Source organism: Emys orbicularis, chromosome 3, assembly GCF_028017835.1.
Source record: "Emys orbicularis isolate rEmyOrb1 chromosome 3, rEmyOrb1.hap1, whole genome shotgun sequence".
Classification (NCBI taxonomy): Eukaryota; Metazoa; Chordata; order Testudines; family Emydidae; genus Emys; species Emys orbicularis.
In genome coordinates this window covers 182,324,901-182,469,079 of record NC_088685.1, presented here as the reverse complement: position 1 = coordinate 182,469,079, position 144,179 = coordinate 182,324,901, and the positions used below count along the sequence as shown (strand labels likewise).

Sequence of the window (144,179 nt, the reverse complement as noted above, 5' to 3'; positions counted from 1 at the left end):
CCTCAGGTAGTTGAAAGCAGCTATCAAATCCCCCCTCATTCTTCTCTTCTGGAGACTAAACAATCCCAGTTCCCTCAGCCTCTCCTCATAAGTCATGTGCTCCAGACCCCTAATCATTTTTGTTGCCCTCCGCTGGACTCTTTCCAATTTTTCCACATCCTTCTTGTAGTGTGGGGCCCAAAACTGGACACAGTACTCCAGATGAGGCCTCACCAATGTCGAATAAAGGGGAACGATCACGTTCCTCGATCTGCTGGCAATGCCCCTACTTATACAGCCCAAAATGCCGTTAGCCTTCTTGGCAACAAGAGCACACTGTTGACTCATATCCAGCTTCTCGTCCACTGTGACCCCTAGGTCCTTTTCTGCAGAACTGCTACCTAGCCATTCGGTCCCTAGTCTGTAGCAGTGCAGAGGATTCTTCCGTCCTAAGTGCAGGACTCTGCACTTGTCCTTGTTGAACCTCATCAGGTGTTTTTTTGGCCCAATCCTCTAATTTGTCTAGGTCCCTCTGTATCCGATCCCTACCCTCTAGTGTATCTACCACGCCTCCCAGTTTAGTGTCATCTGCAAACTTGTTGAGAGTGCAGTCCACACCATCCTCCAGATCATTAATAAAGATATTAAACAAAACCGGCCCCAGGACCGACCCTTGGGGCACTCCGCTTGAAACCGGCTGCCAACTAGACATGGAGCCATTGATCACTACCTGTTGAGCCCGATGATCTAGCCAGCTTTCTATCCACCTTACAGTCCATTCATCCAGCCCATACTTCTTTAACTTGGCAGCAAGAATACTGTGGGAGACCGTATCAAAAGCTTTGCTAAAGTCAAGGAATAACACATCCACTGCTTTCCCCTCATCCACAGAGCCAGTTATCTCATCATAGAAGGCAATTAGGTTAGTCAGGCACGACTTCCCCTTGGTGAATCCATGCTGACTGTTCCTGATCACTTTCCTCTCCTCTAAGTGTTTCATAATTGATTCCTTGAGGACCTGCTCCATGATTTTTCCAGGGACTGAGGTGAGGCTGACTGGCCTGTAGTTCCCCGGATCCTCCTTCTTCCCTTTTTTAAAGATGGGCACTACATTAGCCTTTTTCCAGTCATCCGGGACCTCCCCCGATCGCCATGAGTTTTAAAAAATAATTGCCAATGGCTCTGCAATCTCATCCTCCAACTCCTTTAGCACCCTCGGATGCAGCTCATCCGGCCCCATGGACTTGTGCACGTCCAGTTTTTCTAAATAGTCCCAAACCACTTCTTTCTCCACAGAGGGCTGGTCACCTTCTCCCCATACTGTGCTGCCCAGTGCAGCAGTCTGGGAGCTGACCTTGTTCGTGAAGACAGAGGCAAAAAAATCATTGAGTACATTCGCTTTTTCCACATCCTCGGTCACTAGGTTGCCTCCCTCATTCAGTAAGGGGCCCACACTTTCCTTGACTTTCTTCTTGTTGCTAACATACCTGAAGAAACCCTTCTTGTTACTCTTAACATCTCTTGCTAGCTGCAACTCCAAGTGTGATTTGGCCTTCCTGATTTCACTCCTGCATGCCTGAGCAATATTTTTATACTCCTCCCTGGTCATTTGTCCAATCTTCCACTTCTTGTAAGCTTCTTTTTTGCGTTTAAGATCAGCAAGGATTTCACTGTTTAGCCAAGCTGGTTGCCTGCCATATTTACTATTCTTTCTACACATCGGGATGGTTTGTTCCTGCAACCGCAATAAGGATTCTTTAAAATACAGCCGGCTCTCCTGGACCCCTTTGCCCTTCATGTTATTCTCCCAGGGGATCCTGCCCATCAGTTCCCTGAGGGAGTCAAAGTCTGCTTTTCTGAAGTCCAGGGTCCGTATTCTGCTGCTCTCCTTTCTTCCTTGTGTCAGGATCCTGAACTCGACCATCTCATGGTCACTGCCTCCCAGGTTCCCATCCACTTTTGCTTCCCCTACTAATTCTTCCCTGATTGTGAGCAGTAGGTCAAGAAAAGCTCTGCCCCTAGTTGGTTCCTCCAGCACTTGCACCAGGAAATTGTCCCCTACACTTTCCAAAAACTTCCTGGATTGTCTGTGCACCGCTGTATTGCTCTCCCAGCAGATATCAGGGTGATTAAAGTCTCCCATGAGAACCAGGGCCTGCGATCTAGCAACTTCTGCTAGTTGCCGGAAGAAAGCCTCGTCCACCTCATCCCCCTGGTCTGGTGGTCTATAGCAGACTCCGACCATGACATCACCCTTGTTGCTCACACTTCTCAACTTTATCCAGAGACTCTCAGGTTTTTCTGCAGTTTCATACCGGAGCTCTGAGCAGTCATACTCCTCTCTCACATACAACGCAACTCCCCCACCTTTTCTGCCCTGCCTGTCCTTCCTGAACAGTTTATAGTCCTTCTGGATAGTATCATTCCGCTGCTTTGCATTCCCTTCCTTCCCATTCCAATCTGGTAGCACATGCACGTACTTTTGACACTGTGTCCTCCTTCCAAGTCACTGAAGCACAAACAAAAGTGGCCTTAATTCTAATCCTTTGAGACAGCTCAGTGATTCTCTCTCTCTACCTGCAATCTGTATAGATAAGTGATGGAATAGGTGGATACATTATTGAATAAGGGTTTATATTTAAGTGACTAGGAGAGAATAGATAATTGATTAGACTTTGTTCAGTATAACTTAGTCTTTAATGATTAATTTTCCTTTTAAATGTCCCTGTAACCAGATTGTACCTCACTGCATAAAACTTGCTGTTCTCATTTCCTTTATCTGTGCTTCCCTTTCCTCCTCCTATTCCACGCTGAATATTTTATCACATTTCCTCTCCTCCCCCTTGGAAATTGCATATTCCTCTTGGAAACGGCGTATTCTTTTTGGAAAGTGCATTCTCACATGGATTCCCAAATTTACTCTCTTCTTACCATACACCAGCTTGTTAATTGCAAGTATCCTTCACCAATAGAGATAGATAACTAATTGGTATATTACATGAAGAGGTAAATCCTATTTTATTGATATAGACAGTTCCATTTCTGTCTGAATGGTAAGTCAAGAATGATTTGGCCTGTAATGTACTTCAAATGTGCAATATAAGTCATTAATCACTCAGAATGCTTTGTGCTTCTTTCCTTGCTGTTTCATTGATCATTTAAGGCATTTATTCTATCTAGATCCATTTTTACTACCTAAGCTTCCAGTTTCCTTCTACTGCTCCAGCCCAATAAACTGGCTCTTAAAATTGTATACAATCCTAGCCCCACTGAAGGCAATGACAAACTCCCATTGATTTTAGCAGGCCCCGATTTCACCCACTGACCTCTGTGTCATGCTAACTCAGAAAATAAACAATGCCTCAAATATTTTTCAGTAAGCCACCATGTTTCAAAGTCTTTTTTTCCTGGTATTTCCTTCAAAGCATTAGACAATATAAAAATAAAATAAAATAAAATAAAAAGGAGTCATATAAAAAATGGAAACTAGGACAGATTACAAAGGATGAATATAGGCAAACAACACAGGAATGCAGGGGCAAGATTAGAAAGGCAAAGGCACAAAATGAGCTCAAACTAGCTACAGGAATAAAGGGAATCAAGAAGACTTTTTATCAATACATTAGAAGCAAGAGGAAGACCAAAGACAGGGTAGGCCCACTGCTTAGTGAAGAGGGAGAAACAGTAACAGGAAACTTGGAAATGGCAGAGATGCTTAATGACTTCTTTGTTTCGGTCTTCACCGAGAAGTCTGAAGGAATGCCTAACATAGTGAATGCTAATGGGAAGGGGGTAGGTTTAGCAGATTAAAGGTCTTGAGAACATGACCTATGAAGGAAGGCTGAAAGAATTGGGTTTGTTTAGTTTGGAAAAGAGAAGACTGAGAGGGGACATGATAGCAGTTTTCAGGTATTTAAAAGGGTGTCATAAGGAGGAGGGAGAAAACTTGTTCACCTTAGCCTCTAAGGATAGAACAAGAAGCAATGGGTTTAAACTGCAGCAAGGGAGGTCTAGGTTGGACATTAGGAAAAAGTTCCTAACTGTCAAGGTGGTTAAACACTGGAATAGATTGCCTAGGGAGGTTGTGGAATCTCCATCTCTGGAGATATTTAAGAGTAGGTTAGATAAATGTCTATCAGGGATGGTCTAGACAGTATTTGGTCCTGCCATGCGCGCAGGGGACTGGACTCGATGACCTCTCGAGGCTCCCTTCCAGTCCTAGAATCTATGAATCTATGAATATTGCTGAACTGAAAGCAAATGAAAAGTGAGGGTTGCAAATGGGATTAAGGTAACAGATATTTTCATCTTCACATACCCTCTTGAGTACTTGGCAACTTCATAGTATATGTAAAAATCTAGTGAAAAAGCTTTAGTATTCACCGAAGAACCTTGTTTCTCAAACATCACAAGCAACAGAACAGGAAAAAATCAGTAGTTTGTATTAAACTCCTGCTGAAGCAGCGTTTCAAACGGTTGCATCTGGCACTAAGGCAGTAAGAGTGGAATTGGACTCTCAGAATTTCTGAGGCAATGCTTTTCAAGAGCAAGTAGTTCTCAGAAATCCATTGCCCTTTGCTCTTACCATCAGCTCCCCTTTTTGAGCTCTTATTGTAGTTTATCTTTAAAAGGTCTGTGCCATCTATAAATGGTGTTTCCATTTTCAAAGCTTCTGGTTTATTACTGTATCAGATTTGAAGGACATTACTGGATTCCCAGTTTATTGGTTTCCTTGCAGGTGCTTGGAGGCCTACAGTTATTACAGCTGTTGTAAGAGGTTTGGGGTACAGCTTAGGAAATTACATTCTGCCTGCCTAAAATTCCTAAAATTGGAAATAAGACGACTTTCTTTTTCACTTCCCACCTCAAACTGTTTGGCAGTATGCCCAGGTGCTGTTCAATAATTAATTTCTCCCTCTACAAAGGTCTATGTTTCAATGTTGAGTAAAGTTATTCCTGTCTATAATACTAAAAACAAATTACATTCATATAATGCAAAAATTACAAATTCTTTCTCCCTACGACAGCCCTGATCCTGCAAGAAGCTCCATGTAAGCAGACCCATGCAAAGCCCTTTGTAGTCATGTATGCACATAATGAAGTCAGGGAACTCCACGAGGACACGGGATTTGCCTGAGCAAAGCTCCTTGCAAGCTCTGGGCCTTGGATTACAATAGGACTGCACAGAGCATAGGGACACAGTGTTAAATTCTTCATTCCTCCTTCATCCATTCTGAATTAGTACTAGATAAACTTCTCCTTCCTGAGGATGTCTGATTGGAACGAGGAACTGAGAGCTCCCATAGTAAAGCACTTTAGTTAGGGCACAGCCAACAATTTGACAGACACTTTTGGGGTGAGGGACTTCAGCCAGCTCATGACAGAACCATAGAAAAGAAGGGCTGTAAGGGACCTTGAAACGTCATCTAGTCCATCTCCTTTCCCCCCACCTACCCCACCCGAGGTAGTACCAAGTATGTCTAGACCAGCCCTGGCTGGTGTTTATCTAATATGTTCTTAAAAAGCTCCAGCAATGGGGATTCCAAAGCTTCCCTTAGAGTTCTCAAAAGTACTGACAGGCTGCTGTGGAAACAGCATGCTCAGAGCCTAGTGGGGAAGGGTCCAGACTTCAGAAGTAGCACTTTCTATCACCCAGAGTTGACCACTGACTGGTATTGACAACCTTCAGAGCAATTTCTAAACTACTGGGAAAAAAATAGCCATAAGGATGGAGGCTGCAATGGTGGACCTTGAGGGTAGAAGAGGTGTAAGTTGGAGAAAGAATAAGGGATTCAGATATGGACACAAAGGGCAACAGAAGAGGACAGACAACACTGGTGACTATAAAAATTGTGTTCCCTTGATAAATCAGGTCCAGCGACACACACAAGAGAGTCTAAAGAGTAAGTTAGTTCAGGGACCATAAACTCAAAGTCATGCCCCCTTATAATGTGCATTGAGATGCCCAAGAACAAGTTCTCAAGGGAAAAGGAATTAGCACAGGCCAAATAACCTTTATTGACCAACTCAGCTTCAGTGAGATCAACTATGGCAGCGTCAGTAACTGAAGACAACTCCTGAGCTTCTCATCTTTGATACACTTGCAATGGAGAACATTCAGGATCAGAACTTGGTTCTGTTGAAATCCTTAGCAACAACTGCCATTGACTTTAAACAGAAACTTCAGTAGGCCCTGAGTGCAAAACGTGAGACTTTTTGCCAATTTGAAGAACATAATAAAAAAACATATACCCCGTTGTGAAGAAGCAATTCTACTCTAGGTCAACTTTTCTTTATTGCTTTGGTTTGTATCGCCCACCATCCCCCCACGGGCACTCACCCTTGTACAGAAAACAGGATGCTTGCTATGCAGGGCACCCGAACATGTAGAAGGGGAAGATGACCAGCACTAGGACCCAGGACGTGGTGTCCAGCTGCAGAGGCACAGTAGGCAGGAGAAGCAGCTCCATACTCCCTCCATTCCGGCCCAGGCCTCTGTTTGTGGGGCAGTGCCCTCCCCGCGCCCCAAACTATGCCCATGGACTCCAGCCAACGCTGCTAGGCCCAACCCTGGGAGGGTGGCTGATGCCGCTGGGCCCGATCTTGCACTGCCCCATTTCTGTGCCCCTGCCAGTTCTGCACCCTGGGCAGCTGCCCCTCTTGTCCCACCCTAGTTACAGCTCTGTTCAATGTGGCCAAGGCTAGACCCATCTGCAGTGAGTTGAGCTCGAGAAGGAATTTCTTGACTGCCTTTTGAGTCCCCCCAAAGTTTTGTTTTTTAAAAGAAACTGCCTGTCCCTGACAAAGAACATGTAAGGATGGATCATTGCCAGAATATTGACATTAAGCATAAAGTTACTAAATACAAATTAGCAACTGTAGTATCACAGCAGCAGGATAATTTTCATTATGCTTCTAACTCCATGTTCCGTTTTCCCAAGTGTGGGACTCTTTGCCTGTATATGAGTACATTTACCTCTTTTGGTTACAAAGAAAGGCATGCAGCTGAGCTGGATGGAGGACAAGGTTGACTTTGCTGGGAAGGCTGGAGGACACAGACCAATCTGACATGGAGGGAGCCTGAGAGGACAGAGTATCAGTTTGTTGGAGGGTGAAGGGCTGATTGTGAGTATGCTTGGGGGAAAGGGAAGGGGAAAATCTGGGATCAATTTGATTCATGTGGAGGAAGGCTAGTTATGAATTTGCTGGTGGGAGACAGGATCATGGGGATGTGGAGGAAAGAGAGATGTAGAGATGTGGTGTGCAAAGTATGAACTGATTTATACCAGTGCAAGTCTACAGAGAATCAGGCCAATAAACTTCAATTTGTTTAACTGTTAATGGAAACTTGATGGGTAAAAATATTACATAAAATCAAACACTTGTGTTTATAGTACATTTATTCAGGGCTAGAGGGGGACTGGGAGAACTGGCTGCAGTTGGTAGGTGGGCAAAGAATGCTAGTTTTGTTGAGGGTAAATGGACAAGAGGATAGTTATTTAAATAAAGCAGGTTACGTGGTGCCAAAAAGCAAACCTATTGAAAAAAAATCACTATTGACACTTATAAATGTGAACTACACGAGAGCTTTGGAGCCCAGGATTTGGATGCACATTTTCTGGTGCATGAATAGAATTTCATTTGCCCCTGGCAAGTTATTGTAGCATTCTAAACAGCTAGAAGAAGGCTTGCCTTTTATGTTTCAATTTTGTCTGTCATTTTTGCCTATAATCTCCCAAAATGCAGAAACTTGCACCTAGTGTTAAAAACTGTGACTGGAATACCCAGAGCCAATTGTTATGGTTTCTCCCCAGCATCTCCACTTTTGTTTGCCAGGCTCTGAGCCTGAATTCAGGAGTCCAGCTCCACATCCTGGGTTCTAGCCACTAGAGCATGTTACCTTCTGAACAATTTCCCTCCTGACTGTGCATTAGTAAGAAGCAATGCTGGCTTTTTGATGCAGATAAAGTTTGTTGTGGATACAATTTAAAATGATTGTAAAACAAATGGCAAGCATTCAAAGAGAATCACAACACGTGTGTGTGTGTGCTTTTCAAATGGTGCAGTATTTAATTTAGACTATCAAATCTTTCTCTACTGCAGCATTGTATGAAAAGCTGTCTTACGCTCTCGCAGGGACAATCAGGTGATGAGTCCCAGTGTGGATTTTCTCCCTCTGCTGTTCAATGAATTCAATCATTCAAATCATAATACATTACTGATGGGTACCTGAATATGGAGAGTGGATAGAGCTGTAGGCTAGTAAAAATACAGATTAAAATAGCTAGTGCTCTTAAAGAGAAGAATTGATTCGAGGGCACTGCTGTGGAAACTAAATGGTTTTATTTAAGGAAAATTTTTTAAAAAGTGTCAAGTGTTCCCACCTCCATTTCTCCCTGGATGATTTTCCAACTGGGGACAGAATAGAGGTGGCACACAGTGCACTGCAATGCATGCCAGTAATACTGCGCAGCCTAGAGCCCTTTTCACCCAAACATCTCTCAGTGCTTTAGGGACACATGAAGCCTCACAATAGCTCTGCAGAGTATGCTGTATGGTCCCTGTGACAGGTTGTCACCCCCCCCCCAGGGTGCAGTCTGGGAGCCATGGGAACCACTGTGCCCCACTAACCACGCAGCTGGGCTGGCCCTGCTCACACTGCGTTGTTGGAGATTTACAGCTATCCTCACCAGGCCCTGTTATTACCCAACACGACAGCAAGTGGTGCCACATACCCAAACTGAGCTACCTGAGTGCTGTACTTAAGTACTCAAAGACAAGCAGGAGACACCAGCCAATTTCCCAGCTCCCCAGGATCACACCCCCCACTGGAGTTTAAACCCAATATACCGTCTTGCACTGCACAGGGATCTGTATAATGTAAGCTCATAAATAGTTCACTCTCCCCTCAATGTGGGAAAAACCATGCAACAAGCCTGTGTTAACCAAGCTGAGCTTTTTCCCCAGACACTTCACTCAAAGGCACAGTGGTTTAGATAAAGCAAAAACAAGTTTATTAATTACAGGAAGATTTTAAGTGATTATAAGTGACAGCAAACAGATCAAAGCAGATTACCTAGTAAATAAACAAAACTGCAAACTAAGCCTAAAATACTAGAAAGATTGGATATGAATTAGCAGTTTTTCACCTGGCTGATGATACAAGCAGTCCACCAGGTTTCCATACACAGGCTAGAAATCCTTTTCGCCTGGGACCAGCACATCCCCCAGTTCAGTCTTTGTTTCTCAGATGTTTCCAGGAGCGTCCTTGTGTGGGGAGTGAGGCCACTAGATGATGTCACACCCCACCTTATATAGCTTTAACATATGGCGGGAACCCTTTGTTCCAAAAACAGTTCCCAGCCCAGTTTGTGGAAAAATACAGGTACACAAAATGGAGTTCAGTATCATGAAATCTGGTCCCATGCCCTTGCTGAGTCCTAGCAGTCATTACTTACAGGTTGCCTGAAACGTTTACAGGAAGGCTAAACTCTTCCATAGCCCATTCTCTTTGCTTATGAGCCATTAGCACTCTCTAGCTTCATCATTGTTTTACCTGAAAGGCTAGCTGTGCGTGTTTTCCAGAGTAAGCACTATGAAATACAGATCCATAGTCAATATGCATAACTTCAGATACAAAAATGATACTTGCATACAAATGGGATAATTATATTCAGCAAATCATAACTTTTCCAATGACATCTCACATGACTCATCTTGTACAAATTGCATCATATCATAATCATACAACTATGAAAAATATGGGGTGCAGTGTCACAGTCCCCATTTTCAAGGTGATGAAACTGAGGTGCAGAGATATCGAGGTTTGAATTGGGCCTTGTAGGCAGAGCCCTCCTTGGATGAAGCTGCACCAGGGGAGCCCTGAAGGTATCCTCGGGAGCGCTGTGGGGGAGCTTGCAAGCTTCAATTCCCTTTAACGCATGTATCCATGATCAGAAAGGTTGAGAGAAACATCCATGACTTCTCCTACTCTCCACCCCTCCTCTTCCTCCTCCACCCCCTTGCGAGCTCAGGGGCTGCCATTCTGCTCCACATTGACTTTAGCTGTGCAGGGGAGGAAAGGAGGATCTTTGCACAGCATGCACCCACATAAGGGCTAGATTCTGCCTGACACTAAGCCATTTGCCCAAGGTCACACAAAATTCAAAGCAGAAACAAAACCCAGGTCTCTTGATTTTCACTATTCTGCCTTAACCACAAGACAACCTTTACTTGCAGTTCCAATGCACAGGCCATTTACAGAGAATGCAGACATGGCCACACAATGTAGGATGGGAATATTTTTATAAAATTTGAGTGAAATCAGTGCTTAAGAGTACTGGGGCCTGAAAGGTACAGCCCTGCTGCCTGAAATGCAATGTCTGTCCAAGGAACAGGTTCCATATTAGCACAGCCAACAACAATACAAGCCGAGCTGGCACATGAAAGGAAAAGGAGTAGCCAGGTCTCCTTTCAGAAGGAATCCTCTACATAGCTCTAAAGACAGCAAAGATGCCAATTCTGATGTGGACATATGCCCACTAGGAACTGGATTAAGACCAACAACTCTTATTACATGTGCTATTAAATAACTTTTCAGGAACAATATTCAGCCACTTGTGTCTTTGAACTGGCAACCTGAGCCTAAGGGTAGCGATCGATCTATCGGGGATCGATTTATTGCGTGTAGTGTCTCCCGATCGCTCCCCCATCGACTGCTGAACTCCAGCAGTGCGAGAGGTGGAAGCAAAGTCAACAGGGGAGCGGCGGCCGTCGATCCCGCGCCGCGAGGACGCGAAGTAAGTAATTTTAATTCGATCTAAGATACGTCAACTTCAGCTACCCTATTCTCATAGCTGAAGTTGCGTATCTTGGATCGATCCCCCCCCAGTGTAGACCAGGCCTAAGCCTCCACAGCCCATGCCTTGAGCCATCCAGCCTGAATAGCTTTAAGCCCATTGATCTTTTCACTGTTTTTCACCTTTCAGTGTGAACTGGAATTTTTGCTAAGGTATGCCATTTCAGACTTTTTCCAAATGAAAATGCCTCCTTTTCAAGCAAAGGTAGCACTTGCAGCTGAAACTGAGTTTAGTCAAAACCTTATGTAAAGCTAATTTTGAGGGGTAAGGGGAATTTGTCAATTTCCCATGGCTCTAGTTGGAAACTTTGGTCCTGTCTCTGTCCTCTCTGTTCAGATCCTCAGATCCCACATTGCTGAGCATGGTGAATGGCCCTAAATAAAGCAGAATGAAATTGTGCATTCCTGTTGTTCTGCCTTACTGGCAGCTGCAACAGCCCTGTCAGAAAAACTGATTCATATGTGGAGGGGCCACTGGGAGACTTAAGACATTTTCACTGACATGGCTGCTGCTTGCATTGCTAGCTTAGCTCTCAGAGGAGTGGAGCAGAGCAGCAGGGGATCAAAGCTGGAATATGGTAAAGCAGAAGACTGGCAGAAGGGAGCTAGAAAGAGAAAAGATAACAGGAGAGCTAAAAAGACAGATGTGGGAGGGAGGAAAAAACATGGGGAAGAACTCCACAGGCCCCCCCCCACACACACACACACACAAAGATTCACATTCAGGCACTGTCCACTGTCTTCACCTCCCTGCGTAACTCTCTTTCATTCTTCTTCAGCAGAAACGCAATGTCTCCCCTTGTTCAGCTTCAGTATTTAATTTTCACTTAATCATGGCTTAAAATAGGAAGTGCAGCTTGGAGCTTTTAGGACTCCAAGCTGCACTCTTCAAGTCAATGGGAGTATTGTCACTGACTTCAAGGGGAGCAGAATCCAGCCCAGAGAGAGGATCATCATTTATTTGCATTACAGTAGCACCCAGAGTCCCCTATCAAGAATCAGAGCCCCATTGTGCTAGGCACTGCACAGACAAGAGAGAATAAGATGATTGCTGCCATAAAGAGCTCTCAGTCTAGGTTTATGACAAGGTGTGACAAGCAGATGAAGCAGACACATGGAGGGGTCAGGGAGTGGGAGGTCAAGGTACCAGCTCACTGAACACGTTTTGCAGAATAGACAGGAGTCAACTCCTCACCTGAGTCATTAGCAGCCAGTGGCTTTTTGCAGGAATTACTGCATTGCAAGTCTGTCTGGATTGTGATGTGGAGTTTTCCCACAAGCATAAGGGATTGCATGGAAGAAAACATAGAGGCTCTTGTGAAGATAAGAGAATAGCATTTGAATGGCACAGGTAAACATGGTGATGAGGATGCAGCAAGATGAGCACTGCCAGTGGGATATCTACTGTCTACTTGGGCCACCTAATCCAGTGTTTCCAGTTCCCTAATCCATTTTGCAATGCTGAATTAGGGGAAGAGGTTTTGTTCGTATTACTTAGAGAAAACTCTGCTTGTGTCCATTTTTTATGGTATTCAGTACAATGCAAGGAAATGAAATGCTTTTTGGGACAGTCAATTTTATTTTAGGGGACAAAGTGGGTTCACATTGCCTAATCTCTATTCTTGCAGTTGTACGGGAACATCATGGAGTAGACACTTAGTGTATTCCTAAACTCCCAGAATATACAGCTACCTAAATGTTTGCTGGTGCAGGTTTTGGTAGGGCTATTCACCTATATTTATGTTCCAAACCTCCATAGCTTCCGATTAAGAGCTCTGCCACATACCACTAACCTGTTTGTTAAATCACTCCCTGGAAGTTTATTCTTGACAGTGAATTGTAGGGAATGTGTTGCAGTTTCTTCATCATCTTTTCAGTAAGCACCTGCTGGCTCATGCGTACTTTATCTGAAGCTGTGGTTGTGCCAGGTTAGTACCTGCTTCTGTTCCTACTGAAGTGAATGATAGAAGTGGGGGAAAGCCTGGGCTCCCAGTTTACAGAAGAGGGGCCCAGTTTTGGGAGTTGCTGAGTGCCCTTAGTGACCATTTTGCCATATCGAACACTGTGAGCCTGGTCCAGCTTCCATTGACATCAATAGCAGGCTTTCTGTTGACTTTAATGGGAGCTGGGCCAGACGTATAGAAGTATTTCAGAAAAAGACAAGAGTCTATCACAATATCTTGAGCAAATCAGCTTCCACCAGGACAGGTGGCAGCATGAGGTGTTCACCAGCTGCCTAACTTGGCACTCCCATATCTATTTTCCCTACATAAATAGACCTATCAATGCAGCTAAGGTTTGGGGGACTCTAAGTAGAACTGTGAAAATAACTGATTTTTTTGGTTCAATGGCCAAACCGAAAAGTTATTAAAAAAAAATTGTTTTGGGTCAAGCCAATAAAAAACACAAACAAACATGAAAATCAGTTTGCGGCACTATTTTTTAAAATGGGGAATTGCAGAGGTGAGGACCAGCAACTATAGGAGTTTGCTGAGAAGGTGTTTGAACTTCTCATTGCGACTTACCTACTGCGACTTGTCTAATGTTAAATAACTGGAAAAAACACATTGATTTACGTTTCCCAGGCACATGTTGACTTGATTTGACTAATGAAACCATACAAACTGGGAAAGGATATACTGTAAGCAGGCTTTTACTCTATGTAAAAGGGACAAACTGACAGAGTCAATACTTGTAATATGTATCACTGAACAAGGGCCCAATTTTTCAAAGAGTTTCTAAAATGTCCCAGAAAAAACCTGCATTGGCAGGTTAGAAGGTATATTTAACACACAAATATGGTTATTTACTTGTGCAAGTTCATAAAGTTTGCAGACACAGCTTAGAAGGCTCTTTGGAAATTTAGGACCAGATCCTCAAATGGTATTAACGGATATCTCCATTGACAAAATAAAATCACCTTTTGCATTTCCAGGGCATGCTGCTTACTAGAGAGAGCTGCCTGCTGCTTTAGTAGTGGCATAGCTACCACATTCGGGAGTTGCCAGAGGTGCAGTGAATTCAGCTCTCATTGACTAAACCAGAGTTGTGGGTGGCCCATGCTTCTGAAAATCACATCCTGGCAGGACTGGATTTTGACATTCTGAGGCCCTCAGATATGCCAAGTGTAAGAGGTTAAAAAAATAATTTATTATTTTCATAGAAAGGACATTGAAAAATAAACACAAAAGCTTTATATTTGCATATATACAAAGGCAAAGTTGTAAAAATAGAATAATCTAAGTAAAACAAATGTCTTGTAATATGCCTGTTTGCATTATAAAATAGTTTCAAATTAACATTTTCATCTGATTTCTTAATTAATAGCTATGAAAACTTTATATCTACAGCAACACAAAAGCAGTTACTGTTACACAGACCGGCTTACTTAATGGAAGCAGTACAACCTGCAGTATGTCTGTTTGCACATCACATTAATTTTAACACTGAAATTTAAAATATTTTCTTTCATGATTTTTGGAGAGCAATGTCATTGATCATGTCCTCAAATGATAAACTACGGAGTTTGTCACTTTCAATGCACAGAATGCTTAGGGCAGATAGCTTTTCTTGCAGCATTTTCTAGACAGACATCTCTCTTTGCGTTTGCGTCTCTATCCTCTGTCTCCCCCAGGACCATTAATTAATCTTGAGTAAACACCTTGAACACACAGAGTGACAACAAGCTACATGCACCAAAGAGAAAAATAATTTACCAGAAAAAAGACTGGTAATTTCTAGATGGGCATTAAGAACGTGAGGAAAAACTAGCTATATTCATGCAAATATAATGAATATTATAGGCTTTAAATCATATATGCACATGGTGAGCAAGTTATTTCAAACTAAGTACTCAGAATATTTTGATATATATGTATATGTTCCTTCACTTCTCTCAAAACCCTCTATTTATCCTTTTGTCAGTGCTCTCTGATCTTTACTGTGAAGGTTCCCGAAACTGACAGAGGGAAGCCAACACAAATTTATCCTCCTCAAGATCCACTAGATCCAAGTCCATAAGACGATCACCTGCAAACTCAATCATGTGAAGCATGGATAGCGCATGAAGCACAAAGTGGCATGCGCACTAAAACACACAATTGTACGTACGTATGTACGATTAAAAGAAGAAAGAACATACTAACACTTAAAAAACTTAAGAACTGAGCGTGCTGGACCAGAAACAAAAGATGGTGGCGTTCCAGCTATTACCAGCCAAGGGGGACACTATACATGATGTCACTTCTAGGACAAGTCCCATACGAGTATGAGCTTGGTAGGATTGCTTCATGACACTGCCGTCTCTGACCTCACATTTTTTCCGATTTTATTGGCAGTGAGATTATTTATTTATTTAAATAAGTTATGAAGGCACAGTCAGAATTTTACTAGTAGCGGCTGGCCAACAAAACACGGTTTTAGGAGACTGATGGCAGACTTACTCATAGAAATACTAATTTTACAAGTGCAATTATTGTTTTTTTTCCCCTTAGCTCTGGTCTCCCGCCTGTCAACAATGAATAATTAGTGAAGGGTAAGGGTAGGGTAAGCGTATTTGTGTAGTCAGATGTGTATATTTTTATCATATTTGAACAAAAATGTCTATATTTAGAGAGAATCTTCTTTTTCCCATATCTCCTTTATTTATCAACCAATTTTGGTAAAATTTGAAATGGAGTCAGTTTTTTCTTTTTTAGAGGCCCCTCATATTGCGAGGCCCTAAACTGTAGTTTAGTTATCTTATACCTTAATTTGGCCCTGCAGCCTGTGTATCTTATGTCATGTACCCACAATTATTAGATATACTCAGAAATGTAGGGAAATAGGCTTTCATCTCTGTACCATCTTTACAATGGCAATAACAATATTCCCCAACCTTGCTAAATGGTTGTGTGGGGCTCACAAACTATGGTGACGAGTCCCATAGAAATGTCTCTCAATAGTATATCTATATTTTTAAAATCTGTCTTCTACAAAGGAGACACGGTTCTAGTTCAGTTGTCAGTCTGTCTGATATCATTATATCCACAGCAAACAATTGCCCATAACTATAGGCTGATTTGTATTCTTACACTAAATAATGCACATCAAGAGACATGCAGTAATCCCAGTGTCTAGGACATACATCATAGTATGAACTGGACACGCCACCTAGTGCTACTCACTGAATATATATATATATATATATAAACCTGTGTTGAACCAAGACCACCAATATACTAGAATGCTCAAAGTTGTAAATGGGGATTGCTCTTTCTTTGGGTTAAAGGTTAACATGGGAATTTGGACCTCAATTCTCTCCTACCTTAGCAGAAGGGAGCTAACTGGATTTGGGGTTGGTAAAGGAAGCACAAAGAGGAAGCTGTGGATGTTTACTGAATGTCCTCCTGGGATGGGTTATGTACCTCACCCAGGCAATGAAAGGGTCAGTGTGGGCCTGGCTGTACGTGGAGGATTGGCCTGTCTTAATTATAGCTGGGGAAGAAGCTGGGTGGCTCTTATAAAGAGAGGAAATGCAGAGTAAGAAGCTGCGGGGAGAAACGCTGCAGTCACTCTGGGACTAGAGTGGAGAGACTAGGGAAAGGTCAAGGAGGAAGCCTAGGGGAAGAATTGGTCCTGAGTTCCACACCTGAGGAGAGAAGGCTGGCGGGAGGCCAGGAGGAAGACAGAGCAACCACTGGTGTGAAGCAGGCTCCAGTGGTGAGGAGCCCTGATTAAAATGGCAGGATCTGGATGTCAGGGAGAGAGCCCTGGAAATGCTCAGTTGAGGAACACAGCAAGGGACCCTTAAGAGGCATGAAAGGTCAAGCCTGAGGAAGGCAAAAGTTAGCTTAACTTTATACCCTTGGTTTGGGATTTATTGGAGGATTCCAGGGGAGTCCTGCCCTGAGAGAAGGGTGAATTTACAGAGGCTGTGGGAGAGGCCTGCTGACAGGCATGGTAGGAAGCAATTCAGGGAGGTAGCTGCAAGGAGCCTGCTGGCATGAACCTGGTGAGTGGCTCTCAGAGCCCAGCCTCCAGCCCAAGCAGGAAAGCCTACACTGCTATTTTTAGCCCCATAATAAGCCTGAGGCAGTTGACCTGGGCTCTGAGACTCACTGCCATGGGTTTTTGGTTTTGGATCCCTCCTCCCCACTGTCGATGCACCCTTTGAGACTAGATCTCTGGGATCCCCCCCATCCCAACCATATTAATGATATGTCCAACTCAGTTTTGACACAAGTGTTTCCCTTTGGGTACCTATGATAGCAAATCTTTGCAGTGATATGGAAACAACGTCTTTGAAATAAAGCACATTTTATGCGTTACGCACAGGTACACGGCCTTTAGGAAAATGGGTTACCACAACAAGAGACCTATAGGCAGACTTCCTTACCTGAGTTTAACTTCTCTACCCAGAGTTCTGGGAGGTCCAGCTTATTCCCATCTCGGAGTCGGGAGAGCCTACCTGTCCTGCTTGCAGCATGCTCCCTCTAACAATCAGGGTGTTAGCTTCCATCTGCTGACAACCCACTCCCCCTCCTCTGTTCTGAGGCCAGGACATTGTAGTTTTAGGATTCACTCTGATCCTAGGCTCAAACTTGGGAAGCGTAAACTGTTCTGGCCCTGGTGGAGCCAGGTAGGGGATAGTCCTCAAAACAGCTTTTCCATGGTTTCCTCCAGAACTGTGTCTCGTCTTTTCATTTCCAGTTTATTTCTGCCTTATCACCATCCTTTGATTTGACTCCTGGCAGTCAGGTTGATTAATATGACTCAGGTAATCTGAGGGGCATATCATATTCATAAAACATGGTACTCCTAACCCCCTCATTCGCCACATCCAGACAATTTGTTTGACTTTATAACAATTTTTGCTTTGCTGTTTAATCCCATTATCTCTGCATTGATCCCAGACAGACTAGGGACAAGAGCTTGATCAACAACTAAAACTTTCTTTGCTTTAAAGCAGTGGGACAGATTCTCTTCCCTGATAAGGCAGCCATGTGCCATTCTAGTCTGGGCCGCCCAGAGGATTCAGGGGGCCTGGGAGAAAGCAATTTCGGGGGAGCGGACATAAAAAAAGGTGCCACCCGCTGCGGCGCTTGTACTCACCGGGTGGCGCTCTGAGTCTTCGGCGGCGGGTCCTTCATGCGCTCCGAGTCGGCGGCGGCACTGAAGGACCCGCCGCCGAAGTCCCAGACCGCCGCCAGGTGAGTAAAAATTAAAAAGGTGCCTCTAGCCAGGAAAGGAATTCTCAGCCAGGGCTCGCGGGACCCCCGGGCCTGAGGCAACTTGCCCCACTTGCCCCCCCCTCTGGGCGGTCCTGATTCTAGTAGAGCAATGCAGCCTTTTAGCTGGTCTAAGTGGCCAGCTAGGGATATCCTCAGCACTGGGGAATCTCTGGGTTGAAAATAACTGGCTCTATGGAGTATTCTAGATAGGGAAGAGACATGGCAGGAAAGCACTGTGCTTCAGCAGTGCCTGACCAGAATGACAGCCCCTTCAGAGTCATTGCAGCTAGCTGTCAGTTAGCCCCAACAGAATTTGCCTCCAGCAGCCCTGTGGACCAGGGAACACAAAATTGATTTGGGCACTGAGCACAACTCAGCCAGTGTTTAGTTAAAGTTACACCAGCACTGTAATGTATGTGCAACACATCATTCTTCAGCTTTCTAGGCTCCATGTCTGTTTTGTTTTTAAACACACACATGAAGACGTTCATTTCCATATAACCAGCTGTTTAATTACATGATGATTAGTAACAAATACCATTTCCCGTTGCCTGCTGCATTGCCAAGGAGGAGTTAGTATAGCATACAGCACACCCTTACATTTGATAGATATTCCAACACATTGCACATCTTTGGAATTCAGTAGAATGAATTTCATTGCTTCAATTACATCTGAGAAACAGGGATTAGAGGGCTCAATACATAAAATTTAATTAAATGATGCAGATCAACGTTCTGTCTGTAAGAGGCAAAGCTACATTTAGTCAATCTTAGTTTAAGATTCCGAACCCCATTTCATTTCAATCCAGAAGATAAATATTTAAATAAATAAATTTAGATAAATATTATGAGATCAAACTAGCTAGGGACATTAAATGAAACAAGAAAACATTCTACAAATACATTAGAAGCAAGAGGAAGACCAAGGACAGAGTAGGCCCAGTACTCAATGAGGGGGGAGGGGAAGACAATAACAGAAAATGTGGAAATGGCAGAGATGCTTATTGACTGTTTCGGTTTTCACCAAGAAGGTTGGTGGTGATTGGACGTCTAAATAGTGAATGCTAGTGAAAATGAGGTAGGATCAGAGTCTAAAATAGGGAAAGAACAAGTAAAAAATTACTTAGACAAGTTAGAGGTCTTCAAATCAGATTTTTTTTTTGATAAAATGCTTTTTGAGGAAAAAACCTATCTAAAGATAGTTTTAATTAAGATACGTTATAGTTCAAAGATATCTCATCATGGTGTTCCAGGGGCTTCTGTATAGATTATTTAGGTTAATCTTTCTATTTACCCAATGGGACTCAGTGCTCAGTCTAGAAGATACCATCAGAGATGCTTAGTTTTGCAGTTCTCAAACTGTGGATTTGTGTCTCCAGAGATAACATGCTTGTTAACAGCAAAAATGTTTTACAATAAATAAATAATATATAGGTTTCAGAGTAGCAGCCGTGTTAGTCTGTATCCGCAAAAAGAACAGGAGTACTTGTGGCACCTTAGAGACTAACAAATTTATTAGAACATAAACTTTCGTGGGCTACAGCTTATGCTCTAATAAATTTGTTAGTCTCTAAGGTGCCACAAGTACTGCTGTTCTTTTTGCAAATAATATATAGAGGAGAGAAATAACAGACATCAACCCTATTGTCCCTCTGCAAATTTGTGTACACAGAGTCAATCCCTTACCTCTCTCTAAAAGTGCTAAGTTTAAAAAGTTAAATGAATAGAAGATTGTTGGGGGTGAAATAGATCTGGACAAGGAGAAGTCTGGAGATAAATGTGAGAAGGGAGGGACAGGCAGTAGAAACAAAAGTGAAATTGTTTGAGCAGCATATTCCAGAAGTCTTGATGTCTTTCTGAGTGTAACCTTCATTTATTTGAGATCTACCATATTCTCTCACTAGAAGGGAAAACCTATAATGGCAGCAGGCCACAAAAGAGACCCAGTTTGGGAATATTTTAATGAAGTTCCTCTATCTGTGGGTAAGACAGGCATGTGTGCAAAATGCAAACAGTGCAACAAAGAAATGCAAGGCCTGGTTGCCAGAATGAAACATCATCATGAGAAGGTTTCCTTCTCAGGAGGAAGCTGCGTTGAAGATGAGGAAAGGAACGTGTCTGAACATGCAGGATCTTCAGGTTGGTAAACGTTTTTATTTTGTACTTCTTTCTTGAGGATGGCCTCTCTTCCTTCTGGACTATTCTTGAATTCTCATGTTTGAGCAAAAAATATAGTTGCTACTCTATGGTACTGTCATTTTAGATGCAATTGTGATAAAAAATAAATAGTTGAAATAGGCAGATCTTCCTTTTACAATTTCACCTTTAAAGTAGTACTGAGTGTCAGTGAATGCAATGAGTAATACTAAATGAGCAGTATGGTAATAATAATTAAATAACTACATTGACTTATTTTGTTTAGGAGAATCCATCCTCAACATACAGGATTCTGAAGACTATCCACCTTCAAGATCACCATCATTTTCCATAGTTTCAGAGTTATGTGCCAATGATAGTGTTTCAGTCACATCATTTATATCACATAGCCACAGTAGATCACCTGTAGCAAAAAGAAAAAAAAAATCTCCATCATTCAGAAACAACCATAGATAAGTTTGTGATAAGAACCAGCAGATTACAAAAAAAGGTAATTGATGAAAAAATTTCCTAGTTTGTTTATGCAACAAACTCTCCTTTCTGTATGATTGAGAACCCACACTTCATTAACATGGTTCAGTCATTAAGACCAGGAAACAGTCCACCCAACAGAGCAGATGTTGCAGGCTCATTCTGACTTTGGCTTCCCCCTGGTTCAGGGCAACCTACCTCTGCCTCCAGGCTTCAGTGCCCCAGCCGCCCAGGCTTCTTTCTGGCTCACCAAAGTTTCAGGCCTCCCTAGCTTCTCTCAACCTTTAGCCCAAGAAACGAAACACCCAGTTACTTTTCATCTGCGTCTTCTCCCTGGTCTCTTTTCCCCCTCTGCTCCTATCTTTAGGAGGGCGGGGCTGAGTTTGATCACCAGTTATGCACACACCTCCAGGTGCTACCCCATGGCCTAATTGGACTTAGTCTCCAGTTAAACCCCATACTGGTTAACTAGAGGTTATACACCTGACCCAATCGCATGGCCCATTCCTTTTTATTACAGTGATTTACCAGCACATCAGCTACAAGTTACACAGCCACCCAAAAGCAATTAATTGACTTGTATTACCAATTGCACTGGCAGCTAAAATCCTAATTGTCCAAAAGCAGCTAACTATTAGTGTCTTCACTACCAATGACTGACGACAGCAGTCCTGGCTCTTTGCGGCAGGGACCATCTTTTTGTACAACACTTGGCACCTATGTGCTACTACCCTGCAAATAAATAACTACAGATGTGTATTGTAAATATCACTGAGTTTATCCAAGTACACAGAGCTACAGGATCATCTGGCAGATTATAAAGAAAAAATGAACTAGTTAAGAATCCCTATTTGCTATAAGGATAGATCTGAAAAGTAGCAGTCCAAGGGGATGAGGCTGAAACACAGCCCTCATTCAATCAGAAAGGGAGCCTGGCAGAGGAGGCAGCTGCTGTGCTTCCAAATTTACCTGGAAGCAAATGGTGTTGAAGAGAAATCGGAGAGGGTGAAATCCTCCCCACTGCTACATATAGCAAGCGCGGAGCCTTCGAGAGCTACCATACATGCCAATGGGAACATAAAGATGACTGCAAATTGCTAGACAAATTCATTAAAAAAGTTCTAGAACACTGCGATCCATGAACCAATGGGACAGGCGCATTTTCCTTACAAAATTCAGCTGAGTGAGGTGAGTTGATTGACCGTTATGTTGCAAACCCATACAATCAAGCTAAGTTATGGGAATCTTAACAGTTAGAGTATTATTTATGTGTATTACAGTAGCACGTACAGGCCCAGTCAGTGAGCAAAGCCTCGTTGTGGTAGGCACTGTATATGGATAACAGAAAAGGCTGTCCCTGCCTGAATGAAATTAGATACCTACTTATTGGCAGAATCGGTGATAACCAGGTCAAAGCTGCCCTCCAGCCTGTTTTATTGATTGGCTGTTAATAGAATGTTATTTTGGACTGATTTTTTTTTATTATTAGCTTAGATTTTCAACAAAGCTGAACAAAAGGGAAGGACAAGAGAAAATATAATAATCAACACTAGAGTTTTTAATAACCCTGGTATACATTAGGGGACTATAACTAGGAAATGAAGAGCAGTCTCTTACCAGCCTGCCTGTGTGTCATTCTTTATTACAGACTCATTTAAAATATCTTATTTATTTATTTAAACAAGCAGGAACATTTGTTCATGTAAAAAGTCTTTGTACATCCTGGCATCTCATTTGATTTCTTTTGATAGGGAAAATAGAAAAAGAAAGGGCAAGAGCAGTGCATTTTTCAATGTGTACTGAGGTTGGACCAAAGCCTGGGATAATTCTTTATTTTATTCTTGTTTAAGTGCACACGGTAAACCAGCCTCTATTATTTTTGGATAAATCAACTCTCATTACACTCCTTATTTTGCCTGCTGGAATTCTTTAAGATCATCAAAACAAGCTTTGCATCATTAGTTACAAAGATGCACATTAGCTCCTCAGACTCTGCCATGAGAACATCTCAACTTAATCCACAGACATGTTCTAGTCTCAAGGGAGAAACATTAAAGCATTAAGCACTGGAAAGTATGCAATAGTAATAGCACAGACCCTTGGGTTTAAATTAAGGACCAGATCCTCAGCTGGTGTAAATCAGAAAAATTCCATTGACGCCGTGCAGCTACATTCATTTGTGCCATCTGAGGGTCTATCCCTTATAGTATAGATTAAAGCAAACTAATCCCACCGTTATTCACAGCAGATAGGAGACCAGCACTCCAGTTACTCTGATTAGACATACTGTAACATTCTATTTAAAAATCCAATCTTTGAAACAAGCAATAAACTGAGGCTTCTGAAAGATTTTCCTTCTAGAGATTAATTTTCTCCCTGGAAGACTCAAAGCAGACAAAAGAAATCCAGTCATTAAAATGGTGGTTGTAAATTAAAATATATGGAAATCAGGACCACTTACTATTCAATCTACTTTTTTTTTATTGAATTGAAGAAAAGTCCTTCACTATTACTGTAGAATAAAAAGCCGATTAAAAATAAGAGTCTTAACTTTCCCCTAGACATTGTAACAGCAGAGTTGTCATTATGGGAGCCTGCAGAATCTAACCAGCTGAGTGCCTTCCAGCATCAAAATGGAATTTTTTCCCCACAAGACTTAACCCCTTGACAAAAGGAGCTAACCAGCCACCTAAAGGTTTTCTAATCTTTTTGGTCTCTAGTCCACTTAGTAAATGTTATGTTTTCATGCCAAATGAACACACACACTTATTTTAAATTAAGAGAAAACCACTAGAACAAAACTTATTCTGGTGAGTTGAATGCACGTTTGTGTCCTCCATAAAAGCTGCAGCTGCAAATCTAAAAACAAAATAGCAGCTGTGTGCTGCACACAGGGAGAGTGAGCAGTATACCTGCTGGTAAGTGTGTGTGTGTGTGTGTGTGTGTGTGTGTGCGGGGGGGGTGTCAGGCTCTCGTTCATGACTTTTGTCTGTTAGGGACTATGCATGTTTATAGTACTCAAATACATCACAAGCTTACATAAACAGAAGTGATTACCAAATCCAGTGTCTCAGCATAGAGATATGTAGAAAATACAGGCCAAATTGCTATCCAAGCAATCATTGTGAAAATATCTCACAGCATTTAATCATTTAGTGTCACTCCCTTATGCATTATTTATACTCATCCCATGCAGCGCATCTAGCCTTTGGGGCTTGTTCTGCCTAGGCACTCATAACATCTTCATCCATCAGTATCTGAACAGCTAATGGTAGTGAATTAGTCCCACAGTACCCCTGTGAGGTAGGGAAGTATTATTGTCCCCATTTTACTGATGGATCTTGAGGCATGAGTGATTAAGTAACTTGCTCAAAGTCACACTAGAAGATTGCGGTAAAGCTAGGAATTGAACCTAGCTCTCCCAAGTCCCACACCAATGGTTTTAAACCATAAGCATACCCTGCCTCTCCCTGATCTAGGCATTAAACACCCATTAACATCAAAGGGAGATGTACATACAACATGTATACAGGTTAAGTAAAACCCTTCTGGGTTCTTTCAACTTTAGGTTGTAGGAGGGCTTTAAACATAGACGAATATGCAATTTTAGACTCCACTCCAGAAAGGGATTCCACTCAGGCAGACCTCTGGGTGCATGCAGCTGTGCAGGGTCATGACCTTTGTTTATAAGATGTGCACAGCTCCCAGCTGCTTTGAAAAGCCAAGCTACATTTTATAACGAATCTTCATTATTTAAGTTAGTTAGTTATGCAAGTGCCTTGGATGCTGCCATTATGAGAGCTAAAAAAAATTAAGCAATTGACATAAAATGAGGGGCGAGAGCATGTTTCAGGCAGTGCAATACACACAATAGCAATTCTACAATGGAACATGTTAATTATTGCATAGCTCCTACAATACTGAGTGAGTGTCAAGCAATTGCCTGCTATGCTCATTTGTGAGAACTAAAAGAAATCAGGAAACAGCATGGGAGTGAGAAAACATTGCAAAGATGGCTCCAAAGCATTAATTTTGAAGTTAGAACTATTTAAGCCAGTTTGTTAGAAATGCTCACAGTACTAGCTAGGGTGTGGCTGTGATGGGGGTAGAAGTGGAGAGGTGAGCAAAGGTAGTGGAAGGATCTCAACTGGGAGCAGCAGAGTTAGTGTTACACAGGTCCCCTCGCTGTTCCTTCCCTACCTCTTGCCTTCAGTGCATGGGGGCTTCTCTCCCTTCCTTTGTCGTGCTCCAGAGCATGGGTGGGAGAGGGGTCACCAGCTGCATCTGGGGTCTATCCCATGCATTGATGCTGCCACCACCACCATTGGACAGGGTGGTGTTGCTGTGGCCAGGAGATTGGCTCCCAGTTGGGGGACCTCGAGAGGAGGGGTTGATGGAGTTTGCTACCTGGGTGGGGTAGTCATTGTGGGTTTCATTTCAGTCCCACTTTTCCCACCCTTAATCTAGTAGCTGGCTCTCTGGTGATGCGAGGGTGACTGCCAATTTTGGTGTCCACAAGGCATTTTTCACCTTTGGAAAAACTGGAAAATAGCCATGTGGGTTTTTCACTTTCCACCAGCCATCCAAAAAGTCTAATTTTGGGGGTTTCAGTTACAATTGCTGAAACTTCATCAGGTTACCAGTGGGTTTGGTGGGTTAGTAACGGTCTGACTCCGATTCCTGCAACCCCATGGGTTAATTGAGCATTGGTCACAGGCATAGCCTTGCACAGTGAGAGGGTACACCTCTAAGTCTCATCCTAGGTCATGGTCATGGCTCCCCTCATCAGGCTTCCCTATTCACATGCATGATCATTTTCCCTCTAATACACTTGGCTGTTTAGGAAATAGGGATAAAGCTGAAGTTTTTTTTTTAAAATACCATTTATTTCCATTAGTGTGTGGGTGTCCTGTCAGACTGCACTTTCAATGCATCACATTATCTCCAACAGTGAAGATAAATGCTATCTCATAATGTAGTGGTAGGAAATATATCTACAGAATTAGAGTTGAAAAACTATTGCTATTTAAGTTGAAAAAATGACCAACAGTAGGATACAGAAATGAGCACGCTTTTTATTCTGCATTTCTGGTTGATTTTGATGGGGAAAACCTACTCCAGTCAGAGTACCTAGGTCAATATCACAAACCTTAATGGTATTAGAAGTGGACATTGATAAAATGTCATATATAAAAGCTGGAGGAAGTGAGCTGCCCCAGTGTTTTAATACCCAACTTGTCTTAACGCACAATGGGGAACAGGTAGAGTCCCCTGAGCTATAGGGAGTGGGATAAGCTGCCAACAACAGATGTTTCTTGTGGACTGCATTGAGTTCCCCCAAGATTAGAGCCCAGGAGTTCTTGAGGGAAGAATATTTTCAGAAGTTAACTAACATCTACAAGATTTGCCTTTGGGTAATGAGGCAGAATACTCCCCAGAGTACAAGGGGACATTGTCATGGACTCTAGCACCATATCAGTGTACAAGCCAGAAGACACATGAGGACTGAACTTTGACAATTTAAAATAAATAAAATAAACCACCTCACACTTCAAGGAATAAGTCTACCAGTAATAGAGGGGTTAGAAAGGAACTTTGTCTATGAACAAGTCATCCAGTAATTGTCCACTACAGAATTTTTTGCACCTCCCTCTGAAGCATTGGTATTGGTCACTATAAGAGACAGGAAACTGGACCAGATGGACCATGGGTTGACCTACTATGGCAATTTCTATTCAGGCTGTTTTCCAATTGCTGTGGTACAGTTCTTACTTACATTGTCAAAGGCTAAGTCATGCTTGTGATGGGTTACACACACACTCTGAGGTGCCACCTGGAACTGGGGTACCACTGAGCCCCCAACCCACCAGCCTGGGCTCCCTTTCACACTGTACTGCTGTGACAAGCTACAAAGCCTTCCAGCCTGCACCTTCACCAGCATACATACAGGTAGGGACACATCCAGCTGCAGTTACAAGCAGGCTGTCTGACTAGCCCCTGCCTGGGAAAGCTACTCCCAACTCCTTAGGCACACACCCGCTGTCAAGGCTGAATCCCCACTGTGGCACCTCGAGTGCAGAAGATGGGGGCCCGCAACAATTTTAAAAAATAATACTTGCCACTTCAGGCTTGTATTAAACTCCCAAGGTTACAGCTTCTCTCTGACCTTCGCTTGGTAAACGCTGCCACCACCCAAATGCAAAACCCCCCTTTGAACCCAGGGGAATTCCTCCCTGTGGGGTATGCTCAAGCCCTTTCACCCGCCCCCCCCCCTTTCTGGGGAAGACCTGAGAAAGAAAACAAAGGAAATTAGCTGTGGCTACCAACTAATCAAATAACATAGGCACAAACCTCTTAGGACACCAAAAATCCAATCTTGGTCTTAAAAAAGGTGAATTTTATTAAAAACAAAAAGGAAGAAAATACATCTGGAACTTAGGCTTTTGCTAAATTTTAAAAGAGCAATTCCAAAAATTAAACACCCAAAATAGCTTTCTTGGGGGCTCAGCTTAAAGGTTACAAGCAAACAAAAGCATCTGGGGTTAGCACAGAGGAGATCCACAAGCCAAAATAAAAAAAATAAACCTAATCACATCTATTTAAACATGCCCTGTCCAATAATTTCTTCTAGGTATGGAAGATGAATTTTTATACCTGGTTCAAGCCTTACACAGCATTCCTGCTGCCCTCTGTTCCCCTCTTTCCCAGACAGACACAACACACAAACAAAGGGAAGGTGTTTTCCCCCCTTTTTAAAAAGTTCTAGCCCTCCCATAGGCTCTTTTGGTCAGGTGCCCACTCCTTTTTCTTTTACCTGTGGGCTTGTTAACCATTTACAAGTAAAGCAAGCAGAGAACAGCTACCAAGAGGGATTTTACAGCTAACTGGCTGGCTGGGTGAACATCAAAGGGAGCTACCCCACCAGTTTATTTATCACACCCCCTCTAGAGTGTAAACCCAAAATTATACCATCTTGCACTGTACAGGGAACTGTACAGCATAAGCTCATAAAATTTGCACCCTCCCTCAATGTGGAGAGGAATATGCAACAGCCTTTTGCCCCTGAGTTATGATTACTACACACTGGTTTAGATAAAGGAAAAACAAGTTTATTAACTACAAAAGATAGATTGTAAGTGATTATAAGTGATAGCAAATAGATCAAAAGAGATTACCTAGCAAATAAACAAAAAACATAAACTAAACTTAATATACTAAATAGATAGGGTGAGAAACTGCTATTCATATCCAAAAAATCCTAGAATATTAGGGTTGGAAGAGACCTCAGGAGGACATCTAGTTCAATTCCCTGCTCGAAGCAAGCTGGGCCTTAAAAACCTCTAAGGATGGAGATTCCACCACCTCCCTAGGTAACCCATTCCAGTGCTTCACCACCCTCCTAGTGAAACAGTGTTTCCTAATATCCAACCTAGACCTCCCCCACTGCAACTTGAGACCATAGCTTCTTGTTCTGTCATCTGCCACCACTGAGAACAGTCTAGTTCCATCCTCTTTGGAACCCCACTTCAGGTAGTTGAAGGCTGCTATCAAATCCCCCCCTCACTCTTCTCTTTTGCAGACAAATAACCCCAGTTCCCTTAGCCTCTCCTCGTAAGTCATGTGCCCGAGCCCTCTAATCATTTTTGTTGCCCTCTGCTGGACTCTCTCCAATTTGTACACATCCCTTCTATAGTGGGGGGACAAAAACTGGACACAATACTCCAGGTGTGGCCTCACCAGTGCTGAGTAGAGGGGAATAATCATTTCCCTCGATCTGCTGGCAATGCTCCTACTAATACAGCCCAATATGCTGTTGGCCTTCTTGGCAACAAGGGCACACTACTGACTGATATTCAGTGTCTCGTCCACTGTAATCCCCAGGAGATGATACAAGCAGGCTGCAACTTCTTAAGGGGCAAGCTGCACTTGCTTTATAGCTTGTAACCCCCCAGGTGTTCCATTCACAAGCTAAAAATCCCTTTAGCCTGGGTCCAGCACTTCCCCCAGTTCTGTCTTTGTTCCTCAGGTGTTTCCAGGAGTCTTCTTGTGTGGGGAGTGAAGAACACCAGATGATGTCACTCCTTACCTTATATAGCTTTTGCATATGGTGGGAACTCTTTGTTTCAAAGCTTGGTTCCCAGACCAGTCTGTGGGAAAATGATGACATCCCAAGATGGAGTCTAGAGACATGTGGTCACATCACGTGTCTTTGTAGAGTCATAGCAGCCATTACTCGGAGGCTGTCTGTAGCATTCTCAGAAAGGCTCCCTAGGTGGGAGATAAGCTTCTCTGAAGGCCTACTGTTTTTTCCTAATGGTTCATTGCCCCGAATAGGCCCTTCCCCACCCAGCTATCTAGACAGAAAGCATCTTGTCTAGTGGGCATTACCCAGGTGTAACTACATTTGAAATACAGATATATATAGTCAGATACAAAAATAACACATGCATACAAATAGGATAATCATATTCAGGAAATCATAACCTTTTCAATGACATCTCACTTGACCTGTCTTGCATAAAATGCATTATGGTTATACCATAATCATATCATAATATCACTGTGAAGAATATGGGGTGCAGTGTCACAATGGTGATCTCACTTGTGTGGTCATTCCCTTAATTTAAAAAACAACAACACATATTTGAGTGTACCATCACCACCTGAGGGGACAAGTATGGGTTAGCAACATGCAGTGGAACAAGGTGGATTGGCAGGGAGATGCTTGGGTGAGCACAAACTATTTTTGCAGCTATTCCCTCTGGTCATATCCAATTTAGCACATCTGATTTGTGCTCTTGGAAACCTAAACTACTGTTGTTGAATAAATGTTAGTGAAGGGTTTCATTTTTTTTAAAGTTTCAGTTCCTCATACTCACTACTTTTTAAAAATCATATTACTGTTGGGTAAATCCTCTAGGGTACTACTAGGGTATTGCTGGTGTGCTACATTTTGCTACAGTTTTTCTCACTTTCCATGCATCAAATCAGGAAATAATAATAATAAAAAAAAGAGTAGCAAGGCTATTTGCCCTAAGTGGTACATTAAGGGTTTAATTAGTAGGAACAGACAATCTGCCAAAACAGTGAATTATCAGCCACAATATTTAGCTTTTACAAAGGAGTGTGTTCAAATCACAAGAGAGTAGTTCAGCTAATAATATATTTGTTTTTGGGTGGGAGAAATGGAGACACTGAACTTGGCTCTTTGCGACATGACACAGGGGAGAAGCCTTAGGCCTTGAGCATATGCTTTGCTCGCTGCAGTTTTGGTGCTGCTCTTTGGCAAGAGATAGCTCAGTTTGCATAGCCAGTGGCTGAGTTTCAATGTGATTGTATTTCATTGTAGTTTACAGCTGGCCAGGATTGCTTATGGCAGGACTATAATGACCAACATTCAAAACCATTCTCTTTGTTTCCGCTTGAGTCATGCTTCTGGTCGGTGATTACCCATAAGGTCAGGCTTTGTGTACCAATTCTACTCTGTACACATTCCATCTTCTAGATAATGAAGCTAAGGCTATGTTTACACTGCAGAGTTTTGTCGCCAAAAGTTATGCCATTTTAATTAAAGCGCTTTAATTAAACCACTGTTGTATGTCCACACATACTCCTTGTGTCGACGGAGTGCATCCACACTAGTAGCTCTTGCATCGAAACAGAAAGCTACTGTGGTAGCTATCCCACTGTGCAACTGGCCACAGGGTGCTTTGGGAAGGGTTTGCAATGCCTCGTGGGACAGGCACAGCATCACATGATGCAGGTTTCTCAATCCCATCGTATCATGGGGAACCTACTAGATTGCCAGCTGCTTTTCAACGGAAGTGTGTGTGTTGGGAGGTGGGAAAGTGTGTGACAGGGAGCATGTGTATGTGTGACAGTGCGAGAGAGTGGGGGAGAGTGTGTATGTGAGAGAGAGAGAGTGTGTCGGGGGAGAGCGAGTGTGTCGGCATGCTGTCTCTTAATTTCAGACAGCTCCTGGAAGCAACCAGTCCTGAGGCGGGGGAAAGGGACATCCCCAACATCAGCCCCCACCTCCCTCCCTGGCTCTGCACAGCAGTGTCTCTCACACACATACACAGCCCTGCCTGCCTCCATGTTCCTAGTGCAGGAGAGTGCAGCATTCCACATTAATGATTTGCTCTTTGTTGCCCAGAGCAGAGCGCACGTCCAGCTGTCAGAACTTCCCAGTGCTTTGAAGGGGGGGAGGGTCGCATGCCTGCAGGGCAGCCAAGTTCAAAACAGTGAGCAGAATGGTCACGGCAGGCATTGTGCGATACAGGGGGAGGCCAGTTATGGTGATATAACAAACAGCAGCATCTACACTGACGCTGTGTCACTTCAAGTTTGATGCAAAAGGGTTTATGCCTCTCGTTGAGGTGCATGGGCAGTGGGTGAACCGGCTGTTGGGGGAGGCTAGCTCCTGACCCCTCCCCATCTCCCTCCCTCCCCCCAAGCCCAGAGCACCCTCACTGCAGCTGCCGGCCTCTCAGCCCCAGGCCGTCCCAGTGCCCCCAACCCCAGCCCTGGAGTGCAGGGCAGGCGGCGCTGTCACTGCAGTGTCCCTGACCCTAGCGCTGGGCAGGCACCAGCCCCAGCCTCCCTGAGTCCAGGCAGCAGGCTGTCCGGCCCCAGCCTCAGCCCCAGCCTGGGCCAGGAAAGAGTCAAGGGAACTCAGGCACTCCTGGGGACAGAACATGGGCAGGGCCACACCAGGCTGTTTGGGGAGGCTCAGCCTATGATACCCACTGCCCATGTCGAGGTGATTTTATTTTGTCACTAAAACTAGAGTTTTGTTGCCAAAAGTGGCATTGCAGTGTGTAAACCTCCACCCTTTCATCGCCAAAAACTGCCTTTTGGTGACAAAACCCTGCAGTGTAGACAGGACCTAAGATGCGGGGTTCTCACTGCTACACACCAACTCTTGTGGTTAAAGAATATCAAGCTCCTAGAGAACAATAAATGATTTGCACCTCTGAGGCTCTGAAACAACTTGCAAATTAAAGCTTGAACTGTGCTGCTGGTAGGGTTGCCAACCCTCCTGGTTTCACCAGGAGACTCCCGGAATCAGGCTCTATCTCCCAGAGGCTACTGAATCGAAACGGGGAGATTTTAGGCCACAGAAAGTCCGGCGGTGCAGTGAGGCTAAGGCAGGCTTCCCACCTGCCCTGGCCCCACACCGCTCCCGGAAGCTGCCAGCACGTCCCTGCGGCCTCGGGGGTGGGGTGGGGTGGGGAAGAGAGGCTCTGCATGTTCCCCCTGCCCTGAGTGCCAACTCTGCAGCGCCCATTGGCTGGGAACTGTGGCCAATGGGAGCTGTGGAGTCAGTGCTTGGGGCAGGGGCAGCACACACAGACCCCTGGCTGCCCCCAGGGGTCACAGGGACGTGCTGGCCACTTCCGGGAGCAGCGTGGGGCCAGGGCAAGCAGGGAGCCTGCCTTAGCTCTGCTGCGCTGCTGACTGGGAGATGCCAGAGGTAAGCACTGCCTGACTGCAGCCTGCAGCCCTCACCCCCTCCAGCACCCAAACTCCCTCCCAGAGCTTGCACCCTGAACCCATTCCTGCATCTCAACCCCCTGCCCCAGGCTTAGCCCAGAGCCCCCTCCCATATTCCAAACTGCTTGGCCCCAGCCCAGAGCCCACTCCCCAACCCCCTGCCCAGTGAAAGTGAGTGAGGGTGGGGGACAGCGAGTGACAGAGGGAGGGGCGGAAAGGAGTGAGTGGGGAAGAGCAGGGCCTCGGGAAAGGGGGTGGTAAGGGTGTTTGGGTTTGTGTGATTAGACAGTTGGCAACCCTAGCTGCTGGTTGCCTCATGCCCTTGTCCATTTTTATCCTGTTCTTAATTTTCCCTCTTCTCCCCACCCCAAGATTCAAATACACATGGTTTCCTAAACAAGAGACTCTCCCAATGAAACCAAACTTCAGCCTGTGGTGCCATAGTAAGTTAAATATGATGTATTCTTATTAGGGCTGATGATTCATTGCAGTTAACTCATGTGATTAACTCAAAAAAATTAACTATGATTAATTGCATTGTTAAACAATAGAAATCTAATTTAAATTTATTAAATATTTGTGGATGTTTTCCTACATTTTGAAATATATTGATTTCTATTACAACACAGAATACAAAGTGTACAGTACTCACTTCATATTATTACAAATATTTGCACTGTAAAAATGATAAAAAGAAATACTATTTTTCAATTCACCTCATACAAGTACTGTAGTGCAATTTCTTTATTATGAAAGTATAACTTACAAATGTAGATTTTTTTTGTTACATTGTTTTGTTTTTGAGTGCAGTTATGTAAAACTTTAGCACCTACAAGTCCACTCAGTCCTACTTCTTGTTCAGCCAATTGCTAAGACAAACAAGTTTGTTTAGATTTACAGGAGATACTGCTGACTGCTTCTTATTTACAATGTCACCTGAAAGTGAGAACAGGCGTTCACATGGCACTTTTGTAGCTGGCATTGCAAGGTATTTACGTGCCGGATATGCTAAACAGTCATATGCCCCTTCATGCTTCGGCCACCATTCCAGAGGACATGCTTCCATGCTGATGATGCTCATTTAAAAAAAAAAAAAAGTGTTAATTAAATGTGTGACTGAACTCCTTGGGGGAGAATTGTATATTTCCTTTTCTGTTTTACCCACATTCTGCCATGTATGTCGTGTTATAACAGTCTCGGATGATGACCCAGCACATGTTCGTTTTAAGAACACTTTCACAGCAGATTTGACAAAATGCAAAGAAGGCACCAATGTGTGATTTCTAAGGATACAGCACTCGACCCAAGATTTAAGAATCTGAAGTGCCTTCCAAAATCTGAGAAGGACGAGGTGTGGCGAATCATAGAATATCAGGGTTGGAAGGGACCTCAGGAGGTCATCTAGTCCAACCCCCTGCTCAAAGCAGGACCAATACCAACTAAATCCCCAGGTTGTCCCCTCAAGGCTTGAACTCACAACCCTGGGTTTAGCAGGCCAATGCTCAAACCACGGAGAGAATGCTTTCAGTTGTCTTAAAAGAGCAATGCTCTGATGCGGAAACTACAGAACCCAAACCATCGAAAAAGAAAATCAACCTTCTGCTGGTGGAATCTGACTCAGATGATGAAAATGAACATACATCAGTCTGCTCTGCATTGGATCGTTATCAAGCAAAACCCATCATCAGCAAGGACGCATGTCTTCTGGAATGGTGGTTGAAGCATGAAGGGACATATGAATCTTTAGTGCATCTGGCACATAAATATCTTGTGATGCGGGCTACAACAGTGCCATGCGAAAGCCTGTTCTCTTTCAGGTGACATTGTAAACAAGACATGGGCAACATGATCTCCTGCAAATTGTAACCAAACTTGTTTGTCTGAGTGATTGGCTGAAGTAGGACTGAGTGGACTTGTAGTTTCTAAAGTTTTACATTGTTTTATTTTTGAATGCAGTTATTTTTTGTACATAATTCTACATTTGTAAGTTCAACTTTCATTATAAAGAGATTGCACTACAGTATGTGTATAGGTTGTAATCAAAATAAATGTAAAGTGAGCACTGTACACTTTGTATTTGGTGTTCTAATTGAAATCAATATATTTGAAAATGTAGAAACATCAAAAATATTTAAATAAATGGTATTCTATTTTTGTTTAATCATGCGATTGATTTAATTGCTTGACAGCCCTAATTCTTGTGTACAGTAACTCCTCACTTAACATCATCCCAATTAATGTTGTTACAATGATCAGTGAGAGAACATGCTCGTTTAAAGTTGCACAATGCTTCCTTATAACGTTGTTTGGCAGCTGCCTGCTTTGTCTACTGCTTGCAGAAAGAGCAGCCCGTTGGCGCTAGCTGGTGGGGGCTTGGAAGCAGGGTGGACCGGCAGCCCCCCATCAGCTCCCCACTCCCCTAAGTTCCCTGTGCGGTAGCTGCCCAGCAGGCTATCAATTGCCGACCAGTTCAGCTGTCCCTCCCCCCCACTGCTGTGTGCTGCTCCTGCCCTCTGTCTTGGAGCTGGTCCCAGGAGCCTCCTCCTTGCTGTGCAGGGGAGGGAGGAGAAGATTGGTGCTAATATCAGGGTGTCCCCCTTCCACTGCTCCTGTACCCTGAGCTGGGGAGGGGGGGGGGAGAGACACAACAAGGCTCAGGACAGAGGGAGCTTGCTGGCAGCAGCTGCCATCTCAACTTGCTGATCTACTTAAAAAGGCAGTGTACTCAGAGTGGGGTCAGCATACTTAAAGGGGCAATGCACATCTCCCTCTCGCTCGCTCTCTCTCACACACAGTGTGTGTCTGTCTCTCTGCCATGCTGTGTCTCCTCCCTCCATTCATGCTGCCTTGTAGAATGTACAACTATGACATTATTGGCATCACTGAAACTTGGTGGGATAATACACATGATTGGAATGTTGGTGTGGATGGATACAGCTTGCTCAGGAAGGATAGACAGGGGAAAAAGGGAGGAGGTGTTGCCTTATATATTAAAAATGTACACACTTGGACTGAGGTAGAGATGGACATAGGAGATGGAAGTGTTGAGAGTCTCTGGGTTAGGCTAAAAGGGGTAAAAAACAAGGGTGATGTCATGCTAGGAGTCTACTACAGGCCACCTAACCAGGTGGAAGAGGTGGATGAGGCTTTTTTTAAACAACTAACAAAGTCATCCAAAGCCCAAGATTTGGTGGTGATGGGGGACTTTAACTATCCGGATATATGTTGGGAAAATAACACAGCGGGGCACAGACTATCCAACAAATTCTTGGACTGCATTGCAGACAACTTTTTATTTCAGAAGGTTGAAAAAGCTACTAGGGGGGAAGCTGTTCTAGACTTGATTTTAACAAATAGGGAGGAACTCGTTGAGAATTTGAAAGTAGAAGGCAGCTTGGGTGAAAGTGATCATGAAATCATAGAGTTTGCAATTCTAAGGAAGGGTAGAAGGGAGAACAGCAAAATAGAGACAATGGATTTCAGGAAGGCGGATTTTGGTAAGCTCAGAGAGCTGATAGGTAAGGTCCCATGGGAATCAAGACTGAGGGGAAAAACAACTGAGGAGAGTTGGCAGTTTTTCAAAGGGACACTATTAAGGGCCCAAAAGCAAGCTATTCCGCTGGTTAGGAAAGATAGAAAATGTGGCAAAAGACCACCTTGGCTTAACCATGAGATCTTGCATGATCTAAAAAATAAAAAGGAGTCATATAAAAAATGGAAACTAGGACAGATTACAAAGGATGAATATAGGCAAACAACACAGGAATGCAGGGGCAAGATTAGAAAGGCAAAGGCACAAAATGAGCTCAAACTAGCTACGGGAATAAAGGGGAACAAGAAGACTTTTTATCAATACATTAGAAGCAAGAGGAAGACCAAAGACAGGGTAGGCCCACTGCTTAGTGAAGAGGGAGAAACAGTAACAGGGAACTTGGAAATGGCAGAGATGCTTAATGACTTCTTTGTTTCGGTCTTCACCGAGAAGTCTGAAGGAATGCCTAATATAGTGAATGCTAATGGGAAGGGGGTAGGTTTAGCAGATAAAATAAAAAAAGAACAAGTTAAAAATCACTTAGAAAAGTTAGATGCCTGCAAGTCACCAGGGCCTGATGAAATGCATCCTAGAATACTCAAGGAGCTAATAGAGGAGGTATCTGAGCCTCTAGCTATTCTCTTTGGAAAATCATGGGAGACGGGAGAGATTCCAGAAGACTGGAAAAGGGCAAATATAGTGCCCATCTATAAAAAGGGAAATAAAAACAACCCAGGAAACTACAGACCGGTTAGTTTAACTTCTGTGCCAGGGAAGATAATGGAGCAAGTAATTAAGGAAATCATCTGCAAACACTTGGAAGGTGGTAAGGTGATAGGGAACAGCCAGCATGGATTTGTAAAGAACAAATCATGTCAAACCAATCTGATAGCTTTCTTCGATAGGATAACGAGTCTTGTGGATAAGGGAGAACCTGTGGATGTGGTATACCTAGACTTTAGTAAGGCATTTGATACGGTCTCGCATGATATTCTTATCGATAAACTAGGCAAATACAATTTAGATGGGGCTACTATAAGGTGGGTGCATAACTGGCTGGATAACCGTACTCAGAGAGTTGTTATTAATGGTTCCCAATCCTGCTGGAAAGGCATAACGAGTGGGGTTCCGCAGGGGTCTGTTTTGGGACCCTCTCTGTTCAATATCTTCATTAACGACTTAGATATTGGCATAGAAAGTATGCTTAAGTTTGCGGATGATACCAAACTGGGAGGGATTACAACTGCTTTGGAGGACAGGGTCATAATTCAAAATGATCTGGACAAATTGGAGAAATGGTCTGAGTTAAACAGGATGAAGTTTAACAAAGACAAATGCAAAGTGCTCCACTTAGGAAGAAAAAATCAGTTTCACACATACAGAATGGGAAGAGACTGTCTAGGAAGGAGTACGGCAGAAAGGGATCTAGGGGTTATAGTGGACCACAAGCTAAATATGAGTCAACAGTGTGATGCTGTTGCAAAAAAAGCAAACATGATTCTGGGATGTATTAACAGGTGTGTTGTGAGCAAGACACGAGAAGTCATTCTTCCGCTCTACTCTGCTCTGGTTAGGCCTCACCTGGAGTATTGTGTCCAGTTCTGGGCACCGCATTTCAAGAAAGATGTGGAGAAACTGGAAAGGGTCCAGAGAAGAGCAACAAGAATGATTAAAGGTCTTGAGAACATGACCTATGAAGGAAGGCTGAAAGAATTGGGTTTGTTTAGTTTGGAAAAGAGAAGACTGAGAGGGCACATGATAGCAGTTTTCAGGTATCTAAAAGGGTGTCATAAGGAGGAGGGAGAAAACTTGTTCACCTTAGCCTCTGAGGATAGAACAAGAAGCAATGGGCTTAAACTGCAGCAAGGGAGGTCTAGGTTGGACATTAGGAAAAAGTTCCTAACTGTCAGGGTGGTTAAACACTGGAATAAATTGCCTAGGGAGGTTGTGGAATCTCCATCTCTGGAGATATTTAAGAGTAGGTTAGATAAATGTCTATCAGGGATGGTCTAGACAGTATTTGGTCCTGCCATGCGGGCAGGGGACTGGACTCGTTGACTTCTCGAGGTCTCTTCCAGTCCTAGAATCTATGAATGTGAGGCTACATTAACAACAACGTGTTAACCCTTGAGGGCTCAGCTGAGTGTTAGTTCATTTAGCAGTAAGGCAATTCCTGGGAAATATCCCACCCTCTGACTCCACCACCTCAACCAAGTTTCACAGTACAGTATTAAATTGTTTAAAACTCTGTGTGTGTGTGTGTGTGGGGGGGGGGGGGGCAAAAAAGTTTCCCTGGAACCTAACCCTCCCCTCCCCCCCCCCCCCCCCGATTTACCTTAATTCTTATAGGGAAATTGGATTCACTTAACATCATTTGGCTTAAAGTAGCATTTTTCAGGAACATAACTACAACATGAAGCAAGGAATTACTGTACTGCACTAGGAGTGTTACCCTATCCTGAAGCCTCCCTGTTAATGTGTCCTCCCAAGCAGCTGGCCCCCTCACTAGTTTGTGGTGGTAAAAGCAGACTTTTTAGGTCACACTGGTGTCCCAATGCCGTTGTTTGCCCCCATAGCTATAATATAGAATGCAATTGTTTACTGTGATTTTTCTTGTGCACACTATCTACTGTATCTTTTTATCTCCCTAGGTGTTTTGACCAAGTGTGATTGGTGGTCTCAATCTTCTCATGCATGTGCCCAGGGGTTGAATTACTGAATAAAGAAAGATCTCATTAATACTCTTTGAGAATATTTAAATAGTATAAAAATGTCATTAGTTTCACACGTTGACTATATGCATTCAATTATATGCAATGGACAAGGAGTTAAATTACACATTTAACTAGGATATTTATACTCCATCTTAAATTCCATAAACATTTAAGTTACAACATACAACAAAAATCAGATTTTAAAGTCATTTATCAGTTGTTAGAGGTGAACATGCAGTTGCAACTTGACATTCAGATCAGTGTTATTCTATACATATTAGTCTTAAGTAGCTTAAAGACAAACACTACTGCTAGGTTACTGCTCACATGAGAACTGGAGTCTCAGAACTGATAATGAATTAGGCTGATTTATTTTAACTTGTTTATCTGATCACTAAATTCTCCCTACCACTATATCAGATTGTTCTAGCTCTTTTCAGTTGGCTAAAGCTACGTCTCACTTGCTTATGACTGCAATACAAAAATAAAGCAAGTATTTGTATATTGAATAAATGTTGCTCTCATGCACATACACTACATTGCTCTACCATTCTATTTTGTGAACAGATGCTAAAGTAATCAGGGAGAAAATGGCATTTTCCAAAGAAATGAAGTCTAGCAGTGTTTGGTAATATGACCTTTTATTTTACCAAAAGCTATTTCTTACTCAACAGCCTTCCAAATGAAAAGCAACTGCAGAGATTACAAACTGATACTGAATATGCAGCAAATATTCAGTGCCAAGCTTTTTGAGAATACAGGTGTGAATGAGCAAAAGAGAAAATTGCATCTTTACTCAAGGCTGACAGTAAGTGGCCTCAAGCTTTCTTGATAACTGCACAATTTAGTTCTGAAGCTTTGATAAATCTGCATTCTTGACACAGTTCCTATTTCATTTAAGATGTGTTCCTGGCACAGTCCTTGTCATTACGGACATGTTTCTGAAAGAACAGAAGCTAGATTTAATTCAGTGATACTCAGACCTCAGTGGTTCAGGAGCCAGATTAGCAATAAACATTTCACACTACTGTGGCTCTTTTGAATATTCATTGTTTCATTTATTATTTATATTTACTATTAACCAAGTGTAGTTAATAAAATAATACTTGGTCAGTCATTTTGCTATGAGGGAAAATTATATATATATATAAAAATAATACTTGGTCAGTCATTTTATATATAATGACTGACCAAGTATTTTTATTTTATATATATAATTTTCCCTCACAGCAAAATGACTGACCAAGTATTATTTTATTAACTACACTTGGTTAACATAGTAAAAGCTCAGGATAACTTAAATTGGTTAATAATTAAGTCACACAGTGTTTTAATATCATATGCTGCAAAGAGTCGCAGGAGATACATTAAAGAGCCACTTGCAGCTCTTGAGCCTCAGTTGGAGGGTCACTGATTTAAATTAAAACAAACGGCACCATTCTCCCCGTCACAGGAACAACCCGCATGATGCGAGGAAACTTTGCAAAGTTCAACTCACAATTTCCTACTCACAGGTCAGTTGGAGGGTTCCTCCATCCTGCAGAAGCATTCAGGGATTTCCCACCTTTAATCCACAGGTTGCAATGGGGCATCTCCAGAAGTGGCCCATGCTCTTGAGTATATTTCTGATCTTGACTACAGCCCTCCTGACTATACTTCTCTCTCACATAACTCTGGACAGCATTGGCTCCTACAGCAGATGTCCTTTGGGGGTTCCCTCAGCACAGCTGCTGCTGGTGCCCCTCAAAAGGGATGTTCCAAGTGTAGGCAGAAAAGCAGTGTACATTAATACAGCCTCAGGTTGTATTTGCTTCAGAGGTGAAAGTAAGCTGGTCCGGTCCGGCATACCGGCAAGAGCCAGTACGCCGTGCCGGACTGGACCGGCTTCTGCGGCGGTGATTTAAAGGGCCCAGGGCTCCAGCCACTGCGGGGAGCCCCAGGTCCTTTAAAGCGCCGCCAGAGCTCCGGCAGCTGGGCTCGGGCAGGGATTTAAATGGCCCGGTGCTCCTGCCACTGCGGGGAGCCCTGGGCCCTTTAAATCTCTGGCAGCCTGGCTCCCGCGGTGATTTAAAGGCCCCGCCTCTTCTGGTTGAGGCCACGCCCCCACCCAGGACTCCAGCATACCGGTAAATCCTTTAAGTTACTTTCACCCCTGATTTGCTTACACCTTCCTTTCTTGTGGGATTTGGAGGGCAGAATATGGGAGGAACCAAGATGGTTCTTGTACCCTGCCCACTCTAGCTTCAGAGCTGAAATCCTGTGGAGTGCCCATATAACACAACTGTGGAGCTGAGCAGGCATGCTGCAGAAGTAAAACTCCTCTTCCACGGTTGAGGAAGAGAGCATGCATAGATTAACAGTCACAAGGACCTTATTCTAATAAACAGCATGGCAACATTTTCACTAAGAGGTTGACTCAAGCATGTGATCTTCACATAAGCAAATATACTAGTAACTCATTTCCCTAGGCTTGTAATAGGTGTATGTCACTCACAATCTTCAAAGGACTGCTAGCTTTCTTTAGATATAGTGAAACAGGTTGATCTAATTCAAACCCTGTGATTGCCTATGAATTTCTATAGTAATTTAAATCGATTCCCACTCAGTATCTATATTACAAGAATGTTTGTGTATCAAGAAAATGGACTTGTATTGCAGCAGTACTCTGCACTGCTTTATACTATTCTATTCTGACTGACAAACTAGTTACTTTACAGACACTGTAATACTGTATACAAGTATTATACTTCAATATATTTTTTCTTACAATGTTTAATATGAACATACTTAAAGTATACTGCATTCTAATTTAAAACAAATATAAGGTATTGTGGCAGAGTCCAACGTACATAAAATCTCTACATCGAACTAACCTTTTCCTACATCTGCTAGGGTATAGTATGCTTCTTTTCCAACTTCTACTTAAAGTAAAAATGATCAACTTTTCAAGTTTAGTATGATAACCCTTTTAGAAACAAACATTCTAGTAATAAAATTATATGTACTCTACTCCAATAAGTGTATAGATCAGACACACACACTATTAGTTTTTCAATAGCACGCTGCTATCAACATTCTTAACACACATTCTGGTTTAATCTCTGCTAGAGCATATATCAGAGTCATGTCTGTCACCTTCAGCATAGGTATGTTCTTATAATCCCAAAGCCAGACACACCACTTTTTTTTTTTATAAAGCTTTTCACACTGCCAGTTTTAGATATAAAGCAACATATAGCTAACAAGCAAGGTGTTGAGAGTTAGGCAAGTGCTGCAGGCAAACTTGTACCTTGATGTGCTTCAGGGCTTGCCAACAGAGGGCGATTACTGCACACTAGCTGCTACACAGTATGTGAGACGCAGTAATAGCACATGCACAAGACAGTTGTGTCCTCTTTCAATTCAAATCATTGCATACATAAGACAGGGCCCCCCGAGGAAGCATGTTAAGTAGATCAGGTAAAATGAATTAGCTTTCTCCCTTCTGGAGAGTTCGGCTACATGAATCTTATTTAACTCACAAAAGAAAGTTAATTGGTGGCATCATCCTAGTTCCTGTTTGTTCACATTACAACCCACCACACAACTGGCAGTCTCTGTACAATGAAGGGCTAGCACTGGAATGGAAAGTGCACTAGGCTGTACTATGTCTGGCTCAAGCAAGCATAAACAATCCCTTGCATTTAAAGAGAGCATAGTCAGAACCAGTTAAATGTCTAATCATTAGCTAAGATTCCTTATCAAATGTTTTTCTAAGAGACATCACTAATCCAGCCCTGTTAAAACTACAATTATCCCGGGTATTCTTTTGGACCAGCGAGTGCAGCATCAGTGATGACAATGAAAAGTAACTGCAGTAGAGGGCAGCGGTAGATTTTGTGCTAGGACTGACAGTTTTCATAATTAACACAGCATGGTAAAAGTTATATGTAGTTTGACTTTCTGGAAAAACTATGGCTTTCTTTTATTCACACTTCCCTGATATTAGAGAAATGATTTTATTGAAAATAGCAGTTACTAAACTATTACGCAGGTACAATAGGTACTCATTTTAAAAAGTAATTACAAGTCAAAAGAAAGTGTTGCTTCAGTAATGAGTACAAAACATCACAAAGCATAAAACCTACAAGACAAGAAAATGATAGCTCTTGTGACTTAAAACAATTCAAGAAGTGTCATTTTAGCTTTTTTCATGGAGTAACTTTTGTTCGGGAAACAATTTCATTCACAAAACCGTTGTTCTTTGCCAGCACTTCAGCTTTCAATTGTTTCAGTTTGGTTCTAATGTCCTCCTCTGACATGTCTCTCAAGGGCAATGCTTTCACTTTGCAAAGGAATTCCTGAATTATTTTTTCACCTTCCTGAAAGAAAAATGAAAGTGTATTTAACCTTTAAGATCATTCTCTCCCCAATCCCACCAAGGAAGCTTCAAGAACAGAATTTCATTAAGCGTCAGAAGTAAAGGATTTAGTAGAGCAATAAGTAGAGCAGAGGTCAGCAACCTTTCAGAAGTGGTGTGCTGAGTCTTCATTTATTCACTCCGATTTAAGGTTTTGCGTGCCAGTAATACATTTTAACATTTTTATAAGATCTCTTTCTATAAGTCTATAATATATAACTAAACTATTGTTGTATGTAAAGTAAATAAGGTTTTTAAAATGTTTAAGAAGCTTCATTTAAAATTAAATTAAAATGCAGAGCCCCCTGGACCAGTGGCCAGGACCCGGGCAGTGTGAGTGCCACTGAAAATCAGCTTGCGTGCTGCCTTTGGCATGCGTGCCATAGGTTGCCTACCCCTGAGGTAGAGCAATTTAGTAGAGCAATTAGTAGTAGAGCAATAAGAGTGCTTTCACCTTCTGATTTAAGAGTAGAAATCGTTTGTTGACAAACAAAAATTGTTAGGTTAGTAACTGTCCATGTAAAGATCTGTAGATTTAAAAACCTGCTAGTTTGAAAGGCTGGATCTACTGTGTGTGTTTCATATTTAAATCCCAGTCCATAGTTTAGCTCTAGAGCTGTGCATTAGGTGAACATAAAGAGTATTCCAATATATTTGATCGACAACGGTTGGAATACCTATACAGCTATTGTGAAGCTAAACTGCAAATAGAAACATGTTTTTAAAAACAACGAAAGGACAAGTTGTTACCAAGCAACCAGAGACTGGCAGTCACCAAGGGGAACAGGTGAAAATAGAAAAGCTGTATGCATTTGCCTTTAAGGAAACCAATGATCAGAACTTTTTAAAACTGAAGTGGTGTGCAATAAAACCAAACATTAAGAGCACCAAACAAATTGTTGATTAGTATTCAAAATCCCTGTGTTGGTAACACAATATGTCAAGAGTACAAGATTCTGCATAAGCCTCTGTGCAACTCCAGTGCAATAACCTGCTTAATCACATGGCTCCCGTAATTGTGATTTCCTAGCATGAGGTGCTTATGCAAAGCACATCCAGTGAGGAACCTTCATCAATCTAAAGGACTTGCAGATATAATAGCACGTGTCTGCCTCTAGAAGTGATGTTAATGCATCTGGTAAGTTAAGACAGGCAAAACATCTGAAACTATGCAGTACTACTGCCTCTCTTTCTGAAGTGACACTGTATGGTATAACCTTAAGAGTATTTTTAAAACACCTAAGAAAGAAACATTTTCCTCTATTTGAGAGGTTTGCTACAGTAGGTTATAGCAATTTAATTTACATCAGATTAAGAGATGACAGTTTGAACTCAGACATGAGAAACAATTTTGCAGAGTATTTTACCCTGACCTTGATTAAGATGCAACAAAAGAACAGTTACTGGTAAAAAGTAACCTAAGTTGAGTAGACTGCATAGATTCCATACTCTTGAGATGCGTATGTACTCTGGAAACCCCACTGGAATCCTCTACTGGGCCACGACCACAGGGCGGAACATTCAGACTTGGGAGTACACTATCGTAAGGGACTGTTGCCCCAATCATCCCTCAGGTCCTTCCACTTACTCAGTACTCCACAACAAGACGATGCATTTATTAGGATTTATAAAAAGATTTATAGGAAGGAATGTGGATTTGGACTAAGTGTACTTGAAGAACTACAGCTAATGGCTAAGTTCCCTCTAAGCTGCCTAATAAGCCCCTCCCCACCAGCCCCAGCACAGACCTGCCCCGGACTTGCCACAGCTGGGGGAGAGGAGCCCCTCCCCCAACCCGGCCCAGGCCTGCCAGAGCTGCCGGGGAGAGGAGCCCCTCCCTCAGCCCAGCTGCGGTGAGAGAGGGCTGGGGGGGTCCTGTCTCCTCACTGCAGCCTCGGGGCAGCCTGCACCCCAAACCTCTCATCCCAGGCACCACCCCAGAGTCTTCACCCCTAGATGGAGCCCTCACCCCCTGCACCCAGTCCTGAGCCCCCTCCCACACCCCAAACCCTTCATCCCCAGCTCCACCTCAGAGCCTGCACCACCAGCCAGAGCCCTCATTCCCCCACACCCCAACCCTCTTCCCCACCCTGAGCCCCCTCCCACACTCCGAACCCCTCACCCCCATCCCCACCACATGAATTTTGTTATATACACCAATATGAAGGTGATGTGTCACACATCACCTCCATATTGGTGCACATAAAATTCATTCCGCACGTTGACATAAAAAATTAGAGGGAACACTGGTTACTGATCATGAATTTTTGTCTGAGCATTGTTAGCATATATGCCCATTTCCTGTGAAAGCAGCAAGTAAACCTCTCCCCTACCCACACACAGGAAGTGGGACTGATTGCAGAACTACTTTCCCAATTGTACATGAGACCTGCTACAAGTTGAGAAAGGAATACTGTGTAACTCCATGACAGAGCGCCAGGTAGCCTCCTCGCATGTCTCTGTAACAAAGATATTTCTTAAACTGTGGAAGCTGTTTTGGATATGGTGGCATAAGTGCCAAGGATTTCAGATACTATGACACCATTAAGGTCATAACTCATCTACGCACAGACTGATGCATTAAGAATGTCTGAGAAGAGATGGTTTCCTCAGATTCATATCCATATGTCACAAACCTTAGGAGACCTTCAAATAGATTTACATGCACCAATGCAACTAGGATAAGGTGGATCCATTACTGGCACCCTTGGTGAAAAGGCAACATGTGATCATTATTGGCACAAGGACTCACAGAATGGCAGAGAAGCCAACTAGAGACTGTTATAAGAAAGTCTCCTGTTGCCTATTACTAGGAGGTATACTGGGGAATGAAACCTTGCTTAAGCCTTGTCATAACTATAAAGGGAAGGGTAACAGCCCTCCTGTGTACAATACTATAAAATCCCTCCTGGCCAGAGACTCCAAAATCCTTTTACCTGTAAAGGGTTAAGAAGCTCAGGTAACCTGGCTGACACCTGACCCAAAGGACCAATAAGGGGACAAGATACTTTCAAATCTTGGTGGGGGGAAGGCTTTTGTTTGTGCTCTTTGTTTTGGTGGTTGTTCGCTCTTGGGACTAAGAGGGACCAGACATCAATCCAAGCTCTCCAAATCTTTCTGAACAAGTCTCTCATATTTCAACTTGTAAGTAAACAGCCAGGCAAGGCGTGTTAGTTTTATCTTTGTTTTCTCAACTTGTAAATGTACCTTTTGCTAGAGTGTTTATCTCTGTTTGCTGTAACTTTGAACCTAAGGCTAGAGGGGGGTCCTCTGGGTTCTTTAAGTTTGATTACCCTGTAAAGTTATTTCCCATCCTAATTTTACAGAGATGATTTTTACCTTTTTTTTTTTTTTTTTTTTTTTTAATTAAAAGCCTTCTTTTTAAGAACCTAATTGATTTTTCCTTGTTTTTAGATCCAAGGGGGTTGGATCTTGATCCACCAGGAGTTGGTGGGAGAAAGGAGGGGGGATGGTTAATTTCTCCTTGTTTTAAGATCCAAGGGATTTGGATCTGTATTCACCAGGGAATTGGTGAAAAGTCTCTCAAGGCTACCCAGGGAAGGGAATTAGCACATTGGGAGTGGTGGCAGTGAACCAGATCTAAGCTGGTAGTTAAGCTTAGAAGTTTTCATGCAGGCCCCCACATCTGTACCCTAAAGTTCAAAGTGGGGAAGCAGCCTTGACATGGTGGCAGAGCGGTGGGATCATTTTAAACCAAAAGCCAGTAAGATTTTTTTTTTCTCCTTTCTAGCTGCTTGGAAAGCAGAGCTGAAGGTAGATGCATATCTGATCTCTCCTTGCCTGAAGGCAGAGGTGTTAAGTTTTTTTAACAAGGGTCTTTGTTAAGAGAAGGGTTAAAGCAGTGAGCAAACAGCTGGCAAAAGGAATTTACAAGCTGAATTGTTTTTTTTTCTTTCTACCTCTCGGGGATAGCTAGTTAGAAAGTCTCTGTTACCTGAGCAGCCTGAGCTGAGTGCATCCCAGTTTCAGTGAACTGCAGGGGGTGTGTGACCCAGCACAAGAAAACAGGAAAATGAGTACCAGTGAAGTAGCTAACAAACTAGAACTGGCCAGACTAGAAGCAGAAGAAAATGAAAGGAAACATCAGAGACTGCTCCAATTAAAAACTCGAGAAAGCAGCTACTGAAAGAGAAGAGAAAGCCAAAGAGGAGGCCCACAAGAGAGCTATGGAGCAAAAAGAAAAAAAGAGATGGAGAAGAGAGAAAGAGAGAGGAAGCATGAACTGGAATTAGCACGGGCTAGGCCGGATATACCAGCCAATCCTAGCAACCCCTCCCCAGGTACCACTTCCCATCCCAGAAAATTCCCCACCTACAAGGCAGGCGATGATACTGAGGCCTTCTTAGAAAATTTTGAAAGGGCCTGCCTTGGGTACAGCATCACTACAGACCAGTACATGGCAGAGCTGAGGCCGCAGCTCAGAGGACCCTTAGCAGAGGTGGCGGCTGAAATGCCTAAGGAACACATGAACAGTTATGAACTTTTTAAAAACAAGGCCAGAATCAGAATGGGGCTAACACCTGAGCATGCCCGTCGGCGGTTCAGAGCCCTAAGGTGGAAACCAGACGTGTCATTTACCCGACATGCCTACCACATTGGGAAAAATTGGGATGCCTGGATATCAGGAGCAAATGTTAAATCTATGGAAGAGTTGCCCTTACTAATGCAAATGGAGCAGTTTTTAGAGGGTGTTCCTGAGGAAATAGAAAGGTACATCCTAGATGGGAAGCCCAAAACTGTAACCGAGGCGGGGGAGATTGGAGCCAAATGGGTGGAGGTGGCAGAAAAGAAAAAAAACTAGTAGCAGTTGGAGCGAATATCAGAAGGGACAACCCAAGGCCCCACCTACCTCCCAAGGGAAACCCCAGATGCCTTCTCACCCCACCACACCAGTCTCCACCAACCAACATCGCCCCGGTGATACCTTAGCAGGGCGATGTTTTAAATGTAATGAACTGGGACATATGAAGGCCCACTTCCCCAAGAACCCCAACCGATTACAGTTCATTACACCACAATCACACCAAAGATCCCCAGGCCCAGATGCCTCTCTCATACCCTCGGAGCGAAGGGAAACCTTGAGAGTGGGCGGAAAGAAGGTTATCGCGTGGAGGGACACTGGGGCACAAGTGTCGACTATCCACCAATCCCTGGTGGACCCCAAACTCATCAACCCGGAGGCTCCGGTGACAATTCAACCCTTCATGTCACAGTCTGTAACCTTGCCTACAGCCAAGTTACATGTCCAGTACAAGGGCTGGTCAGGAATGTGGACTTTTGCAGTCTATGACAATAATCCCTTCCCCATGCTGCTGGGGGAAGACTTGGCCAACCATGTGAAGCTAGCCAAGAGGGTGGGAATAGTCACCCGCAGCCAGGCTAAGCAAGCTTTCACCCCCATCCCTGTTCTTGAGCCGTCCACCAGGGCCCCGTCTGTGTTACCAGAGACCCAGACAAAGGTGGTGGAACCGGATCCCCTGCCAACGACTGCAACAGCCGTAGTGGATCCAATCCCAGAGACCCAGCCAAAGCCAGTCCCAGAACCGGAACTGGCAACACAACCAGCGCCAGAACCATTGCCAGCACTGAGTACAGCGTTTGCAAACCCGTGTACAACTCCAACACCAGAGGGCACCAGCGAGCCTGAACTGGCAAAAGCAGCCGATAACCCTACCCAAGAGGCTCAGCCAAAGCCTGACATACAACATAGTGCACCAGCGGACAGCAGTTCACAGTCAATGGAAACAGCCCCAGCACCTGCATCGCTTCCAGAGGGACCAAGCCAAGTCCACAGTCCAAGGAGGAACTCATGTCTCCAGCATCAAGGGAGCAGTTCCAGGCCGAGCAGGAAGCAGGTGACAGCCTTCAGAAAGCTTGGGCGGCGGCACGGAGCACCCCACCGCCTCTCAGCTCTTCTAACCGATCCCGGTTTGTTGTAGAACAAGGACGTGTATACAAGGAGACTCTTTCTGGTGGGCACCAGGAAGACTGGCATCCTCAAAGACAGTTGGTAGTTCCCACTAAGTATCGGGTAAAGCTCTTGAGCTTAGCCCATGATCATCCCAGTGGCCATTCTGGGGTGAACAGAACCAAAGACCGGTTGGGGAAGTCCTTCCACTGGGAGGGAATGGGCAAGGACGTTGCTAATTATGTCCGGTCTTGTGAGGTGTGCCAATGAGTGGGAAAGCCCCAAAACCAGGTCAAAGCCCCTCTCCAGCCACTACCCATAATTGAGGTCCCATTTCAGCGAGTAGCTGTGGATATTCTGGGTCCTTTCCCAAAGAAGACACCCAGAGGAAAGCAGTATATACTGACTTTAATGGATTTTGCTACCCGATGGCCGGAAGCAGTACCCTTAAGCAACACCAGGGCTAAAAGTGTGTGCCAGGCATTAGCAGACATTTTTGCCAGGGTAGGTTGGCCCTCCGACATCCTTACAGATTAGGAAACTAATTTCCTGGCAGGAACCATGAAAAACCTGTGGGAAGCTCATGGGGTGAATCACTTGGTTGCCACCCCTTACCACCATCAAACCAATGGCCTGGTGGAGAGGTTTAATGAAACTTTGGGGGCCATAATACGTAAATTCGTAAATGAACACTCCAGTGATTGGGACCTAGTGTTGCAGCAGTTGCTTTTTGCCTACAGGGCTGTACCACATCCCAGTTTAGGGTTTTCACCATTTGAACTTGTGTATGGCCGCGAGGTTAAGGGGCCATTACAGTTGGTGAAGCAGCAATGGGAGGGGTTTACGCCTTCTCCAGGAACTAACATTCTAGACTTTGTAAGCAACCTACAAAGCACCCTCCGACACTCTTTAGCCCTTGCTAAAGAAAACCTAAAAAATGCTCAGAAAGAGCAAAAGGCCTGGTATGATAAACATTCCAGAGAACAGTCCTTCAAAGTAGGAGACCAAATCACGGTCTTAAAGGCGCTCCAGGCCCATAAAATGGAAGCGTCGTGGGAAGGACCATTCACGGTCCAGGAGCGCCTAGGAGCTGTTAACTATCTCATAGCATCCCCCACCTCCAACATAAAGCCTAAAGTATACCATGTTAATTCTCTTAAGCCCTTTTATTCCAGAGAATTAAACGTTTGCCAGTTTACAGCCCAGAAAACAGATGACGCGAAGTGGCCTGAAGGTGTCTACTATGAAGAAAAAAGTGACGGTGGCGTGAAAGAGGTGAACCTCTCCGTGACCCTTGGACGTCTGCAGCGACAGCAGATCAAGGAGCTGTGCACTAGCTTTGCGCCAATGTTCTCAGCCACTCCAGGACGGACCGAACGGGCATACCACTCCATTGACACAGGTAATGCTCACCCAATTAGAACCCCACCCTACCGGGAGTCACCTCATGCCCAAACTGCTATACAAAGGGAGATCCAGGACATGCTACAGATGGGTATAATCCACCCCTCTACCAGTGCATGGGCATCTCCAGTGGTTCTAGTTCCCAAACCAGATGGGGAAATACGCTTTTGCGTGGACTACCGTAAGCTAAATGCTGTAACTCGTCCTGACAACTATCCAATGCCACGCACAGATAAGCTATTGGAGAAATTGGGACATGCCCAATTCATCTCTACTTTAAACTTAACCAAGGGGTACTGGCAAGTACCACTAGATGAACCCGCCAAGGAAAGGTCAGCCTTCGTCACCCAGGCAGGGGTGTATGAATTCAATGTACTCCCTTTCGGGCTGCAAAATGCACCCGCCACCTTCCAAAGACTTGTAAATGGTCTCCTAGCGGGATTGGGAGAATCTGCAGTTGCCTATCTCGATGATGTGGCCATTTTTTCTGATTCATGGGCAGAACACCTGGAGCACCTGGAAAAAGTCTTCGAGCGCATCAGGCAGGCAGGACTAACTGTTAAGGCTAAAAAGTGTCAAATAGGCCAAAACAGAGTGACTTACCTGGGGCACCAGGTGGGTCAAGGAACTATAAATCCCCTACAGGCCAAAGTGAATGCTATCCAAAAGTGGCCGGTTCCAAAGTCAAAAAAACAGGTCCAATCCTTCTTAGGCTTGGCCGGATATTATAGGCGATTTGTACCACACTACAGCCAAATCGCCGCCCCGCTGACAAACCTAACCAGAAAAAAACAGCCATATGCAGTTCAGTGAACTGATGAGTGTCAAAAGGCCTTTAACCAGCTTACGGCGACACTCATGTCTGACCCTGTGCCAAGGGCCCCAGACTTTGACAAACTGTTCCTAGTAACCACAGATGCGTCCGAGCGGGGCGTGGGAGCAGTTTTAATGCAGGAAGGACCGGATCAAGAATTCCATCCTGTCGTGTTTCTCAGCAAGAAACTGTCTAAGAGGGAAAGCCACTGGTCAATCAGTGAAAAGGAATGCTACGCCATTGTGTACGCACTGGAAAAGCTACGCCCATACGTTTGGGGACGGCGTTTCCAACTACAAACAAACCATGCTGTGCTACAGTGGCTTCATACCGCCAAGGGGAATAACAAAAAACTTCTTCGGTGGAGTTTAGCTCTCCAAAATTTTTATTTTGAAATACAACACATTTCAGGAGCTTCTAACAAAGTGGCTAATGCACTCTCCCGGGAAAGTTTCCCAGAATCAACTGGTTAAACATTGTTCTTGGAATGTGAAACATATTGTTAGTTTTTATATAATCAGTAGTATGTCTAAAGGTGCATGTGTCTTATTAACTCTGTTTTCTCCTAGAGCTCCAGGAAAAAATCACAGCCAGTGTGGAACCGGCTGTCCAACACTATCTGTGATTTGGGGGGCGTCTCATAACTATAAACGGAAGGGTAACAGCCCTCCTGTGTACAATACTATAAAATCCCTCCTGGCCAGAGACTCCAAAATCCTTTTACCTGTAAAGGGTTAAGAAGCTCAGGTAACCTGGCTGACACCTGACCCAAAGGACCAATAAGGGGACAAGATACTTTCAAATCTTGGTGGGAGGAAGGCTTTTGTTTGTGCTCTGTTTTGGTGGTTGTTCGCTCTTGGGACTAAGAGGGACCAGACATCAATCCCGGCTCTCCAAATCTTTCTGAACAAGTCTCTCATATTTCAACTTGTAAGTAAACAGCCAGGCAAGGCGTGTTAGTTTTATCTTTGTTTTCTCAACTTGTAAATGTACCTTTTACTAGGGTGTTTACCTCTGTTTGCTGTAACTTTGAACCTAAGGCTAGAGGGGGGTCCTCTGGGTTCTTTAAGTTTGATTACCCTGTAAAGTTATTTCCCATCCTAATTTTACAGAGATGATTTTTACCTTTTTTTTTTTTTTTTTTTTATTAATTAAAAGCCTTCTTTTTAAGAACCTAATTGATTTTTCCTTGTTTTTAGATCCAAGGGGGTTGGATCTTGATCCACCAGGAGTTGGTGGGAGAAAGGAGGGGGGGGGGGTTAATTTCTCCTTGTTTTAAGATCCAAGGGGTTTGGATCTGTATTCACCAGGGAATTGGTGAAGAGTCTCTCAAGGCTACCCAGGGAAGGGAATTAGCGCATTGGGAGTGGTGGCAGCGAACCAGATCTAAGCTGGTAGTTAAGCTTAGAAGTTTTCATGCAGGCCCCCACATCTGTACCCTAAAGTTCAGAGAGTGGGGAAGCAGCCTTAACTTAAGCCTATTGGAGGGAAAAAAGGAAGAACAACGAGTAAGGAGAACAATTTTAATTGTCAGCTTATTTCCATGATCCATGCCAGCATCTAGTACCAAATGATCAATTGGTGCTGAGAAAGGCAATAGACCACTGGAACCATGGCAGTGTCTGAATCGGCTTCCTTTGACATCTGAGATTGCTCTCAGATCTGCACCTCCTCAACCTCCTCCCAGAGTCTGCGTAAGGCCAAGAGGGAACACTCATGCCTTTTCTTCGTCTGCTGAGGAAGAGGTAAAGTCTCAGCCCAAATCCTCTTATGGTCTTTGAACCTAAAGACTGCTTCAGAACATCTATAAAACACTGAAGTTCCAGAGTCGAAATAGCTAAGTCTTTGACTTTCAGCAGATTAACCAGTAATGCTCTCACCAACAATAGTAAGTTTACTCAAAGAACAAGAGTCTAAATGGGTATAGGCTACAAACCTCCCCAGGGAAAAAAAGGGTTACTCACTTTTCCTAACTGTTGTTCTTCAAGATGTGTTACTCATGTCCATTCCGTTGTAGGTGTGTGTGCTCCCCACATGTACCAGTGCTGGAAGCTTTTCCCTCAGTGGTATCTGTAGGGGACCAGCTCTGGCACCTTCTGGAGTTGCACGTGTATGCTCCTGTATAAGGGGCGCCACTGCCACCCCCCCCACCCCCTTCAGTTCCTTATTGCCGAACTTCAACAGAGGGGAAGGAGGGTGGGTATTGGAATGGACACGAGCAACACATCACAAAGAACAGTTACGAAAGGTGAGTAGCCATTTTTTCTCCTTTGAGTGCTTGCTCATGTCCATACCATTGCAGGGGACTCCCAAGCAGTACCTCCAGAGGCGGGTAGGAGTTCATGGACGTGTCGATTGCAACACAGCTCTGCCAAAGCCAGCGTCGTCTCTGGCCTACTGGGTAATGGCATAGTGCGCCGTAAAGGTGTGCACTGACTACCGTGTCGCAGCTCTGCAGATGTCCTGAGTAGGGAAATGGACCAGGAAAGCGGCCTACGACGCCTGAGCTCTAGTTGAATGAGCCGTAATTATCAGTGGAGACACAGCCTGTGCTATCTCATAGCAAGTATGGATGCAGGTAGTGATTCAGGATGAAATCCTCTGAGAAGACACCAGGAGGCCCTTCATCCTGTAAGTCAACACAATGAAGAGTTGAGTAGATCTGCGGAAGGACTTGGTGCACTCCAGGTAGAAAGCCTGGGCACGCCTGACATCTAGGGTGTGCAGACGCCTCTCCTCGTTTGATGTGTGAGGCTTTGGACAGAATACCGGGCGGAAGATATCCTGGTTAACATGGAATCGTGACACCACCTTTGGCAGGAAGGCTGGATGGGGACGCAGTTGTACCTAGTCCCTCTTGATCTTCAAGTCGCCCTGGGGCACACCCACAAAAGGCCTGCTACCCAGATGGTGGTGGGTAGAGCCCAACTGAGCAGAGGAGGTTGGCAGTTGGCCCTGGTGGCGCTTATAGCTGTTACCCTTCTTGCGGTAGGGCTCCGACCTGGACTGGCTCCTGAATCTCTGGGTCTGCTGTGGTTTGAATCACTTCCTTGCAGGTGCAGGCACGCAAAGACCCAGGGAGCACAATGTAGCCCTGAAATCTTTTAGACCATGCAATTTATCTGTTTGGTCCGAGAACAGCGCCAGGCCATCGAAGGGAAGGTCCTGGATTGACTGCTGAACCTCCACCAAGAGCCCGGATGACTGTAGCCAAGATGCCCTTCTCATGGACATGGCCGAAACCATGGTCCTGGCTGCGGAGTCTGCCACGTCTGAGGCTGCTTGGAGGGCAGCCCTCACCACTGTCTTGCCCTCCTCGAGAATGGCCAGGGTCTCCTGCTTACAGCCCTCTGGCAACGAGTCCACAAACTTGGCCATGGATTGCCAAATGTTATAATCATATCTTCCAAGCAGGGCTTGGCGGTTGGCCACTTGCAACTGGAGGTTGGCAGTCGAATAAATTTTTCTGACAAACAAATCGAGCCTCTGTGCATCGTTGTTCTTAGGGATCGAACCAGGTTACCCCTGCCTGTCATGCTCATTGGCATTGGATATGCCCAAAGAGCTCGGGGGAGGGGGGGTTGTAAAGGTATTAGAAGCCTTTAACTGGGACATAATAATTCCTCTCCGCATGCTTGGAGATGGGGGGCAGGGAGGAGGGAGTTTGCCACTAAGCCTTGATTAATTTTACCACCTCCTCGGGGATGGGCAGGGCCAAATTAGAAGGGGCTGCCATGCTCAATATGTCAAATAGGGTGTCTGAGGGTTCCGACAATTCCTTGGCCTCCAGCCTCAGATTTGCTGCCATTCTTAAGTAGCTCCTGGTGAGCTTTGACGCCATCCTGGGGAACCGCGTGGGAGGGCCCCGCCACTGCCTCATGAGATGAAGAGAATGAGGAGGTGGGCACAGGTGAGTCAACCAACTCCATTTCCCCTGCTGGGGGAGCCTCAGCCGAGGATGGCTGCCCTCAGGCATCCTGCTCCAACTCCTCTTCTGAGTCTGGGGGTGGACGGGAGACTGTCGCCGATTGCTTCTCAGATGTCCCTGAGACCAATTGCTGCACGTGCTCCGATATCTGAGGGAACCCCCACAGGTTTCAGAACTGCCACGGAGCCGGCCACTGGCCCTGAGGCAACATGCTTGCTGGCAGTCCAGGCGGAAATCCTGATGCCACTGGTAGGTGACGGCCTGTGGGCACTGCGACCTCCTTGCCTTCCGAGTCTGAGGAAGAAGAGACTAGTCTTGGGGACCACTGCCACCTTCTTGCCCTTACCATGCTGGCTATCCCCGTGCTCTTCCCTTGGGGACTGGTGCCAGGATGTCAGAGCTCGGTGTTGTGCCTCTGGTGATGGCGCTCGGCGGATCGGGGATGGAAGCCTGGGGATCAACGCCTCATGCTCTGGGAACGGTGCCAGGGCTGCAGTGACTGGGAGCGTGAAGACCTTTGTCTTGACTCCAGAAACCTGTACCATCGATCCAGAGACCAGTATCGTGACTCTGGGGACCGGCATCGAGACTTAGGGGGATCAGTGCTGAGAGTCTGGAGAGCGATGCGGATGCTCAGGAGACCTGTGCTGGGCCTCTGGAGACTGGCAGCACGCCTCGGGAGGTCTGCGCCAGATAGCCGGTGATCGACGCTGGGATTCCGGAGAGTGGTGCCTGGAGTCCGGGGAACAGTGCCGGGAGCTCCAGCAGGCCAGCCAGCTCATGTCGGAGGGACGACAGTGCACTTCTGGAGACTGCTGGCGGAATGCCGCCTGTGATGGTGCCGGGGAGTGGTGCTGCGGAGATGGGGATCGTTGTAAGGGCCACAGGGCTTGCCTCTCAAGCAGGCAACTTCTCTCGCAGGTGTTGCCAGCACCAGAAGGGACAATATGTCCTTAAGAAGCCTGAAAGGATAGCACTGCCAGGTGCTGGGTTCCTCTGCCCTCCGCCAGAGGGGGCTTGACAGATCAGTTGGTGATGCTGGAGCTTGGCTGTGCTCCGGAGAGGATGAGCTGCCCCATGTGGGTCTTTGCTCGGCTCCAGCTTTCTCCTTCCCTTTACGGGACATAGGAGACCGCCCTCTCCCGGTGTGTTTCTTCTGCCTCTTAGCAGGTACTGGTGATAGGGATCGGCACCAGTCAGAGGTTGGGGACGGTGGGTTGCTCCACACCGACGCGGAGGTGCTTGGAACGGAGTCCGATCTGGCCATCTCGGAAGCTGGTGTGAGGGCCCGCTCCATAAGGAATGCTTGAAGCCGAATGTCCCTCTCCTTTTTGGTGCGTGGCTTAAATTTTTTATAAATGCGACACTTGTCACTTATGTAGGTTTCCACCAAGCACTTCAGACAGCTTTGGTGGGGATCGCTGATGGGCATAGGTTTTTTACAGCACTCGCAATGCTTGAAGCCCGGGGACTGGGGCATGCCCCATCCCTGGGTTAAGTCCCATAGGGGACTAACTAACTTTTTCTATACTTACATTAAGGGAACTAATAAGAACCACACTGTAAACTACTCTCAACAACTATATACAGCAAAAATACTAGAAAGCACACTGGAATAGTCAAAAACTTGCCGAGGCAAAAGCCATTGACCATTATCTTTGAAAACTCACGGCGATCGGGGGAGGTCCCGGATGACTGGAAAAAGGCTAATGTAGTGCCCATCTTTAAAAAAAGGGAAGGAGGAGGATCCGGGGAACTACAGGCCAGTCAGCCTCACTTCAGTCCCTGGAAAAATCATGGAGCAGGTCCTCAAGGAATCAATTTTGAAGCACTTAGAGGAGAGGAAAGTGATCAGGAAGAGTCAGCATGGATTCACCAAGGGGAAGTCGTGCCTGACTAACCTAATTGCCTTCTATGATGAGATAACTGGCACTGTGGATGAGGCAAAAGCAGTGGATGTGTTAGTCCTTGCCTTTAGCAAGGCTTTTGATACGGTCTCCCACAGTATTCTTGCCAGCAAATTAAAGAAGTATGGGCTTGATGAATGGACTATAAGGTGGATAGAAAGCTGGCTAGATCATCGAGCTCAATGGGTAGTGATCAATGGCTCCAAGTCTAGTTGGCAGCCGGTATCAAGCGGAGTGCCCCAAGGGTCAGTCTTGGGGCCAGTTTTGTTCAATATCTTCATTAATGATCTGGAGGATGGCGTGGTTTGCACCCTCAGCAAGTTTGCAGATGACACTAAACTGGGAGGAGTGGTAGATACGCTGGAGGGTAGGGAAAGGATACAGAGGGACCTAGACTAATTAGAGGATTGGGCCAAAAGAAACCTGATGAGGTTCAACAAGGACAAGCGCAGAGTCCTGCACTTAGGACGGAAGAATCCCACGCACTGCTACAGACTAGGGACCGAGTTCTGCAGCAGTTCTGCAGAAAAGGACCTAGGGGTTACAGTGAATGAGAAGCTGGATGCGAGTCAACAGTGTGCCCTTGTTGCCAAGAAGGCTAATGGCATTTTGGGCTGTATAAGTAGGAGCATTGCCAGCAGATCGAGGGACGTGATCATTCCCCTCTATTCGGCATTGGTGAGGCCTCATCTGGAGTAGTTTGTCCAGTTTTGGGCCCCACACTACAAGAGGGATGTGGAAAAATTGGCAAGTCCAGCAGAGGGCAACAAAATGATTAGGGGGCTGGAGCACATGACTTATGAGGAGAGGCTGAGGGAACTGGGATTATTTAGTCTGCAGAAGAATGAGGGGGGATTTGATAGCTGCTTTCAACTACCTGAAAGGGGGTTCCAAAGAGGATGGATCTAGACTGTTCTCAGTGGTAGCATGACAGAACAAGGAGTAATGGTCTCAAGTTGCAATGGGGGAGGTTTAGGTTGGATATTAGGAAAAACTTTTTCACTAGGAGGGTGGTGAAGCACTGGAATGGGTTATCTAGGAAGGTGGTGGAATCTCCTTCCTTAGAGGTTTTTAAGGCCCGGCTTGACAAAGTCCTGACTGGGATGATTTAGTTGAGGACTGATCCTGCTTTGAGCAGGGGATTGGACTGGATGACCTTATGAGGTCCCTTTCATCCCTGATATTCTATGACGTTCCAGCACTGTCACTGGCGGTAAGAAGAAACTGAAGGGGGTGGGTTGGGGGGCGGCAGCGCCCCTTATACCGGCGCATACGTGCACCACTCCAGAGGGTGCCAAAGCCGGTCCCCTACAGATACCACTGAGGGAAAATCTTCTGGCAACAGTGCATGTGACGAGCACATATACCTACAATGGAATGGACATGAGCAAGCAGTCGAAGAAGAATGACTTTCATTTTGCATAACACACACCTAGTATGCTAATCTTTTTTTAAATGTTAAAAAAATTTAGTGTCTGTACATCTGGGTATAGTGCTTAGATTATCCACAAATACAAAGGTTTTTTTAAAAGTCATAAGATACATATAGATAAGGTAAGATACATATATAGTGAATAATCAAAAATAACCCAAATGTAGGTGATATAATTTTAATACTGTTTAGATATTAGAATCCGAATACTGGGGTATATCACTCATGAAAAGTTGTAGAGTTTTCATTGTGTAAAGCAAAATATATTAATGAGTGAAGATTGTCCCTCAGTAACAGAGAATTTAGGGTAGGTTGTCTATTTAGAAAATACAATCCATGAAGGAAGTATTTCAGTTACTTTCCCGACAGCACTTCTCATCGGAACTCCAGCTCCATTCCTCCCGGTATTGCCAATGTCTGGTGATGTGTTCATGTAGATGTCCCTTGACCACCTGATGGCATCTAACACCATGAGTTGCCGCATCAGCCAAGCGTAGCGCTGAACGATTCCGCATTCTCTTAATACTTAGAAAACAATATGAAACTAACTTTTTACTGGCATCAACTATACTGAACAGGCCTGTTTGAGGTTGAAGAAATTAGTGCAGATGAACCCTCACATAACAGGACAAAGACAGTGGGTCAACTGCAGAGCCATGCAAACTACAAACCTAACAAATGCGAGAGCTATTTATTTACATATAAACTAAATTACAACCAAAGGCACCCCCCCCCCCCCCAAAAAAAACCAACAAAAAAAACCCCCAACCAATTCTGGCCTTCAGCCCATTGGAGAAAGAAAAAAAACCTGAGAGATAGTTGGAGCCATGGTCCCATATATGCCTTCAGTCCGTACTGTTCAGCTCAGCAAGAAGACATGCATGCAACTCCACCCACTGCTTTCTAAAGGGTTCATGTGCATCTCCCTGGAGGGGAGCTCTAAACTGACAACACTAGAGAAGTTGACATTCTCAGAGTCTGACATTTTTCTGGCCCATTTAAACAGTGGCTAAATGTAGCAAAATACAATTCTGCAACCTGTTTGTTCACAGAAAGGATGAAAGGCTTTTGCCAGTCACCATCTTTTTATTCAAAATAATGTATTGTTCGTGTATAACCATTATTCACTGAAAAAAGTTATCAATCAGTCTGACTAGCTGACATGGGTTTTGTTCGGCCTATGTTAACAAACCTCTTTTTCTCTGTAGCGTCTCTTAGCTGCTGGTTCTCCTTCAGATTCCTCAGGTTTTCCAATAGTTTGGAACTCCTCTAGCTCCAGAGCCTTCTCTTTTGCACTCTCTATTACATGCTTTGGAAAAGCAGCAAGCTCTGCTACATGTATTCCAAAACTCTGATCACAGACACCTGGAGAAAAATAAATAAAGTTAACGCTCAGGAGAAAGTATTTACAATGACTAAAAGATCATAAAAACAAGCCCTGCAATATTTCTCTCTTTTTGAGGAGTGAGTGATATGATTTAGATTCTCCCAATATTTCTTGACTTACAACCACTTAGTCTATGTTTGATAACATCCTAGGAAATGTGTTATTTGCCTACAGCCCTGCATAGAATAGTGCAAAGAAAGTACAGGACATTCCTTTAAGTTACAATAATTTTTGTCTTCGGTATCTTAGTACTTTCCTCAGTTTCACCCAAGCACTTTGTTATGGAGTTCTGCAACATATAATTAGCTATGCCAAGATATAAGTCCAAAAATATGCACAGAAAGTTATGAAGGAACTTGGAGGTTCATTTTATACATTTTGATGGCTGATACATCATGGCATATTCCTTTCATCTCAGACTAAGGCCCACAGGAAGCATCATGATCATCTAGTCTAACTTCCTGCACATCGCAGACCATAGAACAGGGATCGGCAACCTTTGGCACGTGGCCCGCCAGAGTAAGCCCCCTGGCGGGCCGGGCCAGTTTGCTTACCTGCCGCGTCCGCAGGTTCGGCTGATCACGGCTCTCACTGGCTGCGGTTCACCGCTCCAGGCCAATGGGGGCTGCGGGAAGCGGCGGCCAGCACATCCCTCGGCCCGTGCCGCTTCCCGCAGCCCCCATTGGCCTAGAGCGGCAAACCGCGGCCAGCGGGAGCCGCGATCAGCCGAACCTGCGGACATGCCAGGTAAACAAACTGGCCCGGCCTGCCAGGGTGCTTACCCTGGCGAGCCGCGTGCCAAAGGTTGCCGATCCCTGCCATAGGACCTCATCCACTCACTCCTGTAATAGGCCCCTAACCTCTTGCTGAGTTACTCAAGTCCTCAAAACTTGATTTAAAGACTTCAAATCAGAGACGCCACTATTCTAGTTCAAACCAGCAAGTGACCCATGCCCCACACTGCAGAGGAAGGCAAAACACCCCAGGGTCTCTGCGAATCCAACCTAGGGGAAAATTCCTTCCAAACTCCAAATACGGTGATCAGTTAGACTCTGAATTTGTGGGTGAGACCCACCAGCCAGAGACCTGAGAAAGAATTCTCTGTAGTAACTCAGAGCCCTTCCCATCTTGTTGACAGCCAATTTATTTCCATTTGTTTTTGGGCCAAGATTGGCCCTTAACTTAACTCCTCTCCCTACTTGGTGTTTTCTCGCTATAAATACATCAGAGGGATAATCAGATCTCCCCTCAGCCTTTGTTTTGTTAGGCTAACAAAGCCAAACTCCTTAAGTCTCCTCTTGTAAGGTAGGGTTCTCCATTCTTTGGATCATCCTAGTAGCCCTTCTCTGCACTTGTTCCAGTTTGAATTAATATTTTTTAAACAATGGAGAACAGAATTGCACACAGTATTCCAGATGAGGCCTTATCAGTACCTTGTACTGTAATAATGATTCCCTCTCTCTACTGGAAATACCTCGCCTGATGCATCCTAGGATTATATTAGCATTTTTCACAGCTGTGATTGACCAATACACCAAGGACTTCTCCTGGGTTTCCAACTGATAAGTCTCTAGCTTATAGCAAAAAATTTTGTTGTTAGTCCCTAAGTGCATGACCTTGCACTCTGAACTATTCTATTTCATCCCATATCTATTGCTCCGGTTTTCAAGGTCGTCCAAATCTCCTTGTATGATATTGTGGTCCTCCTCTGTATTGGCAACTGTGTCATGTGCAACCTCCCAACTGTGTCATGTGCAAATTTTATTAGCACATTCCCACTTCTTGTGCTAAGGTTGTAAGTGAAAATATTAAAGAAGATTGGTCCCAAGACCGATCTTTGAGGAACTCCACTAGTAATCTCTCTTCAGCCTGATAGTTCACCTTTCAGCATGACCCATTGTAATCTCCCCTTTAACCAGTTCCTTACTCATCTTTCGATTCTCACATTAATTTTAATTATGGAACTGTATCAGACGCTTTACTGAAATCCAGGTAGATTCAATCTACTGCATTTCCTTTGTCTAGAAAATCCATTATCTTCTCAAAGAAAGATCAGGTTGGTCAGGCATGATCTACCTTTAATAAAAACCATGTTGTATTTTACCTCAATTACCATTTAGCTGTAGGTCTTTAATAACTTTTCTCTTTCAAAATTTATTTTAAGGCCTTTCGGTCCTGTAGTTTCCTGGATTACTTTTTTTCGCCTTTCTTAAATATAGGTACTATATTTTTATTCTCCAGTGATACGGTACCCGAGTTTATGGAGTCATTAAAAATCCTTGCTTTTGGGCTTACAACTTCATTTGCCAGTTCCTTTAAAAAAGGGCAAAATAACTTTTTGCTAGATATGAATTGTTGCATAAATAAGTTAGCCAGTATCTTCAGTGATTATGCCTCCACACATTGAACCATTTGTTAATTAAAATATATGTATCTGGAGCTTACTGTTTTTTTTTTTTTTTTTTTTTAACAAACATTTTACTGAACTGTTCTGCTAAACTCTAACACCTATTCCTCCCTGTAGAAACAGGTTCCAATTTTTTGCTCTAAAATAAAATTATAAGGCATGAAATATGCCAGAGTCATTATAGGTAGGTAGTATGTTAATTAGAAAATTGCAGAGCTGTGAAATTATTTGTGAAGGGTTTCTCCTTTTGATAATGCAATATTAAAAACAGGACAAAAAGCTTTAATTTGTGTTGTAGAACTATGTCTGGGGATCAGAAAACAACTCATTTCATTACCAAAATATACTGATTTTCATCTGTATTCACCCAGAGATGCAGCTCTCTGTAGGTATCTGATTTCAGAGAGAAATGGACCAAATCATTAGTGATGGCTAAGAACAGCTTGAGACCTACTATCAAAATAGAAAAGGTAGTTTCAGGTCTTTTTGCAGGAAAGGCTCCCTTTTCCTCTCCCATGGCACCTGATAGTTTTATCTTGTTCAGCATTTAAAAGATCTCACCTTTCTTGACACGGTAAAGCATAGTCAGCATCTCATCAGTGGTTAGTGCTGTAACATGTAAATTATTCACAGTTGGCACTTGGTTAGCAAGTGCTGTCAGTTCATGAAAATGCGTAGCAAACATACAGAAGGCACAAATTTTGCTGGCGATATATTCTGAAATAGCCCATGCCAACCCAAATCCATCATATGTTGAAGTTCCTCTTCCCAACTCATCAATGATTATTAAAGAGTTTTCAGATGCTGTCCTAAAATAAAAACATTTTTTCAAAGTTTAGATAGTGCAAGCTCTCTGAAATTCAAAATTTAGTCTAATGCCAAGTGCAAATAGTTAACTGTACACACACACACACTAAAAGAAATGATATCATAGAATATCAGGGTTGGAAGGGACCTCAGGAGGTCATCTAGTTCAACCCCCTGCTCAAAGCAGGACCAATCCCCAGACAGATTTTTGCCCCAGATCCCTAATGGCCCCCTCAAGGATTGAACTCACAACCCTGGGTTTAGCAGGCCAATGCTCAAGCCACTGAGCTATCCCCTCGCCTCTTGTTATGCAAGAGACATGATTATCAGGCTCACATGAAAATTTGTGAATGAAGATGAGCACGCATTAAGTAAAACACTTAGGCTGTTCTCATCTAGGAGCATCAGTATCTATGGTGATAAGTTACATATTTTCTAAGTAACAGAAACAAAAATGGTACAATATAAAGAAATCCTTTAAGGTAGCCTCCTCCCCCTTTGATGAAACACAAAGCAGGTACAGCTCTTACCGAAGAATTGATGCAGTTTCTAACATTTCTGCCATGAAAGTCGAGACACCTTTCAACTGACTGTCTCCTGCTCCTACCCGAGCCAGAATACAATCCACAATAGTCACTTCCGCTGAGTCACATGGTACAAAGCACCCAATTTGGGCCATAAGAACTATCACTCCAGCCTGGCGAATGTATGTTGATTTCCCTCCCATGTTAGGACCTAAGAAATTAATTTTGACAAGAAATTAATAAATTAGCTTCCTCTTCTTTGTACATTATGTACAGCTTTAAGGGATTCTTAAGCTTACTGGGTCTGAAGCGAAATTTAACCTAAAATAGACATTTAAAAACTTCTTCCTCCCTATATAACCACAGCTGCAACAAGTAGCACAGCTTCATGGATGGACTGCAAATACTTGACTGCAGTTCTTCCTAAAGAAGTTTTTTTTTTTTTTTAATAACCTGACTTCTCAAAAATATGAGCAACAATCTGAAGTGCACGTACATACTGGTAAACTAAAGCAAAGCTAGAAGGGTTTAATTTTATGCTCATCAGTCTTGATAGTGTTTCCTTTCAACAATAAATGCAGTCTGCTTTAAGTTACAAGATCAATTACTTCCTCCACAATCTGCTCCATATAAAACTATTTTAAAAAGTGATTTATTAAACAAAGGAAACATTAACTGTAGTTAGTGAATTGGTGATTGTTTCTGGTCATCTAACTTGCTCAGGAGCTTTTGAAAATCCTACTAGACACCTATCTGCTTCTTGGGTGCCTATACACACACCTTTGAAAATCTGGTTCCATGTCCTTCAAGTTTTCAGAATTAACAGACTTCATTCCTCTCCCACCTAATTTTTATTCGTAGACTGGAGGAGGAAAACAGGCTTTCCTGATTTTTCAACTTCCAGTCGGTTTCTCGTCTTTGAATTAACTACTCCAAATGAAGAAAAACATTCTCTGCGCCCGCTAGACAAACAAATCAAAATTTGAGGAGGGCTCATTGCTGCAGCATTTCTTTATGTACGTGATTGTAATAGATTCTGGTAAGTTTAGGCCTTAACATAGGTTGTCAATTTCAAATTTAAACAGATTTTAAAAAGAAGTGTTTAATTTACATTCCCCCCCCACACACATACTTTTTAATCCATTGATTTTTATCCACTCTGGTAACAGAAGAGTATGAAAGTATAGCAGATTATTCTTATTACAGGAAATGTACATATATACAGTATAGATACTATTTTAGACAAACTACACATCTATACACTGTATAGAAACTACACTGTCTACTGGACATATTAAAATGTATTGCTCCTGTAAAGTCTACCTGTAAAGTAATCAGCACTTACACTATCATTATGACGTTTATGCATCTCCCTGGTAAGTCACATTAGCAATAACTTCTGAACAAGGACTGCAGACAACATTTTCAAATAGAATGGCCTATCTAATTATCATAACAAGAATGGAAATACAATGCAATGAATTATGATGCATTTCAAATTAGATTCTAGGATCTTTCAAGGCAGAAACCATGTCTTCCTCCATGTATGTACAGTGGCAATCACGTTGTTGGTATTAAGAATGATTTCACCTTAGAATTTGTTACGAAAACAAGTTTACTATATCACTAATCTATTAAGTATATTACGTCATACTACCTTTTAAAGTACTCCATTCTATGTTAAATTAACATAGAGAGATTTAACATTCCCCTAAGTGTTAACTTATAATGCTGACTCAAGTGTATGGCAACTCCACAGAAATTGTGAACACATACACTGTGTCATCTTTTAAAGTGCTATGGGATTTACTAAGGTTCTAGTATCTATTTATATATATTTGTAAGACCTCTCTCTCCTCTACCCTAACAATCCTGTTTAAATGTCACCAGACCCCAAATGCCATAACCAGAGTTCCCACAAGCGCATCTCTAGTTACAATCATGCTGACCAGTTCTCTGACTAGTCATTTTGAAGACTGGTGAGTCCGTGTGTATGAACTACCCAGCACAGAAGGAAACATTTTATAAGTACATCGTGGCCACTTTTTGTTTTAAAATACATGCTTATTAACCATAACCATCACAAAAATATAGCGGTGGTGAAACTGGCTTATGAAAGCCAGTCTCATCTTTTTTTCAAAACCTACCCCAAATACCAACACTGGTATAAGTAAATTACTAAATGGTCTCTTCCCCCATACCTATAAAGCACTGAATGGTTTTGACAGACAATTTTTAAAAACATCTTTCACAAGAAATACTTCAAAATTGACATTGCTTCTTGAGCTTAAATGAAAACTGAAAATATTGCATATAAATTAGTTTTTACCAGTAATAATATGGAACATCTGCTTGCCCTTCTCAAAGTTAACATCATTGGGGATGAATGCTATGTCATCTTGAACTTCAATGCAAGGGTGTCTGGAACCTTTCAGCACAATTCTTCCTTGTCCCTTTTCCAGAATGACCGGACGGATGTACGGCACAGGTGCTCCATTTGATACATGAGCAAAACTGACAACAGCATCTAACTGAGCTATCACATCATTCATTGTCTGTATTGGCTCTACATATCCTGTTTTAAGAAAAGCAGAACAATTCATCTATAATGGTACTGAATTTATATTTATACAAATAAAAAACAAGGAAATTTTAAACCTAAATCTGAACTAAAATAGGGTAAGTTCTTTAGGGCAGGGACTGTCCCTCCTTTTGTGTTTGTGCAGCACACAGCATTTTGTGGACACTATGAAAAAGAAAAGACTGCAATTTAAAATAAAACTGCATGGAAGAATCTCAAATCAGAGTTCAACTTATCTTTCACATACTTTCCAATCAATTACTATGATCTGGTCAAAATCCATGTTTTTTAAATTAAATTTTGCTTTAAAGCAAATATGGAAACCAATGAAGTAATGAATACATCTTTGTTAAATAACTCCATTCATCTTGCAGACCACCTATTGCAGATGATAGTGACAAATCTGAGTTGAATGAATAGTACACCTCTACCCCGATATAACGCAACCCGATATAACACGAATTTGGATATAACGCGGTAAACCAGTGCTCGGGGGGTGGGGGGGGGTCCGGTGGATCAAAGCAAGTTCGATATAACGCAGTTTCACCTAGAACGCGGTAAGATTTTTTGGCTCCCGAGGACAGCGTTATATCGGGGTAGAGGCGTATGTGATAATACAAATGTGTAAAACAGACTCGACTGCTCTAGTGACAGATCATCACACACCATATTTGAAGTGAGAGTTAAGAAGTCATCATGTGATTCCTATACTTGGACCACAAAGATATGATGCTCTCAATCTATAATGGGGAGGAGGCATGCCCATTACTAATTGCCTCTTACTGGCATTAGAGAAGGGGGGAAGCTTATTTAAATATGGAAAAATAGATGGTCAGAACAACCACACAACCTCTGATGACCACTATTTGGATGTGTCACAAAACCAAGGTCGAGTGAGAGCACATACTGTGTAATTATTTAAATTCTATAACGTGTGTTAATAGCATTAAATGTTTGTTGAGGGTGTTGGTAGTGATTGAACTACAAACCCGTAATTACTTTAATATTTACAAGTGGTATAACATGTCAAAAGAAGTGACTAGTGCAGTGCAAAAAATTCATTCCAGAAAATTCTACCAGGCATCTCATTGCACAGCAGGGTACAGAGCAGCATGAAGACTTTTTTAAAAAGATCACTTCCGAATAAGAATTGTATACACAATCCAGACTGTAGAAAGTTTCTTTATTATATTGCTTCCACTGGAGGAAGACAGAAAAATTATGTTTAAATATAGGAGTACACATCTGTGGGCTTGTGTTAACACACCAGTGAAGTCTTTAAATGAGTCAAGGGAGACCTACTTTTATGTCTGCTGGATTTTTATTGTAGAAGATGCCATCTTTACAAACCTCCTAATTTGCTTTCACGCAGCTGCACAATGTATATTAAAGCAAAAGACATAAAACTAATAGCTACTGCATGATGCAAACTATGAAAATAGGATCCGATCGAGCCAAACGAACGTTGGCGTTGCAATGTATTAGTGAATTCTATACCACAGTAGTGTATGCAAGTGGCCACTGCAACTGACTACAGTCAAGCAAATTAATCCAACAGAAACAGAATAAAAGTTAAACAAGCTTTATGCAAAAAAAATCATTATGGAGGCTTTTGCTGCCTTTAACTCCAGATAGAAGTAAACAAAATGTAATATAAAGCTTCAGTGGAGAGCAAGAGATTCAGCCTTCTTCTCAACATTTTGAATTTCTTTAATTATGGTACCCAGATACAGAATAGGACCTACAATTCCTATAATCTGGAACAGTTTATATGGCAGAATGAGAAATCTTGAAGTAATTTCCATTTGTTTTTCAGCATTATATCTGTGCTTACCTATCTATTCCCAAAATATATTTGCTGTGAGAGAGAAGCTAAAGAAAGAAAAAAATTAGGACAAGGCTGCTGCAACAGATTTGTCTCAAGTGCATACTTTTGCTACACACACATGCATACATGCACCTACTGCAGGTCAACATTCTATACAGTATGAAACAAACGTGTGCTGCAATGCTAATTGATTATTTATCCCTCTGCACCTAACATTTTTGCCTCCTATCAGCAGATTTTTTCCTGGTTACTAATTCTCCCTTTAAAACACTTGCAAGTTTAACAGTTACCATTCAAAAACAACTTCAAAGCTAGTTCTTAAGAACAGTGCTTTACATAATTACTATAAGCATTTATTTGATTGACTTAAAGCTGTCAAGAAAGTATTCATAAAGACACAGAACACTTATACCATGTTGATTTCTACAATTTTCTTCACTATTCTTTGGCTTAAAGATGCATAACTCTCAGCTCTTTCCTTACTGGGCTAGTGCCTCATTTAAATAAAGCTTGCTTAACTACATTTTTTTTTTCTTCCAGATTTGGGATTTATGTTCATGAGCTTTCTAATTTATCCCCTAAATATTTAAGAATTGCTTTGCATGAAACTATGCTTCCAAGTTATAATATTTCAGCACTCTTCACCAAGGAATGTTAAACATTTTGGCCACTTGAATAGGTGACCAGTCCATTTTCAAACAATTTGGGAGTTAAGGGACTCGTGCTTGAAACCAACTGCAAACAATAGATCATTGTGTATACAGGAACAAAGAAAGACTATAGTAAATTCCCCACCCATGTACTTATTCGCTACACCGATACTGACTTGGACTCTTAATACATTCCATGGGTGGCGTACCTGAGCCCACTTATCCACTGACACTCTAAAAACTCCCGCACCCCAATCTGGGTCTATGCTGGTTATGTGATATGTATGTATCTCTTCATCCTTGTAACCAATACCGGTAATCCCTCATAACTCAAGCCTGACCCCAGATGTACAGTACCTTCCCTCTTAACTTGTGTATATTTAATTTTAAACATTAACTTTAATAAAAATTTTAAATCAGTTCTCCAAACATTTCAGCTCATTTCATTTGTTAACAGAGACTTATTTACCTGAAGCAATATTAATGATTTCTTTAACAATGGCTTCCTGAGCCTCTTCATACTCTTCTCTGCTTCTTATGTAGTCTTCATTGAAGGAGCTCAATTTACTGTGAACAAAATCACAATATTCAAGTTGATGTTCTCTCAGTCTGTACTACTGTTTGCTACAATACATCACTTTTTGTTTTTTCAGTTAATGGCAACTTGTTAACTGTGTTCTACTTGGGGAGGACAATCCAAAAATCAAGATGCAGAACATCTAAGGTTATGTTGGTCTGGACAAATGGATTAGAGTTTAGACTACAGTCCAACAGAAGATCCTAAGCTGTGACCTTAAGCAGCTGTTTAATGTGTCTGTACACAGCTATTTTAAAAATCTAGCAATGTATCTGTTTGCTGTGAGTGTGAGAGTGAGAGAGAGCGAGAGGAGAATGGATTTATTTTTTTTTAAAAGGACAGAATCAGAGCTGAACTGTGGCTACCCTATAAAGAACTGTGATGTGTGGAAGATCTGATGGGGGGAAACTAGACACTGAGCAGTTAAATGATTTGCCCGAACACGTACAGAGGTCCATATTAGAGCTGTGCACACTTGAAGAAAGCAATGTATACTATGATAAGTCTACCTTTTTCATTCATAAAGTCTCAAGTAGCTACTGCACATTATGAACAATTCATAGTCCTCAAATAAGGTGGGTTTAGATGGATGTGTGATGCTGGCAGATCAGGTGACAGCTCATTCCAAGGCCCCTAGGCCTTAACTGAACATTGACAAATGCATAGCTGGAAACCAGTCTGGCTCACCTGTGTGTTAGCATTGTTACAACAGGTATTAGGTTTATGAAAACATGTTTAGTGTTGGACTTTATGAAATGCTTGTAAATTGCTGCATGCAGTAATCTCACATATCTGCATCCCATGTTATAAGGTAATATTTACGTATTTGCTCTGAAACTGTAAACCCCCAGAGTCAAGAAAAAGCACTAGCACGTACTAAATACTAGTTCACCACAGGAAGTATTATTTCCTGTCCAACAAAAGAAGGCCCATAGACATCAGACAAACCATTGTGGAACATCAAAGGACAAGACTTCATTGATTGCTCCCCCCCACACCTAGAAGAAGAGATGTGCATGGGGACTTGTCCCATCAGCTTGAACTCTGGGGGAAGGGAATAAAAATCCCTGATAGGAAGAATCATAGAATCATAGAATATCAGGGTTGGAAGGGACCTCAGGAGGTCATCTAGTCCAACCCCCTGCTCAAAGCAGGACCAATTCCCAACTAAATCATCCCAGCCAGGGCTTTGTCAAGCCGGGCCTTAAAAACCTCCAAGGAAGGAGATTCCACCACCTCCCCAGGTAAAGCATTCCAGTGCTTCACCACCCTCCTAGTGAAATAGTGTTTCCTAATATCCAACCTAGACCTCCCCCACTGCAACTTGAGACCATTGCTCCTTGTTCTGTCATCTGCCACCACTGAGAACAGCCGAGCTCCATCCTCTTTGGAACCCCCCCTCAGGTAGTTGAAAGCAGCTATCAAATCCCCCCTCATTCTTCTCTTCTGGAGACTAAACAATCCCAGTTCCCTCAGCCTCTCCTCATAAGTCATGTGCTCCAGACCCCTAATCATTTTTGTTGCCCTCCGCTGGACTCTTTCCAGTATTTCCACATCCTTCTTGTAGTGTGGGGCCCAAAACTGGACACAGTACTCCAGATGAGGCCTCACCAATGTCGCATAAAGGGGAACGATCACGTCCCTCGATCTGCTGGCAATGCCCCTACTTATACAGCCCAAAATGCCATTAGCCTTCTTGGCAACAAGAGCACGCTGTTGACTCATATCCAGCTTCTCGTCCACTGTGACCCCTAAGTCCTTTTCTGCAGAACTGCTACCTAGCCATTCAGTCCCTAGTCTGTAGCAGTGCATAGGATTCTTCCGTCCTAAGTGCAGGACTCTGCACTTGTCCTTGTTGAACCTCATCAGGTTTCTTTTGGCCCAATCCTCCAATTTGTCTAGGTCCCTCTGTATCTGATCCCTACCCTCCAGCGTATCTACCATGCCTCCCAGTTTAGTGTCATCTGCAAACTTGCTGAGAGTGCAGTCCACACCATCCTCCAGATCATTAATAAAGATATTAAACAAAACCGGCCCCAGGACCGACCCTTGGGGCACTCCGCTTGAAACCGGCTGCAAACTAGACATGGAGCCATTGATCACTACCCGTTGAGCCCGACGATCTAGCCAGCTTTCTATCCACCTTACAGTCCATTCATCCAGCCCATACTTCTTTAACTTGGCAGCAAGAATACTGTGGGAGACCGTATCAAAAGCTTTGCTAAAGTCAAGGAATAACACATCCACTGCTTTCCCCTCATCCACAGAGCCAGTTATCTCATCATAGAAGGCAATTAGGTTAGTCAGGCACGACTTCCCCTTGGTGAATCCATGCTGACTGTTCCTGATCACTTTCCTCTCCTCTAAGTGTTTCATAATTGATTCCTTGAGGACCTGCTCCATGATTTTTCCAGGGACTGAGGTGAGGCTGACTGGCCTGTAGTTCCCCGGATCCTCCTCCTTCCCTTTTTTAAAGATGGGCACTACATTAGCCTTTTTCCAGTCATCTGGGACCTCCCCCTATCGCCATGAGTTTTCAAAGATGATGGCCAATGGCTCCGCAATCACATCCGCCAGCTCCTTTAACACCCTCGGATGCAGCGCATCCGGCCCCATGGACTGCATCTCTTCACTGCTTGGACTTGGAAGGTGCAAGATTTCTAAGCATATGCAAGGGATCCCCAGTGCTTGGCCTGGGTTAACCCTAGAGGACTTATAGAGCTTGCATATTATAGCACTTCCATTACACACACACAAATGAGTTAATCTTAGGTTCCAAAGGGTATGTTTACTTGCTCTAACCTTGTAAATAACTTATTTTCTTAGTTAATACATTTTTAATTAATTTATTATAGAACTAGCTACAATTGTTGTCCTTGGTGTAGGACCTAAAGTGCAACTGATCTGGGGTAAGTGAATATTGTGATTTTTGATACAAGGGACCATCTATCACAACGGCAAGCTTATCTGGGTGGGGCAAGATAGATTGGAGTACCCAAGGGAACTGTCTGACTTCACGTTAAGGCTACCGCAGTGCATGAAGAGTTCACACTTGGTACTTAGTTGGTGAAATCTAAGTATAGAACTCTCAACCGATTTGGGATGTGTGCCCTCCCTCCTCAACAGTTTTCCCTGAGGTTGGTGCTCATGCTCCTGAGCCTCTCCAAGCAGCTTCACAATATGATGTTCAAGAGACTGTTTAAACAAATATATCTCTATATACACCTCTAAGCTACCTTTTAATCTCCGCTCTCCAGGTTAGGTTCTATGGGGCCGTATACGAAAGTTTGCACTGTGACTGTGCCTATTCCATGAACAGAGGTAATTCAGCTCCATGACTGTCAACTCAGTCTATTTGAGTGCCTTTATTCACAACAAAGATGTTACAAAAAAGTTAAGTTTTTCTAAGGGATTCTTTGACTTACTTATAAATATAAATCCTCTATGAGGATGTTTTCACTTATTAAATTTAGCATCTTCCATAGCTGATTAACAGAATTTAACATCAATTTTGGATTGTGAAGTAAAACAAGATTTAAAACAACTAAGAGCACAAAAGATAACTGCTTTACATTTTAGGGATGTTTTGAAGAACATTATTATCTTTCAATCAAATTAATGTTTATTCCCTCATTCTTGTTTTGGTCATCTACACAAATATACAAAACAAACTAAGCCAGCATATTTGGAAAGGCCAAGACATAAGAAAATTAATTAAGCAAAATATACTGGAGAACAGAAAGGATTACCTCAAATAGCTGCATATAAAACTATAATTAGCTGTTTTCTACAACAGCCTGCAGAATGCCTTCACTGAAGCTGTCACTATGGACAATTGCAGCCAAATCATCCAAGAGAAATGGACTGAAATCCAAGCAGCAAAAATATCTGGCAGGGTACAGGGGGAATGCTAGAAGTGTGGTAGTGACAGCGATGCCTGCACCAGCACTCCCTTCCCTCATGCCCATCTCAACAACATTTCAGTCTGTGAGCAAAATGATTACACAGAAGAGGGGGAAACCAAGCAATTCAATATGTAAATATGCTACTCCTGGGGGCATTCTGAGCCAAAAAATTTAAAATTCTGCAGATTTTGTCAAAACAACACTACATAATCACACCAGTTTCAATTATTTTGGTAATTTATTACAAAATACCTGTCAGCAAGTATGTCCATAACAATACAGACACACACAAAAATTCCCCCAGCAGTTAGGCTGACCAGATAGCAAGTGTCAAAAATCGGGACAGGAGGTGGGGGGTAATAGGTGCCTATGTGAGAAAAAGACCCAAAAAAGGGACTGTCCCTATAAAATCGGGACATCTAGTCACCCTACCAGGAGTAGAGTTAAAGAAACTCCTATGACACCCAGTTCCTGTTTCTCTTCCCTCTTCCCCCTGACCCAGAGCCCAGGTGGGGGGCCAGACACACACAGCCCTCCCCCCCTGAGCCCAGCCACAGTGCCCCCCACCCAGCCAATACACCCAAACCCATTTCCCACCCCAGAGCCCAGCAGCAGCCCCGCCCCTCCCCTCCCCCCCCCAGCTCAGATACCCACCCCTCTCCCCGCCAAGCCCAGCTGTGGGCCCTCCCCTTGCCCTGACACCCAGTCCCCTCCCCTCCCCCAGGACCCAGACACCCTCCCTCCCCTCCCCCCCCAGCACCCAGCCGTGGCTCCCCTTGCCCTGACACCCTGTCCCCCCCCCCCCCCTCAGGACCCAGACACCCTCCCTCCCCTCCCCCGCCCCCCAGCACCCAGCCGTGGCTCCCCTTGCTCGGACATCCAGTCCCCTCCACCTGTCTCCTCCCTCCCCCCCAGGGAGCCCAGGGATCCAGAGGGAGAGAAAGCCTGATGCTGGGTCCCGGGCTTGCATGCCGTCTCCTTCCTCAGGGCATGCTTGGACCTGCAGCTGCCAGGAACCCTCTATCTCCCACCCCCTCTCCCCCAGCGGTGTCTTCTATGTGCGAGCTAGACTCTGCCGGGTCCAGCAGCCCCTAGTGGCGGCCAGCAGGACTGCAACCCATTTCTGGGGGTGGGAGAAAATTCTATGTGCACGTTAATGCAAAATTCTGCATTGCACAGTGGCACAGAATTCCCCCAGGAGTAATATGCAAACAGTATTTTTCTGAAAGAAAACCCTCATGGGTCTACACTAAAAGGGATGAATTAGCATCTCAAATCAAACAACTGAAAAGATGAATAATGTCTGCCAAATACCTGTTTGTGAATTTCACACCATTCTTCTGGGTATCTAAGATCTTATATTTTGCATTGTTCCGAAGGACTTTTTCTTCCCGGCAGGTAATTCGGAAGTAATGTCCTAACTGTGAATTGGAGTCCAATTTGATGTTCTTGCCAGCTTCCAAGCCTTTTCAATAGGAGGGAGATGGGGGAGGAAAAGAGAAATGAATGATTTCACCATTAGAAATACATGTCACCATATTATCCCTATTCTCTGAATGCTGCCTGTCAGCTGGGTTGCCATTTAAATTATACTGGGCACGCCAAGTTTAATGTTCTTGTCTTTGGTGCTATAGAACTTTGTTCGGAAATGTATTGCTCACCTCCACCATTAACTCAGTAAACCATCAAATGGCACATTTATCTAACTCAAAGCTCCATCTTGCTGCTGGATACAAAATAAGCATCACATCATAGAATCATAGGCTGGAAGGGACCTCAAGAGGTCATCTAGTCCAGTCCCCTATACTCATGGCAGGACTAAGTATTATCTAGACTGGGGGTGGGCAAACTTTTTGGGCCGAGGGCCACATCTGGGTGGGGAAATTGTATGCAGGGCTGGGGCAGGGGGTTCGGGTGCGGGAGGGAGTGCAGGGTGTGGGATGGGGTGCAGTGTGCAGGAAGGGGCTCAGGGCAAGGGATTGGGGCAGAGGAGGAGTGCGGGGTGTATGAGGAGGCTCAGGGAAGGGGGTTGGGGTGCAGGAGGGGTGCGGAGTGCAGGAGGGGGCTCAGGGCAGGGGTGCAGACTGCGGGAGGGGGCTCAGGGCAGGGGTTGGGGTGCAGGAGATGTGCGGGGTGCGGCAGGGGGTTGGGGTGCACGGTGCAGCAGGGAGCTCAGGGCAGGGGGTTGGGGTGCAGAAGAGGTGCGTGGTGTACAAGGGGGCTCAGGGCAGGGAGTTGGGATGCAGGAGGGGTGCGAGCTCCGGTCTGGCACCGCTTGCCTAAAGCGGCTCCACGGTGCCAGCGGCGCACACCAGGGCCAGGGTAGGCTCCCTGCCTGCCTGCCCTGTGCCGCTCAAGGAAGTGCTGCGGCCGCTGGGGGAGGGGTGGGCGGAGGGCTCTGCGTGCGCTGCCCTTGCCAGTGCCTCCAGTACCTTCCCCGAAGCTCCCATTGGCCGCGGTTCCCCATTCCCATCCAATGGGAGCTGCGGGGGGCGGTGCCTGGAGGCAAGGGCAACGCATGCGGAGCCCTCTGCCCCCCTGCCGGGCCCGCTTCTGAGAGCGGCACCGGGGCCGCGGCGCCACGGGGGGCAATCCTGCAGGCCGGATCCAAAGCCCTGAGGGGCCGGATCCGGCCCGCGGGCTGTAGTTTGCCCACCCCTGATCTAGATCATCCCTGACTGGTGTTTGTCCAACTTGCTCTTAAAAATCCCCAATGATGGAGATTGCACAACCTCCCAAGGCAAATTATTCTAGCGCTTAACTGCCCTGACAGTTAGGAAGTTTTTCCTAATGTCCAACCTAAACCTCCCTTGCTGCAACTTAAGCCCATTGCTTCTTGTCCTATCCTCCGAGGTTAAGAACAACAATTTTTCTCCCTCCTCACTCCTCCTTCCATATTCAGCTAAGACTAAATATGATGTGTACAAAGCAAATTACAAGTATTGTCTATATAACTATCAATATAGAGCAGCAGTTCTCAAACTGTCTGTCAGGACCCCAAAGTGGGTCGCGAACCCATTTGAATGGGGTCACCAGGGCTGGCTTAGATTTGCTAGGGTCTGGGGCTGAAGCCGAAGCCTGAGCCCCTCTGACTGAGGCCAAAGCTGAAGCCTGGGAGCTTCAGCACTAGGCGGTGGGACTCAGGTTACAGACCCCCTGCCTAGGGCTGAAGCCCTTGGGCTTTGGCTTTGCGTCTTCCCCGACCAAGGCAGGTGGGCTCAGATTTCAGTTCCCCCTCATGGGGTCCTGTAGTAATTTTTGTTGTCAGAAAGGGGTCACGGTGCAATGACGTTTGAGAACCCCTGATACAGAGCTAAGCTCATTTGTATTAAAAGAACTGCTTATCTGAATTGATACATGCTTCTGGAGGTGGAAACCCCAGTTCCAGTCCTAGCCAATCAAGTCTTTTGCTCCCTTTCGTCCAGGTTATTTTGTTTAGAAGCACAAAAGTTTGGTTTACTTGTGTCCCAAAAACCAATCAAAGCAGCCAGAAGTAAGTTTAGCACCATTTTTGGAATACAGCAAACTAAGCAGACTTCCATTCACTGAAGTAGTTGACTAACTAGGTGATCTGTAAAGAAAAACTGAATTGTGTAGGGTACATCTGGAACCTCCAGAAGAAGAAGAAGCAGGGTCACATGAGCAAAACCATGATGTAAATAAAAAACTGTACTTTAGATTAATTTATTTTGTCAGAGTTGCCAGTTTTGCTTACCACTTTATTTTCATTAAAAGAGATTATGTGAATCATGATCAATGTGAGATTTGCACTGACTGTACCACACAAGAAATGGTAGTTTTAAATGTTTAATTCTGCTTAATAGAATTCAGTATTCCATTTTATATGCACCTTCATGCCACAAAAAATGGGCATGTCCAGAATGGACACCAATATGAATAGATAAGGACAGGATAATTTGACTACACATTCCCCAAGGGTCTCAATAAAAATAAAATCAGTGGAGAAGGCTAGTCACAGTTACAGTAAATAAATTCTGTACAACCCTGTAATAGGTATGCAGCAACTGGTGAAACATTCTGAAACACCACCTTTCACAAAAAGCAATTTGGGCATAAAGCTGTTTGTTTCTCTCCACGTACCATACTAAATAACACCATTAAAATCATCCAGCAGTCTCACAAATAATTAAATAATTAAACTAAAAATAAAAATACCTAACTCTTATGGTCAGTAGATCTCACAGCACTTTATAAAGAAAGTATTAAAGGGATGTTTACCCCACCTAGTTCTCTAGCTGCAGTCTTTAGAAGAGACTGCATGCTCTCCTCTAGTTTGTTCATCTTCTCTCTCAGCTCAGTCAGATTAGGATCAAAAGAAGCCTTCACAAGGAATTCATGATTTTCCACCTATGAAAAGAAGAATGAGAATGAATATAACTATAGTAACATTTGGATTGCTGCATACATTAGTCATTTAGTTTGATTTGGTTTAATAGTTTTTGTACATCATTTCATAATTCAGTATTGTTTGTGTCAGATGATATTCTAGAGCTGGAGAGAGTTTTGCTGAATCACACACAAAGCCTGGTAGCACTCCTCCTCTGGCTGGACACTCCGCAGGCTGCTGTGTTTGAAGCTCACCTCACTGGGTCCCATGTAAGCTAAGCTTTTTGAGTCTAAACAGATTCTAAGCACTATACCTTGCTAGAGTGTCCCTCCTGAGACCTGACACCTTGTGGTCCAACTGCATAGCCCCTGGGACTAGTGTGGTCTCAGACTTCCCCATAGCTTAAATACACCTTTTCCCAGAACTCCAGCCTCATGGGAACTCTGGGCTTACAGTTACCCCTTTAGGGATATGCAGTGTTCCGCATTTTCAGTTTTTACCTATTTTCACTGATAAATTACCAGTTTTTTTTATTAAAGGAGTTCAGTTTTTACTGATTTACACCTCTTTATCAATCCACTCAGTATTTTTTTCAGGTACTTATTTTTGTTAAACACTGCTTTACACACTTGTTGTGTCCGGCAGCTCTGCGACTGAAGCAATTCCAACAAAGCACAGAACACACACAAAGTGGTGGTTGGAAAAAACGAACTAACAACGTTAATACTGCACTCTGATTGGCTCACAAGGAGACGCTACTCTGCTATTTCTTTGCATTCATTTAGTGCGGTACTGAATTTAAACAAGAAATCCTCCACAGATAAAGATAAGGTAAAAGATAAACATGGGGCGAAAACACAAATCTATGCCTGAATACCAACAAGAAAATCAGTGCTTAGAAATTTTCAAGAAAAGTAAAGACAGGAACGAAGAGAATGCATCGCACTGCAAGTACTACAGCATTGAGATCAGTGCTCGCGCTGACAGAATAAAGGAGCATGTCGAAAGCAAGAGACAAGAAGCTTAAAGAAGAAAGTGAGCTTCAGAATAAACAATATCAATCTTTCACCAGGGTTTTAACGAAAAAGGACCCAGCACGATTGTGTCAATGAATTTGTGCATCCTCTTTGTTTCGCCGGACAACCGCTGTTAATTGCAGTGGGGCCTATTGTTGTACAAAGTCACAATAGTGTCCAGCAGCAAAAACCCTTCCTAGTGCAGACAACCTCACTCATAAGTATCTGAAAGAAAATGATGATGCTTTAGTATCTAAACTGATGGAATAATTGTCTAGTTTGATGCTTGGAACGGTCTGATTCTTGGCCTTTTGTTTTTGTTTCTTGATTTCCAAGCAAATAAACCCTGCATTGTTTTGTGCTGATGTGGCATTCATCCCCTCTGCTGACGCCCGTGTTGTTGACGCAGCAATAATTGACATGTTTGAGATGTACCAACTAACTTGGGAAAACGTGGCCACAACTAACACAGATTCTGCTCCTGTGCATAAGTTTGCACAGGAGATTAAACTCAATCAGAAGCCGGAGCTGCTACATATTAGCTGTCCTGCTCATCTGATTAACTTTGCGCTGTCAGCAGCTACTGGGACAGAAGAAATTAAAGAAGTAAAATCTTGCACCACTGCATTCAGGGCCATTTTTAAACATTCAAGTAAGTTGAAGGCTTTGTTTTACATAGTGCGAGATGAGTGAGGAGCTAACTGCCCATTACCTACCTCTGTTGTGCCACATCGGTGGATGAGCTTGTACTTCACTGCCTGTCACGTAAATAACACATGGACTGTGCTAATGCATCTCCTGTGTTTGTTGGTTCTAAAGCAGAAACTCTGAAAAGACTGGCAAATAACCAAAATGACTGCCTTGGTGCACAGAATCTGGCGATGTTCATTGTTGAAAACTTGGAATCATCGCGTGACACACAGAAAATACTGAAGTTTTCTCCGACTACTGCCAACACATTTGCCAATACAGACATTTGCCAAATCCTGACAACCAAAATCTCAAAAGCTACAGGAGAAACATACGGCGAGAAAACCCAGTTGTTTCTGGAAATTCTTCTGACCCCAGAACACAAGAATACCAAAAATTGTTCAAAACCTTCAACGCTATGCTCAGCAAGAAATGGGAGACAACTGTGGTCTGTAATCTGAACCCCAAAGTGTTTGGTGCTGAAGATTCTTTTTGGAATGTCATCCAAGTGTTGCACCCCTTCCTCAAGGTGAATTTTGCAGCAGACTACAACCGTTATGCCACAGTGTTTCAACCATTTGCCACTAAACATGAAATTTCAAATTTGAAATGGGAATTTATTACTTACATGAACATGCCTATCCCTGACAATGTGAAACTGGATGTGCTGGCTTTCTGGAACAGCCATCAAGACACACTTCCCAACTTCAGCAAAGTGGCACGGTGAGCTTTAAGGGCACCCCCTGGATCTATTGATGCAGAGCGCTTATTTTCAAAGTTGGACTACCTCCAACACAGCAAGAGGCTCAACATGAGTGAGGATACTTTGAAGAAAATTATGCGGGAGTACACAAACCAGGATTTTCTGAAAAAAAACTACTAGCTCTGAGAGAAAAAAAGACCTTTGTACATAAAAATAATTTTCAATTATACTGTAGAGTAAACTGTGTATATTATGCGACAGAGTCCTGTGGCACCTTATAGACTAACAGACGTATTGGAGCATGAGCATACGCTTTCGTGGGTGAATACTCACTTCGTCTGTTAGTCTATTTGAATATTTATTTGCTTGCAGATAGCTCAGTAGTAATAAACAAACCCGTTTGTTGGAGAGGGATGAGATGACTGTTACATGATTCTCAAACAATCTGCATAGCCTCTTAGCTACATAAACCTAGCAGGCAGACCACAAAGGGATGGGGTGTTCTAAAACAGCAACCCTTTTGGAAATAGGCAAGTGCTTCAGTGCAAGCTTCTAACAATTAAATACACTCTGTAGGGTTATGAAAGGCAGCCTACGGTGCATTTTCCAAAATCTTTTCCAATTTCAACCCAATTTTCCTTAAATCAGGTATACAGTACACAGGTTTCCTTGCAGGCAGGTTAAGCAATTTTAGAGATACAGTTTGATTAACTCATTACCTTATCGTTTCCTCCTTCATGCGTTTCTTTTACCTCATTAATTGGTTTACATGTGACACCATCAGTATGGACACTCACTCAAGATGTCCTAATAAGCAACAGTGCTCAAGCAGAACAATTGGACAGGTAGCCTACACTATCCTGATTATTGTTTTTCCACCCCCAGATCTGAAAGCTGTGCACCAAGAAAGCCTTCCTGCATGGAACTTGGTGAAAAAATCCTGCATCTGGATTGACTATCACCTGCCTGACATATCAAGAAGACTGATCCATTCACCTACAAGAACGGCAGCCACATCACAGAAACTAATTTCACACAGACCAAACAGCTACGAGACGCTATAGATTCTCATTCCCTACCAACCAGGACTACACACAAAACTCACAAACTAAAAGTTGAAAGGCTCCCATGTTCCATTTCAAGCCAAATCCAGTTCCCCCCTTCCGCTCCAAAGCCAGTAATTACAAAAAGGCAACACATGAAAACAAGTTTTCAGCATTTATATCCATAGACACCTACCAATGTGTATCTCAGTTTGCACTGCTTCCAGTAACAGTCTGTATTAGCCAGCAAATTGATTGCCTATTCCAACTCCTGTAAACAGATCTGTTATCACCTGTGCCATGTTCAAGTATTTGAAGATATACTCAACTAGTCTATCCTTCACTAGCAGATGTTGAAATAGAACCATTACATTTGACCACATTCTCCAAGGTAAGCTGATTAAGCTAATACTTAACGTTTTATGAACTTTAACTGTGAAAATTTAACTGATTAGATGTTGCAGCTTATTAAAAAACAAAAACACAAAGGAGTTCCTAAATTATTTGGTTAAAAAAAAAAAAAAAATCATCTGCCATTCCGGATAAAACTTCTCAGAATAATAAAATAATCATTTTATTATCCCAAATAGAACACTGGAGAGTTTAAACTTTATTTTTTACAAATTGTAGCCCTAATTGTATTTAGAAAAGTTGCCCCAAACAGAAGCTATTCTCTTCTCCTCCACAAAGTCATCTCTTAATTCTATATGCAGCTGCCAATCTGGTGTGAGAAATTTTAAAAAGAACATGTGGAACTGTGAACATATGGGCTCCCAATAGTTTTCAGACATTAAAAGGCTTTTTTATGGCAACATTCTACCATATGACTATGGAAAAATCCACCAGGAGAACCTAGGAAAACACTGAAGGACTGGATTTATTCCCTCCTGGGCTTCCAATAAGAGCAGGAATAAAAAGCCAGTCACCATCACCATTGCACACATTTTCAACTTTAAGAGCACGTCAATAATTTTTTCATTGCTGAAACTGAACTGTAAAAATAAAGGACTCTCCAATTCCAATATAGCCGAATGTCCACCTGGCTTCAGAGATTAAGGAGTACAAACATGCAGCTACTTTCAATGGAATCTGCCATAACAGGTCAAAGATTTCGATCTCCATTCTGGGCATGGAACAGTACATGAGCAACAGTCATGAACTGACAGATTGCTGTATCAAAACACACACCAGGGCATTACCTTAGACCATCCCGTGCTTTGCTGAACATTGGGCTACCCACATTTGCCATCTTTGCCTGTCAACTGCCCTTCTCTCTAAAAACTTCCCATTTCATGTTGAGGTACTTGATGTTGTTCAGAACTGTTCGTTTCCATGTTATTCGCGGTTTTCCTCTCGTTCTTCTTGCGTTTTCTGGCTTCCATTCAATGGTGGTATTTGGCATTCTTTTTCCATTCTCAGCACATGTCCCAGCCACTGATGTCTTTTGTAGATTTGTGAGAGGGTGCCTTGTCCAGTAATTTTTTTTGACTTCATTTGTCTTCCTATGTCTATATGTTATTCCCAATATTCTTCTCAGACATTTGTGATGAAATGCATCCAGCTTTTGCATATCTTTCTTGGTAAGTTGCCATATCTCACTGCTATATGTTGTGATGGCGATAATTGCTTTGTACACTTTCAGTTTTGTCTTGAGGGAGATGTTTTTGAGTTGCCAGATGTTTTTGAGTCTTCCAAATGCAGTATTTGCCTCCCAGATTCTTCTTATTTCCTTGGAACTAGTACCATCTTGGCTGATGGTACTTCCAAGATACATAAAATTTCCACCTTCTCCAGTTTCTCCTCTTCAATTTTGATTTCTGTCCCTGTAGTCCCCATTAACATGACTTTACATTTCTTTGCATTGTATCTCAAACTTATCTTCTCCATTACTTCTTTTACTTGGTTTGTGCATTTTTGTAGTCCGTTGGCATCTTCATTGATAAGAGTGATGTCGTCAGCAAAGTCTAGATCAAATAGCCTTGAATTGTTCCACTTTAGACCATATCTATCACTGTCGCATTGTTTTAATCCACGTACATTCACTTACCAGGGCATTAGACTGAATGCAAATCTCCTAACTCAGTGTTGACTAAAAAAGAGAAGAAGATCTAACTCCCTCCCTCCAACCTCACCTCCCGCACACTACCAAAAAAGCCTTTTTTTAGCTTGCCAAGATTTAGTTCTCTCAGGACTGCTGGTGTGTGTTAATAAACACTCAGACATATTTGGCAACGTTAAAAATGTACATAGGTGGATAATAAATAAGCTACAGCCCAAATGCTGCAAACACTTAAGTAGGTGCATATATTTACTCATTACTAATTAAAATCTATTCCATTTGGACCCTTCTAGGCAATGCTGTAGTCTAATACACTCTTTTTACATGTATAGAGTGCCAAGCCTATGGAAAAAAGTGATAACTAATCAAATACAGGAATGGAAAAAAAGTTATCCAGTTACCAACATTTATTACAGCTATTTAAGTGAATAAGTCATTATGGGACTGCAAATATATCTGGTGCTTTTCAAATTGTGTTCTTTGATACCTACCCCAGAAAGCTTACTCTGAACTGATTATTAATATAACGGTTGCTATGGCACCTTGTAATTCTATCATACCTTATTCTCTATTAGATTTTTATAGGATTTAAATATAATGGCTGAATCTAACAAAATGCAAAGCCGGAAGGCATACATTTTAATGCTCATACTGAGGAAAGTTTGTTGTTCCAGTACAACCACAGCTGGCAAATCAACAACCGTTTTAATTACCTCCTATGACTTGAAAACAAATCCCACATAACGCATTTTATAAGGTGCCACTAAAAATGTCCAATTCATTATTTTGTTTAGCAGAAATGTAATAAAAACACTGACATCAAGTTGGAATGTGATTTGAAGGGTAAAGGCTTAGCACTGTAGTTGGAAAAGAACAGAAGATGTCCCAAGGCATAAAACTAAATCAACAGATGGTCTCCCACTAGTGTAAGGTTATAAATCTCTATTAGCATATATTGTAAATTCTAGGATTTTTGTCAGTCATCGACCTCTCTTCCTTTAAGCAAAAAGTGAAAGCCAATTATTAATCTATACCACCAAAACGGAACACAGATGAAAAAGTGATGTCTCCTTTGGAGACAAATGTGCATATTCAAAATTAAAGCCTATACAATTTTCAAAAGTTATTGTCTTAGCCTTATGCCACATTCGTGACATGAGGGTGGGTGGACTGACACTTGTGCACCTTTCTAACAATTAAAAATGGTAATTATAGCAGCCCCTGAAATGTTATCTATTTGGAATAGTGAAACTTTCACAGCCAACATGAGAAAACATTATCAGTAAGACTGTTTTAGTCACGGGTATTTTTAGTAAAAGTCATGGATAGGTCACAGGCAGTAAACAAAAATTCATGGCCCATGACCTGTCCACAACTTGTACTACTCCTGACTAAACCACTAAACCTTCGGTGCTCTTGGGGGGCGGGCAGACCAGGGGTGCCACGAGTGCTGGGGGGAGGGGTGGGTAGCAGCGTGCGGCCCGGGACCCCCACTGCTGCTGGGGGGGGGGGGGAGAAGAGGAGGGATTGGCGGGGCTGGCAGGCTCCCTACCTGGCTCCGCATGGCTCCCCAGAAGTGGCGACATGTCCCTCAGCTCCTAGGCAGAGGCGTGGCCAGGGAGTGCTGCACGCTGCCTCCACCCCGAGTGCTGGCTCCGCAGCTCCCATTGGCCGGGAAGCACGGCCAATGGGAGCTGCAGGGGTGGCAGCAGCACACGGAGCTGCCTGCCCCCACCTCTGGCTAGGAGCCAAGGGACATGTTGCCGCTCCCGGGGAGCTGCCCCGAGGTAAGCGCCACCCAGAGCCCCCACCCCCTCCCGCACCCCAACCCCGAGCCCCGTCCCTGAGCCCCGTCCCACACCCAAACTCCTGCTGCTAGGAGTGAGGGAGGCGTGGTGGCCCGAGACTGCCTGAGCAGCGGCTGGTGCAGCTGGCCCGGGGTAGCCTGAGCTGCTCATGCGGCATCTGGGTCAGCCACACCGGCTGCTGCAGAAGTCCCGGAAAATCATGGAATCCGTAACTTCAGTGACGGACTCGCACCTTAAATTATCAGTAATAAAAAGTTTTCCTGAAATCACTGAAAAAATATATTGTAATCAGCATGTTAATATAAAGTACAAGCCAGCTGTGGAAATTAGTGACGCCTATGAATCATGTTTGCTATTTTACACTTCAAAAATTACTGTTATAGAAATGCATAGGAGATAGAGGAAAAAGTTGTGTGAAAATGAAACACAAAGCTTTATGGTTGCTTCACCCATTTTAGTGAAAGGACATTAAGATGTCAACTTTGAATTTTCAGGACTGTAGAACACAGTGTACAATAATCAATTGTGATCATTGCCACTTACTTTCTGAAACAGACCAAAAGGTCAGGGTTTTCTCTCTCAAAGTCAGAAGTGTTGGGTTGGAAGATTCTACAACCTCCCTTGGAAGCCTATTCCAGAACTTAACTATACTTACAGTTAGAAATCTTTAAAGCCAAATGTGTGGCAGAAACATTTTAACTTCCTTGTTTTGCTTATACAATTGCTTGAGAGGTGGTAATCTTATCGTAATTTTGATATTAGTGAATGAACTGTACATTTCCAATGTACCCAAAAATAGAAGATAAAGTATATTTAGGATATAGAGATGGAATACAAGCATTAACCAATGTTGCAACACAGGGCCTACCTCCAAAGAGAAATGGGACATCCCTAAATTAGTGGGGTGTGAAAGTATGGATAAGGAAAAAGGGGTTGGAAACCGTATGCATATGTATGCAACCTTAGTAGGGTTGTGCTGGGGTGGAAGTGGGGATGGGGAATGCACCAGGAGACGCTAGGACGACCACTACAGACGGGGAGGAGAAAGTAATGACTGACACTCTGGGGTTCCCCGGCAGGAGATGAGAGTGATAGCAGTCATAGGGCTAAACACGTTGCACTATTTCTATCCGCTGTCTTATTTCAGTACTTGTGGCACTGTTTAGCTGCATAACAAAATTATTAATAAAATGGTTGGGTTGTTATTTGTGAATGTTTCTGATGTCACTGTCACGTGTTCTTACAGGTCTTTCATTCTCATATTGATAATCTTCCTGATGTTGTGGGCATAAAGAGACCGAACATTTGTTGGACTGCAGTCTGAAAGACTGATCATTAATCAATACCCATCTATTAATGAGGCTTTACCAGTCATTTTTATTTCTGTCAGTATTGTCAATTTGTCATTTGTACTTTATTTGACCTCAAAACAATTAAAATACATATCCGGTTTCTAGAGTAAAATGTTTGCTTTACTTATTATTTGCATTACGATAGTGCCTTTGGATCCTAGTCATGAACCAGGACCCCACTGTGCCGTGTTGTACAATCACAACGATTCCTGCCCCAAGGGACTTACAATCTAAGGCCTGGGCTACACTAGCGGTGGGGTTCGAACTAAGATACGCAACTTCAGCTACGCTATTCACGTAGCTGAAGTCAAAGTATCTTAGTTCGACTTACCTGGCTGTCCTGACGGCGGCGCGTCAACTGCCGCAGCTCCCCTGTCGACTCCGCTTACTCCTCCTGCCGAGGTAGAGTACGGGCGTCGATTCGCAGATTGATTTATCACGTCCAGACGAGACGCGATAAATCGATCCCCGATACATTGAACACTACCCGCCGATCCAGCGGGTAGTATAGACGTACCCTTAGTATAAGACATGAGACAGAGTGGCACAGGCAGGGGCGTACAAGAAACAATATTGGTCAGCATGGTAGGCATTGGTCTCTGCACACCAGCAGCCTAGCCACTGTCAAGTTTTTTGCAGACAAAATGACAATATTTTTTTGCAGGCAAGAGTTCTGAGGAGGAATTAGAAGGTGCATAAGGAGATACCATGGCAGATGTTTTCAGGGAGAACCTACCAAACATGAGGGCCAGCATGGGTGAAAGCAGAATGTTTGACTGAAAATTTAATAAGTGCGCAATGGAAGCTGTCATCATCAGCAGATTGGAGGCAAGCGTTGGCCACTTGATAGTGAATGAGAAATGGTAGGTAGGGTGGAGTCTGACTGAAGGGCCTTGAAAATCAATACAAGCAATTAACCTAAAACATCAACCTAAATCAACATCGTTCCTGCACTGCTAATTTTAAGCAGCAAATTACATACAAATTTCAACTAAGCTATAACAAGTAACTTCCACATGATATATTTAAAATATAAATGAATGTACTCAACATAAGCATATTTAATAGATATGGAGCAGAACTTATTAGATTGTGTGCTTTTTCCAATTAAGCTTCATCTAAGAATTACATCATTGCAAGGCTGCCAAGGCTCAAGATAAAAAAGCTGCACTGCCTTTTCACAGCAAGACGGTAGTAGTAAACTTTGCAAACTGAAAGCATTAATTAGATTTCGGTAATTTCACTTTTATTACTACCACTTCCATCTGTCCACTAACTTTCAAATACTGCAATTCTTTGTTTAAAAAGTGAGCATTTATACAACTTAAGAATTCCAGTTCTCATACTTACTCCAGGCTTGTAAACATTTCAACTCAAGAGCTTGATTTCTCCATTATTTCAAATAAATACTCACGTACAGACAAATCAGAATGTAGCAAGGATTTTCTACAGAAAGTGTGCATGAACTCCAATCTGCATAGCTACTTAAGTGCTCGTATCTTGTTTTCATGACATGCAATAAGATAAGGGAGGATGCAGCAATATGTCAACAGGGAATTTGTTACTCTGTTAAGACAGCCTACCTGTGATGAGGTATATACCAGACCCTCTGAGGCCCCGTGCTGGAGGACTCATGGCCCTGCTACACCCTGCCCCAAAAAAGGCAGTGGAGAGGGTCCTCCAAGCTTTGTAGAGTGGCTGTGTGGGACACAGACAATTGGGGCCCAGCAGCCTAGTATAAGAAGAGCTGTAGGGCCAGAGGCAGTTCAGTTCCGTGCTGGAGCTGCAGGAGCCTGGCTGGTGTGTGGCTGGCTGACGGAGCTGCAGAACTCCGGATAGGGCAGCGCTGCCAGAAGCCGGGGAGAGCGAGAAGGAGCCCGGAGCTGGTTGCTGGGACTTCATCAGGACAAGGCCCTGAGGTAAGGGTGAAGACAGTGCGGGCCTGCGAGGAAGTAGCCCAGGGAATTAGAGAAGCCGTGTGACATAGTTAAAGGGACACAGCAGAGATCTATGGGGTCCCTGCCTTGGGGCCTGGAGTAGTGGGCGGGCCCAGGTGAAAGTGGCCTGGACATTGAGGCACTCCAGATGTGGAACTGAACTGTAGTGGCCCAGCTGGAGGGCTGTAGCCAGAAGCCCAAGAGGGCGAAGACATTGTCTCCAGGGAGGGAGCCCATCTGAGAGAGAGAGAGAGAGAGAGAGAGCGCGCGCGTGTACGCAGGTACACACACTCGGCCGAGGGGGCGCTCATGAGAGGTGAGTGTACCCTGCTACACTGGTACCAGAAGTGCGGATTTTGGGGCCGACCCCTGAAACAAGGGGACAATGGAGGAGTTGGTAAGGCTGCTGGCCCAGCAGCAGCACAGCTCTACTGCAACCCAGAGGGCACTAGTTGAAGCGCAGCATCAAGCTCAGCAGGGTGCTCAGCAACAGCAGCACCGACAGCAGCAGGAGCAGGAATTCCAGGAGGCATTGTTGCAGCGACTAACTAGCTCAGCAGCCTCCTCAAACCAACTGAGCTCTGGGCCGGGGAGACCACTGGCCAAGCTGGGGCCACATCATGAACTGAGGCCTACTTAGTCACCTTTGAGCGGGTAGCCCCAACCACTGCTTGGGATAAAGACACCTGGCCCCATTCCTGTTCAGGGAAGCTCAGGTGGCTTACCAGGCCCTGGATGACAAAGTGGTCAGAGATTATCGGACAGTGAAGGCTGCCATACTCGACTGTCTTGGAGTATCCCCAGAAACTTACCGCTTGGAGCTTTTTGCCTCAGGGCCTCACCCCTGGGACGTAACCCAATGCCTTAAAGACTGGGCCACCCAATAGCTATGCCCTGAGGTCCACACAACTGCAGAGATCATAGACGTGATAGTCTTGGAGCAGTACCTAGACATATTGCCAACGTCAACTCAAACATGGGCTCGGCAGCATAGACCCTACTTGCTTGCCGCTGCAGTCCAGATTACAGAGGACTATTTGCTCGCTGCCTGGCCTGGCAAATATGCCCCGCTGAGGTTTGATCACGGGCAGGCCCAGGGTGCAAAGAACTCTGCCCGGTTGCCAAAGGAGGCACCCAAGAGACCCGAACCGACCAGGAGGGAAGTCCCTCTGGATCCAGCCCTGGAGCACTGGTCACAATGGGTGCCTGCCGTCCCGTCCCAGAGCTGCACCCCAGAAACCCCAAAGAGAAGGGATCAGCAAGACCCTATTAGTGGCCCACTTTTATGCTTTCACTGTGGGAGGCCAGGACACTTCAGCCGATCTTGTCCTGTCATGGAATGGGACTTCTTAGACTTTGGGGTCCCTGAAATGTGTAGCAGCTCTGAGCCCAGGCTCGACCAACGGCATAAAGCTTATGTGGCCCAAGTCACTATGGGAGGCTGCACTATGCCCGGGCTGGTGGATGCAGGGTACTCCCAAGCCCTGGTTTGAGAGTCCCTGCTTGACTGTAGCGACCTCAAATATGACTGCCCTGTGACATTCTGTACCTTGGGGGAGCATACTGTAACCCCAATATTCCTCATTTTCATATAATCCTGATCTCACATATAAAACATGCCTTGTAAGGTATCAGGGGAAAGGTTATGATCTGCTGAAAGTCATTTCTCTATTGATATACATATATCATTAATGCATATGAAGTTATGAGAATTGTGTAGTATGGTTGTCACTAAAGCATGCTGTAAGTTGGGGAATTAGCCAGATATTAGCTCCCCAGAGGCAATGGCAAGGAAAGTAACCAACGCCCAGGTGGAGTGTCTCATACACTCATAGATTTTAAGGTCAGAAGGGACCATTATGATTGTCTAGTCTGACCTCCCGCACAACGCAGGCCACAGAATCTCACCCACCCACTCCTATAATAAACCCCTAACCTATGTCTGAGCTATTGAAGTCCTCAAATTGAAGTCCTCCCAGCAGCACGAGGAGGATCAGACTCACCTCCACCTCCGGGAGCTTCCTCCGGCTGCAGGAAGCTCCTTGGCTGCTGCCTTCAGAGCCCAGCTCTGGCTGATGGCAGCACAGAAGTGAGGGTGGCAAGCCTGCGACCCCCCTTACAATAGCCTTGCAATTCCCCCACAACCCCCTTTTTGGGTCAGTACCCTCCCTCCCCTGGGTTACAACATTGTGAAATTTCAGATGTAAACATCTGAAAATGTGAAATTGACTAATTTTCAAATCCTATAGCCATGAAATTAATCAGAATGGACAATGAATTTGGTAGGGCCCTACTCGTCCCTTTTGAATTTAAAACAGTCAATGTCTTGCACTGCAATGATTCTCTCTGAGCTAAGGACAACTGGACAGAACTCCCTTCAGAGCCCAAAGTGACTGCTCCAAGATCTTCTAGATGGGTGGCTGCACAGTACAGCTGGTGCAAAAATTACTGTGAAAAATATTTATTGAAATGTTGACAATTTTCAACCAATTCTAGGGCAGAGTAACACAGAGACTCCAATCCTCTCTAGGGCTGAATACACTCTTTTGCTCACTAGGGCCTTGGGAGACTGGCTGGATCTATGAATCTAACTGGCTTTGTGGCAATATCAGAAAGCTAACCCTAGGCACCAAGCCTGCTTTCCATCCTTTTCAAGTCACCTATGTAACTACCTTGTAACTCAGATTTAAATCTAACAGTTTGTCCAAGTAAAACTATCCTGTGCATTCCCATAAGTCATTCTGCTCCCCAGATATCAGAATCCAAACTCAAAAAATAACTTCTATTTATACTCAATAGACTACTCTAATACCTGTTTAATTATAGCAACTTAAGTGTTCTATAGCAATAAAATATTTGTGTAGATTACACACTAAATATCTTAATACAAGAGTGAACCACACTAGTATAGGTCAGCAAGATGCTTCATACTTTAAAGAAACTATCCCATACCTTGTTCATGTCTAAAGTTGTTTCTATCATTTCCTGAAACTTGGAGAAGTCAGAGTTGAGATCATTAAGAGGCATTACAAATACTGCCAGCAACAACATCTGGTGTGCTCCTGTCAAAGAAAAAAAATGTGATAGTCATTATTTCTCTAAATATTCAGTTGAACTTACCAGCCTGAAGCAAAATAGCACCAGTACACAACTAATGAGTTTTCAGTTTTCACTAAGATGTGACAATAGTTATTTCACAGACTGCACTTACTTCAGAAATTCTTCCTATTTTTAGCTTATCTACCTCATTCCAAGGATGGAGACTAACCATTTGCACTCTCACTAGAGCGGTGGTTCTCAACCCATGGCCCGCTTGCGGCCCAATCAGCAAATAGCTGCGGCGACATCCTCAGGGCCATACAGGTAGTATATATATTGTGTGGATGTGGCCCATGTAATACAGACAGCTCCTAATGTGGCCCACAATGGTAAACAGGTTGAGAACCTCTCCTCTAGAGAATCATTTGGTGCTATTACATGCACTTTATTCATATCCAAAGTAATGTGAATCAACTGCATTGTTACCTATACTATGCAGCACTCAAAGTGAACATCAGCCATCTGAATACAACTCAATGTTGCTGGGGGAAGCAGAAATTTCAAAACTGCTTTCGCTGAGATTTTAACCTCTAGAGTTACCAATTTTTAAGATGTATTAATTGAAATTATTTGAAAAATTCTATTATCTTTGCCCCATGTGAATTGTTTGTATTAAAAATAAAATCCCACAAGTTAGGAAGCTTCCGACACTACAAGTTGTAACTCAGACGTTGGGCATCGCTGAGAAATACTGTTAAAATCTCTCTTCACCCGTCTGCATTAGATCTTTACATCTGCTAATATTAATTTCAAATGGGAAGCCAATTTATTAAACATTAAAAAAACCTGAATTGTAAAACATAACATCTATTTTTCTATATGCATGTCCTGTATATATGTTCTAACGCTGAATACAATAGTCATAAGAGCAGATTCTACATCTCACACAAATGCATAGAATTTTAAACATATGAAATAATCCACAAGCAATGAAACACAAAAAGAGATAAGACTCCAGATTTATTGTTAGCACTTGCAGATATTTATAGTTCTGTGAAACCAGCATATTTTCTGAGCTGCAACTGTGAGCCTATACAATAGCCAACTGCAAACACTTCATATCAGTAAATAAATGTTTACATTTTTGCAACCATGAGGTATAATTTAATCACAGCAGCTAAAGTTACATCAGTATTATTAATACTATGAATTATCATAGAATTCTTCAAAATGAATCAGAGGCTGTAACACTGCAGCAGCTGATTAAGTATAGAATTATGAGGTTTTCTTTAGAACATAATATACACCTTTCATGTTCACAAGTAACTTCAATGCATTAACAGATAAAGATAGTACTATGTACTGGCTATTACCAGAACTTCCCATTTCCTTATCAACCTATTCAAAGAAACCCTAGTCTCTTCCCCTCCATTTCACTTTCACACTCATGCCTCACCTCACCAATATTAACCACTGAGAAGTAACTGACTACTGCTCTAAATGGTCTAGGTCTAGGACATTTTTATCCACAATCATCCCACCCCTATAATAGTACTGCAGTTGCCAACATCTGAAACTTGACTGGAACACCATCCATTTGAAAAGAGTGGGCTACTGGCTCTGTTTTGATGCCCTCTCAATTCTAGAATCTGGATTTTTTTTTTTAATTTTTTTTTTAAGACATGAACCACAACCCATCTTTTTGTCCTCAGGTATCTGGAGAGGTAAATTATTTCATTTCCATAAAACCCAACACCACTCTCCCATCTCCTGATTTCTTTGGAACCATACTGGGGGGAAGAAACATATACACTTCCTCAGTGTGCGTCTTCTGGTTTGTACACTCCAGATCCCATTAGGTGTTGGACAGCTTTTAGCATAATGGAGTGCATCTAAGGATTTATTGATTTTGTGTACTGAATTGTATTTGATTCGTGACTTGGAGACCTTCCTGGGAATTGTCTACAGAAATTATCTTCAAGACTTGCCTGTGGGAATGGTAAACTGATGTTTCCCTTTTAATTCCCCTCCCCCCCCCCCACAAACTGCTGCACAGTGCAGAATAACAGCAGCTCACTTCCAGTAAGGAAAAATGGGAGCATATTCTTTGCACCTACTTCTGCCTATAATAGTGGCATGAACTGAGATAGTAGGCAGTGTCTTGGTGCCCTCCAATCCCCGTTTGTTCTGCCTCCATGCATCTCCAGTGCTCGGTAGTGCAGGATTTGCAAAGGGAAAGCTACGATAGTCAGGCTCCTCAACCTGCAGGGGAACTTTTCTTAAAAGTTACTATTCCAAAAATATTCCCAGGCCCCAAAAGACTGCTGTACTTTAGCATCACAAAGCACATGCTGAATCGGGAAGGTGGACATCAGCAAAGTTCTCACCATTTTCTGTTAACTTAATGAGCTCTGCAGACCTTCACCGTCAGTATTTTGCTTAAAATGTCAAAATTTTAAATTGTCTAGGTTTCAAACTGCTAGAAAGTCATCCTAACCTTTTTCACAAATTATATTTAATAATGCACAAGTCTTTGAAGCAGTAGTAAATATTTGCTTCTTATACTTCATTCAACACTTAAAAAAAAAAAAATGAGTTACACTGTGTAATCTAGGTACCAAGTGGTGTTTAACACTTTTTTTTAAAAAAAGACACTCCCCCAGCCCAGGCCAGCAAAGGCTAAAAAAATGCACCAGCTAGGGGACTAGACAGTTCAGGAGATCACTATCAGCATTATAGAGCCTTTCAATCCTAAATCATGAACTCCATTCTATCTCAAGTACATTGTGACCTGTCATTTCCATCTGAAGGCTATTTAATGGGCTAAGCAAAATAAGTTGTAGCCATCTGTGCACTGAGACCAACATCAAGTACCATCACTAACACTGGCAGGCCAAGAATAGAATGGGCTCAGAGATTAAGCTATTCTGCTTTCAATCTTAGAGAGTTCCATAACTGACAGAGAGAAAGCTGATTTTTTTGTTCTCCTTTTCTCTTCTGGACTTATTTTTGCTTGGCTTTTGATTAAAAAAAATTGATTGATATCTATTCCTGAGTAAAAGATTAAATCTTTTCATCAGCAGACTGCTGAAGTTGCAGAAATGGAAGACAGTCATTTTAAATCTAACTAGTCTCTGCAAAACAACTTTGAAGAACAATGCAAGGGAGCACAGCAGCACAGAGAAAAGATATATGCACCAATAAATTGGAAGTATGAAGTGTGCTACTATTTTAGGTGGGGAGTTTGAAATTGTGGATTTATGGGATATTGCAAAGTCACAAATTCCAGTCCATCCACAGTATGACTAATATGGAGGTAATTACGTTTCTCATTTCCAAGAACTGAAGGAACATGAATTGTGATACTTTTTTTTTTTTAAATAAAGAAAACTTGGAAGACAAACCTGAACTAATTTGGAAAAATAGGATGCACTAAGGAGGTGGCAGGGATTAGATAAAGAGATTCAAATAATTTCTCTTCTCTGAAAGTGGACTCATCAGTTTTTCATGCACTGATTAACAGAGCAGGGGCACATACAGTGCAATAATCTCAGATATGATAATTTATCAAGTATTCAGGTATAATTAATTTAAGTAGCAGTAAAAATTCACCTTCTTTAAAAGAATGAAGAAAGTTTAATGATACAACTTAAAAAATGAAATTTACATGAGCATGTTTTCCAAAAGTCTAAAGGCAAAATATATAAATTCACAATAAAGTCAAATTTAAGATTAAGAAAATACTGGATTTCTTTTGCATATGAATCATATCAAAACAGATACTTTTAAAATTAGTTTAAATGAAAATTCATTTTCATTCTAGTTTCGTTACTTAAATCTAAGGCATGGTGATACAAGGCTTAAGACACAGTGAACACTAAGTTAGAAAACCAGTTTTCATATGCACACTCTTTATATGCATAATACACCATGTTAATGAATGAGTGATAGAAGGTTTATCAAGAAGCTCCAAATTGAACTCCATTTGTCTCACTGTTGCATTTACAGTTTCATTTCAAAGGCCATCCATTTTATCACCCTATTAACAAATTCTCTGCATGTAATTCCCATTGTTATTAAAGTAAGCAAGCTGTGCACATACAGAGGAAGAGAAGAATTGACCTACAACATCTCCAAAGCTGAAAAGGAAAGGAATTAACCAATTGCAACACCTACCTCTGCTCTCATCTTTTAAATTAAACTACAATTTCATGATTGCCACAATTTTCAGTTTACTATAGCAAAAGGTTTTATTATACCTATTAACTCAAAATTAAAATTACTGCATTACTACACAGAAAGTTGAAAGGTAAGAGCACTTTACATCTCAAATCTTGAAATGTTATGAAATTTAAATTTTTGCTGCTAGAAACAGCATCTATACTAATAACTAACATAATTCATAAAAGTAAGACCAGCAATATAAAGAAATGCTTTACATCTTCCAGGGAAAGGTAGTCACTGATGCCAGCTTAATGGTATGGTTGATGTTCTTCCCAAGAACCATTAATCAGGAAACAAAGTCCTGAAATGTGTCAGATTCTCAAACTTACCAGAAACCATTTTGACATTCCATCTCGCAATGAGTTAAAAGCTCTTCCGGTCTCAATAAACAAACTGATAGGAAAATAATCAGATCAAGACTGAATTACAACATCATAACAGAATTGCACCTATCCGCAATCATTAGGCCCATACCAATATTTTTCAGCAAGGGCAGCCGAGTAGTGAGAAAAATTAAAACAATTTCACCTACTACAAATGATTATTTAGCTATGCTACAAATAAATGAAATATCCTATGGCTGTCACTCTCATATAAAACAATCAGAAACTTTTTGCACAATCAAATTATGTGTACAGTAGATATGGGAGTTTGCCATACAATTTGCTCAATTCATTTCATATGTATGGATTTTCACCTGTAATCACGTCAGAGTAATACTGTTGATTCAAAGAAAAAGCCAATAGTGAAAAACAAAAATAAAACTGACAGAATGCACAAAACTACAGTATTCAAAGTGGATGAAAGCTACATCTGACTAATAGTCTGGGCAAAGGCAGACTCCATCCCAGGGAGAAAGGGCAAGTGCAGGCTGCTAAGTAAGGTCAACATCGACTTTGAGGCTACATCCAGAGGTGGGAATAAATCCTCAGAATAAGGAGTAAGTGCCTGAAGAATCTGGAAGATGTGGCACCATCATGGGTAAATTCAGCCAGAGCAACAGTTTTAGGCTGGATAGTGCTGAACAATATTTAGTTCTTGCATAGTACATTGTGAGTATATTTTACTACAGTATCTTGCAAGTGAATACAAAATAAACATGGATTTGGAAGTACAGCGCCTCTAATTTAGAGAAAAAATCTGGTTACGGGGTGTAAACTAAATACAGTCTAAACTGACGAGAAGTTAGAGTTAAATTTGCTTAATATTATTTAAAAACAAGTTAACAAGCAGTACTTGTTCATATTAATACACACACGCTTTAACTGAAACAAAGATCTTTGCCAGAGGGGGCCGAAACCACAAATCCAATATCTAGTTTTGGCAGTACTTGGGTTGTGGACAGACCTTGTAGAAGAGATCATGCACTATTTCCCCCCCCAATTTGATGTGTGTGTGTGTATTGTGGGGGATAAGAAGCCTAAATTTTGACCAAAAATGATTTTATTACTAAAATGTATCATTTATTATGGTAATGTTGTGTTATTACAAACTTGTTTAAGTACACCTCTACCCCGATAGAACACGACCCGATATAACACGAATTCGGATATAACGTGGTAAAGCAGTGCTCCGGGGGGGCGGGGCTGTGCACTCCGGCGGATCAAAGCAAGTTCAATATAACATGGTTTCACCTATAACACGGTAAGATTTTTTGGCTCCCGAGGACAGCGTTAGATCGAGGTAGAGGTGTATCTCCTAAAATTTGGTAAAAGCAGTTACTTTCATACACACATTACTTGGAGAATAATAGCTCAGATGCTTGTTTTTGGTTGCTTATTTTATTAAATGAGATATTCAAGCCAATGAAAGGAACTCCTAGGAGACACTGCTTTCTGTCAACTGTGTTCTAAGATAAACTAAGATAGGACTCACAACTGATTTGTGGAATAATATACTGTGGTCTTAATTTACCTAGAGAAGGATGTCCCCACCAGGGCAGTCCCACTCAAAGATGTAATCTCTGTTGAAAGTTCTCTACAGAGAAACATACAGGAGAGATTATAACTCTTCTGGAACCACTGTTTACCGCTTGCTTGTGTTTTGATTTTATTCTTTTCTTTATTAAAATACTCAGTTAATAATTTTGAGCATTTTACTTGTCTTAGTCATGGTGTTCCATAAGGCATGGTAAGAACCCCATGAGATTAAAATAGTTGGGGCCACATCCCTTAACTGGCATCAATAGAGGCAATTAAGATTTGGCCTACTATTTCTCCTTTTTCCAGACTACAGATTTTTAGTAATTTGGGGGATAAAATTACTTGGTGTTCAGCATTTCTGAAAAACAAAACACCTCTTTCACCTCTATAGTATGCATAAATATACATATTACAAGGACTACCACCATTTTGTAAAGCCTTGTTCTGTAACAAGGACATTTTTGGTGAGATTCTGAGCCAAAACCTACCTTTTTGGCTATGTAAATATATTCACTTTCCGAAGGGAAAAAATATCTGCTTTCAATATGATCAGGCAGCGACTTAATATGGTGGTTTATATAATCAAAATTTAATTTGTAGTAACAATATGGATTTTCTACGCTTCTACAGAGGTTTACAATGGATTACATTTTACACTGCATGCTAGGCTCATATCTGGAAGCCCGTTTTCCACATAATTGTGACAATATACCTTCTTTTATGGTATTCTCCTTCCCTTTTCACACAGTACTACAATTTATCAAGAAAGAGAAACCAATTTTTGTTTAGGAGTACTGAACACCTTCAGCTAAAATCAGATAGAAATACCCAATTTCATTTTTCTCTTATTCATTATGCCCTATAGCAGCCACATTTTCTGCCTGAAGTAATACAAGATTCCATTCTAATAAAAATCAGAGTGCCTACCTCACTAATTTTTAACAGAAAGCAAAAAAAAAAAGTGTGGCCAGTTATTCCACTAACATTTTCAGTTCCTGGGAAGCTTATTTTTGGATTTAAACCCAGACTATTAAAGAGTTACTGCATTCTACAACTAACATATTTCCTACAAAAAAGTCAACAATAAATTAACTACAGTATTACTTTCAAACAGGGTGGATTCAAAGCAATGATTTTAAAAAAATTGATTTTTTTTATTTAAATCGGATTTTTTTGATAAAATGCTTTTTGAGGAAAAACCTATCTAAAGATAGTTTTAATTAAGATACATTATAGCTCAAAGATATCTCATCATGGAATAGGGATTATAAATTCTAATTCTATAGCATGAGACAATATATTCATGTAATGTTTAAGAAAAGTTTTGTAAATGAGTTCCAATAGTTCATGGATTAGAGACCCCAATTTTACAGGGTTCCAGGGGCTTCGGTATAGATTATTTAGGTTAATCTTTCTATCTACCCAATGGCACTCAGTGCTTAGTCTAGCAGATACCATCAGGGATGCTTAGTTTTGCAGTTCTCAAACTGGATTTCTGTCTCCAGAGATAACGTTTGTTAACAGCAAAAGTGTTTTTAAATAAAGTAAATAAATAAATACTAGATAGAGGTGAGAAATAACAGACATCAACCCTATTGTCACTTTGCAAATTTGTGGGCTACTTCCCGCAGCTCCCATTGACTGGGAACGGCGAACCGCGGCCACAGGGAGCTGAGGGGCTCCATGCCTGCGGACGCACCAGGTAAACAAAACAACAATATATTAGATATTCAATTCAATAATTCCATAGAGTTTAAAATCATCACATTTTGGTGTAGATGCTTCACTTTTTTACCAAAACTATTCGGCTTATGAACGAGTATATATGGTACATTCTTTTATTTATTTTTATATTTCGAGAGAGAATTCTAAAGAGACTGGCTTATGGGATATTTCTTCCTAGCAGACAGGATTGAACTTTCCATCTTGGCTACCTATCAGTTATAAAGTGTTTTTGCAAAAGGGATACTACATGATTTGAGAAATTTTATTTTCTATTCACTTGCTAAATTCATCTGAAAAGTATCTCTGATGTTCTAGAACAACACACTTCAAGTTCCCTTTCAGTTTTGCTCCCTTCATCAAAACAGGCTACCATAGTCATCTTTTGAAATCCATTCTCTACTTCTTGCCAATATCAATATGTCACAAGACATAAAAAATTTAAAATAGAGGAGTGGGAGGCATGTTACCTTCATGTTTTTCCAGTGCCTGTACAACATTAGGCAGTTGGTTAATAGCTTGATACATTCGGTAACAGTCCTGCAGGGTTGCTACTTGTCTTTGAAATTTCTTGGCTAGCCGGTTGAGATCTGGAAAACGACGTAGAAGCTCTTCTTGAAGGCACTGCCGTAGTTCTGTGTCTACCACAAAGGCCTCAACCAAATTTAACCTACATAAAAGATCAAAAGAAGAATTATTGCAAATAGGCAAGCCTTTGTGATTGGAAGAACATAATGGAAAGCTTTACTGAACTGCAAAAATGGAAGTGCAGAAGGCCCTTTTTGTTTAGTTGAACCCAATACCAACACACTTTTGGTGGCAGAAGAACTAGTGAAATTATGATGTTACATAAAACCAGGCTAAGTAAGTGAGATATTTTTTTTTTTTTTTTTTTTTTAAGTCCAAACTACATAAAAGGTTTTTACAAAGGGGAGGGAGAAAAATTGTTCTCATTAACCTCTGACAATCAGCAATGAGCTTAAATTGCAGCAAGGGCAGTTTAGGTCAGGAAAAACTTCCTGTCAGGGTGGTTATGAACTAAAACAAATTGCCCAGGGAGATTGTGGAATTTCCATCATTGGATATTTTTAAGAGCAGGTTAGACAAACACCTATCAGGGATGGTCTAGATAATACTTAGTCCTGCCATGAGTGCAAGGGACTGGACTAGATGACCTCTCATGGTCCCTTCCAATCCTATGATTCACCCGCTGCGATAAAGGTGAGAAAGCTCACAAGACACCTGAGATCAACCCTTACTCCCACAAAAACACAAAAGAAGTCCTCCAGCAAAATTAGGGAAGACAAGATTTGCCATTCCTAATATTTCTAATAAGCAGGAAAAAAGCCACTTTGAACACAAAACAAAATTTAAGCCTTCTTTACAAAACAAAGCAGCAAAACAAGGACACAATCCCCTTTTTGGAAAATCCTTTTCAGTTCAATTAAGATGTATAGCAACTGGAAGATAATTACTAACTTCACCTTTGTATTTTAATTACTCAACCAACATTATTTACTTTCCCAAATTACTATCCGTGTTTCAAAGCTTTTACTGAACCTTAATCTGCAAAAGTGCTGTTTCTTCCAAGATTTAATTTCATAATAGCTTAACTGCATTCACATATAAAGAATTAGTCTGACTGACACTTCAACTGTGTAAAGTTAGCATGCCCACTGACAAGTTTATTATTGTCACACTAGTCTTCATTTAAAGTGTGACCAATTAAAAATGTACTCATACAAGACAGTTAGAAAACCAGCAAGCATTTTCCATCCTCTTTTATCAGCACAATATCTGGGAACAAGAAAATGAAATTCCAAAAAGCAGCTCCCTCCTCTTTTTTTTTCCCATTTTTGAAATTTTGTAAAAATATGTCAAATATTCTTAATGGGCTGTAAAGCCAGCAGAGGTTCTGCCATCTTATGACAAGTGATGGAGTACTGGGTTATATTTTTCCACTATACAAGGTAATATAGTATCTATCAGTTTCTTTTGAGAATAGTTTTTACTGTAGTATTTGTCACTCCATTGGCATCTTTACATATTTTGTATATTCTTGCATTTGCAATGAAAAAACAAACAACAACAACTATTTTTCCTCCCTGTACCCTGACCTATTCATTGGTCACATTAATAATCTATTAGGTATAATTCTTTGCTCTAACATGTTTGAGCTATGTAACATTTTATTTATATTACGTAGGAGAGAGTTGAGCTACTTATAGGGACCCGATATTGAAACGTAATGCAGCTGTCCTAGATTCTTGTTAAATCATATCAACATGTGGACAGTGACTAGGCTTCAACATTAATACTGCTTTAGGAGGCATGTGGGAGGAGGAAGGAACAGAACTTTCACTGTATTACTGCTATTGCTTTGTAGGCTCGCAACAGACTATAATGGTTTGAATTACATATTAATAGGTATCTTTGCAGCTAGCAGTATTAGAAATGTCACTTTCTTAAATAAAGCTTAGCTTCTAGAGCAAGGTCTGCTGGGAAACCCAAGGACTAAGGAATATAAGTTTTTATTAGGGCTGTCGATTAATCACAGTTAACACACGTGATTGACTCAAAAAAAGTAAACGTGATTAATTGCACTGTTAAACAATAGAATACCAATTGAAATTTATTAAATATTTTTAGATGTTCTTCCACATTTTCAAATATATCAATTTCAATTATACACTTTGTATCCTGTGTTGTAGTGCTCACTTTATATTACAAATATTTGCACTGTAAAAATGGTAAACAAAAGAAATAGTATTTTTCAATTCACTTCATACAAGTAGTATAGTGCAGTCTCTTTATCATGAAAGTGCAACTTACAAATATAGGGTTTTTTGTTACATAACTGCACTCAAAAACAAAACAATGTCAAACTTTAGAGCCTACAACTCCACTCAGTCCTACTTCCTGTTCAACCAATCGCTAAGAGAAACACGTTTGTTTACATTTATGGGAGATAATCCTGCCCACTTCTGAGTTACATCACCTGAAAGTGAGAATAGGCATTCGCATGGCACTATTGTAGCTGGCGTCACAAGATATTTATGTGCCAGATGAGTTACAGATTCATGTGTCTCACATGCTTCGGCCACAATTCCAGAGGACATGCTTCCATGCTGAAGACGCTCGTAAAAAAATAATAATGCGTTAATTAAATTGGTGACTGAGCTCCTGGGGGGAGAATTGTATGTGTCCTGCTCTGTTTTACCCGCATTCTGCTATATATTTCATGTTATAGCAGTCTCGGATAATGTCCCAGCACATGTTAGTTTGCAGTGAAAGTGTTCTTAAAATTTGACAAAATGCAAAGGTTTAAGAATCTGAAATGCCTTCCAAAATCTGAGAGGGACGAGGCGTGCAGGGCTTTTTGTACATAATTCTACATTTGTAAATTCAACTTTCATGATAAAGAGATTGCACTACAGTATTTGTATTAGGTGAACTGAAAATTACAATTTATTTTGTTTTTTACAGTGCAAATATTTGTAATCAAAAATAAATACAAAGTGAGCACTGTACACTTTGTATTCTGTGTTGTAATTGAAATCAATATAATTGAAAATGTAGAAAACATCCAAAAATATTTAAATAAATGGTATTCTATAGTTTAACAGCATGATTAATCGTGCAATTAATCGTGATTAACTTTTAAAATCGCAATTAACTTTTTTAATCGCGCGATTAATTGTGATTAATTTTTTTTATCGCTTGACAGCCCTAGTTTTTATATTTGAAGATTTCAATGCAGACATTTTTGTGCTGTACAAAGCGTTCTATCCAGACTGTTCCTATAAAGCCAAAGTGTTATATTGAACCTACTGAACAAAATCAATGAGCCACTTTGAGGAATACATCTTAACCTTCATTTCTATTTCTTGACTCAACTATTACTCTTCATAAATTTAGGCCACTAGACTATAAATGAGGACAAGCTCTTCGATATCCTGGAAAGGGGTGTGTCAGGGGAAGTTGGTACACATTTTTTATTTAGAAGCAAATTTTTTTCCCCCCCAAACCAGGTTATTAAAAACTTAAGCACGTAGCCAGAGATCATATAACAGGGATTGGCAACCTTTCGCATGTGGCCCGCCAGGGTAAGCCCCCTGGTGGGCCGGGTCGGTTTGTTTACCTGCTGCGTCCGCAGGTTCGGCCGATCACGGCTCCCACTGTCCGCGGTTCGCCATTCCAGGCCAATGGGGGCTGCGGGAAGCAGGCCGAGGAATGTGCTGGCCGCGGCTTCTTGCAGCCCCCATTGACCTGGAACGGCCAAACGCAGCAAGTGGGAGCCGCAATCGGCCTAACCTGCGGACGCGGCAGGTAAACAAACCGGCCCGGCCCACCAGGGGGCTTACCCTGGCGTGCTGAAAGTTGCCGATCCCTGTCATAGAATATCAGGGTTGGAAGGGACCTCAGGAGGTCATCTAGTCCAACCCCCTGCTCAAAGCAGGGCCAATCCCCAACTAAATCATTCCAGCCAGGGCTTTGTCAGGCCTGACCTTAAAAACCTCTAAGAAAGGAGATTCCACCACCTCCCTAGGTAACCCATTCCAGCGCTTCACCTCCCTCCTAGTGAAAAAGTTTTTCCTAATATCCAACCTAAACTGCCCCCACTGCAACTTGAGATCATTACTTCTTGTTCTGTCATCTGCTACCATTGAGAACAGCCTAGATCCATCCTCTTTGTAACCCCCGTTCAGTTAGTTGAAAGCAGCTATCAAATCCTCCCTCATTCTTCTCTTCTGCAGACTAAATAATCCCAGTTCCCTCAGCCTCTCCTCATAAGTCATGTGCTCCAGCCCCCTAATCATTTTTGTTGCCCTCAGCTGAACTCTTTCCAATTTTTCCATATCCTTCTTGTAGTGGGGGGCCCAAAACTGGACATAGTACTCCAGATGAGGCCTTACCAATGTCAAATAGAGGGGAATGATCATGTCTCCCTCGATCTGCTGGCAATGCTCCTACTTATACAGCCCAAAATGCCGTTAGCCTTCTTGGCAACAAGGGCACACTGTTCACTCATATCCAGCTTCTCATTCACTTTTCTGCAGAACTGCTGCAGAACTCGGTCCCTAGTCTGTAGCAGTGCATGGGATTCTTCCGCCCTAAGTGCAGGTCTCTGCACTTGTCCTTGTTGAACCTCAGATTTCTTTTGGCCCAATCCTCTAATTTGCCAAGGTCCCTCTGTATCCTATCCCTATCCTCCAGCATATCTACCACTCAGTGGTTTGAGCATTGGCCTGCTGAACCCAGGGTTGAGAGTTTAATCCTTGAGGGGTCCATTTAGGGATCTGGGGCAAAAGTCTGTCTGGGGATTGGTCCTGCTTTGAGCAGGGGGTTGGACTAGATCTCCTGAGGTCCCTTCCAACCCTGATATTGTATGACTCCTTTCCCCCTCATGTTATTCTCCCAGGGGATCCTGCCCATCAGTTCCCTGAGGGAGTCAGTCTGCTTTTCTGAAGTCCAGGGTCCATATTCTGCTGCTCTCCTTTCTTCCTTTTGTCAGGATCCTGAACTCACCCATCTCATGGTCACTCCCTCCAAGGTTCCCAGAGATAGTGGGAAGTAGACTGGGAGCCATTAAGGTCTCTTTGTTAAATCTATGTCACTACTCTAAGAATTAACCTGACTTGCTATAATGACAAAGTCTGAGTAGACAGAACTCAAAACAAACATTTTCATATGCATTAATCTGGAAGCTGTCAGCTTTGGCTTAATGCTGAACTTTTCTTCATAAAAGCCACCATTAAGGACACAAGTAAGGGTATGAGATAGATACACTAATCGGTCCTTTTACAAGAGGTAAAAAATACCTGCTTAAGTCAAAACTGAAAACTAATTTGATGATTTTATCCTAGTGTCACAAGTGTAAACATGACAAAGTTATAAACCACTACACAATGCTATATGACTTTTGTCCTACTTGCATTACTATTTGGAACATAGGATACCCCTATGGATCAGACCAAAGGTCCATGTAGTCCAATATCCTGTCTGATAGCAGCTAGTACAGATACTAAAGAGAAAGGTGTAAGGACCCCATAGTAGGCAGATCTGCCCCTTACATTAGGTCTTATCTTTGTCTCCGGTAGACCCAGGGAGGTTCCCCTGCTGCCACCTCTATCTGAGGGGCAAAGGGTGGCCTTGATCCCCTACTACTATTCCCAGGGGGAAGAAGGGATCCCCATGCTGCTGCCCCAGCCTCTTGGAAAAGCAGGGAAGGGGAATTCTGCCACTGTTACTCCTAATGGGGGCAGGGCCGTGGCATGGGGCAGATGTGTCTAGGGTCTTTGATTGCCTTAATCTGCTCCTGGGTAAAAACTAAACTGTGCACGTCTCAAAGAGCAGCACTGCCCCCACACAAAGGTTCCACAGCCAACATTTTTAAGTGAAGATTTCTGGATTTCAATAACGATCTACATTTTAGGATAGATTGTTCAAGTGGATGGACATTACTCTGATCCAGATGAGAGAACAGTGTTCAGGCACAATGGAAAAGTGGAAAGTAGGACATAGAGTCTCCCACTAAGGGTATGCCTACACAACTTAAGTTGACTTAACTTTGTAATGTCAGCATACAGCTGCCGCAGTAATTCAGTCGGTTGTGCATGTCCACACTACACTCCTTGTGTCGGCAGTGTGCGTTCTCATTAGCAGTGCCTGCATCGATGCAGAGAGCAGTGCACTGTGGGAAGATATCCCACTGTGCAACTCACCACCATCTAGCGCAGGATGTTTTGGGAAGTGTTTGCAATGCCTCATGGGGGCAGAAAATTCACGCAAGGGTGACTGGGAACATGGGGTGAATGACCCATGATGCAGCCTGTCCCCGCCCCTAAGTTTATCTACATCCCATAATATTTCATGCCTCTTTTCAGAAGCCGACCAAACCTGCACATCCGCCATCTCTAGGCATGGATCCTGCACAGCTCTACACTACTGTGGTGATCATGGAGAACACAATGCACCAGCCTGATCCTGCAGCATTTCCAGAGCTGCTATGCAGAAGATGACAATTCCTTTCAAGTAGCCTTGCTGGAAGCCATGGAAAGAAACAATTCCTGGTTGGCAATTGCGGAGCAGCTGAACACGGTGGAGCACTGGCTCTGATCCTGAGAAACAAGCATTGACTGGTGGGATCGCATTGTGAAGCATGTATGGAATAAGGAGCAGTGGCTGCAGAACTCTCAGATGTGCAAGGCCACTTTCCTGGAGCTGTGTGCAGAACTTGCCTCAGCTGTCAAGCGCAGCGGCACCAAAACGAGGGCTGCCCTGATGGTGGAGAAGCGAGTGGTGATTGCTCTGTGGAAGCCTGTGACGCCAGACTGTTATCAATCAGTTGACAATCAATTTGGCATTGGGAAATCCACCATGGGGGCTGCTGTGACCCAAGTATGCAGAGCCACTAATTGCCTTCTGCTAAGGAGGACTGTGACTCTGGGCAATGTTCAAGTCATAGTGGATCGTTTTGCTGCGATGGGGTTCCCAACTGCGGTAGGGTGCAATAGGGTGCATATCCCGATCTTGGCACCAGACCATCTTGCCACAGAGTACATCAACAGAAAGGGCTACTTTTCTATAGTGTTGAAAGCATTGGTGGAACACCGGGGACGTTTTACAGACAAACGCAGGATGGTCCAGGAAGGTGCATGACACACATCTTTAAGAACATGTTCAGAAAGCTACAAGCAGGGACTTTCTTTCTGGACCACAAAAATCACCATTGGAAATGTTGAAATGCCAATAATGATCCTGGGAGACCCAGCCTACCCCTTACTCCCATGGCTCATGAAGCCAGACACCTCGACAGCAGTAAGGAGCGCTTCAACATCAGGCTCAGCAGGTGCAGAGTGACTGTTGAATGTGCCTTTGGCCGTTTGAAGAGGCCCTGGCACGATCTATTCGCCAAATTAGACTTCAGTAAAAATATAGATCTCCCCATAGTTATGGCTGCCTGCTGTGCACTTCATAATATCTGGGAAGCAAAGGGGGAGACGTTTCCACTGGCATGGAGGGAGGAGGTGGATTGGCTGGCCGCCGATTTTGAGCAGCCAGATACCAGGGCTATAAGAAGAGCTCAACAGGGGAGCTATATGGTTCAGGGAGGCTTTTAATAATAAGCCACAGTTGATTTTCTATGTTGTGCCTGCCAATGTGTTTTTAGCACGCTGGTCTGAACCTTGCTGTGAGTGCTGTGTAGGTAGTAATATAACCTTGCAAATGCACCTATTGCTATTGACTCAGAATATCACACACACACACACACACACACACACACACACCCTTTCTCCCTGTGCTTTGAATAAAGATGAATTCAATTTCCATAAATGGACTTTTAGTGCAAATATATGCAAACAAATATATGTACAACAGAAAAACTTTACCAATACAGGGGACTGAATGTTCTTTCCCCTTCCAAGTTAATTTTCTTTTACAAACACATACACACCTTGCCTATCCCTGGTTGGGATAGGGTAGCAGCCCCCGACACGACATGGAATGTGTGTGTGGGGGGGGGGAGGGGAGGAGAATAGGATGGTGCTGGAATGTAGTTTGACAGGCTATCGGGGGAGGTGAGCTTGAATGTGTTGCGCCTGAAGGTTAACCAGACTCCTCAGCATGTCTGTTTGTTCTTCAGAAGCACCATCATCTCCCGCTGCACATCACACTCCTTCTCCTGAGCTTTCCTTCTGTCCTCAATGTCCCTGTCCATTTCATCCAAGGGAGTGATCCTCCACACCCTCTGCTCAGTGTCCGCTGCTCCAGAGATTTGTCATCCCGAGTTCTCTTCTTTCTTCTCCTTATCTGGCTCAGACACTGCTGCTGTGGAAGGAGAGGGGAAGGCCACATTTGCAGCTGCAAAAGAGACAATGCACAGAGGTGCCATTGTGAGTGCATAGTCAAGGTATATGGAAGACTTGCTATGTTGAAATCACTCCCTAATCCATGCAAGTTTAAAACAGTACATTTTCACTTCAATCAGGTATTCATAGACTGTGTTGGCTATCCCAGCCATGGTGAGTATGGCCCATGGAGGGAGGCGGTAAGCTTGCACAAGCCGGGGGTGAGGGGGTGGAGGGGGAAGCAGCCACACAAGCACTAGTGTTTGAGGTTCAGGCAACTGAACTGATTTACTGGCACCATTCCCCACAGGCAGCCGTAACTTTAGCTGATCTCACTCCTGAGGGTAATGGAGGCAGAAAGGGAACAGCTGCTGCACGTGTCCAGTTAGAGACCAGGTCTGTATGCTGCTGGCCTGTGTGCTGCAATGATGCCTGCCGAATTAATTGCTGAGTGGCATGGGAAAATGTCCTACCGCGGTGGCAGAAATAAGGCTGCCCTCCCCAGAACCTTTGGCAATGGATTGCTGAGTTCCTCCAGGAAAGTCTCCTTAAGATCTCTATGGAGGATTCACGAGACATCATGGTGCTCAAACAAAATATTTCGCAGGGCCACCTCTGCCTAACTGAGCTGGGCAATGAGAAGCAGATAACCAGCGGAGGTAGAGTGGCTATTTCACCACCTCTTGTAATAAATAAAAACTAGTAAATGAGACGATGTGTCCCCGCAAGATCAATGCAAAACCAAGTACTTACCAGAGGTTCAGTCCCCAGCATCACGCTCGCCCATGCTAAAGTGCTGCAACTAGCTGGACTGCTCCAGGGTTAAAAACAGCTCCTGGCTTGCCATGACACTGGATCCCCGGTCGCCTGTCCCGCATTTGTGTCCTCAGGTTTGACTGTGGTGGCCCGTGATTCTGACTCCTTCGATGTATCCGCAGAGTTCTTGGGAGTGGTGGTGGGGTCACCGCAGAGGACAGCATGTTACTCCTTGTAACAGCAGCATGTCTGCGGTACCATACCAGAGTGACTGCTTGCCTCCTGGCCTTCTGGTATGCCTGCTGCAGCGCCTTGGCTTTCATGCTGCACTACTGCGGATCCCTCTTGTAGCCCTTCTCCCCCATGCCCCAAGCGATCTGCTTGTAGATGTCCACATTTCTACAGCTGGATCTGAACTGTGCCTGCACAGCCTCTTCTCCCAAGAGACCCAGAAGATCCACCACTTCCTGTACACTCCAGGCAGGTTCACATTTGGAGCTTGTAGCTGGCATGCTCGGCAGTTGCTAGGTGAGCTCTCCATGTCGAACAAACAGTACATGGAATTTAAAAAATGTGTAGGCCATTATAAGGGATGGGGCTCGTTTCTGCACACTTGGCCGCTGGGCAGCGGAGCTCAAAAAACGGTGAACAGAGTGGTCACAATGGGGCATTGTGGGATGCCTTCTGGAGGCCACTTAAGTCGATGCAAGCAGCGCAGTGTCTTCACAACCACTGCGTTGATCTAACTCATGGAGATGGTGGTAAGTCGATGTAGCAGGAGACTTACATTAGCGGGAGAAACATTGTAGTGTAGATGCTGACATAATTAGGTTGACATAAGCCACCTTGCATTGACTTAACTTTGTAGTGTAGACCAGGCCTCAGAGGGGGAGGGCAGGTGAAAGCATGCTTCTCACCACAGAACTAGGGAAACAATTTTGATTTAACAGGAAAGGGTACTAAACAGAGAATTCATGTCCTGCATTGGTACCTAGCTCATGGTTTATTTGCCTTTAGTAAAAGGACAGAATTAAGAATGTTTTTTTGTTTTTGTTTTGTTTTGTTTTGTTTTTAATACAGCCTTCAAGTCACATTAGTCCATTAAGGAAAACTGAAGTCATTCTCCCTGAATTTAGAAAGGGCTTTCAGCCCCATTCTTTCACAGTCTTTTCCTCTCACTAGTCCAAACTAATTTTTTCTATTTTGAATATCAATAGATACTAATCTTACTGATTTCCTTTAGAGATCTACATCTCCACTTTTTTGGCAGAACTCAACTGCTACCATTTCACCCGTTCCTACAAACCACGACTCTGATGTACCACTACAAAATCATGAGTAATTTAAACACAGAACACCATGAAAAGACTTGATTAATTCAGTATGCTTATTTCCATGTCTTTCTATGGCTTGTCTCTATTGAGATGAGGTCTGTAAGCTTCTCCCTACACACACAGATTGCTTCCTCTGTTGTTATGCCAATGGACCTTTTTTAATTACAATTTTGATGGTATCAGACTCAATGCTGACATAACAGGCATACCTGTTAGTACCTTTCAACACAATTTCTAAGCTTTTATAGTTTGATATAAGGTTTCCTAAGTTGACAGGAAAGCATTAAGCAATACGGATATGTATGCAAACCGAATTACAGAATCACAAGGTTAAAAAGACTGCCTACAGAAATAAAGATATATCTGTAGTAATGGATTCTTGGTTTTTTTTGCTTGAATGTAAAGCAGCAAGTGTGGAAGTGTCTGGTAAAAAAATGCCCAACATTCATTAATAGGTTTGACATGGGTAGATAAAAACTGGTGATTTAAAAAAGAAAATCACATCAGATTTTTTAAATTTAAGTCAGACTTTAAACACACTTTTAAAAAAATAAGCCTATTTAAAATTAAATTTGAAATTATGACAACCTATGTTAAGACTTAAAATTATTATAATCTATTAAAACAATTTAAACACAGCAAAAATAAGCAATACGCGTTTGCTGCTAAGTTCTGAAGAAAGTCAAACCACTGAACTGTTTGAAGTCATTGGCCAAGCTCGGGTTTTTTGAAGTGTTAGACAGCTTTTGATAGTAGTAGCCTCTTCTGCAGGTGTAAAGGGACTATTTTCTTCATTGCAATATATTCAACTAGCTTAATGATTAGTTCATTCAAAGCTAAGAAGGCAATAGGAGTTGAAAAAGCAGAAAAGCTTGTTTTTCCTCATACAATCTATGTACAATTAGGTATTAGAGGATGAGCTCTTCTAGCTCTAAAATCTTGAATGACATGGTGACCAGAAACAATCACTTCAATTAACTAACTACAGATAATACTGTCTTTGTTTAGTAAATCACTAACTTTTAAATACACAACATATTTTGATCAATTTATCTATCCACAACATTTAACAAATTAAAATGCGGTTTGTGCATTTCCATCCAAACAGAGCTTGACACAAACCACATTAAGCATCTAATAAATAAGAAACACAACATTGACTATTTCTAACACAATAAAAAAAAGTTAAAGAATCTGAATAAAATGTATGTAAAGCTATATAATTGCTTAAATGTGCATAGAAATAGTGATTGTTGTGGTTAGCAAAAAGTACCTAATCTTGTATAAAGGCTATGTTTAGCTACAAGTCAACATGTTTTAATGGTTACCAACCAATGAGAATGAACTTTTCTTTAGGAAAAGTAAAAATGGAAAAAAAATTGAAATTAATTTAAATCAAGATTTCTTACTTGCTGATTGAAATCATGATTAAAATCAGTGATTTTAATTGCTTTGATTTAGATCAACCTATCCTGGCCATGATACTAGAGATCAAGTGGTTAGGGCACTACCCTGGATCGCATGAGACCTAGGTTCAAATTCCCTGCTTCACCACAGGCTTCCTGTATGACCTTGGATAAGTCACAATCTCTCTGTGCCTCCATTTCCATTTGATAACTATACCTCCCTACCTCCCTACCTCACATGGGCGTGGTGAGGATACATACAATCAAGACTGAGGTGCTCAGATACCACAGTACTGGGGAGAAGGGGGGTTCCCATATAATTATTTACATAGAATAGACAATTTAGTTACCTATACACCATAATGATCTGAAAGCAATCAAAAGAATGGAAAGGGGGGGGGATAAAGAGATGGGAAAGAAATGGTCACAACTTTGCAATAACGATGAAAAGTCTACAAGTCATAGTAGAATACCATATTCAAATACCAGTTAAAGTAAGGATCTATTGCAAAAATGCTGCAACCCTATAAAGAATAGCACCATGGGGACATTTGTTCCCGAGTAAGAGTGTCTAAACATGAAGTTATTCTGGAATACCTAACTGGTTTAAAGTCACACACTACCTTAATCCGAAACAATTTTCAAGTGTAGACCAGCTCTTTAAAGCAGAAATCCTTGATGTCAGCCAATTTTGCTACAACCACTCCAGCCTAAGCAGAATATACACCTCTACCCTAATATAACGCGACCCGATATAACACGAATTCGGATATAACGCGGTAAAGCAGCGCTCCGGTGGATCAAAGCAAGTTCGATATAACGTGGTTTCACCTATAACACGGTAAGATTTTTTGGCTCCTGAGGACAGCATTATATCGGGGTAGAGGTGTACTGCTTTACAGAGGATTTCCTTCTCCTTCAGCTTCAAGATCCTCCAGCAATTGCTGAGGGTGAAGAGAAGTCCTGCCACTACCCCCAGTTTAAAGTGGGGACCTTCTACCAGGGAGGCCTACTCTGTTATAGTGAAACTCTACAAGTGTCAATCCTCATGCCCTGGGGAAATCCAAACTAATCTGGTTTCACATACAACATCTCTGTTGACCCCTGGCACGCCCTCTCCACAAATTCACCACTGACCCTACGCAGTTGGACCTCACTGAATCAGCTGTAATACGAGCCCCATACCCACCTATGGGCAAAATATTAACCCCACTAGCTCCCTCTACTGAGGTTTTTTTGGGGGGGAGGGCGGCTATGAAACGCTTTCACTATGAAAGCGTTCTTCTGTACCGGTCTCAACTTTGAACTTTTGTTGGTAGTTGTGAATTTTACTCATATTACTATCTCCTTAGATCTTGAGAAATGAAAAGGGAGAGCTAGTAAGGGACCAAAATTCACATATCACTAGTACAACACTAAAAAACTAATTTTTATGTTATACTAATGCCTAAAGGCCCCAAATGAGGACAGGGGCCCCATTGTGCCAAGTGCCATATGAACAAGTGAGACAGTCCCTGCTCCACAGAGCTTGCAGACTATACAGAGGATTAAAATCAATACAAGTTGCAGAAGGCATTTGAGGATAATTTCATGAAAAACAATACAATTTTTGAATTCCCAAAATAGACAGAGGGGCTAGTGCAACAGGTACAATCTAAGGGACGGAGCCTGCAAACTCTTACTCACAGAAAACGCCCCAATGAAACCAAATATTTAAGTCAGTGGGACTACTTGCCAACATATGGGTTTGCAGAAACTGGCAACGACTCGGAAATGGAGCCTGAGTCCTCAAGTATTTATGCAGCCTTATCTAATGCACCTTCCCAACTTTAGTAGAATAACTGCACTGTGGTAACTTGAGGATTTTAATTTTTTGTTGGAAAGCAATGAAGCGGTTTCTCACCCATGTTAATGCTAAAATGCTATGCTAGATCCTATACCCAAAAGCAGATTCTTCATAATTTTACCATTTAAGGCCCCCCCCAATCTGGTGATTGTCATCATAGAGGTTTAAGAAATGCCACACCAGGATACATTTACATACCTTAATATAAGAAATCTTGGCTTGAGTTCTGTTTTAGTTTTAAGTTCACTTGTGCTTATGCTTTCATAAGCCATAACAACAAAATGTTACAACCAAACACTCAGTTTCTAAAACAAATCTTAATTTTTGTGTTTTATTCAGTGCTGCTGTGTTTGGGTTCCCAACACACCAGGTAGAAGTTTAAATAAAACACTGCTGCTAAATATCAGGGGGTGGCCGTGTTAGTCTGTATCCACAAAAACAACAAGGAGTCCGGTGCACCTTAAAGACTAACAGATTTATTTGGGCATAAGATTTCATGGGTAAAAAATCCACTTCTTCAGATGCATGGAGTGAAAATTACAGATGCAGGCATTATTATACTGACACATGAAGAGAAGGGAGTTACCTTACCAGTGTTGACAGGGCCAATTCAATCAGGGTGGATGTAGTCCACTCCCAGTAATTGGAGGAGTGTCAATGCCAGGAGAGGGAAAGTTGCTTTTGTAGTGAGCCAGCCACTCCCAGTCCCTATTCAAGCCCAAATTAATGGTTTTAAGAACATAAGTGATCTCTCTCCTGCCATCCATCTCCACCCTCTGACAAACAGAGGCTAGGGATACCATTCCTTACCCATCCTGGCTAATAGCCATTAATGGATTTAACCTCCATGAATGTATCTAGTTCTCTTTTAAACCCTGTTATAGTCCTAGACTTCACAACCTCCTCAGGCAAGGAGTTCCACAAGTTGACAGTGCGCTGTCTGAAGAACTACTTCCTTTTATTTGTTTTAAACCTGCTGCCCATTCATTTCATTTGGTGGCCCCTAGCTCTTATATTATGGGAACAAGTAAATAACTTTTCCTTATTCACTTTCTCCACACCACTCATGATTTTATATACCTCTATCATATCCCCCCTTAATCTCCTTTATTCCAAGCTGAAAAGTCCTAGCCTCTTTAATCTCTCCTCATATGGGACCCATTTCAAACCCCTAATCATTTTAGTTGCCCTTCTCTGAACATTTTCTAATGCCAGTATATCTTAAATTTAAATTTGCAAATTAATTTTAGTTCTGCAGTTTCTCTTTGAAGTCTGTTTTAGAAGTTTTTTTGTTCAAGTATGGCTACTTTTAAATCTGTTACAGAATGTCCAGGGAGATTGAAGTGTTCTCCTACTGGCTTTTGTATGTTACCATTCCTGATGTCCGATTTGTGTCCTTTTATTCTTTTACGTAGAGACCGTCCAGTTTGGCCAATGTACATGGCAGAAGGATACATCTAAACTGAGCACAATTTCCTTGTCCTGATTGGAATAGTGATCCTTGCCAGTTTTGGTTGGACCTATTCCTGGAGGTTTCATCACATGACAATCTTTAATTAAAGATTAATCTTTAATTCCTGGAGATTCCAGGACAGTCCTGGAGGACTGGCAACCCTATGCTTGAGGTCAGACTGTGGTAACCGACTTTTTATAATTTACTTGTCCAACATAGAATCTCAGGGTTGGAAGAGACCTCAGGAGGTCATCTAGTCCAACCCCCTGCTCAAAGCAGGACCAACACCAACTAAATCACCCCAGCCAAGGCTTTGTCAAGTCGGGCTTTAAAAACCTGTAAGAATGAAGATTCCACCACCTCCCTAGGTAACCCATTCCATTCCAGTGGATTTAAGGGTTTTTTTACACCCTTGCAATTAAGTGGTTAATACTTTCAGCTCTCATGTCAATAGTAAGTATGGCAGACTGAATGAGGGTTATTCTTTATACTGGCATGACTTTGCCATAAGCTAGTTCTTTCAAACATGACTTACCTCAGAACACTGCATTTCTGCTGAGCTATCAGCAAATATCACAAACTATTACATGGACTCACTGCAGCTGCACCCAACCAATTTTTTTTGAGAGTCATCCAGAAATAGACTTAAATATAGTCTTATAAAACATCTTGGCTGTTTTACTTTGCTATTTAATCACTCTACAAACAGAAAAACCAGCACAGAGAATGAACACATGTCCAGTAGTTATACTTCTGAACAAGCAGTATACACCAAGCTTACATGTTGGATCCCAATGCGCTTTACAAACATCAATGTATCTGCAGACTATACACAAGGATAGTTTTATTTGCCATTAAACTGTAGTCAGTTTGCTGGGTGGACTGGGGTGAATATACTGCAAGTGTTTTAACAGCACAAAGCAACACTTACTGAGAATAGTCCATTCCAGGCCATTTTGTCCATTATCATCCCAACAGTTAAATTTATAAAACATGAGAATCTAAAGTCACAGAGATGTGTAATGGGGAAGGAAAAAAAAAAAAAAAAAAAAAAGCAGATTCGTAGACAAATGGCACATTTACAAAAATTTCAGAGACAGCAGCCCTGCCTCTTTCATAGGAATGCCGATTGGAATTACTGAAAGGAATATTAGGAGCAACACACAGCCCTTTCCTTTTGGTCCTATCTCCCAAAGGAGAGATGCACCAACACATAAATTGCTATAATACACGCTACATGGGGCTCCATTTTGGGAATATTTGGAAAATGAAGTTTGTGCAGAATGCTACAGCCCATGTATTAAGTAGAGTTCTCAGATGCACCTCTTTCCAGTGCTCCAGGATCTGCACAGGCTTCTGATAAGCTTCCAGGTAGAATTCAAGTAGTCTGTTTTAATCTATGAAGCAGCATTGCATCTCCCATCCTGTCAGCCATCCACTCATTCCCCCCTATTGCTACTGCTCCCCATTCCTGACCATTTCATGCAGCTTCGTGTCCTTCTGAAAAAACAAACTCCGGAGTAAAGTCAAGTGATCACTACTCCTCTGCAGTATGTTTTCCCTTTCCCACCATCTGAAGAAAGTCTAGTATTCCTAGTCCTTATTTGATGTCAAATTTGTATGTAATATATAAAATAGCCTTCCTATGGGAGCATTTTCAGCACGTACACATGCAACTGATTTAATGCTGCTTGCAGGTTAACACTTTTGTTTCAGATGACAGAACATTTTTTAAACTAGTAAGCTTTGTCATCCTGCCGTAAGTGTCAAAACCCATTATATCCTTCTCTATGGGCAGATCTGCCAAATCTTAACTTCTCTTATTGGTCAACGTTGCACTCTCTAACCTAAAGGTTTCTTAGTTAGTGGATGCTAAGGTGTTAGGACTATTGGAAACTATACTTCTGATCAGTATTACTCTTTATACCAGATTGGGATCTGAAGTTGAACCAAGCTATTTCACTTCCTTCTTTGCTCCCTTACCCCCAACTCAACTATGAACGTACTTCGCATACCTACATTTTTACTTTGAACAGTTCAAAATTACCTGGAAATATTACTTTCGCTATCCAATTTGGATTGGAATATTGATTGTATCAATCATACATAAATGGGGACTTGATCATGTTATTATGGCTGTGGGAGGCTTCGTTCCTGTCCCATACACTTTAAAACCAATACACAAATTTTAAAAGATTGCTTAATATCCCAAATCAGTAATCATTTAGTCTTAAATGATGACCTGCAAAGGATTTTTGTAAATACAAGTTGTAACAAAACACCAGTCTTAGACCTGTATGTAGAAGCTATTTTCTACACAGAAAAAAAAAGTATGAAAAGCAACAATACAAGCAAAAAAATCACTACAATTTTGTGTGTGACGCCAATAGATTTTATACCATTATTCTGTGACACCACTACTACACAGGGTGCTGGAACAATTTGTATAGTGAGTGCTGAGAGCCACTGAACCAAAATGTAAACCCTGTATATGATGGAAACCACTTCAAGCCAAGGGGAAGCAGTCCTTAAATATTATCTAAGGTTTTGTGCTTTGAAATAAGTTTCTCTAATTTCTGATTGAGTTTGGAGTCTCCAGCAGAGGGCAACATTGCTATTTACACAAAAGGCTTAAAAAAAAAAAAAAAAAAAAAAACCAGTCTCATGCAGTATTTACAATATAGTATCAATTAGCTATTTGTTGAGTACTTTCAAGACAAAAACACTTGAGTATTCGTTCTCTACTAAGCAGGGCTGGCTCCAGGGTTTTTGCCGCCCCAAGCAGCAAAAAATAAATAAATAAATAAATAAATAAAAGCCAGCCGCGATCGCAATCTGCGGTGCTCTACCGCCGCTGCTTCAGTCTTCGGCGGCGGGTCCCTCACTCCCTCTGGGAGCGAGGGACCCGCCGCCGAAGAGCCGGATGTGCCGCCCCTCTCCATTGGCCGCCCCAAGCACCTGCTTGCTGGGCTGGTGCCTGGAGCCGGCCCTGCTACTAACGTTACTTATTTTAAGTCTTTATGCCAACAACTGAGAATACTGTTTTCTAAATATCCTAAAATTGTCCATGTAGAGTGTATCAGAATGTTGCCTCTAAGACTTTAGAAAGCTAAAACCAAGTTTCATTAGTGCTGACAAAATTCTTCAGTATGCACTAACTAACAGAACCCACCACTAAAGATAAAGTTATTATATTGTGGCTATAGATTGACATGTAAATACTTATGAAAGTAAAAGAAAATTGTATGAAGCTTAAGTCTCTCAAGTTGTGCATCCTTACTTCAGGGCTGAACTTGTACAGAGCAGTTTCTCAGTTCACTCTAAAGCGCCTTAATGTGTTGGCCCATGTTTTTTGTGAATGTATACATGTACATACAAATGACTGTGGGAAAATAGGTAGTCTTACAACCTATAGTGGGGTTGCTCAGCCAGTCTGCACCTTGGTAAATAAAGTTCCCTTCTAGAAGCATTACCATAGAACAATTTGTGCAATTTAGGACTCCACAATTTTCCTAGAAGCTTTCTAGACGGTCCAAGTTCTTCCCACAAAATTCTCCTGCCATTCCCCACACACTTGCTCAAGGCTTTGATCCAAACTGTCTTAAGTTAGATAAAATTCTTCAGAACTTGCACTCCTCGTTTAGCATGCTACTTACTACAAGGTCACCACTATTTCCCCAGCTCATGACTGAAATTCCCAGTGCTTCTGTAGTATGCAACGTCCTCTCCCCATTTTCAGGGAATGCCACTAGAATGATATATGAAAAGTCAAGGAAAGACGACTTAACTAGCTTATGGAAAACAACTTTGAAACACGAAGCAAGGTAACAGAGCAAAGAAAACGTATGCACTAATAAATCAGGAATTGGGTGTTTAAAGTATGCTATTTTAGGTGTGGAGTTTGAAACTATGGGTTTGTGACACTGCAAAAATCATTAACTCCAGCCCATCCACTGTAGCTTCTGTGACTGTAATCTGAAGGTAATTCAGTTTCAGTGATTCAGTATACATTATAATGTATTAGCATACATAATTTATGTATGCTAATACATTATATATTGTCCGTTGGGACGCGACAATCAATCCCCGAATCGACGCTCTTACTCCACCAGCGAAGGTGGGAGTAAGCGCCGTCGACGGGAAGCCGCAGAGGTCGATTTTGCCACCGTCCCTACAGCGGGGTAAGTCGGCTGCGATACGTCGAATTCAGCTACGCTATTCGCGTAGCTGAATTTGCGTATCTTAAATCGACCCCCCCCCTGTAGTGAAGACGTAGCCTAAGTCAGAGCAGGATGGAAGCAGCAGTCTAGGAACTGGCTGTGGTGAGAAACCCAAACAAGCTTGGGAGCTGGGGTCAGAAGCAGCCTGTCGCTGGCAAGGAGGCCAGTGGTAGCCACAACAGGCAGACACTCTGGAGCAGCTTGCAAACAAGGCGGCTGTACAGGAAGGTCCAAACAAGGTAGACAATGGAACTGAACTCTGGCTGGGAAGGGGGGAAATCTGCAGGCTAGTGTGTGATGCCACCTGGAAGGAAGAAACATACCTACTGCTGGAGCGCCCCCAGCCGATGGCACTGGAACCAGGTAGACACTGAGCCAAGCTCCCCCCACTTTTTTTTTTAACATGGATGTAGTTTGGGGGGGAGGTAAGGGACAGTGTTGCCCCCCCCAAACTGCAAGCCTCGGGCAGGTGTTGCCTTGTGCGGCTCCCCCAGCACAAAGCACAGCCCCTGCGGGCGCCAATCCATACCAACCCAAGGCTTGCAGTTTGGAGGGACAACAAAGCCACAAAGCGCAGCCCCTGTTGGCACTACTCTGCGCCTGCCCCAGGCTTGCAGTTTGGGGGGGCAACCCAGCCCCCCCACTCCCAAACTACACCCATGTTTAAAAGTGGGGCACGTCCCCCAGCCCTCCCAGTTCCAGCACCGGTGCCCCCCCCCCCACACACACTTTTACAAAGGTTCTGGCACCCAGCCCTGTCCCTCTCCAGCTCCATTCCAGCGCTTGGGGGTTAAAGGGCCCTTGAGATGGCTGTGTGTGGGGAGGGACCACAGCATCCCCTGAACCCAGGGCAGTCACCCACCCATAAGGTCAGCCCTGCCCCCCCATACCATGTGACCCTCGGGTCTGCGCTGCCCGCTGCTCTCCAGCTACCCTGCTCTGAAAACAGCACCTCCGTCAACAGCAACGCAGAATGGTGGCAATACGTGACACCTCCCCCCCCAGGTGTAAATACCTGAAACCCTGAAATTTCACAGTCTTATGACTGCGAAATTGACCAAAATGGACCGGGAATTTGGTAGGGTCCTAACCAAATGATATTCTTCAGTGGATAAGAGAATGAAAGGTCTGGGAGAAGAAAGCAGCAGCTAACTTCTTGGTTCACAGTGTTAGGCTCCTCTACACATTTGAACAGTGAGCTTGATTTCTGACATCTCAATAAGCAGGAACATATTTAAATCACAGTTTCTTTATCAAAATGTAAAAACCAGTCATTTCCTACATCAACTCTGATTCCTCCAATGATACGATACAAAGCAAACAATCTCAGAACATTCTTGTTGGTAGAGCCCTGAAAAGCCACAGATATCCACTTTATATGTGCAGATATCCACATCTGCCGATGCGGATATCTGTGGATCATTTTTGCGGATCGCCAATCGGACGTGGATACAAATTTTATATCCACACAGGGCTCTACTTGTTGGGCTACTTTCCAATCCCAGTACTCTACTACTATAGAATCATAGAATATTAGGGTTAGAAGAGGCCTCAGGAGCTCATCTAGTCCAATCCCCTGCTCAAAGCAGGATCAACACCAAGTAAATCATCCCAGCCAGGGCTTTGCCAAGCTGGGCCTTAAAAACCTCTAAGGACGGAGATTCCACCACCTCCCTAGGTAATCCATTCCAGCACTTCATCACCCTCCTAGTGAAATAGTGTTTCCTAATATCCAACCTAGACCTCCCCCACTGCAACTCGAGACCATTGCTTCTTGTTCTGTCATCTGCCACCACTGAGAACAGCTGAGCTCCATCCTCTTTGGAACCCCCCTTCAGGTAGTTGAAGGCTGCTATCAAATCCCCCCTCCCTCTTCTCTTCTGCAGACTAAACAATCCCAGTTTCCTCAGCCTCTCCTCAAAGGTCATGTGCCCCAGCCCCCTAATCATTTTTGTTGCCCTCTGCTGGACTCTCTCCAATTTGTCCACATCCTTTCTGTAGTGGGGGGGGGGGGGACCAAAACTGGACAGTACTCCAGGTGTGGCCTCACCAGTGCCGAACAGAGGGGAATAATCGCGTTCCTCGATCTGCTGGCAATGCTCCTACTAATGCAGCCCAATATGCCATTGGCCTTCTTGGCAACAAAGGCACACTGCTGACTCATATCCAGCTTCTCATCCACTGTAATCCCCAGGGCCTTTTCTGCAGAACGTTCTGTAGAACATCCATAATTAAACAGTATGCACTACGTAGGTCAGGCTCCCTATACTGGTGTATTGACATGTAAATTGCAAGATTTAGAAAATTATTTTATATTAGGCACTTAGATACCTGCTTTTTATGGAAATGAAAGCCTTCATTCCAACCTTCCTTTCTCCAAAAAGTCTTCAATAAAACTAATTTCTTACTGAGGATAGAGGATGGGGGGGAAAAGGTATTTAAAATTTGTGTTTATCTGGGTTTCCAGACTACTATAATAAAGTATTTCTTAAACAACTTTATTATGCACAAGGCAGGCAGAAATGTAGCAGCTTGCCTGTGTAGTAACATTGTTAATGTTCCTATTGTTAGTTAACTATTCCCATTCTCAGTCAATTCTCCCAGGAGCATTAAACCTGTAAAAGTTTTAAGGCCCCTCACTGCCAGAGTGATGTAAAGAAGCCTTATTATAAATGACAGTAAGGGAATCCTCAGCTAGGAAGATCTATGTGCTTTATCATTTTTTCCCTGTGCCAAAGTGGCACAATGGGATTAAATTACCGCTCAGGATTTAATTTACAGACCCATTAAAAAAAAAAAAAAAAAGACTTTGAAGGCAAATAAAACATTTACCAAGCAGTCAATAAAACGTCAGGACAATCAGAACCAAGCACTTCCCGAAGTACCCAGCCAGGTCCAGGACAATGATTATCAAAACTAGGACTTTCATGTGTGAAAGTTTGAACAATTTAAAATTACATTCTACTTTTTTTTTTGGCGCTGTTTGATGTTCTGTAATTTAAATGAAAATCCAGGACTATAACTGGAATGCAGAGTATTAGTTACCAAGTGGTTGTAACTTAACTTTCATGTGTTTAGGAAATGCTGAATAGTTATTGTAGTTTAACTAAATTACCAAAACAACTGAAACTGGTGTGATTATATTACATTATTTTGACAAATAAAATATGCAGAATTTTGAATTTTTTGGGCGCAGAATCCCCCCAGGAGTAATGTCTAATTCAAACAATAAAAATAGTTATTGATGGAATAACAGTTGTGCAGTCTTTATCACTGAAAATTTGTATAAATTACCAAGGAAATGTAAGCTACCCCCACTATACTATGAACCAGGTACAATAATACAAACTAGTTTAACATTGAATTATATAACTCATTTAACTTATGAAATCACCAACTAATACTGACTGCTGTGGGCAGTACTGCTGAACAGCGTAAAAGCAGAGAGATTGTTGCCATCATATTTAGGATTAAAATGAAGTGCCTTCAGTTTCACATTGAATATCGAACAATTCAAACACATGAAACTATTAGTTGTGAATGAGAGTTATTGAGTGGAAGGCAGTTTCCTGTTAAGAAAGGAAACACCTAAATGACGTTTGCCTAAATATGTTCATGACAGAACAAAGAACTGCATAACAATCTTATTAGCAGTTTTAAAAACATTTTTCATATAACAAAACAGTGAAGACACTTTATTCTCCATAATTACAATAAAAAACAAGCCGCAAAGTACTGTACAGTAATTAGCCAGTTTATCATTTCACATATTGAAACTGCCCCACCCTAAACTCTTCAAGAGAAATCCTGAACTGGTTGAAACTGGTTCTCAATATCATACTTTTCTAGGACTTCTGGTGATTTGTGCCAGTTTTCATTTAGGTAAATACTAAAGCATCACAGAATCATAACTAGATTCTTCAAACTCCTGAGACAGTTTAGAGAAACAGGTTTGCAAAGAAGTGTCATAGAAACACCTGTATTACTAAACAAAAAACACTTTTAGAATTGAGTTTTAATAATCTAAATTCATTTCTCCAAGAATAGTTGCGTTCCTTTGTTTTTTACTCTTTGCACTTCACTGAGCTTGTACAATTTAACAACAAACTAACCAGATTCAGATTCTGGTTTTACTGCACTAGCACAATGTTTTCATATGTATATTGCAAATCCTACAGGAGAATGTTTACATACATTTGTCCATAGATTTAAAAATAATTTCATGAAAATGTTTCTATCAGGACTTATAAAAATTAAAAGTAGTCTAGATTCAACTACTTGTCAGTGTCCTATTAACTGTTGTTTATGATATTCAAGCTTTCATCCAGTGTTGATTAAATAGACCGGTTGCAATAATCTACAAACTATGCAGGGCTCCTATTCCTTTACATTAAATGAATGAGCTCAAATTTGTAATCACGAAGAACACCATGACAGAAAGCAATTACCTTTGAATGATTACTGATTACTATTTGAACACATAGTTAAGTCATTCAGCCTTTAAAAGGTTAACTGGAGACTTTTGTCATTCAAGGAGGGGGTTCAAAGTCTGTTTTAGTTCCTGATTTGTCAGAAACAAATCTTAAGCAAAGCCTCAATATTTTTTTTAAAGTTATTATACCTTAACCTTGGAAGGCTGAGAACAAAAGAAGAGGGGCAGTATGATGTCACTTCTCACTAGTCTATTAAAGATGTGTGAAATTTTTATCACAAATCCTAAAAGCCAGACAAAAAACCTGACAGTTTCAGCAAGTTCCTCTTTTATTTTGTTTGAACCTCAAACTCAGGCACAGAACACTGTGGGTGGAAAAAGAGGAAAAAAGGTTTGCTTGAATTTCTGAAATGAAGCCCGTGAGTTTCATACAGTTCTACTAGCAATTAGCTTTTACCGGCTACTGAAGTGATGGCATGAGAACCCTGTACTGAGCAATGCTAGAACAGGAAATCTCAATGAAAGTCTGCTTATTCTTCAATATTGATTGGGTATGGACATGTTGTGGTACCTATTTAGGCTATAAGGCTTTTTAAGAAAAAGACAACTCAATCTTATTTACTTTTGTACAAAATATCAAACAAGAGGACAGGTCAGGACAATGTACACTTTAACTCAGAGTTTGGGGCTTTAAGCTAAAAGTTTCATTTATTTGTTTCTGGCACACAATCAAAAATACTAAATGTTTAAAATGTTCCATTTACATCTTTCATGAAAATACTATTGAAAGCATAACAAAATTAGAAGTGCTGAGGGTCATACTAAGGATGGTCAAGTCTACTTGGATAAATTAACAGGGTTTCCCACCTAAGTTAAATCAGATTGGGTATCTAATTTCTGGACCAAAGTAGTTTGGATAAGTGTGGATAAGCAAACAGCTTTCAGGCACACATCCAACCCAAACATTGATACGTGTTCCTTGGGCAAACTACTGGTTTTAAAAGGAGTTGCTGTTCAAAATTAAATTTCTCAGCACTTGCAATTGTTTATCCCCTAGAATATTACAGCACAACCAAATTAATACAGGTAAAATCACTTGACAATTTTAAAAAGTTAAATCCATGTGTAGCACATGCAAAAATTAAAATCAGTGATTTGTAGAGGACAGTCATAAAAGTAACTGGTTTGATTTGTTTTGTGCTAGGCTGATGAAGCTTTTGTTTAGTGTTTTTTTTTTTGTTTTGTTTTTTAAACATTTGAAGTCCATGTCTTAAACTTTGGTTTTAGTAGCAAAAACCAACTAACGAAAATGTAAGTGACCCTGAAGCAACTTTTAGAATACAGTAACTCCTCACTTAACCTCGTAGTTATGTTCCCGAAAAATGCTACTTTAAGTGAAACGATGTTAAGCAAATCCAATTTCCCCATAAGAATTAGTGTAAATAGGGGAGGGTTAGGTTCCAGGGGAAAAAATTTCGCCAGACAAAAGACTCTCAATCTCTATATATACATATACACACACACACACACACAGTATAAGTTTTAAACAGTTTAATATTGTACACAGCAATGATTATTGTGAAGCTTGGTTGAGGTGGTGAAGTCAGAGGGTGGAAGAGAGTGGGATATTTCCCAGGGAATGCCTTGCTGCTAAATGATTAACTAGCACTCAGCTGAGCCCTCAAGGGTTAATACATTGTTGTTAATGTAGCCTCACACAGGAACGTAGGGAGGAGACACAGCATGGCAGAGAGAAACAGACACACACACCATGTGGGGTGGGGGGAGGGGGAAGGAGAGGGACACACAGTGTACACTGACCCCACACTAAGTACATTGCCTTTTTAAGTAGATCAGCAAGTTGAGACAGCAGCTGCTGCCAGCAAGCTCCCTCTGCCCTGAGCCCTGTTGTGTCCCCCCCCACCCCGCTCTGTGGAGATGAGGTACAGGAGCAGGGGGGAGGGGGACACCCTGACATTAGCACCCCTCTTTGCCCCCTTTCTCCCACACAGCAAGCAGGAGGCTCCTGGGAGCAGCTCCAAGGCAGAGAGCAGGAGCAGCACACGGAAGTGGGGGGTGGGACAGCTGAACTACCCGGCAATAAATAGCCTGCTGGGTGGCTACCACACATGGAACTTAGGGGAGCTGATGGGGGGGCTGCCGGTCCACCCTGGTTCCAAGCCCCTATCAGCTAGCTCCAACGGGCTGCTGTTTCTGCAACCAGTGGATAAAGCAGGCAGCTGCCAAACAACGTTATAAGGGAGCATTGCGCAACTTTAAATGAGCATGTTCTCTAATTGATCAGCGATGTAACAAAGCAATGTTAACCAGGACATTAAGTGAGGAGTTACTGTATTAAGCATTCTTGAAAAGGGGTTTATAATGGAAATGCTCAAACAGTTTTAAGCGCTACTATGTCACCTTGTCATCAGATAAAATGTATATCTATATTTTAAACTAGAGGCTTATTGCAAAAGCCAGCAAGTCATATTCATGTCAGTAAAATGACCGCTCATTTCACCTGCATTATTTATAGTAGCTTGTACTGTAAACCAATCACAAGTCACGTTCTGACGTGAAACATCAATTGATCAATCTACATGTTGGAAACTTCCCTGTAGCCATTAGGTGCACTTTCAGGGTTTGTCCAAATTCAAAAGGGGTCTAGTTTAGGTCAGAGTTTGCTAACTCCAACCTAACCAGGATTTTTTTCCCTGGTGTAGATGCAGGCTAATACCTTTCAATCTCAACATAAAAGGCTGATCTCAAACGAAAATTGAAAGGTCCCAACTTCTTCCTTGACTGACAACTGTTCCAGAGCATTGTTACATTATCACTGTGGCTAGCAGAAGTGTTAACTGTCAATACTTTGCAGGGACACATTATTATGTTGTCCTGTCCTGAGAGAAAGTTTGACAGAAAACTGCTTCATAGTATCTCTATAAAACCATTAGTGTTGCCCTGACTAGTTAAAATACTTTGAAAGGTGTTTAAACCCATTACACTAGGTAGCAACAAGTTTTTAAACCCTTAAATAAAACCCATTAGTTTAGCAGAGGTTTTTTTTTTTTTATTTTAGTCTAGAAAAGGTCTTGAATGAATCACTAGAAGCTCAGTGGACAAGGAAATTCTACCCGAACCCCTTGATTTCATCATCCAAATCTCCTTGAATGGTATAAAAATTCCAACATCTAGTAGTCATCTTAACAATAGTTTGAGGCTGCTAGAGCTGGAATTAATTTCCCTAACCAAGGTAAACTGCAGAGGCACCAAAGCAAAATTTAGGAACATCTCAAAATAATCCAGCCAGGTAACCAATGTTAAAGTGCATAATCCTACAGTATATTTAGACTAAACTCTTCAGGGTAGGGACACTTATGTGTTTGTACAATGCTCAGCACAATAGGGCCCAGATCCTGGATTGGGCCCCAGCAACTACCACAATAAGACAACATGCATATAGGACTGAATACGTTCAGTGGAATCAACATTTTTGTTCAAGAAAGCTGAGCAGAAATTATACAGTGAGATTTTTCAGAAAGATGAGGATGCACTACAGACTAAAGGAATCAGCCAAATATACCCTGTATGAGAGCTCACCAAGAAGCATGATACAGCAACCTCTACTTTTCAGTCAGCAGAATTTCTAGTTTCTCAGGATTTCAAATGTCTGCAAAACAGCAAGGACTTTCACAGGCTATTTTTATAGTCAGTAATGTTACACACTGTAATCAATATTTTGTATTAGCTCTTACTATCTGTGTACCCAGACTTAGTGATATCAGTATAAGAAACACATTGATTGCAAAGCACAAAGCAACAGCCTCCTACATCTGCTTCCTAAGCAACTCCACACAGGGATGGCTAGGTAGTCAGTTTCCTTTGTACAGCTGTGGTCTGTTTCCTTTATAAAGGAAAAAGGACTGGGTAAAACCCAGAAATGCAAGTGTACGGAATCCCTGCTTTCCTTGTGTTTATTAGAAGCTGCTCCAGCAAAAGGTCACATGTTCTAACAGCAATGGCTTTAGATGCATTTTCTCCAGTGTATAAGTTATAGGCACATTTGTATTCTGATTGCTATTCCTCTACTCTGCTTTAACCACCAACATGTACACCTCTACCCCGATATAACGTGGTCGTGGGGAGCCAAAAATCCCTACCACGTTATAGGTGAAACGCTGTTATATCTGGGTAGGGGCAGCAGGGCTCCAGCGGTGATTTAAAGGGCCCAGGGCTCCCCGCAGCAGCTGGAGCCCCGGACCCTTTAAAGTGCAGCCAGAGCCCGGCTGCTACCGCGCTATATGCGAACCCGTGTTATATCAGGTCGTGTTATAGCGGGGTAGAGGTGTATAATTGGATGTCAATTATTCTGCACATGTAAAACTAATGCTATGTACTTCCTCAGTAACTAGTGTAAATACAGTTGCATCAGCCATTTAGTTCCAAAGGATGACCATCTTATACCACCTACAGATCTCAATTGTGGGGCAAGATTTTGCAGCCATACTAGCCAAACAGGGTCTGGAGGGGTTTGTACTGTTTTCCATGAGACTTGCAGCATTTGATGTTGCTTAGAAATGGTGATGGTACATTAGCATGTGCACACTTCATGTTAATACTGAACCAATGATGCATTAAAGTGATTGGGGGGGAGGGTACAGCTGGAGGCATCATTTGAAAAAAGAAGGTTTAAGTTTCCATGGCACTTTTTCATAAAAATGAAACCAGTGGTTACTCTCAAACCCATTCCACTTAACTTCTACCTACAAATCTCAGCTGAACATATCAATGGGTCTGCTTTCCTGAATAGTGTAACATTGCTGTGTACTGTTAAATAACTGTAGTGTTCTACTCCACAGATAACTGCATTTCATTGGCAGTGAAGCAATTCCCATATTGTATGCATATGAAATAAAGTGCTTTGGAATCCTTCAAAATTTTAACTTTAGTGTACAGTACGATCTTGCTAATTCACATCAAGAGGGAGATAGATTGCAAAAGATTAATCTATCAACATTTTATTTTTCAAAGTATTTACTTCTAGAAAGTATACATCCAAAAATATTTAATAAATGTCAATTGGTATTCTATTGTTTAACAGTGCAATTAATTGCGATTATTTTTTTTAAATCGTGATTAATTTTGTGTGTTAATTACGTGAGTTACCCGTGATTAATCAACAGCCCTAATTGCAGCATATACAGTGTTTTATATAAGCATGTCAAGCGATATCTGTAAGGCACCATCTGAAAACCGGCTTTGGGGGCCATTTCAAAGTTAAAATCAGAATTCCCTGGCCTCCCTTTTTGTACTTTGCAATATAATTTTAAAATGTACATGTACACACACAAACCTGCTATCCATCTGAGAACATGAAAGGATAACTCAGTTATTTTAGCACGTGTTAAAAATGTCATTTGTCTGCTTAGAGAGATTATGATCAAGATGTCACAAGGCAAACAAGTTACTTCTCAAAAACAGCCTCTGACCTTGAACTTGTATGTCTAGGAGGAAATAAAAGCTAACTAACCATTCCCACTGAGTGGGAGTGTGCCAAAAGCTCCATGAAGTACTCTAAGGATTTTGATACTATTATTCATTTTACAAAGAAGGCACTCAGATACTATGGTGATGGGCTGCAGCATAAAGCCCCAAGATAGATATAAATAGTCCACTCTATGTGTGGAGAAGTATTTGATCTGCATAAGTATTGATCTGCAAAGTAAGCGTCTATAAAAGGTGGACAAGTCCCTCCACTCAGAAGGTAACATTCCTAATGGTGCGATCTAGATGTGCTATCCTATGTAAGTGATCACTGAGGTGTCTAAATGTTCTGTTAACACAATGAAGGCATTTTCAAAATGGGCTGGGAGACCAGAGTATTCATACTGTGTATAGTTTACTTTTAGATAAGAATCAGAAAGTGGCTGCTGCATTTACATAGCCTGAGTCTTAAGTGTTCAAAACAGTAAGCCTATTGCTGCTCCACGCCCCTGTAACTTGTGACTTATGATTAAGTATAAAGGATTATAACTAGGAGGGTTCAGTTTAGTGACCTGATACATTAATCCTTCTAATAGATGTAAATCGATTAGAGAAAAAAGCCCTTTACTCCAAGTATAATGTACCACCTAACACATTCTGTAAACAAATTTACATTATCCTCTACAGAAATCTGTAAGTGCTTGTTAGTCTATTTCCAATAGAAAGTAAACATTTCAACCTTGAAAAGCTGTTTCTGATAAAGACTAGTCTTAGTTTTGCTAAAAAACAAAACAAAAAATGTGACCAGACTCCTATCTGTAGTGTAAGGATTTGCAGTGAAGTGATCAGATGCATACCAATATGTATGTTTACCTTTCTTCTATTCTGTTCTTGTCCGTAAGTGGCTGTTTGATCCACTGATTAACCAGTCTTTGCCCTTGAGGAGTTTTGCACTTATTTAATAACCCAACCAATGACTGTGTACTGTTGGCATTTTCAACAGAACTCTGAAAACAGAAAAATAGAAATGATTTAAAAAATAAATAGAGGGTATGGCAAAAAAAACAACTGCAGCTTGGTAGAACATTTGAGTTTTCTAGTTTTACATTTCTGACACAATTAAATTTAGCATAATAATGGCATTTTGTGGTACTATAGGCTACAACCTTTAAACCAGGTCTGTTCAGATTATAGTACACTATCTTCAGTGTCTGGTTAGATATTAACTGCAGACATGCTGTGTGTACCTGCACAGCTTTATATCTTTGAACGAGCTATACAAAATTCAGCCAGCAGGAAATTCTCAGACACATTTAACATGCAAAAATAGCTGCTACATCTGCTTCAAAACCTTCAAGTCTCAACTTGGGTGGAGGGGTTTGTAGTACTGATCTCTTCTATCTCACCCTCTCAAACACACCTATAATTAAAATCAAACAGCTTCAAATGGAAATCCAGTCTCAGGTCTGATTTCACTATCAGAGAGAGATACACTATAGTAATGGAGAGAGTGTCCAGAAGAGAGAAATGGAATTAAGCAAGGTATAATAGTTTAAAATGCTGGGAAGTAAGAACCTTATTTTGGCAAAGTACAATAGCCACAGTCAACATATTGGAGAACTGTACACTACTATGAAATATCAAGCTGAGTGCAAGCAGACCCAAGACCCAATACTATTTTAAAAATTAGTCATATAAATAAAGTATTTTGGAGTTGGCATAACAGTTTACTTTGTTATAGTAGACACTGGCACTTTATGTAAAAGAAATATTTACTCTATTGTATGTAATAGTTAAGTGTGTGTTTAAAAATACATACCTATTCAACTGACCGACAGTAGAACAGATATTTGGTTTTACATCTCTTCAAAGGTTTCCTAGCAAACTTTATTTTTCTGCACTTGCCAATCTATATTACCATTTTATGGCTCAGGCAGCATGTGGAACTACATTACATCAACTGTGCTATCAGTCAGAATCTTCCTGCCTCAGAGTGATTGACTCAAATTGTAAAGTATGTAAGAAGAGACTTCATAACAGATTTTTTTATTTAGATGAAACACTAGTCAAGAGAGAAAAGCCTGACATTCAAGCAGTAGTGCCATGTGGCAGGCTCTTTGTTCCCAGGCTGGCAACAATCCCAAGGACAGATTAGGAAGTGCCTTACCCAGAAGGCAGCAAATGCATAGGCTGTTTATTGAGCCACATCCATTGTCTTTGGAGAGAGCCATTTCCAGCTCATTTTACCTACTTAGACACACCCTGTCAATCCTAGCTCAAGATGTTGCATTGTAGTAATTATAGCAGAGAGAATCAGGACAAAGCTTTGAGCAGCATGGGTAAAATAAAGATACCAAGAAAAATTGATTGAAGTTGCTCCCCTGATGCAAGTATGGAGAGAGAAAAACAAAACAAAAAAAGCAGTGAAGTCCTTAATTTTGCTGTCTGAACTGCTTTGTTTTCACCCTGTAATTACTCTGGTTCTGAAGTTATATCTAATGTATCACTTACAAGTTACAATTTAGCTATTTCTAAGAGTTATTTAAAACACATTTTTAATCTGTAAACTGTCATATCAAAGATTCTTGTTTAGTGTGTCTAGGTGATTTTCAAATCAAATCTGCTTGGTTTACAAGAAGAGAGGCAACTCCTCTGACATTCTGCAAATTCAACCATGAATCTGAATGACAAGCTGAGTTTTTTGGGTGTCACAATATTCTACAGTTGGAGTTTGGTTAACACCAACTATGATGAAAAAGACAATAGAATCCATCTTGTTCTCTGAAAGATATATTGCTCTGCAATGCTAACAGGAATAAGGAATAGCAAGTTCGATTAGGGAGAAGTTGTGTTTCAGAATTTGCTTTTGTTCCAATTTGGAATAAAAGCAAAGTTACCAAAAATTTTAGGCAAACCAGAGATCATCAACATTTCATTTTGGAATGACAAAAATATGGTGTGCTCCTGAAACAAAATGTGAAATGTAGGCTATGGCTACACTTGCAGATGTAGAGCACCAGGAGTTAAACCAGCCCTCAGAGACAGCAGCAGGGAAAGTGCTGCCGTGTGTTCACACTGTCAGCTGCAAGCGCAGTGGCATGGCCCCATTAGCAGCTCTTGCAAAGCTACAGAGAGCGTGCATTGTGGTAGCTATCCCAGTGTGCAAGTGGCCGCAGCGTGCTTTTCAAATGGGGGTGGGGGGGGTGGAACCGGACAGGGAGTATGTTGTGGGTATGGGGGGGGGAGAGACAGCGTGTTTTGGGGGGCAGAGAGTGTGTCAGCATGCTCTCTTGTAAGTTCAGACAGCAGAAGGGGGAAACCCGACATCAGCCCCCCCCCCCCCCCCCCCCACACACACACACACCTCTGCAGCAGGAGCATTTCACAGTACTGGTTTGCTTTGTGTCCCGGAGCAGATAAGCATGGCGGCTGTCAGAAACAGAGCTTTGAAAGGGGATATACGCATGCCTGCAGCGAGTTCAAAACAATGACGAGAGTGGCCACTTGACTTCAAGGGATTATGGGATGTTTCCGGAGGCCAATCACAGCGCAGTAATCAACACATCGTCCACACCAACACCCCAGCGTTTCAGCCAGGGCGCAGCAAGTTTTATGCTTCTCGTGGAGGTGGATTACCAGGGGCGCTTCAGCCATGGAGTACAGGCGCTCTACGTGCCTTGCCAGTGTGGACACCTCAGGAGTTAGAGTGCATTAAATCAGCCCCAGGCGCCCTAATTTGCAAGTTGTCATTCACTGATTCTTAGATATGAAACTAACAAGGATTCCACTGCCATAAGCTCTTAGGGCTGATGGGCTCCCTGCTTGAGCCTGGGTTCTCAGGTCATCCGGGGTCCCTGACACTGAGCTGTGAGTCTGGAGGTCATAGGACCAACTCCCAGGGTCTGCTACACAGAGGCAGCCCCACCATGCAGACTGCCTCAGGCTGGTGACCTCAGCGCTTCCAATTTCCTGGGCCAGTTGGAAGCCCTGAGAATGCCTGGCCCTGGTGTAGTCTGTATGGCAGGGCTGTCCCAGAGCCACAGGTTTTGGAACCTGATTCTAGGAATCAAAGCTCCCAGCTCCACAGCAGGGACCCTGGAAGCCCAGGCTTGAGAACGGGAGCTCAGAAGCTTTGAGTGCCAGACCCAGCAGGGTCCCTGGAACACCAGCAAGTTTCCAACAGAAACCTGCCGGTTTCAACAAGACTTTCACCAAATCTATTACAGATTTCACCAAACATTCCACTTCAGCAAATTTGCATTTTAAAGTCAGAAGATCTATTGTGTAAATAAGGTGTCATTTTACTAAGCTACTTTTTGATCCCCTGCATTGGGGACTTTTAGGACTATATTTTGAGCTTGCTCTATGCAACACCTCCCTTAAATAAAAGCCCATCTTCAAATGGGAATTTCCCAAAATTAGATGGGAAGAGTCCTCCCAATGCCATGAATCTAGTCAGAAAATTACATCTGTCCCAGTCTCCCAGGCAGGAACTCAGGAAGGAGAGGAGTTTAGAAGGTGCAGCTCCCAAGAACTCCTGCATAAAGCTGGAGAAGGGAATGGAGCAGACGTTCCCCTCCCTAAACTCTTGGGCATAGCAGGAGAAGGCGGCAAGAATGTTCAGGCTTCTCCTTTCTCCCTGGGCTAGCAAGCCTAGGTGCCAGATCGGAGTTCTTTATTCCCTGGAATCTCCAGGAGCCTCTCTTTTGTGGAGTGGGGAAGTAGTACTCTACTCCCTGGGCTTCTTCCATGGGCCCCAAAGTAGCTCACTTTGTAGCTCAGGCCAAGAAGCACTAAGCAGAATCTGGTAAGAAAAAAAAGTACAAGTGAAATCAGCATATACACCAGTGTTTGAACTACTTCTCTGTGGGTACAGTCAGCAAATACACCAAAGATGACATTCGGCCGTTTGTTTTAAAAAGGCTACGCTGACAGTGCCCATTTAAATATGTCAAAGTTTCTTCAGCAGAACTGTCAAAGGAATCTGTTTACTGACTGCTGTAAGTTGTACCTTGCATCACTTCCTGCTCAATAAGAGGAGCACTGTGGCAAGTCCCTTTCCCTTCCCCCCCCCCCCGGTGTGGTTATAAGTGAGGTAGGATTCTGCATGCAAATAAATGAGACTGAAAATACTAAGCTGCAGCCACTGGAGATGGGAACCCCTCTGGATCTGCCTGCTGGGAATTCCTGTAGGAGTTAGATAAAGTCCCCCACTCTGCTTGCTTTTTTCTAGGAAGTTACACAGCATTAGAGTGGCCAAACAAAAAAACAAAAACAAAAAAAAAAACAGAAACCAGAAATTAGAATCTCCGATTACGCACCACCACAGCTATAAAGGATTTTCGGGGTAGTCTGTATTGTGAGGCTACTATCAAGTAGCAAAGTGTATACTTTTGTGAATTAAACTGGAAGCAAGTTCATTAGTTTAAATACATGTTTGTTTCTTACCTGGAAAAGGTTAAGGGCTCGAACAGCTGCATTATCCAGTATCATATATTGACTGAGGTCAAAGCTAGTCAATTCAAATTGTCCAAAGTTAGATTCATCCGACAAGAGCTCTAAATACTTGATAACGGCCGACAAGGATGAAACAGCAACCTAAAGTTACAAAGGTGTGTTACAGTAAAACAAAATAGTTCTATCGGACAACAGATGCTTTTATAGAATTACAAACAATATCCAAGAGTAGCTTCTCAGAGTCATGTCAACTTAAAAAAAAAAAAAAAAAACCAAAAAGCAAACAAATATTCTGACTGTCTGATGAGACTTTAGCCTAAAACAGGAATTCATAATGCCCTCGGAACTTGGGTTACACGCAGGTTCATCAAACCTGTGTTGATTTACAAAATCCAGTAAGTGTGAAGATGAATATGTCTTACGCATTTCCACAGAACTGGTTACCAGGAACCTTAGAAATCACAGAATACAAAGTATTTTAGTATATATTTAGAGCATGCTCTAAATATATGTTCAAAATATTCAGAAACAAAAAAAAAATTTACATTTGTTATGGTTGTTTGCCATCAAACCATAAAAAAAATTAGGAAATAAAAAGTTCAGCATTAAACTTCAGCTACACTTGAGAAGAACGAATGGCAAGTAAGGATAGCCTTTGCATGTGCATCTAGCTTTCGAAAGCCTAGTATCTTGAAGTAGTTAGGTAGGAGATAAAAGGAACTATCCCTGGCTCCCAACTCAAATCCAGATGAGACCAAAGGGAATAGAATATTTTTGTGAGAAACTGCTTAACACTGCATGTGCTTACACAAGTGTTTAAATCTGCATCTGTTTTCACTGAAGTACTATGGAAGAAGCTGTTACTGCTGCTCCCATGGTACCGTCACACATGCTTACTCCCTGAGCCACCCAACAAGAACTACCCTTCTGTGCCTCTTGAGGCTGTCCAAGCAGCAGAAGTAACCATACCTTTTCCTAACACATGAACTGTGACCCTAGGAAACCCTCAGCGCCAACAGGCGAAGTGTTCACTGTTCTGTAACAGTAACTCGTAACAGGCCTGACAAACTCACTACACCTAGCACACCACTTTTATGGTACTTATCCAGAAATGATGTCATGTAAGATTAAATGAAAGCCAGAATCACACACTAAACTTACTGTGAAATGTATGTATAGATATGTAAAAAGGCAGGAGGGTAACAAGGTGACTCTCAGGGCTGGGGACCCCGAGACCCATCACATCGACTCCATAAAGTCGAAGAAGCCATTAATGGAATAAGAGAACATCACCTCTCCCACTCGTGACCTATTGCAAAAAGTCAAACAAATTAAGCAATGCACGCAGGATTTTACGCCCTACCATCCTTACCATTCCGAACCTGCATTATAGTCTATTGTGCCTAGCTGTGGCAGGCAAGTTGGCCCTCCCATGAGATTTCTGCCTAGAAAGGTCACTGCACAACTGCCACAGCACAAAAAACACAGGATGTTCTCACATATGCAGAGGTCAGCCATGCAGAAGCTGGTCTGGCTGGCCGGTTCCATTTGCTATGACTAACCTAAATGTGTAATTAAAGATTTAGGGAGCATTAAGTCATAAAAATGAGACTTGCAATTAGTTATGAAGGCACAAGGCCTGCAGTCACGCCTATTCCTTCTGGGATTGAATTCCATAGTCTAATTCCAACTCCTGGTGCCCTCTACTGCAATCACAAGCTTCCTCCTATAAAAACATGACTGCTTCCTTGAGAGTAAGTGTTATGGCAAGTCAGCGTGAGAGCACAAGCGCTGTCAGGCAGCTATGCCCAATTCCTTAAAGAGCTTTGAATGTCACATCAGGACCTTAAAATGGGATTCTATTCCATAGGGAACCAATACAGAAAGCATTAATTTAGAGGTCAGATCTCAGACCTTTATGATAAGTTTCAGACCATAGGAATAAGTACCACTTAATAAGCCCATGAAGAAGAGTATGATTCCACAACCACCCTAAGTACAGAAATGTAAAAGCACCATGACAAATTTAAAATTCTCTCTCATTTATGCTTTAGTAGTCCCTAGTAATAGTGTTTTTTCCTTTTAAAAGTGCCTATTAAAGAATCAACTACAAGGTGATGTAGTTTCAGTAGTCGGGGAAAGCGTTAAAAGAATCTTACAGACTTCAAACTTCCCCTCTAAACATTTGACATTACGAAAGCAGTGACACCAGTATAGTGAAATCAAAGTTAAACACTATTGCTCTATCTCATTTAAAAGTATTGTTCACATTTTAGTGGTGCTCAAATATGCCAGATATTGGACAAAGAAAGGCAGTCTGTATCCTGAAGAGTTTACAGTCTGATTAACAACAAAGTCAGACAAGAGGAAGAAAGGAATACAGTAAAAGCAGAGTGGTCAGTCGACAATTGACAGTGTTCCATTTTTAAAAAAATGTGCATTATCAATCACTATTCTATCTGCAGCTGCTACAAGTTACTCACCTGTTTTTCTAGCTCTGGTAATGTTGCACTAGTCACTTGCTCTTCCTTTTTTGATTTTAGCAAGCGGTTGAGATCCTGCACAATATCTTTTGTTGTGAATTCAGCCTTTTTTCGGTCTGTAATCATGATTCCTCCTCTTTGAATGATCTGTTGTGTATAAGTTATAATAAGTCATTTCCAGTTCTCAAGAGAGTGAAAGTGAACTACACAGAGTATTCTCAAAGACAAGTTGTTAATTTGTATTCAATTGTTAGATAGGTTTTTACTTTAAGGGTATGTCTAAATTACGTCTCCGTACAGCCACCGCAGTAATTAAATCACTTTTTACTCCTGAGGGAATTCTGCACCACTGTGCACATGCAGAATTCACGTCCCCTGAAGATTTCTTTGCTTCCCCGCAGAGAAATGGCTTTCTGACAGAGAAGCAAAGAGAAGCCGCAAGAGCAGTCACAGGGCTGAGCGTGCGAAACTCTGTCCCTCTCACTTGCTATCTTGGTGTGCCTGACTTGGAGGGGCAGGACCCTGGGGCATAGGCGCCAACTCCGTTGGTGCTCCGGGGCTGGAGCACCCACAGGGAAAAATTGGTGGGGGCTCTGCACCCACCAGGAGCTCCCCGCCCCACCCCCCTGCCCCAGCTCACCTCTGCCTCCGCTCCGCCTCCTCCCCTGAGCACACCGCTGCATCCTGCTTCTCCTCCCTCCCAGCACTTGCGCCACGAAACAGCTTTTTCGCGCGGCAAGCCTGGGAGGGAGTGGGAACGCTGCACACTTGGGGGAGGAGGTGGGGCCGGGATTTGGGGAGGGGTCCAATAGGGGTGGAGTTAGGGCGGGGACTTTGGGGCTAGGGTGGAGTCGGGGCAGGGGCACGAGCACCCACCTGCGCAGAAAAAAGTTGGTGCCTGTGCCCTGGGGTGTTTCTGGGCAGGCCTGGCCCTTCTGCTGCGTCAGGGTTCAGTGTAGCCTCATCACCGAGTCAGTGTCGGGGGGGGGGGGGGGGGGGGAGAGAAGAGGGGAGTAGCCCTGTAGGATCATCTCCCACCTCTGTGCAGCCAGGGGTCTATGCTCCCCGCTGCCATGCTGGAGCCACATTTATTTATTGACAAATAAAATGTGCAGAAATTTTATTTTTTTGGTGCAGAATTCCCTCAGAAGTACAGACTTTTGCATGTCCCCACTACATTCCTTGTGTTAGTGGTGCATGACCCACCAGGAGTGCTTACACCAATTTAACTGTCAGTGTGGGGCAACAGTCCATGTAAGCAACACAGTGTCTATACAAACACTGTGTCAACCTAACTATGTCAACCTAAGCACTACGCCTCTCGCGCAGGTGGAATAATTAAATCGGCATAGTGGGCATTACATCAGCAGGAGCAACATTTTAGTGTAGACACTTAGAATTAGGTTGACGTGAGCTGCCTTGTGTAGATCTAACTCTAGACCGTAGACCAGGGTTAACAGTATCTTTTGTTGATTAAAACATGCAAGTGATGCGTGTATCATCCAGAATTCCTTCAAGTTAATTTATTAATCCTGTTCATTTCTTAGCCTTTATTGAGCTTAGTTCACGACTTATTTCAGAGCTTTTTCTTCCCATTCTCAATTAATACAAATATAAATCAGTCAGTCCACATATTCAGCCCACTTACGTGCCGTAGTTTTCCCATATCTCCAGCAGTCTCTCCTCCTGGTAGCACACATTCCTTAGGTCCAATTTGAACCAGCAGAGCTTCAAGGTTTGAGAATTGATCATTATCTGGAAACTCACAGACACCCAGCTTCCTGAGCGTAGTATCGACATACCCAACTCCAACTATTCTTTGTCCATCAGCAGTATATAGCTTAACACCCACAACACCAATGGCAGTCGACATGTCATTATTGCCAAAGAGAATTTCCTCAAACTGGGCAAGGTTACCTGGAGAACCCTATTTGAGAAAGAAAGCTTAGAATAGCACTACAATTTTTTTCTAATCTCTTGCAGAACAAACATTGTCAAGGTTAGTAGAACAAATTGGGTTTTTTTGCATTTCAGTGAAATCAGAGTTCTAAGACATCGCAAACTTTAAAATCAGTCTGAATGGAAATAAAAAGCAAATATGATAATTAACTACATTATAAGTTTGTATCCAATAAAATCCACTCCCGGTGCAATTGGATTCCCAAACTATATTGAAATCTGAAACTGCTTTTAAAATAAGACAACGGGGGTGAGGTAATATCTTTTATTAGATAAACTTCAAAAGCTTGTGGCTCTCACTAACAGAATATACACAGAGTTCTTCTTCAGGTCTCAGGTCTTCTTCAGGCTCTGTGTAAGCTCAAAACCTTGCATCTCACCAACAGAAGTTGGTCCAATAAAAGACATTACCTTACCCACCTTGTCTCTCTACTATTTTGGGACCAACACAACTACAACACTGCATTCAAACTAAGAGGTTAATTTGAACTACCTTTCTAGTCTGAAATTATGTTACTCTAATCCATAAGTGTCAAAACACCCAACCTGTATTTGTGGACCACAGGACATTCAGATTCTACACAGTTTTAGCTTTTGATTAAAATAAATTTCCTGTCCTAATGATTGCAAAGAAAGCCTAAATATGATTAATACAATGTTGTCTTTGGAGTGTGAGGATATAAACATTTTGGAAGATGCAGTGTAGTGATTTTTTGATGCTGTAAAACATAGTAATATAATATGTTTGTACATACATGCTTTTTTTTTATTAAAGGCACAAAGGGACAAATGAAATACACCATGCTCGCAGTACATAAAATAGACAGGGTTCTAACTTTTCAAACTATTAAGACTATACTTGCAGAAAAAAATTATGAATTTAAACCTCTAGCCATACAGTAAGTCAGTTGCCCTGAAGCTCCCCTTAGAGCATCATATGGCACACCTGCAGTGCAGGATCCACCCACCCTGGAGTAGTGGGGAAATGCTGGGACATACAAAAAGGTGGCTGACACCCCCCTCTGCCCCCCCCCCAAATCATATGGCCAATTGGAGGCACTGAAAGCCTGTAAGAAAGTTTGAAATTGGACGAATAGAAGTATAGTAAACATCTGCATTTTTTCCACTTTGATCATATATGGAGATAGAAAATTGTACCTTGTATGCCAAATACCAGTCATTCTCTTTGGTAGATTTACTTCCTGCTTTGTTCTTGTAAATTTCAACTCTGTACTGACGAACCAGAAGTAGATCTCTCAGAAAAGATTCAAAGTTCATTTTACTAAGCACAACACTCTCGAGTTTCTGATTGCCTACAGGAAAAGAGAATAAAATATTTGTAAGGTAAACATAACTATTGGTTTTCTTACATACATTCTGTAATTGAGAGCTCTGCAAAGGATAAATTTAATAACCTTTAGACTAGAGGATACAGTATTACTTTGACAAGCAAGGAAGAAACAAGCACATAAATTCCAAGAATCAAAATAAAAACATCTCACTTAATTGTAAAGAATATGTGGATTTCCAAGTGTTAAGAACAGATACAGATTCTGTAGAAAACTTGATTTACCCAGAAAGAAACCAATCCATTTCAAAAATTTTCACTAATCTAGAAAATTGATCTACTTTTTAGATAGATAGAATGCACATTAACTCAGAAAAACCTGTACATCACCATAAAGCCCACTAGCCTAAGGAAACAATGCGTAGCTGACAACATCCTTGTTTTTACTCTTATTTAAGTCCACCAAATTTGAAGCTTTTCTCTTCTTTTTATGTTGATAGAAATTTATCTTTATTAAGTACAAGACCCACTTATCATACAAATCTTACAACTCTAGCAGGATTTTAGATGGTCGAGTTCTGAATGAAGAAAACAAGTAGCCATACAAATGAGTTACACTGGAATCAGAGGAAATGGAAACATGCACTGTTAAGCTCTCTCTCTGCCAATGCAGGATTGCTCATACTGCATGATGTTTAGTATTTAAAGTAAAACTAAAGCAGACAATTAAAAGATGTTATCATCTGCAGCACACGATGAATGTGTGAATGAAGTTTTACATGTGACCTTCATTCAAACTAAAAAAGTGATAGTTTAGGGCATTTTAATACTGTAGCTGATACTCAAGAGTTAAGTTTTGGTTGAGTTTAAACCTGGAACTAAGGAAGAATATAAATGCATGCATGCATGCATAATATCTTATGGATTTGAATCTTTATAAGCTTTAGAATTTGTAATACGCTGTCAAGCTCAATAAGTCTTCACAGCGCAAATGGAAAAAGGTCAAAGTTTAGCCATGTATTACAGAACAATATTTTCCCTCTTGATACAAATGAGGGAAAAATTACTAGCACTATTGTGACTGTGCCATTCAGATTTATTTTACTAAATGTGAATTAGTAACATTACACTGTACTTAAAGCAATTCCTGATCAAACACAATACTAAGGCCTTGTCTACAATGCAGTTTCGTCGGCAAAAGGCAGCTTTTGGCAATGAAACAGTAGAGGTTTACACACTGCAATGCCACTTTCGGTGACAAAATATAACCACCTCGACAAGAGTCATAGGGCTTTTTACACAAAAGTTGTATCACCAAAATGCCTGTATAGATACCGCACTTTATTTTATCGCTGTAATTGGCCTCCAGAAGGTGTCCCACAATGCCCATCCTGACCACCCTGGTCAGCAGTTCCAACTCTGCTGCCCTACAGCCAGGTAAGCAACTGTTCGCCCCTCCTCCTTTAAAGCCCCGGGAATTTTTGAAATTCAACTTCTTGTTTGCTCAGCATGGAGAGCTCCCATCGCATCTTCCCAGCTGACCTTGTTCCATACAGCAAACGCTCTCCCACTTGGACCAATGCGGAGCTGCTGGATCTGCTCAGTATTTGAAGAGAGGAGGCTGTGCAGTCCCAACTGCGCTCCAGCCATAGGAATTTCAATACCTACAGGCAGATTTCATGAAGCTTGGGCAAAAAGAGCTATGATTGGGACATGCTGCAGAGTAGAGCAAAGATCAAGGAGCTGAGGCACACATACCAGAAGGCAAGGGAGGCAAACCCCTGCTCTGGTGCTGCGCCCCAGACCTGCCATTTTTATAAGGAGTTGGATGCTATCTTCAGCGGTGACCCCACCTCCACCACCAATAGCCCCATGGATGAGAGGAGACCCTGGTAAGTGGTTTTGCTTTGTGAAGTGCGGAGGTGGGTTGAGGGCATAGAAATGTACAGGGCTGGCTGTGTTTCTATGTGCTGGACATTTTTCCTGTGCAGCTAAGCAGCATGGCAGAACAGGGTGTTGATGCACAACAAGATTTCATGGGAATCCTCCAGAGAGATTCTAGGAAACTTTCCTGGACATACTCGCCAATCCTCTGCCAAAGGTTCCTTGGCAGAGCTGCTTTGTTCCTTTCCCCATTGAAGGAAACTTTCCCGCATCATTCTGCAATCACTTGCGCAGGGACCAAAGCAGCACACAGGCGAGCGGCATAGGGACCGGCACGGAAGCCACAAGCGTGTAGTAGATGTACCCTTGCTTCCTCTCAGGAGTGAGATATCTGCTACAATGACCCCCCGTCTGTGGAAAAGGGTGCGAAATTTAGAATACTGTCCGTAGTCGACTGCACTGCGACCCTTTCATATTGATTTTCTCCTAATGTAGAATGCCCCTCGCCCTGGGGTAAACTCACCATGCTTGGGGTGTTCGCCAGCATGTGTGCTCATCAAGGGTCAGTGAGAAAGTGATGTGTGTGTTAATAGAGGTATATTTTACTGTACTGTTTCAATGCTGTGTGTGTACTTAATCATGCTTCTGTGTATTGTTCTTTGTGCTTCTGCAGATGTGGCCTTCCAAGGCACCCTCTACACACCGGCAGAGCACCTCTGCCAGATAAGAAAGGGCCCAAGATGGAGCAAAGAAGAGACGTTCCAGGAGATCATTCAATGCTCAGATGCAGAAAACAGAGAACACAGGCAGTGGAGGGAAATCGAAAGGCAGGACAGAAAAGAATAGGAGGCTTACAATAGGGATGCAATGGAGAGGATGATAAAAGTTATGGAGAAGCAAACCAAGATGCTACAGTCCTTCATAATGCGCCAAACTGAGCAGATGCTTGCCTGCCCTCCCCGTCAGCATATTCAGAACTCTTTCCCATGCCTTCCCCAAACTCCACCCGTGAATTCCTTTCCGCTGTCTGGGACTTCTTGCTTTCCCGCTCACTCCACCCCCACTGACACCTTTTCTAATGGTAGTTGGACTTATGCACAGCTCTGAAAGTCGGCCCTCCTCTGATACCTCCTCTCGCCCCAGCAATTGTGGGTGGTGCTGTATTTTTTTCTGCAATAAAAGCAAAAGTTTTTTGAAGAAGAACTCGGTTTCCTGCAAATTGTGGTAACACATGGCAGCAACAAATAAACAAGCAGTTAAATCATTAGCTTACATTGAATCGTAGGCCACAAAAAATCACAAGTGCTTCCTTGCAAAACTCTATTTCATTAAGCATTGTAGTCCAGAGCATAGCAACATACATTACTGATTCTCATCTTCAAAGCGTTGCCTCAAAGCCTCTCTGATTCGAATTTCCTCCTGTTGTGAGCCCCTCTAATAGCCTTGGTATCTGGCTGCTCAAAAGCAGCAATCAGGCATTCTCCCTCAGCAGTCCACCCCGAGCAAACTTTTCCCCCTTACCTTCACAAATATTGTGCAACGTGCAACACGCAGCTACGATCATGGAAATATCCTCATTGAGGTCTAACTTGCCATAAAGGCATCACCGGCACGCCTTTAATCTGCCAAACACACATTCCCCGGTCATCCTGCAGCTACTGAACCTATTGTTGAATTGCTCCTTATTGCTATTTAGGTTTCCCGTGTAAGGCTTCATGAGCCATGGCATTAAGGGGTATGCCAGGTCTCCCAGAATCACTGTGGGCATTTCAACATCTCCTACTGTAATCTTCTGGTCTGGAAAGAAAGCCCCCACTTGCAACTTTCTGTACAAGCCGGTGTTCCCAAAGGTATGTGCTTCATGCACCTTTCCAGACCACCCCGTATTGACATCAGTGAAACACCTGTGGTGATCCACAAGCACCTACAACACAATGGAGAAGTACCCCTTACTATTGATGTAAACTGTTGCATGGTTGTCCAAAATCTATCGCTCCTCCACAGTTAGGGAAACCCATTTCTGCAAAGCCATCTGCTATTTCACGTGCCAATAGTCATGGTCCTTCGTAGCAGGATGCGATTAATGGCCTTGCACACTTGTGTTACCGAAGCCCCAAAGGTTGACTTCCCAACTCCAAATTGATTTGCGACCAACTGGTAGCAGTCTGGAGTCGCTAACTTCCACACTGCCATCACCATTCGTTTATGCACTGAGAGAGCGTCTCTCATTTGGGGGGTGTCCCTGCGCCGCAGGGCTAGGGCGAGCTCAGCACACAGTTCCAGGAAGGTGGCTTTCCTCATCCAAAAGTTCTGCAGACACTGCTCATCATCCCAGACCTGCATAACGATGCAATCCCACCACCCAGTGCTAGGTTCCCGTGCCCAAAAGCGACAGTCCACCGTGTTCAGCGGTTCCATAAATGCTAAAAGTTATCTGGTATTGCTTCTATCCATGACACACAGCAGGTCAGGCAACTGTGAATCCTGCTGAGATCGGAACTTCACGATTAACTACACTGCCATTCACAATGTGCTACTGATAGCTAGAAGAGCATTTGATAGCAG

The 144,179-nt window shown here is 42.7% G+C and overlaps 1 protein-coding gene across 2 annotated transcripts; it reads right to left on the bottom strand.

The window, feature by feature from the left end:
- Positions 1–42,458: 42,458 nt before the first annotated feature.
- Positions 42,459–139,697, bottom strand: MSH2 (mutS homolog 2). 2 transcript variants are annotated; one of them, XM_065400327.1, is made up of 15 exons: positions 139,601–139,697; positions 138,132–138,410; positions 136,484–136,630; positions 133,992–134,141; positions 129,417–129,550; positions 99,231–99,430; positions 90,806–90,915; positions 77,142–77,265; positions 74,212–74,362; positions 68,885–68,982; positions 65,686–65,931; positions 63,363–63,567; positions 62,587–62,834; positions 59,424–59,596; positions 42,459–42,779 (listed from the first exon to the last, which is right to left on the bottom strand). In XM_065400327.1, the coding sequence occupies exons 2-15, from the start codon at positions 138,354–138,356 to the stop codon at positions 42,609–42,611; spliced, it is 2,382 nt and encodes a 793-aa protein (XP_065256399.1). In that variant the 5' UTR covers positions 138,357–138,410; positions 139,601–139,697; the 3' UTR covers positions 42,459–42,608. The 2 variants fall into 2 exon arrangements, with proteins under 2 accessions (XP_065256399.1, XP_065256400.1); XM_065400328.1 differs by lacking the exon at positions 133,992–134,141.
- Positions 139,698–144,179: the final 4,482 nt, after the last annotated feature.

Bases quoted from the DNA above. Each gene is read 5' to 3' on its own strand.
- MSH2 (XM_065400327.1), bottom strand. From the start codon at position 138,356: ATGTCGACTGCCATTGGTGTTGTGGGTGTTAAGCTATATACTGCTGAT. The intron at 129,551-133,991 runs GTAAGAAACAAA...TTCTGTTTTCAG, and splicing joins GAGCCCTTAACCTTTTCCAG to AGTTCTGTTGAAAATGCCAA. The intron at 42,780-59,423 runs GTTTGTTAACAT...TTTTTCTTTCAG, and splicing joins GACGCTACAGAGAAAAAGAG to GAAGGTGAAAAAATAATTCA.